Genomic DNA, 144,179 nt, shown 5'->3' with positions numbered 1-144,179 from the left:
GGAGAGGACATTTGGTGTCCTCAAAGGTCAATTCCATGCAATATCACATTCCGGAGGATTCCTGCATTATGTGCCTGCTAAAGTCTCCAAAATAGTCTTGGCGTCCTGCATTCTGCACAACATGACTAGGAAAGCAGGATCTGATGAGTTATTGGATGATGTTGTTGTTGATGATCCTATGCCAACAGCTAATGTGGAAGCTGAACAAAGAGGCAACCTTGTGTGTAGACATGTTATAGACACAGGAGACCAGGGTTCGAATCTCGGCTCTGCCTGTTCAGTAAGCCAGTACCTATTCAGTAGGAGACCTTAGGCAAGTCTCCCTAACACTGCTACTGCCTATAGAGCGCGCCCTAGTGGCTGCTGCTCTGGCGCTTTGAGTCCGCCAGGAGAAAAGCGCGATATAAATGTTATTTGGTCTTATTTGTCTTGTCTTGTCTTGTCTAGACAATTTCTTTTCATCTTAGTACAACTTTATTCACTTTAATTGCACAATGTAACCTGAAATGTGTGATGTTAACTAAAGCTGTACTCAACTGTCATTTACAGAAGCAACGTTTTTATAAGCGTATTCAATACAACAACAAAAAATGCTTTCATGGTAACATCCATTCTTATACCATATTTTTTTTAACATTTATTCACAGAAAATATATTATTAAGTCAGAAGAAGGCATTTACAACTGACCTTTTTTTGGGGAGCCACAGTTTTGCTGACAGTAGTGTAAATTTTTTGGATACATGAAGGCCAGAGCCTTCCTGTGCCATGTGTAATAATGTTTTTTTCTTTTTACCTGTATTGCAGCACCCCTTACGTTGTATTTTTTTTATTATGTATAGAAATTGCACACATTCTTTTAATTTTCTCTGTAAAAAAGTGATCCTCCACATATCTGTGTTGGTGGATTTTGTACTTCAAAATCAGGTGATGTACAAGGGCAAAGAACTTGTAATAGTAATAGTTGACTGAGGCATTTCCTCACATCAGTGCATGGTTGGATGGACTACTATTGCAAAGCCACATACAGAGACTCCACACTGGTAATGAATGTAGCCCAATTACTACATAAAAATCAGGTTGTGAAAGTACTGCAAATTACTGCAATCAACCATTATATGTATGTGGTCATAGGTGCCAAGACTGAAACAAAAACTGCATTTTTATACATTCATTATCAATGCAGGCAGCTGTATGAACAATACTGATGTTGTCTGTTGTTAGAAAAAACAGCTTCACTACGATGTGCAATATTATACAGCGCTACTTACAGTGCATAATGCAGTCCCAACAATTGAAGGTGACAGGCATGTAGCAACACTACAAACTTTAGTTTGCAATTTATTACACAATTCAGTATACAATTACAACCTCAGACTCCTGCACATATCATCATTCTTCAACAGTAGGGTCCGTCTGGCCCATCTGCTCGACCCTTGCTCTGCCTAGGGAGTAATGAGTGTATAGCATTGCACCACATTGATAAAGCCTTATCTACAGTGTACAGTTTTCCTTCAGATCGGATCTATTAGACGGATCTATTATATAATTTTCAACAGCTTCAATCGGATTGCGTTAGATTTTACAATAGATTTTGGATAGTTATTAACCGGTTCAGCGCCGCAGTGCCGAAAATCTCATGCATCCGAGCAACGTTCACCTCCCATTCATTCGCCTATAACTTTATTGCTACTTATCACAATGAATTGATCTATATCTTGTTTTTTCCGCCACTAATTAGGCTTTCTTTCGGCAGTACATTTTGCTAAGAATTATTTTTTTCTAAATCCATTTTAACAGGAAGATTAAGAAAGAAATGAAAAAAAATCATTATTTTTCAGTTTTTGGCCATTATAGTTTGAAATTAATATATGCTACCGTAATTAAAACTCATGTATTTTATTTGCCCATCTGTCCCAGTTATTACACCGTTTAAACGATGTCCCTATCACAATTTATGGTGCCGATATTTTATTTAGAAATAAAGGTGCATTTTTTCAATAGATTTTGGATAGTTATTAACCGGTTCAGCGCCGCAGTGCCGAAAATCTCATGCATCCGAGCAACGTTCACCTCCCATTCATTCGCCTATAACTTTATTGCTACTTATCACAATGAATTGATCTATATCTTGTTTTTTCCGCCACTAATTAGGCTTTCTTTGGGCAGTACATTTTGCTAAGAATTATTTTTTTCTAAATCCATTTTAACAGGAAGATTAAGAAAGAAATGAAAAAAAAATCATTATTTCTCAGTTTTTGGCCATTATAGTTTGAAATTAATATACGCTACCGTAATTAAAACTCATGTATTTTATACAACAACAAAAAATGCTTTCATGGTAACATCCATTCTTATACCATATTTTTTTTAACATTTATTCACAGAAAATATATTATTAAGTCAGAAGAAGGCATTTACAACTGACCTTTTTTTGGGGAGCCACAGTTTTGCTGACAGTAGTGTAAATTTTTTGGATACATGAAGGCCAGAGCCTTCCTGTGCCATGTGTAACAATGTTTTTTTCTTTTTACCTGTATTGCAGCACCCCTTCTTTTTACCTGTATTGCAGCACCCCTTACGTTGTATTTTTTTTAATTATGTATAGAAATTGCACACATTCTTTTAATTTTCTCTGTAAAAAAGTGATCCTCCACATATCTGTGTTGGTGGATTTTGTACTTCAAAATCAGGTGATGTACAAGGGCAAAGAACTTGTAATAGTAATAGTTGACTGAGGCATTTCCTCACATCAGTGCATGGTTGGATGGACTACTATTGCAAAGCCACATACAGAAACTCCACACTGGTAATGAATGTAGCCCAATTACTACATAAAAATCAGGTTGTGAAAGTACTGCAAATTACTGCAATCAACCATTATATGTATGTGGTCATAGGTGCCAAGACTGAAACAAAAACTGCATTTTTATACATTCATTATCAATGCAGGCAGTTATTGTGTCCCGGTTATTACACCGTTTAAACGATGTCCCTATCACAATTTATGGTGCCGATATTTTATTTAGAAATAAAGGTGCATTTTTTTAATTTGCGTACATCACTATTTATAAGCTTATAATTTTAAACAATATAATAACATTCTTTCTTGACATGCATATTTAAAAAGTTCAGACCCTTGGGTAACTATTTATGATGTTTTTTTTTTTTTTATTGTATTTTTTTAATTTATTTTTTAATAAAAAGTGTATGTGGGTAATTTTTGGTGTGGGAGGGAAATTGCTAATTTTAAATGTAAGATAATGTAATTCTTTAATTAAAACTGTGTGTGGGTGCAGTTTACTATTTGGCCACAAGATGGCCACAGTGAGAAAAGTCCTGGATGCGAACGATGTCGCATCCAGGAACTTAAATGCAGGGGAGTTGTTTCCTGGGGGGCAGAAATACCACGCTCTCTGGATAGAAAGCGCCGGTATTTCTGCGGGGAAGTTAGATCGGTGAATGGGAATTATATTCCCATTCACTGATCGGGGGGCTAGCGGCGGGCGGCGGGTGCGGGCCCGATCGCGCGCACCACGCAGGGAAAGCAGCAGTGCCTATCTGGACGAGGAAACTCGTCCAGATAGGCCGAACTGGTTAAAGCTAAATCTATTGCAAAATTGATCTGAAAGAATTTGGACGTCTACACACAATGCAATTTTTTTTTTCAATCCATCTAATAGATCCTTGTATATGATGGAAAATTGTACCGTGTAGATGAGGCTTTACACTAATTTACAATATTCCGTCCTGCAGATCTGCGAAATACAGTGTTATCAAGGTGGCACAATTTTCTACACACGTGCATTTGTTGGCAGAGGGAAGAGTCAGTGGAAATAGTAGATGACCCCTTCATTAGAAAAATCATGGCATGTGCATGACTCTGGCATATTCCTTCAGATGATAGAAGTACCAACACCCATACACAAATGCACCTGTACTTTTGGTTACTTCGCCTTCTCATGTCTGGAAAGACAGACAAAGACCCGTACATTACCACTGTTTTTCCAAACAAGTGTGGGGTTACATATGGCACTGTAAATAGCCCTGTGTTCTTTGTGTCTGTATTTTCCATTATGTAAACGCACTAAACCACCTAACAAGTGTTGTTACAATTTTTGGATTTAATTGTATAGCAAGGCATGCAGTGTACCACACACACATGCTGAGTGACAGTATTTGTAATTGATACCGTGCAATGCTGGGTTGTGGGGGGCGGGGGAGGGGATGAAGAGAGATACAGCACAAGCCGCACGTAACATATATCCAGGAGTGCTACGCAAAATTGTGCATACTATGGGATAAAATAATGGAAAATATGGCTTAAACTCTTTGGAACCATTGTTTCACATAGCACACAGTAGGCTAACTAAGTGGTACTGTAATAAGTACACAGCACTTATGTTGTGTTCTTTCTTATGATATTAAAGCGGACCCAAATCAAGCATTTTTTTTAATTAAAAAATATTTAGTTGCACCACTCTGACACATACAAAGATAAATAAACACTCCTACAAACCTATGATCATTTCAGTGCATGCTTTTCACCCTTCTCTTTTCATAACTAGGGTTATACCGGGTGCAGCCATTAGCAATTCCTCCATTGCCGGACACCACCTACTCCACCAGTTTGCTGGATTTTGTCCCGGCAATTTGAAAGGAAGGGAGAGGTTCCTCCAATAAATGTAAAATATTTTAAATGTGTCAGCATGCAGCTGAAAAAAGGCTGTGTGAGAAAACGTGGAAAAGCCGCCGCCAATACTCAAGGTGAGGCGGCTGACTCCGCGTTCAACATGGCAGCTGGCGCACAGTCGGAGCGCGGAGGAACCGCCGCATGCTCTAACAACAGGGCAGCGGATTCCGCGTCCAATGCGGCAAGTTGCTCGCATAGGCCTGCTCCTCTCAGTAATGCGGAATGCGGAGAAATCGCCGCTCGCACGAACAGCGGTGCGGCGGATTCCGCATCCAACACGGCAGAAACATTACAACGCATGACTGGTGTGGCTGGGACTGATAGTCCACATTGGTTTAGGAGGACGCGCGCGCGCGCGCAGAGAGGCAGGGCCTTTATGGCAGTTAGAAGGGGGTCAGCTGACAAATTCAGCAACCTTCATTGGTCCAGCACTTAGGGGAGGCGCTGGAGAGCGCCAGTGTATATATACTGGGTGCTGGTCATTCATCTGGTGTCTGGCATTGCGATCACTACGTGGTAGCACTCAGACCTTGTCAGTATCTGTGTTCTTTAGATCAGTTTCCAAGGTGTTAATGGCCAAGGATCTCACACCTTAGTCTAGGAAATCTGTTATTATTTGTATTATACTCTAGTTCAGTTTCCAAGGTGTTGATGGCCAAGGAACTCACACCTTATGTTATGATCGCTTCTGCAGCGTTTACTGCTGACTGCAGTGGTATTGCAAACCAAGCAGTTCTAATGTCATTACATGCATTTGCTTGCATAGTTTGGTTTGCACTTAAACTAGTTGCTGATTCCATCTGCAGTCGCTCTGAAGTTAATGACAGTTTAATATGCTTTTGTGTAAACAAACATTGTCTGCTGCAATGGAGGGGCAATCCCTTTCCTGCAGGCTGCATATCATTGTCTGCCTTTTCCTGCTATCAGCCTGTGATTAATTACCATTCACTTGTGTGGGAATCTGCAGGTCTGCTCCCATTGGATGACCTCAGTATAAAGAACTGCTTCCTGCAATGCCTCATGGGCTACCATAGTCTCAGATCCTGTCTGTTACTCTGCCCGTGCCCCACCTCGTTCCTAGTCCGTGTGGACTGCGCTGACTCCTGCGAAGGGGTCAGCGAGTCCTCCTAGTTCTGCTCTTGTTTCTAGAAGTTGTTACTTTGCTTGTCTTGTGTCATATATTGGTTCATCGCCAATATATACGCATACTTGCACGTTTATTATTTTCCTTGTATTCGTGTTACGTTGATACATCAGTGTCGCTGATATATACGTACACGAACTGTTTATATCCTGTGTTCCGTTAGTCAGCGTTCCAGCACGCTGAGCTAGTTATCCTGTTCCTGGTCCTGTTTGTGGATTGCGTTCATCTCTGCGAAGAGATAGCGAATCCTTCTGAGTCCTGTTCCCTGTATTACTCCAGTCTTAGTCAGAGTTCCTGCTTATGTCATATGTCGGTTCATTGCCGATATATACATATGTTAGTCAGACGTTACAAATAGTTTCATTGATAGCTGTAATTGCTAGGAAATCATACTTATTGTATATTTATCTGTGTTACGTTCATCTATCTTGATCCTGCTATTTCCTGACTATCCTGTCCTGTCTTGGTGAGGCACGCCATCGCTGCAAACGCATTGGCTACCTCATTCCAGTCTGTTTTATTGTGGACGCTTGCTGTCACTAAGTAGTGGCTAGTTAAGCAAGCATTCATTCTGTCTACCTGTCCTGATCTCCTCAGTCCTGGTTTATGCGTCTCAGCACTACTTGCGCTGAGACGTTATTACAAAAGTGTTCTTTGTGGCTGTTCGGATCTGCACCGGCTCTGTGCACCACAATCTCCTATTGGAGTCAGTCCTCTCCTCCACTAAACTGGGGATATCCTGATTCCTTGTGCTGGTGTGTGTACCTCCTTCACGTCAGCTTATGTGTTGCATGCTGACGGTGGAGATTACACCTCCAAGCTTAACATTATGGTAGCCCCATTACCAATCCCCATTGTGTGGGGGGGGGGGGGTTCCCAGCAAAAATGACACTGTTTGTTATGGTTCCTGTTCCTTTAAGAAATTTGAGAAACTCAATTCTGAAACAGAAAATGAGTTTTTTTCTGAATGTACCAGGTTCCTGGCCAATCCCGAGCTCCAGGCTACTCCTGTTTCAACGTGGGCCCCCCAGCTAGTTTATGTTTTATTTAAGGGAAGATTGTTTCAGTGGGCCTACGATGTCTTGGATCATACCAATTTAAAAGAGAGACCACTGGAATTTCTAGCGTTTGTGATCCATAACTGGCTGCGCAAAACCGATTTGCCTAGCCCTTTTGATAAGCTCCTGGCAGCTTGTCAATCAGCTGCTCCTTCTACTGCCTACAAAAATAATCAGCAAGCAGATAATTGTTCTGATAACTTTTCTTCTGCTAAGGCAGCAGGGTCTAAAGCCAAACGTAAACGCTCCAAAAGAAAAGCGTTACAATCAGCGGAGTCGTTGCCCTTGGCGACTGCGCATCAGATCTGTAATGAGACTCCGCCAGTAGCAGATAATGAAATTCAGTCACCATTCAGGGGAGTCAAATGGACCTATGAAACTACTAATGAACTTTCATTGCTAGCCAGGGAAAATAAAAGTTCTTGTTTAAATGAATTATCTGAATATGATTATGAAGATATATTACAGAGTATTGAACAGATCAATTTATTCGTGCAGCAAGGGAAATTTGCATACACTACAGTTCAACACTTGCTACAGGTATTGGAGATCCTTAGGAATAAGAAATCGGCCAATCACCTGCTAAATAACCCAATGTATGTTTCTGCCACTAACACATTTGCAAACTCTGATCAGCCGGAATGCTCAGCTGTTAAATATGCATGGGATCCTCTATTTGAGAAAGGAGAGATGGAAGCCCTGGTCTATGAATGGAAGAAAGATGCAAGTTCATTTTGTCAGTTTTACAGTGCAAAAAGTGAATTAGTATTGAATGCATGCATTAAGTCTGCCTATAACCTAATAAAAACTGGTGTGTGTGGGTATGACTTTGTGGCTCCATTGATCGATGTGTGGAAGATGATTTTGGACGATTTTTATGCGATTCAATCAGTTGATACCAGGGAAGACACACTGTCAATTGGAGACTGTCCCACTTCTCCAGTTACTGAGTCCCTGCCATGTCTTGTGAATGTTCCTGTAACTCCACCCTGTACCATGGATAACTCAGTGTTACTTCCCAGTAAAACAGAAGCCACTGATACTTTCTTAACTTTGCCCTGCACAAATTTCTCAGCAGAGAATCCAGAGGTCCTGCTGACTTCTGAGTCCAGCCTAGCCAGTACTCATGAGTCTTTGTTCAGTGAAACAGACATTAGAAAATCTTTGCCTGCCTCTGCAAACACTTCTGTAGAATTTACCTGTGTTAATAAAGTGCAACTCCTGTCTGATCCAACAGATGCCAATAGATGCACTACATTAGTTTCTGAGTCCCAGCAATCCTGTCTAGAAACCTCAGAACCCCAGCATCTGAATTTTCCAATTTTACAATTGAATAGTGCTTCAGATGCACAAACTTTGTGTCTTGATCTTCCTGTCTCTACACCTCGCTCTAGTTTCGTGAATAGCTCAGAGCATCTGCTATGTGAACCTGAAATCGTAGAATTATTACCTTGTTCAGAAAATGTTCCAGTGAATTTGCCCTGTACCATGAATTGTGCAGTAGATTTCTCCAATGAAACTCAGGTCACAGAATCATTATGCTGTCCAGCAGGTGCTTCCATGGTTTTGCCCTGCAATATGGACTGTTCAGTGATCCTGTCCAGTGAAGCTGTGGTCGCAGAGTCTTATGCTTCACCCAGTACTTTGGATACTTCAAACCCTCTAGCAGAGGAGTCTGAGGCACTGCTTACCTCAGTTGGTGTTGCAGTAATATTCACTTGTCTAGCAGCTGTTTTGGAATTACAGTCTGCTCTAATAAAACTTGATGAATTTCTGCCCAGCAAAGCAGAAGCCATTGAAATATTGTCCTCGTCAGCAAGTGTGTTAGATACCTTGCCCTGTACACAGTCTGATCTAACCAATATTGTTGAGTCCCTCTCCAGTGTTGTAACAGCCGAGGAACTCCAGCCCTGTCCTCTGAATGTTTCAGAAGTCTTGCCCTGTAACATGGATAATTCTGACTCACTGGAAAAAATAGTAGAAATCTCAGAATTTCAGTCCGGGTTAATGAGTGTTTCTGAAACCCAGCCCTGTATCCTGGAAAATTCTGGTTTTCTGCCCGGTGTGGCAGTAGTTCCAGAGTCCCCTTCCTGTCCAGTGAGTTTCTCAGTTTTGCCTAGTTCAGTGGGGATTGCTGCAATATTGACTTGTTTTGCAGCCCTTCATGAGCTCCAGTCCAGTGTATTTGATGAGTCTCTGTCTAGTCCAGAAGAAGCTATGGGAACCCTGTCTAGTTCAGTGCATACATCAGAAGATTTGCCCTGTCTTGTAAATGCCCCTGAACATGATTTGTTAATAACCCTGCTGGAATCAGCGACATCTAAGTCTGATCCTGCAGTTTTTAGTGAGAATCCAGTAACTGTGAAGTCTAGTCATGATGAATTTTTTTTGCCCAGTTCTGGTTTCGGTCCTGTCTTGACTGACTTTGAGGTTCGCAGTTCCTTGACATGCCCAGAGGTTTCTCTTGTGCCGGTGTGCCCAGATGTGCTTCGTATGCCAGAGTGCCCAGATGTGTCTGTGTTAGCGTGCTCACGTGCTTCCCTAGTGGAGACATGTTCTGATGTTGCCGGTTGGCCTGCATGCCCGGAGATGGTTCTGGTCCCTAAAAGCCCTGATCTTGATGTTTGTCCTTGTGACCCTGACTCTGGAGTTGCCCTGGGTTCCATAGGGGTTCTTGATAGTTCTCCATGTGAGCCTAAGGGGCGTTCTGACCTGTGGGGATCTCTTTGGAGCTTCCAAGTGTTCTGGGAGATCTCTGAGGAAACTTGTCCTGGTACCTTGGACTGGTTCAACAGTGGGTTTTGTGTTGGTAAGGACAGTTCTGGTGGGCATTGCAAAGGCTTTGGCGTTTTTGGACAGTCCTTGGAAGGCGGTGGGTATCGCTCAGAGAGTTTCTTGGGGTTGTTTTCTGGAAGTCGTGGTTCTGATGGGTGTCACACTGAGGCTTGTAGTGCTGACGGGCATGGTTCGGTAGGTTCTGGTTCCAATTGGTCTAGTTTTGGTGAGACTGATTCGGGAATTTGGTTTTGTCGGGCTGATCCGACCTTCATGAATTTTCAGTCAGATCAGTTTGCTGGATTTCCCACTTCTGATTTTTTGGTTTGGGTGGTTCAGGAGAAATATGTCAGTTTTCATAGGCGTCCAGAGGCCGCGTTTAAGGGAGGGGGTACTGTTATGATCGCTTCTGCAGCGTTTACTGCTGACTGCAGTGGTATTGCAAACCAAGCAGTTCTAATGTCATTACATGCATTTGCTTGCATAGTTTGGTTTGCACTTAAACTAGTTGCTGATTCCATCTGCAGTCGCTCTGAAGTTAATGACAGTTTAATATGCTTTTGTGTAAACAAACATTGTCTGCTGCAATGGAGGGGCAATCCCTTTCCTGCAGGCTGCATATCAGTGTCTGCCTTTTCCTGCTATCAGCCTGTGATTAATTACCATTCACTTGTGTGGGAATCTGCAGGTCTGCTCCCATTGGATGACCTCAGTATAAAGAACTGCTTCCTGCAATGCCTCATGGGCTACCATAGTCTCAGATCCTGTCTGTTACTCTGCCCGTGCCCCACCTCGTTCCTAGTCCGTGTGGACTGCGCTGACTCCTGCGAAGGGGTCAGCGAGTCCTCCTAGTTCTGCTCTTGTTTCTAGAAGTTGTTACTTTGCTTGTCTTGTGTCATATATTGGTTCATCGCCAATATATACGCATACTTGCACGTTTATTATTTTCCTTGTATTCGTGTTACGTTGATACATCAGTGTCGCTGATATATACGTACACGAACTGTTTATATCCTGTGTTCCGTTAGTCAGCGTTCCAGCACGCTGAGCTAGTTATCCTGTTCCTGGTCCTGTTTGTGGATTGCGTTCATCTCTGCGAAGAGATAGCGAATCCTTCTGAGTCCTGTTCCCTGTATTACTCCAGTCTTAGTCAGAGTTCTTGCTTATGTCATATGTCGGTTCATTGCCGATATATACATATGTTAGTCAGACGTTACAAATAGTTTCATTGATAGCTGTAATTGTAATACGCTAGGAAATCATACTTATTGTATATTTATCTGTGTTACGTTCATCTATCTTGATCCTGCTATTTCCTGACTATCCTGTCCTGTCTTGGTGAGGCACGCCATCGCTGCAAACGCATTGGCTACCTCATTCCAGTCTGTTTTATTGTGGACGCTTGCTGTCACTAAGTAGTAGCTAGTTAAGCAAGCGTTCATTCTGTCTACCTGTCCTGATCTCCTCAGTCCTGGTTTATGCATCTCAGCACTACTTGCGCTGAGACGTTATTACGAAAGTGTTGTTTGTGGCTGTTCGGATCTGCACCGGCCCTGTGCACCACAATCTCCTATTGGAGTCAGTCCTCTCCTCCACTAAACTGGGGATATCCTGATTCCTTGTGCTGGTGTGTGTACCTCCTTCACGTCAGCTTATGTGTTGCATGCTGACGGTGGAGATTACACCTCCAAGCTTAACACCTTAGTTCAGGAATCCAGTACCATCTGTATTATTGTTATATTCTAGTCTAGTTCCTGGAGTGTGAGAATCTTGGAGCTCACACTCAAGCTTAGGCATTGTTGATTATTTGTTATGACCTTCTGCCTTTCCTGACCATTCTTCTGATCTCTGATTTTTTACCTTGTCATTCTGATACTCTGTTGCTAAACTCGGCTAGTCTCTGGAATCTGCTTCTGTCTCCTGTCTCTGTATCTGATCTGTCTATCTGTTGCCGACCTGGCCTGTCCGACCTCGAGAACTATCTTTGCAGTTTGGAGATAGTTCACTACCTGTCAGTGACACTGCACCATTGATGTCACTCACGCTCTGTCCTTCCCACTATCTCAGTCTGGCTCCGCCCTTTGGGAAGCACCAGACCTGTGGAAGGAATCTGATCCATAGCAGTAGCTCTTAGGGCCCTTTTCCACTAGCAGTCGCTAGCGTTCACGCTGAACGCTAGCGATTGCTGAATCGCAAAAGTACAAAAATTTGCGGCGATTTCCCAACGTTTGCGGTCGCGATTTTGCTATGCTATGCACTGCATAGCAAAATCGCGGCAATAATCGTTCCGTCGCGCGTTCGCGTTCCTGTAAAAAACGAATCGCGGTAGTGGAAATGACCTACCGCGATTCCTATGTTAAAAAGCAAACCGTAGCGATTGTAAAATCGCTAGCGGTTTGCGACTTTCCGATTCAGCCAGCGCAAACGCACTAGTGGAAAAGGGCCCTTACTGTCTAGCACCTATCTTACAGGTGCTTTCCTCAAAGTATTACTGTTGCACCAAACACTCTCATCCTTCAGGTGTCCAGAGGTTAGAAGATATATCTGATTATCAGTGATACTGCAGATCATCAATAATCGGGTATATTCTGCATTCTCGGTAAAACTGCAGATCACCGGTAATCAGACCCTCTCTGTGTTACACCGATCGTTACAGGCTGCTATTTATTATTATAATTTAGAAAATAGATTTTATTTCTGAAATTTTGTATTTTTAATTTGGGTCCACTTTAAAGGGACACTTAAGTCAAACAAAAAAAAGTGAGTTTTACTCACCTGGGGCATCCAATAGCCCCCTGCAGCTGTCCAGTGCCTTCGCCATCTCCCTCCGATCCTCCTGGCCCCACCGGCAGCCACTTCCTGTTTCGGTGACAGGAGCTGACAGGATGGGGACGCGAGTGATTCTTCGCGTTCCTGGCCACAATAGCGCCATCTATGCTGCTATAGCATATATCATATACCATATAGCAGCATAGAGGGTGCTAATGTGTCTGGGAACGTGAAGAATCACTCGCGTCCCCAGCCTGTCAGCTCCTGTCACCGAAACAGGAAGTGGCTGCCGGCGGGGCCAGGAGGATTGGAGGGAGACGGCGAGGGCACCGGACAGCTGCAGGGGGCTATTGGAAGCCCCAGGTAAGTAAAACTCATTTTTTTTTTTACTTAAGTGTCCCTTTAAGTAAATACTTAAAGTACACATCAACAGTGCATATACAAAACATTGTTTTTGCACATACATGCCATGGCAAAATTTACTTACTAGTGGTCAGTGTTTACAAATAAAGCTAGTGGTGCCACCAAGGAATCCAAACCTCCACTCCCAAAAACCAACATAAGAACTTTGACATCTATCTTATGGTCCAAACAATTACTGTAACATTGCTCTGTAAATATAATAACCAAGTACAATAGGAAATACATTTTAGCAACAAAAGTACACTAAGTAAAGTATGGGGAAGTACTTGTACACAGCAGACGGATTGTACTTTGGAATGCTTAATAGAGTGCTCTACATGTGCAAAACTTATGGCTACAGCTGTGCAGTGTTATTTTAATTTCGTTCAAAGGAGCAGCTGTGATCATATCCTGGTGGTTTATGCAGCCACCTACACACATGTAATTCCACAGTTGTCATCAGCCTGTCTGTACCTCTGTTGAATGGACATAATTACAGTGTGCCAAGCTGTGATGACAAATGGAAAGTATATGCATATGCACATAAAGACACAATGCCAGTGAGTGAGGCTAAAAAGTAGACCTACACACTGCACAACCATAGACAGGCACAGCCGGCTGCGGAATGACACATAATTATTGCCCAGCAGGAATCACCATTACATTACTAGTGCAAACATACCTCACATTACCTAGTTTCAACGTGACACTTCAGTAATGTATAATTATTTGCATGATAAATCCTACAGTAACTGCAAACAGGAAAGATACCCAATGTGAAAAGATGAGTATCCCATACATTCCTGTGTACAGCTACTTAAAACACTGTCCTGAGTAACGATACAACAAGTCTAATACCTAACTTGTAAATAGTAGTGATAGTTGTGTGTACAAAACCTTACATAAAATAGTCATAACATGTTCTCCATATGCAATGTCACTGGTCTTGTAGCACGTGTCTACACTGGAACAATTACTTCAGTAATGGGTAGTCTTATGTACTTATTATCTAACAACTGAAGGATGGATTTAAGTAAGTGCTAAAGTTTCGGTAGAGTTTGTGGAAGACTTTTTTATGGAACCCCTCCAACTGCTTTGGAAGCACCAGTTATTATTAGTACAGATGCGCCCCCCCCCACTAAAAAAAATTACTAAAACATGATACCAACTTCGATTGTTATCCATCAAAATATGATAAAACATGTAACTTAAAGGTGTGTGTCTAAATCTGCATACAAAGTGTACGCATACAACTGGCCAAATGTAAGGAAATCATGCTGTTCCAGCGCTGGTGGCTCAGATAGCGGAGCGCAGCCACGAGCTTTCTCCTCCAATTCTTCCAGCGGCATCCCCGGCACCCCTGCAGCGGTGACCAGGAGTGTGCGCTTCCCATGTGTCACTGGGCAGGCACGCGCGGCTCAGAGCCGCTCTTATACACTCCGAAGTCGGAAGATTTAGTGTCAGCTGACACTCTGATTGATTGCTGTGAGTTGGGACTGGCCCTGGGCGGGCCTTACAGTATTTAAACCCCTGTCTCACTTTCACTCGCTGCCCGTGATAGCAATCAGTACGCTGGTCTGCTGGGCACTTTGTCACTCTGTGATATAATTACTATTGTATTTCAATGCGACTTTACTACTCAAATATTGTATATTAATGCGTCTGCCTGACTGACTTTAGTTTTGACCTTAGCCTTACTGACCACTCTCTTGCCTAGTCCTTTGTACCTCAGCCATCTGTCCACCCGTGTATGACCCTAGCCTGATTATCGACCTAGCCTTTGTCTCAGCCTATTGTACCGCCGCCATCTGATATCTCGTGTATGACCCTAGCTTACGTTTTGATTACGATTATCTGTACCTCAGTGTATACGCCTTGAACCAAGCGTGATACCAAAACAATGTTGTTCTTGTTTACCTCAAAAACTTTGCTTACCTAACCAAGGTATCTGTATTTGTCAACTATTTCAATTGCCACAGACTATACAAGAAAGGCTATAGTTACTAATTATTAAAATCAGTAACATTTTGTAGAATTATTTCCTGCTGTGCAAGATTCGAAGAATTTGTCAAAGATTCAAGTAACCTGGACATAACTTCTTTCATTTGTGACATGTAAATCCGTAACTGAGTATTGTGCAGTTGTAATGCAATGCGGTACTGGCTAAAGGTAGTGTTGACTTTTTGTAACTCCTCATTAATACTGTCCAACCTTTTCATTAAAGCTTATCTATGTTTGTTTTGAGCATCATGGAACATCTGGGACTGCTCTCTGTCAAACAAGAATTGTTCCTTGTCCATATTTCTTGTGCGACAAATGCGTCTACGTTTAGAAAGCATGTTACCCCTCCTTGCAGTAACTGTTTGTTGTGTTGCTCTTTGCGTGGAACTGTGTCATTGTTGAACATCGGAAACTTAATCAACAGTGTTACTTTCACCTTTGTTAGCAAAGTCTGAGTTGTCTTCGGTCATACTGTCATGCCCTTCTTCATCCTCAGGGCAAGATGTAGCAGCAGTTTGTGTTACATCAAAGGAATGTTCACTTCCAGGCGGGTCAGAGAACAGCATTAACGTCTCAACAGGCTGATCTTCTCGTTCTTCTTCTAGGTCTAACATATGAAAAGGTAAAGAATTAGCACACATGTACAATACCACACACACATTACCAGTTACATACTGTCATTTCCATTTCACAACACATAAACTGTACACTATTGCACACACACATACACACAAAAACCATCACTGCTTTTGTTTTTTAATATACACATATACAGAAATTGATTGTCATGGAATAGCCGTGAGAAACGCAGGCAAATCGGGTAGATTCGATTTTCTGATCGCTTCCCGGGTTAGATTTGCGCAGTCATTTCAACGATCAGAATTACATTTTTTCTTTTCCTGAAGTATGTTTGTTGACCAGTGAAGTTAATGTTTGTGTAATTAGCTGGTTTAAAAGAAACTTACAGCTGAGTGTGTTTCAACACCATTTGGCCTAACCTACTTTAGAATGCAGGGAGCCCAGAAGACAGTTCACACGTACCTGTCACAACTCTGACCAGGTAACTAACCTCCTCACAGTTACCTGTGAACGACAGCATACTGTAATGATCTGCTCAGCTGTCTGCACGGGCAGACAGCTGTTTGTCCATTCTTTAGGTCTGAATGCTGCAGGTCTCTGGAAAAGAGACCTGTCTTCGCTTTGCAAGTTTCAGAGTTGCTCTGCTGAGGAATTTGCATACACTTGTCATGCAAATTGCTGCCTCCTTTGAAGGCTTGCAGTATAAATACTATGTTCTCCCACAATCCCTTGCTGGTCATGATGGTTTGTTCCTGCAAGGCATAGCACCATAGCTGGGTTCTCTCAATTTACACGCTTGTGGAGGATTTCCGTAGTGTCAGCGCGCGTCCTGTGCGCTGACCACAGGAATAGTCAGGAAAACCCACAGTAGGGGGCCTATTCAGAAACTGCAGTCACATAGACAGAACGCCAGCAACACAGCATGACTTCGTAGTATGGACAGCCCAAAGTGAAAATATAGCCAGTCATTTTTGGGTAAGATTGTAGAAGAATGCCACTGACTATCTCTACCAAAATAACACATTTAGGTGCAGTTGAAATTGCACACGTTTTAAGAGATTGTGGGAGTTCGTAGCCCATTCCTAAGCAGAGTTATTCATTTTGGTGCAACCATGTGGGCTAGACTCAGGATTCTTGGTCTCTGTATGATTCCCCGAATTCACTGTATATTAATCTGTTATCAGCGCAAATGTGGCATTTATTGGTTTTGAATTACAGCGTTTTATAAGTTTAAACCTAAATCTCTCTCCAAGGATTTGAACTGTGATTGGTTTTTCAACCAGAGGGGCGGGCTTGGTCCCACCCCAAAACTAGCTTCCATAAAACTAGGATGCATACAAGGAGGGGCAGTCCGCCAGGGGACCATGTGGCTGGCGGCCATTTGCCTGAACTGAAACAAAGGACATTTTCCATGTGCTCAGATTTCCCAGAAAGGACATATTTTCACCTGACCTTTTTATTCTCATACTGCACTATTACTGTCTCTATAATTGTTGATTTTAATTATTTTCTGTATATATTAATTATTTATATTGCATTTGTAATAAACAACTAAAAGTCATTTATTTGTTCAGCTACCCCTGCTATTCAGCCACACAAACAGAACCCTAGCTTCTGAAGAGTCGCTACTATTGTTGATAGCTAGATAAAATTGAGTGTGTTTAACCTCCTTGGCGGTCTGATTCTTTCCAGATTTTAGGGTCTAAAAGCGGTGCAATTTTTTTTTCACTCTTTCAGACCCTAAAACCTGAAAAAAAATCATTCTGGCAGGGAGATCTGCAGCAAAATAAAAAAAAAATGTACCTTCCTGGGCTCCTGGGCTGCAGTTTTCTCTTTGTCCACAAGATGGCGCTAATATACATATAAACGAACTTCTCTATATTTCTCTAATATAGAGAAGTTAGTTTTCAATATTAGCCCCGCCCCCGATGACGTCACGCTGCCACCATCGCTCTGCTGCCACCACCACGGCTGCGCTGCTCCAACTGGCTGCCGGGTCCCCGGAAGAATAGCGGGGACATGGGGGATCCCGGCGGCCAGGGAAAGACCCCACACTGTCGGGGAGAGAGGCTGGAGTCCCGCTGTGCAGCGAGATCGCGCGCGGGACTCCACAACCACAAGTAAGGCTCTGCAATGCATACCCCGACCTGAGCTCGGGATCACCGCTAATAGCTTGTTTTTTCTACCCCGAGCTCAGGTCGGGAAAACCGGCAAGGAGGTTAAACGCTTTATTTGCAGGTTTAGAGTCAGCCAGTCAGTGGGATTCTCTGTCCCATGGTAACAGAGATGGTGGCAGCCTAGTATTTTGTGTTTAATAGATCGCACACCTCTCTCGTCACGGACGGTTGCGCGGCTGCAGACGGCGTCCTTGAACCGCCCGTGAAAAAATGTGATTGGAATAGATTTTCTGCACCAATTGCGATTAATGATAGAATCTGGATTGGTTGTGTAGGGGCTACCTGCAGTCCAGCCTGGGGTCTCTCCTTCTCTCAGCAGAGAAATAGTTCAGTAACCCAAGTGCAGGATGGCTCTGTTGACTTGTTAATTAGCATGTGACTGGAATCTGGGCCTTAAGGCCCGTACTCACGGGCTGCAAAACTCGCCTGTCGCCAGCACACGTGAGCGTGTGGGCGACAGGCCGGCGACAGCTTCTCGCCAGGTCCCTCCGCGTACACATGCGGAAGAGGGACCAGCGGCAAGGCGGAAGCTGTCGCTGACGTTCCTCCTCCCCCCGCCGGAAGCTCACCGGAAGGTCTGTGAACCTCAATGGAGGTTGCTGTCGCTAGTCCGCGTACTCACGCGGACTAGCGACAGTTGCGGCGGGGGGGCAGCGGCGACTGTCGCCATGCGATTGAAAGTTTCAATCGCATGGCGACATAGCGACGGGCGACAGTTGGGGGGCGCGACCTGTCGCCGCAACACGCACGCGCCGCGTGTTGAGGCGACAAAAGTCCCTCGTGAGTATGGGCCATTAGCAGAGGTGATAGTAGAGTCTTTTTATGAAGCCTGTTGTCTGCACTGTCCACAAAGGATTTCCTGTCACATGCAGATCACAGCTAGGTGTGAGCTGGCCAGTTGAATGAACACCATTTGGTGAGCATAGCAAGGACTCAGACTTACTGGCCATGTAGACAGGATTAGTAATATATGGAGTTTATAATTTTTAGCATGTTTAAGGCCCATACACACGTCGGATTTTAGCGAACGACCCGTCGTTTGAACGTTCCGTCGTTCGGACGTTTTCGCGTCAAATCCGACGTGTGTACAGACTATCGTTCGGGTGATAAGACTGGTTACCAGCGATCCGCCGGGACGTCGCTAAAATCCGACGTGTGTATGGGCCTTAAGGAATACCGTTCATGTGAGAGGTACAAAAGTTATCTCATTCTGCTGGTCCGGGTCTGGTGAATATTTTAATATTAAATTGAGGCCACTGACATACCCAGAACCCAAGGTATTCCGCTACTTCGTAACCGGGCATGCAAAAGCACCCAAGTCTAATGTCATAGGAATTGGCATAATCTGAGGAATATTAATCTGTTATCAGCGCAAATGTGGCATTTATTGGTTTTGAATTACAGAGGTTTATAAGTTTAAACCTAAATCTCTCTCCAAGGGAATGAACTGTGATTGGTTTGTAATCCAGAGGGGGCAGGCGTTGCCACTCCCCCAAACCAGCTTCAGTCAAAAGTGTTTGCCAAGGACTCCTCCCTCAGCCCTCCAAATTCCATCTTCACGAGAGCATGCTGCTGCTAGCCAGAGGACCATGTGGTTAGAGGCCATCTTGTCTGAACTTTGCTCCTGAACTAAAACAAAGGAACTTTATGAGTTTTCCCAAAAAGGACATATTTCCACGAACGTAAGTATTTTCTCCCTTTTAATTTTTTTACTGCGCTACTAATGTCTCTATAATTGTGATTTTCTGTTTGTATTAATTATTTATATTGCATTTTTAATAAACGACGCTAACATCATTTATTTGTTCGGCTACACCTATTATTCAGCAACACAAAACTGAACCCTGGCTTCTGAAGAGTCACTACTATTGTTGATAGCTAGATAAAATAGAGTGTGTTTAACCATTTTCTATTTGCAGGTCTAGAGTCAGCCAGTCAGTGGGTTCCTCTGTCCCATGGTAACAGAGGTGGTGGCAGTTATACCCTGAAATAGTGTGTAATTTGTATTACCGTTACTCACAGGCTCCCTTCTTGTCTGTCTGCTGCCAAAATCCCAGCGGTTTCTGCGCACCGATTGCGACCACAGATTGCATGGTCTGTGTGCTGAAACCAATTGGAAGGCATTGTGCCGTCTGGCCACTAGGGGGCTTGTGACACCATGTAGTATAACAACAGTGCATTCAATGTCATTTGGATATATTATTCTGTTAGTCTGTTATACAACATAAAAGTGTTACAATTGGTGATTGATTGTACAGTGATATTGCATGGTGTGTGGCCACCTTAACAAAACGTAACTAAAATGTCAGGCAATATATGCTACCACAAATCTACTCACTTGGGCCTTCCTTCAGGTTATTACCGACGACAATTCACTTGTGCAAGCTCTGCTCCCAGTACATACATACATACACTCACTGCCGTATTATTGTACTACATGAGAGCACATGTGACATGAAGCAACAATAAGTAGATGATTAACATAAAGCATTCACTACAACTTAGGGTACACACTCAATTGTCACGGACTCATACTATTATTATTGCATCGTGGATTCAGTATGACACAATAAGCTCTGCATAAGCCACTGAAACCCATGCATGCATGTTCCAGAGTACACTGTGTGCATAATGGTACTGCATTAGGCCAGTTGCCGGTATGTTATAACAATCTTTATATCTCTTGGGAAGGATTGCTGCGTACGGGTCTGTGTAATACTTGTTTGAAAATTGTGGGTCCTTTCTTTATTATGTTGCTCATCTTAACTTTGCTTCAGTGTAAATCATATGTTTTTGGTTGACCCTAGGGAGCAGAGATGGATAGATGCAGTCAATGTAACAATGGTATGCAAACACTATACTTTATCAGAACATACCCTGCGTTTACTGTATCTCTCACTTTCCCACCACTGGGACCCCTGTTGCTTATGTCACACCCAGCGGAGGCATTCCTTACAGAATATGTTGTTACGCCCCTTAGCACATGTCCACACAGTCCCTCACCAGTACAGGAGCCATGTGACCTACACCCTTCATCGATGCACCATCAATGATGACAACACCCTTTCTCCCAATTACACTGCAGTAGGCATATGACCTCCACCATAACTCACAGCAGTTCCCATATGGCCTTCACCCTCACTCCCTTGTCACGCCTCTACCCATATGGATTAGTAAATTAATTTTCAAAACAAGTATTACGAAAGCACTTTTCAGTATAGAAAAAGTAGTGCACCAGGTGCACTAACAGCAAAAGCATTCCATGAGGGACAGAGTAATCCAAAGGCCATTTAATAAAATAATTATACGTAAAATGGCAAATTACATCCGCACTTTACAATTGCTATAATCCGGATACTGAAATCCAGGGCTTGAATGTGATTGTACTTATGGTTGCCAGGGTTGTGCAAGGTACAAAACACTGTACAATTGTGCAGTACTCCCACCCTCTTCAATGCTATACACATGTTATACAGCTTTATGTTAAACAACACAGTAGCCACATTAACCACACCCTCCATCCTCAGTACAATAGGCAGTTGCGTAGCTAAGGAGCTATGGGCCCCAGTGCAAGTTTTACATGGGGCCCCCCCAAGCACTCTATACATAACAATTGATACGGCGCACCGAAACCTGCCAAGGATTTCCACAGTCTCAGAGGAGCATGAAGGGGGATGGGGAACGGCTTGTTAATGATTACTACCATTTAAAGCATCTATAGAAGTGATTATTATCAGCACAGGACCAATAGAGAGCTAATATTGTGCTGGAGGGAGGGCCCCTCTGGCCCAAGGGCCCCAATGCGGTCGCTACCTCTGCACCCCCTATCACTGACAATAGACATGACTACACCCTCCCTACACCCGCGACAATACACTAGGCATGATGGCCTACACACGCTGTCCCTCCCTTCCCAGTACTGTCAGCATATGTGTACGCTATACCTAGCCTCACACAAATAGCCACATATGCAGCTCACTCCCTACACAGTAAAACGTGCTTACATGTGAGAAAAAACACGTCCAAATACATAATACAGCAGTAGTATGCATGATCTTAGCGTCACCACCTCCATTGCAACATAACACATCAGGGCAGTACCAAGATTTGATTTGCAATTCACCATTCACATCTATTTCACATACATAACTGTAACCAACTGTCCACACATACTGCACGCAGACATGCATTGACGTGTAAAGTACATGATGACCTTTGCTAACAACATTTCTGTCACATATGCTACCAAGTGCTAAATATAGTGCTCAGCTTTGATAAATTAGCACTTTTACACTTCCCACACATAACATGCACATGTTTCCCTGCCACCAGCATGGCGTTATGTGATCACCCGCAAAATCAGCCATTCACAATGCTACCGCTGCAGTTCAAAAAAGAAAAAAAAAACTCCCCATATACTTACACATGTTTGCACCAGCTGGATGACACCTCGCAATCCCACCATCACACTGCCTCAATTATTCACCGATCTGCGCACTTCGTTCTCCTCCTCTTCTTGGCCCAGCACCTGCTCCACCTCCACTAACGAGTCCGAAAGGCGCCAAAACAAGTCACATGACCTTTCCGCCCGCCCACTTCTTCTCAAAATGTAACAGGTCCGGCGGAAAAACACTGCAATAAACGGCTATTACCGACTCCATACCGCCACATTCCCGCACACTTCTCGCACAATTACCGCATGCATCTCACCTTACACCGCAAGCTACCAGCATGCAAGTTTTTTTCTATGAATGGCATCACATTCACTATTTTTCCGCAAGCAGTAATTTCACGCTCAATTGGGAAATACTGCACTACCTTTTATGAATAGAGCCCATGAAGATTAAAGCAGGCGGTATTGGGACGGAGAATACCGTCTGTTTAGAAAAGGTGATAAGCATGTGGATAACAGCAAAGTTAATGGAGACAGATCTCCCAGGCAGCAGTGGGGAGGGCAGAACAAAAAAGACTTTCCAGAATACCCCAGGCTGTGTTTTTTAACCTCTTGGGTACCTGTTTTCATACGTTTTTACATCAGAAAGCCTGCATGTGTAACATTTCTTGAAGTTCTTCTAAGCTGTGGCGATTAAATAGATTGTTTAGAAATACTAATAGACAGATTCAACGCAGATTCAGGGCAAACAGAGGCAGTTAAAAAAAAATGCACATCTAAAGGGAATTTTGAATGTAGAACAGAGGCGCCAGCAGGATAAAAATAAGTAAAACCTTTAAAAATGCTTGGAGGAAGTGGTGGGCTTGCCTCCCAAAAGCAAACGAGAAGTCCTGTTAGTATAAATTAACACATTTATTTATACGGTACCCCAAACAGAAATGCAACGCGTTTCGCAGGTCAAGCCCGCTTCATCAGGCAAAAATTGGGGACAACAGTAGGTCTGTAATGACAGGAATAGCGCCTCGCCTCGACTGAGGCGCTATTCCTGTCATTACAGACCTACTGTTGTCCCCAATTTTTGCCTGATGAAGCGGGCTTGACCTGCGAAACGCGTTGCATTTCTGTTTGGGGTACCGTATAAATAAATGTGTTAATTTATACTAACAGGACTTCTCGTTTGCTTTTGGGAGGCAAGCCCACCACTTCCTCCAAGCATTTTTAAAGGTTTTACTTATTTTTATCCTGCTGGCGCCTCTGTTCTACATTCAAAATACACTGTGTCCACTCCTGGTGGAAGGGAGTACCACCCTTTTTCTCTTGCTACAGAGAGCGACTTCTTAGTCCTGAGTGAGGACAGGCAAAATCTCCTCACCTGCTCTTTCAGTGGTTGCCTATATGGTGACCCATGTTTGTGAGTATATTTCTCGCATATGAACATTTGATCATATTATCTGAACATACTGCACCATATCGGGCTCTCGGTTCTCTTTTTGCTTTCACATCTAAAGGGAAGTTGGGGATGCCTATTTTATTGTAATGCTGTCTCTGCAGGAGAAAATGTATCAACTCAGGCAGCTTCTCATGTTACCGCCAGCCTTAGTTTAGGAAAATACCGAACTTCTATCGCAACTGCAAAGATTTTTATGAATTAACACACAGAAGTCTAAAATACTGAATGCGGTATTTTCCCGTCCATATTTTTTTACCGAACACACTTTTATGAATGATAGCCTTAATCAGTGCATATTCTGCATTTGAGGGCTTGTTCACACCTAGGGCGTTTTGTGGTTTTTTTTTAGTGCCAGCGATTTTAAAAAACGCCTTAAAATAGAGTGACCGGACGTCCCGGATTACTCGGGACAGGTCCCGGACTCAGGGTCCCCTGTCCCAGGCTGCATGAGGTCCTGGGAAACGTCCAGCTTTTAGCAGTGGGACGTCCTGGCCTCGGGACTCTGGCCACTGTATCTGCACGAACTGGCAGCGGCGTCTATAGACGCCGTGCCAGTTTATTGCCCGCAGCCCCGCTCCAGCCTGCATAGTCTTCCGGTGTTCCGACAACGGCAGGCGAGCAGGGCTATGGGAAGATGGCTGCCGAAGCCCTGTACTGGAGACTATTTGTGTCTCCAGTACAAGGCTTCGGGCGCCATCTTGCCGTAGCCCTGCTCTGCCTGTCAGCGCGGGAGACTGCAGGAGGAGCAAGAAGGTCCCAGGAGCAGCACGCCAGAGGCCAGCCAGGAGCCTTCTGCCAGGTGAGTAAATGCTTTTTTTCCCCAGGTGAAATGCTGCCCAAATTGTTTCTCACATTGCGTTTATTTTGTGCTGACATGTTTCTCACATTGCGTTTATTTTGTGCTGAAATGTTGCTCACATTGCGTTTATTTTGTGCTGACATGTTTCTCACATTGCGTTTATTTTGTTCTGACATGTTTCTCACATTGCGTTTATTTTGTGCTGACATGTTGCCAATTGCGTTTATTTTGTGCTGACATGTTGCCCACAATGCGTTTATTTTGTGCTGAAATGTTGCTTAGATTGCGTTTATTTTGTGCTGACATGTTGCTCACATTGCGTTTATTGTGTGCTGACATGTTGCTCACATTGCGTTTATTTTGTGCTGACATGTTGCCCAAATTGCATTTATTTTGCACTGACATGTTGCCCACAATGCGTTTATTTTGTACTGACATGTTGCTCACATTGCGTTTATTTTGTACTGACATGTTGCCCAAATTGCGTTTATTTTGTACTGACATGTTGCCCACAATGCGTTTATTTTGTACTGACATGTTGCCCACAATGCGTTTATTTTGTACTGACATGCTGCCCACAATGCGTTTATTTTGTACTGACATGTTGCTCACATTGCGTTTATTTTGTACTGACATGTTGCCCAAATTGCGTTTATTTTGTACTGACATGTTGCCCACAATGCGTTTATTTTGTACTGACATGTTGCCCACTTTGGCTATCATTCATAAAGCATTTCCGCATGCGGAAATGCTTAAAACAGCTGACTTTACCGAACACTTAGCAAGTTCGGCATTCATAAAGCCTCGCATGAAAAGCTGACACTACCGAGCAGAGCGATAAATCACCGCCTTGTGCGGGGATTTTCTTAAACAATGTAACACAATGGTAATTCATAAAAATTACCGCAAGCGGTATGAGGACGGGAAATACCGCCCCCCCCCTGATGTGGCGATAACAATGTAAAGTTAATGGAGACACAGACCTCCCAGGCAGCTGCAGTAGAGCGGAACACTGAGAAATGTATCAACTCGGCAGCTTCCTGTGTCTCCGCAAGCCTACCGCCTGCCTGCCGCCAGCCTAGTTCGGGGAATCTCCGTAGTGCTATCGCACCTGAACACCTTTTTATGAATGTCCACCCAGAACTCTAAAATACCGGCATCGGTGTTTTCCCGCATTGATTCTCCTTACCGACAGCTCTTTTATGAACGATACCCAATGCGTTTTATTTTGTGCTGACATGTTGCCCCCAATGCGTTTTATTTTGTGCTGACATGTTGCCCATTGCGTTTATTTTGTGCTGACATGATGCCCACAATGCGTTTATTTTGTGCCCATTTTTCGACGCAGCAGCCCCCAGTTGTTCGGTGCGGCGCATCCCCCCTCATTTTTCGGCCCCCCCTGTCCCAGGTTGAACCAACAAAAATCTGGTCACTCTACTTAAAATCGCTAGTTCAATGAATTATTATGGGATAGTTCATATCAGTGCATTTTGTATGCTTTCTGCTCAACAAAGCACTATATGTACCATTTCTAGGGCTTTTCTTGCTACAATGGAAGGTATAGGAAAGCCGGAAGGAGGAAGTGCATCGATGTGAGTCTTGCAAAGCGACCAATAGGATGTGTGCAAGCTCTTTGGAATGCAGGGCGGATGGTGGAATTATGGGTAAATACCCTTTGTATCCCCGCCGCACACTTGCGCCAATTAAACTTCATTTGAATCACGAGTACGTAGGCCCGGTGCACACCAAAACCCGCTAGCAGATCCGCAAGATGCTAGCAGATTTTTAAACGCTTTTTTTATTTTTCTGAGGCGTTTTGCGGATTGCTGCTGTGGATTTCAGTGTAGTACATCTCATATATTGTTACAGTAAAGCTGTTACTGAACAGCTTCTGTAACAAAACCGCCTGGCAAACTGCTCTGATCTGCCGTTTTTCAGAGCGGTTTGCGTTTTTCCTATACTTAACATTGAGGCAGAAACGCCTCCGCAATCCAAAAAATGCCTCAGCCCGGGAGGATTCGTTTCTGCAAAACGCCTCCCGCTGTGGTGTGCACACCCCCATTGAAATGCATTACCCTAGCATATCTGCCGCCGCAAGCGGCTGCAGACACACTCCAGAAGCCGCTCGGTGTGCCCCAGCCCTCACTCGTGATTACTTGTAAGAGCCTCCGGTGAGCATCACTGCTGGCCACCGAATCCTGGGTGGAGTTGTCCATCAGGCTTTCTGTTTTGCTCTTGCTGATTGCTCAGGTGCAAGTGTTTAAAAACTCAGCAGACTAGTGTGCAGATGGAGAGAGTGAGGAGACAGATTGGTATAGTGTCCAGAGTAGTAGTCTGCTTTTTTTGTTCAGAAGATTGTGGAGTGAGGGAATGCTAGCAGTGGTTTTTGGAGGAGTTTTCTGTGATTTACATTGCTTGCTACCACCAAGTAAGGCCTGTTTTGTTTTGTTGAGCTGTTTTTTTTTCTGCTTGCCACAATAAAGCACTGTTTGGGCTTTATTCACAATGAGTTACTGCAAGAGGTAATTTAGGTAGTGATAAATACCAACCAAAATACCTCCATTTTGAAATTAACATTTTTTTTTGTTTCTAAATTACCTCTTGGGGTAAATACCTAAAATGTATCTCCAATTTGAGATTCTCAATGGAATAGTTGGTGTTAGTTAAGGATTTTTTTATCACCTACAAATGGCAGGTGATAATTTTCACTTCTCTGCTGTTGGCCTTAAGGATGGATTTAACTGCATTAGCAATTGAAAGGTTAAAGCTGAGACTTGGTGTGGAAAACCCATAATGGAGCCCAGAAAAGCTTTTTGGTAATTTCACTCATCCCTATTCATATGCAGTGATTTTTATTTATTTATTTTTTTTTTTTGTTTACCATGTTTGCTTAGTTGTAATTCCATGGGGGCTGTAGATAAACAAAATAGGTGAGTTGATGGCATTACAGTCTCATGATAGTTGTGGGACAGTGGCATTACAGTGGCATTAGTTTATTGGGAGTTGTTTCAGATGAGGCGGGTATATTTTGTGTAATGTCATAGCTAGTAATGAGGTAATTTTAATGGTTGTAGTATAGTGTGAGTACTGTGGAAGTGCTTTAGCCCACTGAATTTTCATTTCAACCCCACTGGAATGGGAGAACTATTCTAATGCTTCCTTTTCACTATGCATCATGTGGTCTCAGGGGTCTAGGCCTGGGAAAAGAAGTGAGTGGACTCACCTAGAAAACACATGCGCCGCGCCAAAAATGGGCATGGTCAAGCATACTGTGGGCGTGGTCATGGGTGGGGCCAAATATACATGACCTTAGCAGTGATGTAAAAGGAAAAGGTCTGCCGGGGAAGTTTGAGCTCTGCCGTAGTGTATCCCCCCAAAATAGATGTAATCTGACAGCATTTCACCAAAAAGACACATATTCTGGTAGAAGTTCCTCCAAAATACAGATAATATGGCAGTGGTTGCCCCAAAATAGATAATGTGGCAGCAGCAGTTACCCCAACATACACAATTTGGAAGCAGTTCCGCAAAATATGCGAAACCTGGCAGCGGAACACCCAAAATACATATAATCTGGCAGCAGTGGTCCCCCAAACATACACAATCTGGCAGCATTTCCCCAAAATACGCATAATCTGGCAGCAGCCATTCCCGTAACATACACATAATCTGGCAGGTGTTCCCCAAAATACACGTAATCTGGCAGCAGCCGTTCCCCTAACATACACATAATCTGGCAGCCAGCTCCCCAAAATACATAACAGCGGTTCCACAAAAATGCAGATAATCTGACAGCAGCTCCCCCAAAATAGGTACCCCCAGCATAGGTAGCCAGGTCTATAGGTGTCCCCAGTATAAGTAGCCATGAGTATAGTAGTTCCCAGTATATGTAGCCAGAGGTATATGTGCCTAGTATATGTAGCCAGGGGTATATGTCCCCAGTATATGTAGCCAGGGGTATACGTGCCCAGTATATGTAGCCAGGGGTATACGTGCCCAGTATATGTAGTCAGGGGTATATGTCCCAGTATATGTAGCCAGGGGTATATGTCCCCAGTATGTGTAGCCAGAGGTATATGTGCCTAGTATATGTAGCCAGGGGTATACGTGCCCAGTATATGTAGCCAGGGGTATACGTGCCCAGTATATGTAGCCAGGGGTATACGTGCCCAGTATATGTAGCCAGGGGTATACGTGCCCAGTATATGTAGCCAGGGGTATACGTGCCCAGTATATGTAGCCAGGGGTATATGTCCCCACTATATGTAGCCAGGGGTATACGTGCCCAGTATATGTAGCCAGGGGTATACATGCCCAGTATATGTAGCCAGGGGTATACGTGCCCAGTATATATAGTCGGGTATATGTCCCAGGCCAGTATATGTAGCCAGGGGGTATATGTGCCCAGTATATGTAGCCAGGGGGTATATGTGCCCAGTATATGTAGTCAGGGGGTATATGTCCCCAGTATATGTAGTCAGGGGGTATATGTGTCCAGTATATGTAGCCAAGGGGTATATGTCCCCAGTATATGTAGCCAAGGGGTATATGTCCCCAGTATATGTAGCCAGAGGGTATATGTGCCCAGTATATGTAGCCAGGGGGTATATGTGCCCAGTATATGTAGTCAGGGGGTGTATGTGGCCAGTATATGTAGTCAGGGGGTATATGTCCCCAGTATATGTAGTCAGGGGGTATATGTCCCCAGTGTATGTAGCCAGGGGGTATATGTCCCCAGTATATGTAGCCAGGGGGTATATGTCCCCAGTATATGTAGCCAGGGGGTATATGTCCCCAGTATATGTAGCCAGGGGGTATATGTCCCCAGTATATGTAGCCAGGGGGTATATGTCCACAGTATATGTAGCCAGGGGGTATATGTCCACAGTATATGTAGCCAGGGGGTATATGTCCCAGTATATGTGGTATATGTGCCCAGTATATGTAGTCAGGGGGTATATGTCCCCAGTATATGTAGTCAGGGGATATATGTGCCAGAATAGGTAGCCAGGTGTCCCCCCCAGCAGGAGGGGAGCAGCGCAGAGAAGACGGAGAGCTGTGAGCAGCGGTGGAGAAGGGGGCCATCTCCCCCCCCTTCTCTCACCTCGGGGCTCTCCATCCCTCGCTCTCCCCTCCACAAGTAATGTGCGGGCAGCCGGCAGGACTTACCTCTCCTCGTCGTCGGAACACCGGATCTGCATGCCGCAAGTCTGGTCTGGTTCAGACCAGAGCAGCGGCACGCAGATCCAGCGCCGGAACGAGGAGAGGTAAGTCCCGCCCGCTGCTGGCTGCCCGCACATTACTTGTGGAGGGGAGAGCGAGGGAAGGAGAGCCCCGAGGTGAGAGAAGGGGGGGGGGATGGCCCCCTTCTCCACCGCTGCTCACAGCTCTCCTTCCACTGCGCTGCTCCCTCCACACAAGCCAGCGTGGACGGCGTCCACCCTAGGGAAATAGTAAGTGGACGCCGTCCACGCCCCACTCGACCCCTGTGTGGTCTACACCTCTCATCATACATAACCAAAGGAGGTGCAAGAAGATCCCACTTTACTTTAAATGGGGTAGGCAAGCCCCCCATTTTTCCATTTGTGCCCATAAACCTTGCGACTATGCCACTCTCTACCACTTAAAACAAGCTGCAGGAAGTGAAGGTCTCATTCACGCTTGTTTATTCATTTTCTCTGATTTCTTATTAAAATAGCACCTTAATGGGCTCTATTCACAAAGCATTACCGCATTCGGTAATGCTAAAAACAGCTGATTTTACCGATCACCTTCCCAAAATACAATTCACTAAACCGATCACCACACAGAAAATCAGAGTTACCGACTTGTGCGGTAATTACCTCAGGAAATGTCAATTCGCAAAGATTTCCACATTTAATTTAATGCGCAAAAGTGTTCTGTATTTTTCTCCAGCTCACAGCAGCCGATAACTGCTCTCCCCATGCTGTCTCTGTGCTGTGGATTTGACAGACAGCCTTTGGGGAGAGCCAGGCAGCAAATAGGGAGAGCCACACAGCCTGCTTTTTTACTGTGATTTGATGGGAAGGGGTATCAGGTGGCTCTTTCAGTGTATCAAAGCAGAGGAAGCTGACAATTCTATGGGATTTCCTGCATCCCTTTAGATGTGTAAATCTATTTTAGCATGCAGAAGAGCTCTCCCTGGAGGCTGCAGCACATCTAAAGGGATGACAAGGTGCATTTGACAGAGAACATCCTAGTGACTAGTCAGACACACAGCTCCCTGCCTGCCCACTGACCTTATGCACAAGGGCTTAGTGAATTGAGGCCTGTTTGTTCGGTAAATTACCGAACTTCTGCCTCATGCAGGAAAACTTTAGTGAATTTGGTAAAAAGTGTAAAATACCGAATGAGGTATTTTACCGACAAATGATTTTACCGAACTGTCCATTGTGAATAGATCCCAATGTATTATGCCATGGACCATATACAGTTAGGTCCATAAATTTTTGGACAGACTTTTCACATTTTGGTTCTGTACATTACCACAATGGTGTAATGGATTGCGGAGACGCGGTCTGGCAGCGGAGCGGCTGTCTCCGTGTTCAGACCGGCGGTTTCCGCACAGCAGCATGTGTCTGGTTTGTCTGAGCCTTCTAGTGCACACAGATGGAGAGCTAAGCGCGCGCGCTGGGAGGCAGGACCTTTATGCCAGTAGGAGAGGGATCAGCTGATCAGGACGATCAGCTGATCCCAGCGCAGTGGGTGATTGGCTGAGTGGTGCTGGGCGGCGCTGAGGAGCGCTGCACTATATATACATCTTGCCTGTCAGTTGCTGGTTGTCTGCCGTTGCGAATACTTACGTGTGAGCACTCAGACCAGTCAGATCCCACAGTGTGTTAGAACCAGGAGGACCTGGGAATTCACACTTAGCCAGGTTACGCTTGTGTTATACTTTAGACCAGTTCCAGGGTGTTGTGACCAAGGACCTCACACCCAAGCTTAGGGATACTGTGTCATTGCTGTGTTATACTTTAGACCAGTTCCAGGTTGTTGTGACCAAGGACCTCACACCCAAGCTTAGGGATACTGTGTCATTGCTGTGTTATACTTTAGACCAGTTCCCGGGTGTCGAGACCAAGGACATCACATCCCAGTCTAGGACTCTGTTATATATATGTTATGACTATTTGCTCTGTTGACCTCTCTCTTGCTTTCTGATTCTGTACCTCTGCATATCTGTCTACCTGTTGCCAAACCCTGCCTGTACCCGGTTACCGAATCACTCTTCTGTCTCTGTACCTCATCTGCTCGTATGTTGCCGTCCTGGGCTGCCCGATCTTCCAGGCTGTCACTCACCCTTTGAGTGCTCAGTCTATCTGTACTAGCAGTGACACCATTCCACCAAGTGTCAGCTGCAACCAGGCCTCCCGCTCCTCAGAGAGTCCGGTCTGTTAGCAGCCAGTGGCCTCTTCCCCTGGAGTCCCCTGGCTGCAGTACAGTCTATCATCTGATTCTAGTTATCCTTGGTTGCCAGGTTCTCACTATCAAGGAGATAGTTTCTGCACTGCCCAGGGCCACCTGCCCCTCAGGTGGTTCTTGGCCGAGCTGCCTACATCTCCCGCTTCTCGGGAGATAGCCTGCAGTTACACCAAACACTTACACTTCATAAGGGCCCTTTTCCACCAGCGCTGAATCGCAAAAATGCAAACCGCTAGCGATTTTACAATTGCTACGGTTTGCTTTTTAACATAGGAATCGCGGTAGGTCATTTCCACTACCGCGATTCGTTTTTGCCGGGAATGCGAACGCGCAGCGGAGCGATATTTGCCGCGATTTTGCTATGCAGTGCATAGCATAGCAAAATCGCGGCCGCGAACGTCAGGGAATCGCCGGTAATTGCGATTCAGCAATCGCTAGCGTTCAGCGTGAACGCTAGCGATTGCTAGTGGAAAAGGGCCCTTAGGTGTCCAGAGGTTAGTCATACTTGTATTATTGGTGATTCTGCAGATCATCCATAATTAAGTATACATCTGTTTTATTGATGATTCTGCAGATCATCAATAATCAGATTCTCTCTGTGTGCTGACACCAATCATTACAAATGGGCTCTATTCACAATTATTTACCGCAAGCGGTAATGGAGGATGTAAAAAATACCGACCAAATTATCACTTGTTTGAAATTCTCAATATTGTTCTCCCTACATTATCAGGTATGGCAAATATGTGGTAATAGCGCGGTAAATAAGTAATTTTTTTTTTCACACAAGTGAGATTGCCTGAGCAGTGACTTACATTAAAAGATTTCTCCCATCATCCTCCAGGACAGCTCCCCCTGAGATTAACATGGAGTTCCTATCCTATGGGAACGATGCAAATTAGATAAATTAGGCAAATGAGTCCTAGCCCAATAGCCAGTCCCCTCCTCATTACTTGCAGTTCTGAAGAAGAGTACTTAGCTCAACACACACACACACACGCACACGCACACGCACACGCACACACGTCGCCAGTAACGGGATCCGCCGGAGGGACACAAAAAGGAGCCAGTAGGACGCCGGGGGACCTCACGGCCTACAGTGGGCTGGAGGAAGCCCCAGGTAAGTCAAATATTTTAATTTAAGTCACTGCTCAGTGTCCCTGTAATTGAAAAAGTGTGCAGCCACTTGGTGGTGATCAAGGATTTTTTTTTTTTTATCACCTACAAATAGCAGGTGAAAATTTTCACTTCTCCGCTGCTAACTTGTAGGATGGAGCCTTTTGAACTGGGTTTGGTGTCAAGAGTATTTTATGGAGAAGGAGGCAGAGAAAAAGGGTGTGTCTTATTTCCAGTTGCACTTCCAGATAATGTACAGTGTTGGATGATTTTACAGATGCCGAGGAGGAAATTTCTCTGTTCTAAAACCTACACAACAGCATAATAACCTTCAAAGAAATATATTTTTGTTACAGCTGATACAAATCCTGCAATAAATGTGCAGTGTGTGTACTTCCTGCTTTCATGGAAGCAGACATAGAGTTAACATCCTGTGTTTAAAAATTAGCTGCTCTGCTGAGACAGCCAGCTGGCACAGCTGAGAGCTCAAATTACAGTTGTGATTATTCACAGATGAGGGGGAATTAAGACAAGCTAAACTCTCTATATACATACTGGGTGCATTTCTATACGTTTTCCTTCCGTCCTGTGCTAGAGTTCAGGTCCACTTTACATCTGACAGGCTATCCTGGGTCGTCTCTGTGTACTGGGTGGCAAGCATATGGGCTGCCCTACAGTGGTCAAAAAAAGCTTTATTTTTGCACATATTACCGTCCAATTACCCCTAGATAGGTTATCTCTACCTCTCTCCCGCCAATTAATTTTATGCAAATCCTCAGCCACCAAGTCCATAAAAATGGGCTGTACTGACCGGGCAATTTTTCCGGTTGCGTAGAAATTTGCATTAACTTGGAAAGATTTCCAAAGAGAGGCAGGGGAACTGAGGACTAGGTTGCTGACGAGGTGGTACCCCATTACAATTATTATTACTGCATATCACAAAGCACTGGCCAGAGATAGTTTAGATTTGCTCAAACACTGTAAGAAGCAGGAAGGCGATACTGCTGCCCCTAATGGCGGGTTGTCTGTTGAGGGGGGGGGGGGGGTCCCGCATTGTTATTACCTTTGGGGCCCATTTTGATGAGGTGAAAAATAGATTAAATCGGCACTGGCATTTATTGGGGAGAGATCCCCTAATTTGGGGAGAGCTACCCACATAAGCCCGCACAGAGGTGTACCAATCTGGGAGATATTGGTCAGCAGCGAATTTAAATGGGACAGGAGGAAGAAGAATAATGTCTCTAGAAAGGGAATGTTCAAGTGTCTTGATTGTGACATATGCCCTTTTGTACAAAAAGGAAGGGCCCGTTCACACTTATAATCGCAGAACGTTTTGCGGGACTAATTTTCCCGCGATTAGCGCGGAAAAATCACTGGACACTGCGGCGGTTTTGGAGCGATCGCGATTAGCGTGATCGCTAATCGCGAAATGCTCGTCGCCGGCAAACCGCTGCATGCTGCGCGGTTTCGGTTATCGCTAACCGCAAACGCGGCAGTGAGAACACTGCCACTCGCTACATTGTGTAGCGGTTTTTGCTTAACCGCTAGCGTTTTGCCGTGAGCGGGAATCGCGCGATTCCTGCTCAGGTGAGAACGGGCCCGAATCCATTTCTTTAATCATGATTGTACCAAATTGTTCCCCATAAACGATCGAATTGTATGTACAACTGAATGAGTGATTTAACAGATTCGTTTTCCATGTAACTTGGCCTATATAGGCAAAACCTTTAGATCTCTAAACACCCTGAGAGGTGAACACGTGTCCAATATTAAAAATCCAAATGTTGATAAAAAGAAACGAAATCCCATGGTTTTACACTTTAAAACCGTGCGTAACTCGGACCCTCGAGGGTTAAGAGTTATGGGCATCTTTAAATTGAATATAAGTTCAAGGCTTGGAGACTGACAAAGAATTGAGGAAAAAGGAATCCGCCTTGATTGTTGAATGTGAGACTCTTATGCCCTTTGGATTAAATAAGGATCTTAACAAAGTTTTCTTGTGAAATTATACTTTCCCTGGACTTCGCTGTATATATTTCCTGCATTACTAGTGATTGCTATAGCAGTGGCAATTGGAACACACTGAGCGATTCTTAAAGTACATGATTGGATATCCATTTGTCCATGGAGCATAAAGGGGCGTTCTCCCCGGAAATACGTCACGTCTAAGGAAGTCCAGTGATTGGACGAAACGCGTCACGTGTCTCGTGACATCCGATGGTAGGCGGCTTTGCTGTGCCTCCGCGATCTTCCTACACAGTACGGCATGCTCCGCCGGCGTTCACAGCGGTTTCTACATCCAGGCAGTGTTGGGGCTTGTGTGTCCTACTCGCCGCGACCCAGCAGATGCCATTGTGACCCATACACCGCAGAAGTCCTGTTTGGGAGCGGTAAGATCATAAGGTATGCTTGATGGAAAATGCATGCAAACAGCTGAGCTTCTGCACAACTACCTGCACAGTATCTTGCAAGAACATCACTGCCTAATCCCTGCTTTGAGGTTTGACACGTTATCAAGTGTCAGTAACGAGCACGTAGGGGGGGGGGGGGTCATCTTTCCCCAGAGGCATGCATTATCTAAGCACACGGGTTGCAGCTGACAACTGTCACGCTTCTAATCCATTCGTATGTCAGTCAGCAGCATAGTTTACATTAACAACTGGGCCTGAAGATTTTATCAGTTTTGGAATAGGAGTGCACTTCCACCAGGGACTGTTAATTGCTAGAGGCCTCTATGCGTTGCCTTTTGTTATTATCAGGAGGTGTTCTTTTATTATTGGTGGTTCTGATTGATTAATTGATGAAATAAATGTTGTATATTTATAGATCATGGCTCCCCTATTAATATTTTTATACTTCAGGGTGAGACGTGGTAAATTGAGTAGCATTGGTTGATATCCTGTTTGTGTACCTTTTTTGCAATTGGCTCTATACAAATATCCCGCACACTCTGGGTTTGAGAGCAGTCAGTTACTATTTGTCAGAAGGCCAGATCATGCCTCCTAAACAAGAGCAAATCATTTTGGACTCCACTGAACTTACATTATACTGATGAATAATTGTTTCACGTGAATGATTTTTATCTGCACCTGGGGGGGAGGGGGGGGGGGCTATGGACAAGATCGCACTGGCCTTCACTAACCTTTAAATTGGGTGTCTAGAGGACCAGTTAATCTGGTCAGAGGCCAACCCCTATCATGTGAATCTCGTTCTTGGTCGCCGCTTCATTGATGACATCATCTGCATTTGGAAAGGCAGTACCGAGGATCTCATGAAATATCTCGATGCCAATAACTTCGGTTTGACATTTACCATTGATACAGACCCAATAGAAATTAATTTCCTGGAATTAGAAATCATGATAGACCCTCATGACCGCTGCAATAACAACCAAGAATTATTTTAAATCAACCGACCGGAATGGGTACCTAGATTATTATAGTGCCCACCATAAACCCTGGCTGAAAAATGTTCCATTTGGGCAGTTTAGGAGAGTTCGACGGAACTACACGAAAAAAAGAGGACTTTACTGAACAGTCCGAAATTTTAAAATGTTGGTTCCGAGAGAAACATTATTCATCCAACCTGATTGATGCAGCATACAAGACGGCTGCTAGCTACACCCAACAGGATTATATGACAAAGAACAATAGAATGGGGTCCACACAAATACCAGCAACCCAAGATAAATTACTTGTTATAAACTACTCGGGCCACTCGGCAGAATGCAGAAACATTTCTACTAGTTTCTGGCCTATCCTGCTGAGCGACCCTATATTGTAAAAAAAACTCTTCCCAATAAACCTAACATCATTTTAGTTGCAGCAAAACTATTAGAGGTTTCATAGCACCCAGTAAGTTAAAAACAAAAAAGAACATTACACACTTAAGAAAACCACCTAGAAGTGCGAGGGGTTGCTTTATTTGTAAATCTACCCGCTGTTTATGCTGTAGTACCATCATAATTGGGGCACCAAACCTTTTCTACAAAAATGTCTACTGAGTATCCGATAAAAACATATGTAACTTGTCATAGTTCATATGTCATTTACTTATTGTCATGGCCATGCAATCTTTCATACGTAGGCCATACCTCAAAAAAGTTTCAAACCAGATTAAATAAACATAGGTCCAACATTTAAAAGGGAGAATTAAAACATGGTCTCTCAAGTCATTTTAATCATATACATAATAAAGATTTTAGCCTCTTAAAAGCAGTTATAATAGAACAGGTAATGCACGAGAATAAACACGAAAGATTTCTTATTCTGTGCAGACGCGAATCCTATTGGATTCTAAAACTTGGGACACTAGAATCCAGTGGGTTTAATAAGGGTCTAGAACAGGGGTCTCAAACTCAATTTACTTGGGGGGCCGCAGAAGGCAAAGTCAGGATGAGGCTGGGCCGCATAAGGAATTTCACAATCGCGGCGCATCGCTGCCTCTGCCTGCCCCTCTCACTCTTCCTTCACAGAGAGGGGTGGGGAGAGGCGGCGATCCGTGCGGCGACTGACGTCAGGAGGGGCAGAGCTGAAGCTGAAAGCTCTGCCCCTTCCAGGAAATGCCGGCGAATTGCCCCCCGGGCAATTTGGGGGCTCTGCAGCCCTCGTTTAGCGGCGGTAATGCGACGGATTACTTGGGAGCACTGAAGCGAACTATAAGGAAGCTTTTGCTGGCGAGGGCCACAAAATATTGTATCGAGGGCCGCGAGTTTGAGACCCCTGGTCTAGAAGAAATTAGTTTATTGCTTCATGCATTTATTCAGGTCTTAATGTGTCATATAATATATATTTTATCATGTTTTATTATATTTATTTAGGTGCTTTCTTTTTGTCCTTATCGTGGATGTGGTCCCATTGAGTCTTTTAGTGATTTCTGTATATTGCTGCACACCAGTTAATGAGTTTTTGTTTTCTATATATTTATTGTATTGTTTAGCACTAACTTGTTTGCAGTGCTGTGAGCCAATCTGCATTGATATGTTAGAAGTTTATCCCTTTGTACAATCCCTTCCAAACTGCTCACCAAGCTTAAAGTGACATGAAATTAATTTATTTAAAACCTTCCTCATATCGTTGTATGACCTCTTTGTCATAATACTATTTTCCTTTAAGAACAAACAGAATATTTTACGTTTTATATATAACTCTGTTTGTGGGCATATTAGTATTTCACCAGTTGTTTTATATTTGCATAGCTCTTCCTCCTTATGGGGGGAATCAATCACCTTTACAGCCACTGAATATACATTTATTCATTAGAACCAATTCCTCCTCCTCCTCTCTTCCTTTTCCCACCCTTTCTTGCCAATGGAATCCATTTATGAATATGCATTTATTCATTAGAACCAATCCCCCTTCCTCTTCCTCCTCCTTTCCCCACCCTTCTTTGCCAATTGTCCAATGTAATCCCTTTATGAATATGCATTTATTCATTAGAATTAATTCCTCCTCCCCTTCCTCTTCCTTTTCCCACCCTTCTTGGCCATTTATCCAATGTAATCCATTTATGCCTCCTTTGCTACACCCCACCCCCAATCCTCCAATGCTGATTGGCCAATATTTACATGTGTACAACAATACAACAATATATATGTGTATACATACCAATTCCACCATATTCTTTTTATTGACCTGAGGAAACGGAGGCTGATTCTCCGTGAAACGTGTTGCCTGTACCACCCTTTATCTTGTATGCCCAATAAATCTTTCTAAGCCACCTAGCATTTTCCGCTGTTTGAATATTTCAGTCGCAGCGGCATTGCCTGTTAACCGTATGATGCCCATTACCCTGCCTACAGCTGCTAATGGCTGTAGCTAGGAGGACGCCACTCCCCATTACTGCTACACTTCGGTTGAGTCAGTGTCCCCTATACATACCTGGACCAACGCCATCCAATGAAGGAGTCTGTGCTGCATCCCCTGGCAGACTACATCTGGCCACCTCCGTGAGAGCTTGGTCCCTGTCTGGCCTGAAAGGGACACATGTCTTCTCTGGCTCGTTTCTGCAAACAGCCACAATTGAATCAGGTGAGACCTGTCCTGGACAGGACAATATACAGATTGACATATCTTTCATAGAGCGCTCACTTTTTTGTCTTTTATCTACATAGTGAAATATAGAGCTGCCTATATTGGGACTGCCTGATCGCACCTTTAAAGGGGATCTTTCCAAATCCCATACTTTTGCCTGAGTAGCTATGACTGACATCCTTCTCCTCTAAAGAGCTATCTTCTGGATACAATCCTGCATAAATAATTCAAAAAGCTCCATCCTCACGTGTAAAATATCTCACAGAAGTACTTTACCGACAGAAATGAGCTGATCTAATCTCTGTCAGAAAAAGTGGCAGTGGTTACTTCTTGTTTGCCTTTGTGAATTGTGTAATTACTGAATGTTTTAGACCAGGTCTAAAAACAGGCATTTGGTAATTATCAATAGTGAATTTCCTTTTGATGCGACAGATTTACACCAAATCATCAGTAGACTAATACTATCAGTAGACTAGTCTGCTTAGTGAATTGAGGCCACTGTGTAATAGTAGGATGAACAGTTCTATATACTTTAGCTTATGTAATGGCTGTTATTTAGTGTTTATATAGGCCTAACATCTTCCGCATCGCTGTACAGCATATATTGTCTTGTCCCTTAACTGTCCCTCAGAGGGGCTCACAATCTAATCCCTACCATAGTCATATGTTTATGTATGTATTGTGTATGTATCGTAGTCTAAGGCCAATTTAGAGGGGAAGCTAATTAACTTAGCTGTATGTTTTTGGAGTGTGGGAGGAAACCGGAGTGCCCGGAGGAAACGGAGACATGGGGAGAAGATACAAACTCTGTGCAGATAGTGCCCTGTCTGGGATTCAAACGGGGGACTCAGCGCTGCAAGACTATTGATGCTTAATTACCAGTAGCTTAATATTTATTGCTGCAGGTTTTTTTTGCCTACACCCTATTATGTAATACTATAAAGGCTTTCAAATTTCTCTTTCTAAAGCTGGGTAGATATTTAGAAATGGTGCTGTTTATATGAATTCCTCCCTTGTCAAATAAATGAATTCCGCCTTATTTTTATATTCTCCCAAGACTGAGCTAGTCCTTGCCTTAAGTAAACGACCTCAATTGTTTTGGCTGCCATACAATATTTTATTTGGCAGAACTTCATTTATTCCTTAGAGGAAATCCAGATCTGCAGAGTTGGTAAAAACATAAGATGAGATTTCATGAAGATTATTCATTTTGCTACACCTGAAAATGAGCTTCTGTTGTATGTTAAAGGTAATTGGAAGTGAAAATAAACTTAGATGATGAATTGTATGTGTAGTTTTGCTAAGAAATTGAACATTAATAGCAAAGAATAGTCTCATATTTCCAGTACAAGAAGAGTTAAAGAGAACCCGAGGTGGGTTTGAAGAATATTATCTGCATACAGAGGCTGGATCTGCCTATACAGCCCAGCCTCTGTTGCTATCCCAAACCCCCCTAAGGTCCCCCTGCACTCTGCAATCCCTCATAAATCACAGCCACGCTGCTGACAAACAGCTTGTCAGAGCTGGCTGTGTTTATCTCTATAGTGTCAGTCTGCTGCTCTCCCCGCCTCCTGCAGAACTCCAGTCCCCGCCTGCATCCCTTCCTTCCCTGCTGATTGGAGGTAAGGGACGGGGGCAGGGACCGGAGCTATGCAGGAGGTGGGGGAGCAGCTGAGACTGACACTACAGATGTAAACACAGCCTCACAGCATGGCTGTGATTTATGAGGGATTGCAGAGTGCAGGGGGACCTTAGGGGGGTTTGGGATAGCAACAGAGGCTGGGCTGTATAGGCAGATCCAGCCTCTGTATGCAGATAACATTCTTTAAACACACCTCGGGTTCTCTTTAAGAAACTTCAGTTATCTATGAAAAAGAACTGCTCTAAGCTCTCTGACACAACTTTGGTCGGAGACAGTTCTATTTTCTGTAGCACTTCTACATCAAAGAAACAGATGCAGCTTCAGATAAGATTTTATGCCTTGTTCACATCTAAAAACGAAATTGCAAACGCAAGCGTTTTGCAACTTTTTTAAATTTATTTTTTTTAGCGCCTCCTGGCGCTTGCCTGCGTGCTGTGAATTTAGTCAGGCGTTTTGTAAGCATTTTTGTAAGCGTATAGCGATGGAAGAAGAGTGGTGCTTTTTTGTGCTGTTGGTTTCATAAGGAGAAGGTCCAGGCCTCATTGATACTGGGTGCATCCTATGAATGTGACCTGAGATTGGAAGGGTCAATTCCAGTCCTTTTACCAGTATTTGCCTGCTCATCCAGTAAGATTCTTTGCATACACCAGGATGAATATAGCCTGGTAAATTTCAATGTTTTGTTCACATTTGTTTCTGTAATACCATGTGCAAGTTATATATTGACCCGTCAAAGGCATTTTACCTTCAGATATGTTTCTTTACTCAGATGTCAACATATCTGACCCCAATGTCCTTAGCAACAGCTATAGGCAATCAATTTGAGCAGTCTATACTCTAATTTAAAATGATCTGTAAGTCACATTTTTCACCCATTTAAAAAATGCATCAACCTGCAGTTGTAAATGTTATCCTAACTAATAAAACCCATGTCTCTGCGTCCCATGTCCGTGTGTGAGTCCCTGCGTTTGCGCTACTGCGCATGTGCCGCAGGGACAGCCTCGAACAGGAGCAGCCAGAATGCCGGGCGGACGTGTGCGAGCAGGTGTGCCCACACGTGCGCAGACAGGTGGTGGCGGTGAGAGACCTAGCCCTAGCAGTATAAGGGAATTTCCCTGAAACCTTGATCTCTGTGATGTTTTTTGTGGTGGCAATCCCATACTTCACAGTTAGTTCTTAGGTGCTATTGTTATTAGCTAGGTGTGTGCATGCAAGTGTGTAAGGTAAGCTGACTTGTGAAATACATAGCTGTGTATCGTTTTTAAGAGGGGATAATGGTGGTTTCTATGTGGTTACCTATGATGTATTTTCAATGAATTTTTGATACCTGTTTGAAGACATCCCTTGCCAGTATTTTTTGTCTGTGGCCGGAGGTGGCTCCTCCAAATTGTTTATCTTTTGGGGTTTACACACATATAATATGCCCTAGCGCGGGGGTGCCCAATAGGTCGATCACAATCTACCGGTAGATCGCGACCACCTATTTGGTAGATCGCGGCCGCTTGGGCGCGTCGTCAAATATAGCTGCCGCGGCTGTCACAAAATCCTGACCAGCGCACGGCTGAAGGCGAGAGGCGCAGCTTAAAGAGGAACTCCAGTGAAAATAATGTAATAAAAAAAGTGCTTCATTTTTACCATAATTATGTATAAATGATTTAGTCAGTGTTTGCTCATTGTAAAATCTTTCCTCTCCCAGATTCACATTCTGACATGTATTACATGGTGACATTGTTACTGTGGGCATGTTATGTAGCTGTTTCTAGCTGTTCTGGCTGTTGCCATTTCCTGTCTGTGAACATTGTTACATTGTGGCAGTTTGCCAGGAGTACCGCGGTATTCAGAGCCTCTAGTGGGAGTGGTTTCAGCACAAAATCAGTCACACAGCGCCCCCTGATGGTCTGTTTGTGAAAATCATTCTATTTCTCATGTAAAAGGGGGTATCAGCTACTGATTGGGATAAAGTTCAATTCTTTTTTGGAGTTTCTCTTTAAGCAGAGAGGAGCGGCTGATGGGGAGAGGAGCCATTTGTGAGCATCTCCTCTCCCTCCTCTATGGTGCTGCAGACAGAGTGCAAACCATGTGGCCATGCCTCCCCCAGGTCCTGCGTGTCTGCTAACCAATGCTCCTCCGTAATGTGAGAAGAGGAGAATGGAAGCCAAAAGCTTTGCTGCCGAGGTGGGCAATTTTAAATTATGGTGCTAGTGGTGGGTTGGGGTGGGGGGATTGCTTTACCTAGCTAACCTATCCTAAAGGCACATACACCTAGCTAACCTATCCTAAAGGCACATACACCTAGCTAACCTATCCTAAAGGCACATACACCTAGCTAACCTATCCTAAAGGCACATACACCTAGCTAACCTATCCTAAAGGCACATACACCGCTCTAACCTATCCTAAAGGCACATACACCTAGCTAACCTATCCTAAAGGCACCTACACCTAGCAAGCCTATCCTAAAGGCACCTACACCTAGCTAACCTATCCTAAAGGCACATACACCTAGCTAACCTATCCTGAAGGCACATACACCTAGCTAACCTATCCTGAAGGCACATAAACATAGCTAACCTATCCCGAAGGCACATACACCTAGCTAACCTATCCTGAAGGAACATACACCTAGTTAACCTATCCTGAAGGCACATTCACCTAGCTAACCTATACTGAAGGCACCTATAACTAACTACCATACTAAAGCATAGATACCTAACTACCATACTAAAGCACACATACCTAGCTAACCTATGCTAAAGGGACCTATACTTAACTACTTTTCAGGACGTGGGGGGGGGTCGCATGCATTTAAAACGTCGGTAGATCTCCTGGCCTTGACGAATTTTAAAGTAGCTCGCGAGCCGAAAAAGTGTGGGCACCTCTGCCCTAGCGCTTCCTAATATTTTTTTACATTTTTTTCCTATTTTTTTTTTTTTTTCAGCAGGCAGAGAATAGTTAAAATCCAGGCAAAAATTGGTAACAGCAGATCAGCAGAAGCTTATAACATCCTGTGCTTTCACATGAGCTTATCCGCCATCTCTGCCATGGCAGCCATGTGACACATGGGAAGATTAAATTACAACTTATTAGACAGGCTAAACTCTCTACATACAGGGTGCATTTCTATGTTTACCTCCTGTCCTGTGTTAGCGATTGGGTGCAGAGGGGGGATTAGATGGGCTAAACTTTCTATATACATGCAGGCTGGATTTCTCCATGTTTTCCCCTGTCCTGTGCCTGAGATCGGGGTCCGGAGGGGGGAGGAGGGGGGGATTAGTCACAGACAAGGAGAGATTTGACAGGCTAAACTCTATAAATGCATGCAGGCTACATTTCGATGTTTACAAAAATATATAGAGATATATAAGAGATATGAGTGGTTATAACCTTATACTTTATTTAAAAATAGAGGTTTCCTCTTGATGACTAGATTGGCGTTCACAATAATACCAATATACATCGTAACGTGTTTATAGGTATCAGAGGTACATTGTGTTTTTGTTTTGGATACATACACGTGCATAATATTCTTGACTGTATTGACCACGCCTATCTATTACTTATGAGTGGTTATGACCTTTTACATCTAATTCATTGGTTTCCTCAAGGGGATTGGATAGAGCGTTTACAATACAATAGAATTGACTTTATGTGAGCATGTTCCAAATGTTTCTATGCATTATTCTTTTTACGTAAAACTCGTTCTGTTTTAAACAGTTTGGCACTATATACTGTATTTACAGTTATTTATATCCTGCAAGGAGTTCTTTTGCAGATAAAAATGTCGGTGGTTTTAAGCAATTTTCGATAAAATATGCAGTTTGAGCAGCATATACTGGATAGTTCTTGTTCTCTTTCTTCTTTGCATTTCTATGTTTACCTTCTGTCCTGTGCAAGTGATTGGGTCTAGAAGGTTGGATTAGACAGGCTCAAATCTCTAAATGTAGTGTACATTCTCCTTTTTCCTTCTGTCCTGTGCAAGAGTTCAGCTCCGCTCTAAATTTTGGCACCGTCCCCGATTTACATCACGCCACTTGCATACTCCCGTAGATTTTAGCTACCAGAGCTGAGCTCGGGATTACCGCTCCTGGCTACTTTTTCCTACCCTGAGTTTGGGATTATCACCAAGGAGGTTAAAGCGGATCTGAACTCAGAATTTCTTCTCTGCTCTAAAGGATAAGCAACAGCCTAATAACTTTTACAGATAAAAGTCTGTCACAGTTTACAGAACTCATGTAATAAATCTGCAGTGTTTCTACTTCCTGGTTTCATGGAAGCAGAGAAAGGGTTAATATCCCTAGCTGTGTCTGCTGAGACTGCTTAATATCTGTGCTGGCACAGCTGAAACCTCGAATTAAACTTGCAATTACTTCAGGCTCTTCTCTCTGTTTTCCTTGTGTCTTGTGCAAAAGGTCAGATCAACTTTAATGAAATTGAGCACGTTTTGAACCCCTTGGGCAGTGATGGCTAACCTTGGCACTCCAGCTGTGACAAAACTACAAATCCAACCATGCCTCTGCCTCCCCGAGTTATGCTTCGAGCTGTCAGAGTATTGCAATGCCTCATGGGACTTGTAGTTTCACCATAGCTGGAGTGCCAAGGTTAGCCATCACTGCCCTAGGGTAGAGTGACCATATTTTTGTGGGTCCAACCTGGGACGGGGGGGGGGGGCGTGGGGGGGGGCAGCGCGCGAAAAGTGGGAAGGAGTGAGGAGCACGCAGCGGCGAAGACTGGGGGAGGGGGGCTGCGCCGAAAAAATGGGCGTGGCCATGACATTGTATGGGCGGAGCTAACGTAATGATGTAACAGCGAGGCATAAGAAAGCAGTGTTTACGCCATGATGTGGACAAACGAGACTTTGTATCATGGGTGTGCAGAAACTGTGTGATGCTAATAGTATACCGTAACCACAAAGCAGCAAACATAGCCATCTATGACCATTAAATAATAAATGCAGTAACAGTTACCCCGGACACCAGAAAATAAACGCAATAGGCAACATGTCAGTATAAAATAAATGCAATGCGGGCAAACATGTCAGTACAAAATAAACGCAATGCGGGCAACATGTCAGTACAAAATAAACGCAATGCGGGCAAACATTTCACCAGAAAAGAAACGCACTGCGGCCAAACATTTCACCAGAAAAGAAACGCACTGCGGGCAAACATTTCACCAGAAAAGAAACGCACTGCGGCCAAACATTTCACCAGAAAAGAAACGCAATGCGGGCAAACATTTCGCCAGAAAAGAAACGCACTGCGGGCAAACATTTCGCCAGAAAAGAAACGCAATGCGGGCAAACATTTCGCCAGAAAAGAAACGCACTGCGGGCAAACATTTCACCAGAAAAGAAACGCACTGCGGCCAAACATTTCACCAGAAAACAAACGCAATGCGGCAAACATTTCGCCAGAAAAGAAACGCACTGCGGGCAAACATTTCGCCAGAAAAGAAACGCAATGCGGGCAAACATTTCGCCAGAAAAGAAACGCACTGCGGGCAAACATTTCGCCAGAAAAGAAACGCACTGCGGGCAAACATTTCACCAGAAAAGAAACGCACTGCGGCCAAACATTTCACCAGAAAACAAACGCAATGCGGCAAACATTTCGCCAGAAAAGAAACGCACTGCGGGCAAACATTTCGCCAGAAAAGAAACGCAATGCGGGCAAACATTTCGCCAGAAAAGAAACGCAATGCGGGCAAACATTTCGCCAGAAAAGAAACGCACTGCGGGCAAACATTTCACCAGAAAAGAAACGCACTGCGGCCAAACATTTCACCAGAAAACAAACGCAATGCGGCAAACATTTCGCCAGAAAAGAAACGCACTGCGGGCAAACATTTCGCCAGAAAAGAAACAATGCGGGCAAACATTTCACCTGGAAAAGAAACAATGCGGGCAAACATTTCACCTGGAAAAGAAACAATGCGGGCAAACATTTCACCTGGAAAAGAAACAATGCGGGCAAACATTTCACCTGGAAAAGAAACAATGCGGGCAAACATTTCACCTGGAAAAGAAACAATGCGGGCAAACATTTCACCTGGAAAAGAAAGCATTTACTCACCTGGCAGAAGTGTCCGGCCTCTGGCGCGCTGCTCCGTCCCGGGACCGTCTTCCTCCTCCTGCTCTGGTCTCCCGCGCTGACAGGGCTACGGCAAGATGGCGCCCGAAGCCCTGTACTAGTGACACAAATAGGTCTCCAGTACAGGGCTTCGGCAGCCATCTTGCCGTAGCCCTGCTCGCCTGCCGGTGTCGGAAACAGACACCGGAAGAGGAGGCTGGAGCGGGGCTGCGGGCAATGAACTGGCACGGCGTCTATAGACACCGCTGCCAGTTCATTGAGGAGAGAGTGGCCAGAGTCCCGAGGCCGGGACGTCCCGCTGCTGAAAGCGGGACGTTTCCCGGGACCTCATGCAGCCTGGGACAGCGGACCCCGAATCCGGGACGTGTCCCGGGCAATCCGGGACGTCTGGTCACTCTACCTAGGGGGACATGAAACCACCAAATGCAGCTGCCACTGGACTCTGCGCACAGTTTTTCAGGAATTTCAATTGACTGCGATGTTCACACAATCACTAATAAAACATGGTGATTACATTGAGATGACCGAACCCATTCATCACAATGTGGGCATCAGTCAGTCAACTGCCCTGCTGTCCATGTGAAGCAGCCCTGTCACACAAGCAGAAGTTAGCTGCTGTGACTAACTATAAGAGATCATAACTTTGACAGATGTTGGCAAAGCTAATGTACCTGCCAAATATGTCATTTTAGATACTTGGCATCAGTTCTGTATTTATGATGATTTTAATAAATGCAGACAATTTGCTAAACCAGCTTCTCTAGATCCCTTTATTTATCTTCCTTTTCCAAACTAAGGCTGGCTGTATTCCATTACCTCACGCAATTAGCTTTAGGCTGGTTTCACAGTGGGACGTTACAGGCACACGTTAGAGCTGCCTGTAACGCACCCCACCGCACAGCAATGAAAAATCAATGGGCTGTTCACAGTGCCCACGTTGCGTTACTCAGTAACGCTGCGCCATAACAGAACGTACTGCATGCAGTACTTTATAAGTTAGACTGCTTGCACATGCGCAGTAATGTTGGGGAGGAGCGGAGAGCGGCCAGGCACATGTCTAATTAATATTCACTGCACTCAGTGACGTGCAGTGTTTACTTCCTGGAGCGGCCGCTCTGTGCGGCGATTGGCCGGGCGGGACCATGTGATGCTGCATGCGTCCAAGAGTACGCATCACGGCATCACGGATGCCAGAGTGAGCTGCACAACGCGGCTCACTCTGACGTCCACATGAGAGAGCACCAGGCGTTGTGTTAGGGGCACGTTATGCGACCATAACGTCCCCTAAAACGCAACGTCCTGGTGTGAAACCAGCCTTAACTAAAGAAGAAGATATAGTAGCTTTTATTTTCTTAGTGGTAAGGACCTTGTATATTATCCTGAATTTGTAATGTTTAAAAATATATTGTTTGAACTGACTTTGCTGTCTGAGACAAAAGCAGTGCATAACAGATTTATAGAACTATATTTTCTAGCTGACAGCAGCAAAGCTAGAAATACTTAATCACTATAGAAAAATTTTAAAGGGAACCTGAACCAAGGTTAAATCTACAGTTCGGTACTTATGTGGGGCTTCTTCCAGCCCCCATAGTCTGTGAGGTCCCTCGGCGTACTCTGGGTCCCCTTCATTCTCCTTTTGGTGGCTCCATTAAGTGTGACCTGAATGTGAGTAATGTCCTCTGGGTCCCCTCTGTTCTCCCACTAGCATCTTTGTTACATTTGTGACCTGAACTTATGCCGTCCATGTGCTTGTCTCGATTATGCTCCCACCACCAGGAGCGTTCTGCACATGCACGGTTCATTCTTTGGGAGAACATGCAGAACACTCCTGGGGATGGGCGCACAATCCAGATGGGCATGTGAACTCGGCCGCGCATGCATAGTTACCACAACTTGTTTTCGGGTCACACATATAACGGAGCCGCCAGCTGGTTTACGGTGGGCTGGTAGAAGTACGTACGTAAAGGTAAGTAAAAAAAAAAACGTCAGATTTAACCTGAGTTCAAGTTTCCTTTAAGGTCTCCAGGTCAAAGCACACTTGAGCGCTGACACATTCCACTGCCCTACTGATATGGGCTCCTTCTTCCTTAAACGTCATGGCTGTCGTCACCACGCCGGCCGGCTCGCGTCATCAAGGCGTCCGGTGTGACAGTACTGCGCATGTGCGCTTTAATCGTGCATGCGCCATACTGTCATGCCGGCCGGCGTGGTGACGACAGCCGTGACATTTAAGGAAGAAGGAGCCTGACACTCGGGCCCAGTGTCGGCGGGAGCCGCCGGGCAGCCATTTCTGAGCAGAGCCTAGGAGAAGAGCCAGGACGCCGCCGTGGGACCTCCCAACCTACACTGGGCTGCAGAAAGCCCCAGGTGAGTACCAATTTCGATTTTATTTAGAGCTTGGAGTCCCTTTAAGCAGACAAGTGGGAACAAGAAAAAAAAAAGTTCTTTTACTGCGAAAATCCGCATCGGAATACGCAAATCGTTAGCGAAAAGCTGAATCGGTAGAGGTAATCAGCAATGGCGGAAAGTGGATTTTCCACGGAAACGGAAATTGGAATTTCCAACCATCCCTATTGGTACCTGAAATGTAGTGCACAGATGAATTTCATAGGTAAAATTTAGACTAGGCAAAGTTTTTCCATTCTTGTCTTGTTCAATTTTGGTGAGCCTGTGCAAACTGTAGCCTCAGGATCTTATCTGACAGGAACGGCACCCATTGTAGTCTTCTGCTGCTGTAGCCTATTTGCTTCAAAGTTTTTTGTTTTGTATGATTCGAGCTGGTATTCTGCATTCCTTGGTTGTAAGGAGTGATTGCTCTACAGTTGCTTTTTTTTTTCAAAGCACTCTGCTTATTCTTCTTTGCCCTTTGACATCGAGGCATATTAATCCACACAACTGACATTCATTGGTTATTTTCTCTTTTAGATCATTCTCTGTAAGTCCTAGAGATGGTGTGCATGAAATTCTCAGTAGATCATAAATTTATGAAAATCTCAGACCAGCCCCTCTGGCACCAACAACCATGTAACATGTAACCATGTTGGAAATTATCTATCTAACCATCTGTCTGCCTAGCAATTAAGAATTGTTCTACTCATCAGGAGATAACCATAAGACAATGCACCAGTCTCTACCAGTACTTTACAGAAAATAATCTTAACAGAAATATGTAACAGAAACATTTAACAGAAAATTGTATGGTGTGTGCTAGGCATTAAGCCTCATCTACACGCGTAGATGAGGCGGCGATGTGGCTTATCGATTGTGCCGCTAATGCGGCTCGATTAATAAGATCCGACAGGTCGGATCTTGCTACCGCCGATTCCCTGCTCGTTCCCCGTGAGCAGAAGATAAGCGGCACGGTGCGGGGATGAGCGGGTATCGAATCGGGCGAGCGGGGATGTGGAAGAGGCGATCTGGCGGCTAATCGAGCCGCCGGATCGGAGCCTCATCTACGCGTGTAGATGAGGCTTTACACAGACATTCTGATTGCAATGTTGTTAATTAGATAAAAAATTATGTGCAAGGAATATGCACAGAGACATTATGTTTACAACGCTACTTTTCAAATAATTGTATGCAAGGATTATGCATTGTTCTGGTAGAAAGTTTGCTTTTCAGATAATGATTTTGTGCATAGCAGGTGTACTTTTCAAATGTTTTTTTTTTTTTTTGTGTGTGTGCAATAATATTCTGAGAGCAAGTATGCTTTTCAGATAATGATAGCAAGTATGTTTTTCAGATAATAAAGTTATGCATAAGCATTCTAATTGCAAGTGTGATTTTCACATAGTAATTTTGTGCATAAATATTCTGATTGCAAATGTGCTTTTCAGATAATGTTGATTTGATTTTCTGATAACTAGTCTGCTTTTCAGATAAGAATTAGGATTACAATGATGCCTTTCAAATCAGTAATATGTGCAAGGATTATGCACATAGATGTTATGATTACAATCTTGCTTTTCTGATAATGTTTTAATGCATACCTATTCTGATAGTAAGAGTGCTTTTCGGGTAATAAGAAAAAGCAATAGTTTGAATCCAATCCCAGATCCCAAAAAGGAAGTGCTTTTAGACTGCACATGAAGGTAAATTTTCCTGTGGGTCCACCAATCTGGTATATCTGATCATGTGTGCTAAATGCCCCAATGTTATGTACGTGGGAGAAACTGGACAAACTCTGCGCAAACGTATGAATGGACACAGGCACACTATTAATGATACCAAATCTGGACTCCCAGTTGCTACACACTTTCGGTCCAACGGACACAGCATGGATGATCTTCGTGTCGCTGCCCTGAAGGGCGGCTTCAAAATGTCAAATGACCGATTAATAGCAGAAACAAAATTTATAAATTGGTTCAAAGCTGTGCAGAAGGGTTTGAATAAGGACAACAACTTTCTATATTGGTATGAGATTGATGATATATAAACTGTCTCAGCCACGCTAGCTGAACTTGTGAACTAAGAATTTACGATACCTCTGGGTCAATCCTAATACCAGGTCTGTGAGCAATGGAGTAAACAAGGATCCTTATCTTACCCCATTTAGATGGTCTGTTTGTATTAAGGCATCTTAATGACGTATTTATGCTTGAAAAAAAATCTGTTTTCCCTTTTGATGTTGCATGTATATAAGCTGTCTGTACCACCAGCTTGCAAACTAACAGGATGTAAACCTGACGAAGGCTGCAAGGCCGAAAGCTTGTTTATTCTTATTCATTTGTAGTTAACCAATAAATGGTATCATCCTGATTTAAAACTTCTTCTCAAATTTATACAGTAACTGCACTTTTTTACTTCTGACTGCTGTCTGTCCTGCAAAGTAACCGAATGTCCTGTCCTGTCGGTAATCTCATACAATCAGCCACCTTCAGCGCATTACAATAGACCCTGCAGCCAGCGTTTAAAACCCTGCAGGAAGCACAATACAGGAAGCACTATGCAGCCTGTCTTTGGGGCAGCTTAAAATTAATGCATCTGCGCATGTGGTAAGAAATGTCAAATGATCCAGTGTGATTCGAGCTTACAGATGTGAAATAGTGATTTATTTCGAATATTTATAACATAATTAATTGGTTGTCGGATTTTGAAAGTGTTAAAATAACGATTTAACAGAAATAGTATATAAACTTTTAAATAGGTGTGTAGTTAAACATATATGTAAATTTGTAATTTCAATTGAAAAATAGGGTCGAAAAATTAATGAAATACAATTTAAGGTTTATTTGTTTTATAAACGTAATATTAACATGTGCGCCCTTTTTTCCCGGTATGAAAACAGAATAACGATTTATTAATAAAATGTGTAATAAAGGTTATATGAGGCGTGTTTTAAATTATTAAATTAATATTTGTTAAAATAAATGTAAAAGAGTACTTAATAACGTTGTAAAACTTAAATGAGGTTTAGTGTATGTATAAAACCTATATTAACACGGGAGCCCTTATTTCCTGTTAGGCGCCAGATAAAATAATATGGCCGTCTATGGCGACGCCCTTTTTGTCCACCAGCCCCATGCGCCCAAATTTCCCAGCTCCCTTTCACACAGTCTCAGTGGCCCAGAGCTAAAACATATGAATGATTTACTATCCTCTGCTGTTCCAGGGAAGAGGTTTACGGCTGAAAATTCTTTTCAGTGAGGGTTATGCTATAATCCAACTGAAGAGAAAATGTCACTTGCACAGCTGACATGTAACACAAAAAAGCAGAAAAGGAACACATCCTAGTTTTTTGTCTGCTTGGCACTGTACATATATGTCTCATGTATGTCTCATGTATGTCTGTCACATGTTAAAGCACTTGGGTAAATGAGCAAAGTTGTCTTAGGCTCCATTTATTTTTATTTTTTTTAGAAATTTGAAAGCCACACTCAAAATGATGCAAATTCTTATGTCTCTTTATTGTATGTTATGTGCTTTAGGCACATGTTGCATATACCACAACTCAATTTTGCTTCAGAGCTACAGGGAATCACTCCTTTTGACATTCTCTATAATTCACAATAGACAGACTTGGATTCCTGCAAATAAAGTGAAACCATAAGTGCATATGATAAGCGGTCATCTGAATTCTAATATGAAAAATAACAGTTCCAAAATCAATAGGCAATTTAAAAAAAAATGGACATTAAGGTTGTTAGGGAAAGCCAAGTTTGGTTTTGATTGGTGGTGGGAGCAGAGATGGATCTAGCCAGAATGGAGCCAAGCATGAGTAGAGGACTCTATAGGGTTGTGTATTGGGTCAGCAGTCAGACAAACTGATATCAAGGACAGTGGCGTACTTGGAGGGGGGATGGGCCGTCCAGGGTGTTGCCATGGTAGGGGGTCACACCCTGGCAGAAGGGATCCATCTGTTGTCAGCATTCAATCTGAGGGTGCTCTTACCAGCAGCATACAGTAGGTGGCAGCAGCACTGTACAGTAGGTACAGTAGGCAATCTTTCTCACTGTCTCCTTTCTGCTGTCAGGATGGAGCTCTCTTGCTGCAGCTCCCCCTCCCTCATTATAGCTAGCTTTCTGATATCAGCTGGCCCCACCCCCCATGTGCACTTGACCATGCATGGTGGTAAGGTGCTCTAGGGCAGGGCTGTCTAACCCTGTACTCAAGGCCCACCAACAGAATATGTTTTGCAGGAAACCACACACATTCACAGGTGAGGTAATTAGTGTCTCAGCAGAGCTGATTAACTACCTCTGTGGATTTCCACAAAACATGCACTGTTGGTGGGCCTTGAGGACAAGGTTGGGGAACACTGCGTCTAGAGAATGCATGCTGTGCTGTGTGTGAGTGTCCCTGTAGTGTGTGTGTGTGTGTGTGTGTGTGTGTCATTGCACTGTGTGTGTGTGTGTGTGTGTGTGTGTGTGTGTGTGTGTGTCTGTCCTTGCACTGTGTGTGTGTGTGTGTCCTTGCACTGTGTGTGTGTGTGTGTGTGTATACAAATAACTGCAAATCCATGTCAGACTTGGTAAAAGTAATCAAATTCGCTGACGACATAACCATTGTCGGTCTCATCACCAATAATGATGAGAAAGAGTACTGCCACCAGGTTGAAGGTGTCTGTCACTGGTGCAGAGAGAACGGATTGGTCCTAAACACAGCGAAAACTGTGGAGATGATTGTTGATTTCAGGAGCTGCGCCTCCACCCCGCCCCCAATCTGCATCGATGGCAAGGAGGTGGAAAGAGTCCCCTGCTTCCACCTTCTGGGCACAACCATCTCTAATGACCTGAAGTGGAAGGCCAACACTACCTCCACACAGAGGAAAGCCCAACAGAGACTTTTCTTTCTCCGCCAACTAAAAAAGTTTGGTATGGCCCAAAAACTTCTGACAAACTTCTACTCCGCAACTCTGGAGTCAAGATCTGACTCAAGGTTCCTACAAATGTACTCGAGTGGTGTCGTAGTTCACACCACCTTGTTGTCACAGGTCTACTAAAAGACTACTACATCCTTTATTTGCAATACTTATAGGTTTTAAAATATATGTTGGTGCATAGATTGCAGACCAAAGCGGGTGTCTTTGCCTATCCCCCCCCCTCACAGTTCACTGTCAGAATGTGCGAACAGTTAGCTGGTCTGAGAGCACAAGCTGTGGGGTGTGGCTAACCCTGAAGACTTTGGTTGCACAGCACAATTATTTATTTTATAAAATCAAAACAGTATTGTGTGAGGTGTACAATTGAACCACCCTGCAGTGGGTTATGCAAGTGCAATAGATATGCAAAAAAGCTGTCCAGAATGCTCAAGTATGGCAGCTCTTTGCATCTACAGAGTCGCTGCAGGTCTCCCTCACACAATTACTGGAAACAAGCCAGGGGAATAGTACAAAGATTAGGGAGTGCAATACATATATAAAGTGCTAACAGTGCTTGACATGTTTCCTCTTAAACAGATTTCATTTGGAGCAAGATAAAGTGCAAAAATAATAAATAGAGAACCCCCAACCACCACCAAAGTATCCCCCAGCATCACACGGCTCAAGTCAGAGCTAAAGTGCCCATCTATCCAATGGGTTTAAATATGTTGTGGAGGCTGGGACTGACCTACCCCTTCCAGGCGATGCCCTCACACATCTCCGCCCATTCCCATTAGCTCATGCAGGGATGTTAACTGTGAGTGTGCTGGCTGGCTTTTAGTCCAAACCTGTGCCATGTATAATTCAATTGGTGCTGGCTACACACTGCTACACATCGCACATGCGCCGTGCTGTCACGCCGGCCGCCGTCATGACGCGCGGCGGCCGGCGTGTGACGTCATTCGTGACGTATACAGAAGGAGAAGGCCCGACACTCACCAGTGTCGCCCGGGGGACCGGCCTGTCCGCGCTATGCGGACAGCCGCCGGGAGAAGAGCCAGGAGGCCGGCGTGGGACGTCCCGACCAGGGCTGGGATGGAGAAAGCCCTGGGTAAGTTCAAATTTTATTTTTACTCTGAGCTCGGAGTCCCTTTAATTAACCGCGCATGCGCTGTGCTGTCACGCCGGCCGCCATCATGACGCGCGGCAGCCGGCGTGTGACGTCATTCGTGTCGTATACGGAAGGAGAAGGCCCGACACTCGCCAGTGTCGCCCGGGGGACCGGCCTGTCCGCGCTATGCGGACAGCCGCCGGGAGAAGAGCCAGGAGGCCGGCGTGGGACGTCCCGACCAGGGCTGGGATGGAGAAAGCCCTGGGTAAGTTCAAATTTTATTTTTACTCTGAGCTCGGAGTCACTTTAAACGCCAGCAGTCTCAGCTGTTAGCGGCCGTCACGTACCGCTGCTGAACTTCCGACTCCATGTGACGTCACTTCCACGTTGCCTCGGCAACGCGTACACACGGTCGGGTTCAATGCGTACAAAAGTATGCGGCCCGCTATGCCGGTTGCACGGTAATGAGAAGCTTTTGCCCGTGATCAGGCTAATGCTACCAATTGGAGGTGGCGGAGTATGTACAAATGTGCGCCTCATTTAGATCGCCATGACTACTCACGCCCTGTGGACGCACTACAGATGGAGTGTAGTAATATTACTCTGGCCCTAAATATGCATATCTATGCATGTTGTGCGACCACATCGTCTCATGTACCTGTGTTCATATAACCGTGGAAAAATCTCTCCATGCGATGTGAATGCACAACATAAACAGCAAAGCGCAATACTCATGCATATTCCCACCACTGTGGATGCGACCACATCGTACTTTTAGTCCAAACCTGCACCCTGTATAATTCACATGGCACTGGCTACACAACACTGTATGTGATTAGATGCCAGTAGTCTCACCTGTTAGCGGCTGTCACGTACTGCTGCTAAACTACCGATTCCATGTGGCGTCACTTCCGCGTTACCTCGGCAACGTGTACACACGGTCGGGTTCAATGCGTACATATGTATGCGGCCCGCTATGGCAATTACCATGGTAATGAGAAGCTTTTGCCCGTAGTCAGGTTAATGCTACAAATTGAATGTGGCGGATTGTGTACAAATGTGCGCCTCGTTTAGATCGCTAGGACTACACATACCCTGTGGGCGCACTACAGATGGAGTGTAGCAGCATGCATATGCATGCATGTTGTGCGACCACATCGTCTCATGTACCTTTATTAGTATAGCTGTGAGAAAATCTCCCTGCAATGTGAATGCACAATCTAAACAGCAATGCGCAATACTCATGCATATTCCTACCAATGTGGATGCGACCATATCGTTGCTTATCTCCACATCGGTTGAGTAAAGGGCTCACAGACCCATAATCAGCAAGTATCCTTGTTAGTGACAGTATATCTCTCCATTGAGTGCAAATTTGGGTCCACAGTGGGCTAGCATCATAATGTGGATAGACATACATATGTTTCTGTACATAGAGGAGGGGAGGGGAAGGGAATAGAAGAGTCCAGTCGAAAGACCACAACACTGTGATAGAATAGGAGCAAAGTCCTGGGGATACAGATTCAGCAATACATGTACAATGCAACTGTTATGTTAAATCAATCGGTTTATGTAAAAGAAAGAACCGAGAGCCCAATACAGTGCAGTACGTTCAGGCAATTGGTATAGTTAAAAAGAGTAGATTAATACTCACAAACCAGGGTTACCTCCAGGCAACCACCGTACACGCAGGCGAGGAAACCGTCCCGTCCCCATTAAGGAACAAGAAGTCGCTCTCTGCAGGTTCAAGGAAAAATGCTAAGGGGTATGCCCCTCCACCAAGGGTGGATGTTAAACGTGTGATAGAAAGGAACAGAGGCGCCAAAAGGATAAAAACAATAATTAAAATGCTTAAAAAAGGCTTGGGAGGCAGTGATGGGCTTACCTCCTGTAAGCAGACACAACAAACTGTGTATTCAAAATAAAGGGTATTTATTGGTACACTCCAGGGGTAAGTTGCAATGCGTTTCGCAGGTTCAAACCCGCCTCATCAGGCAAATGTGACAGGAGTACACACAGCAGTCCGTCTAGATTACACTAGGCGCCAGGTGTAATCTAGACGGACTGCTGTGTGTACTCTTGTCACATTTGCCTGATGAGGCGGGTTTGAACCTGCGAAACGCGTTGCAACTTACCCCTGGAGTGTACCAATAAATACCCTTTATTTTGAATACACAGTTTGTTGTGTCTGCTTACAGGAGGTAAGCCCATCACTGCCTCCCAAGCCTTTTTTAAGCATTTTAATTATTGTTTTTATCCTTTTGGCGCCTCTGTTCCTTTCTATCACACAATCGGTTTATGTTACATTGGGGAGAAAAGTATGGACAGGAGTACAAGATGCAAGTAAATGCTGTATGAGGGCTACAGGAAGCTTGCCAAAGCAAAGTCCTCAAACTTCTACTCCGCTACAATCGAATCTGTCCTATGCTCTTCCATCCTGGTTTGGTACGCCAGCTCCTCTGCCAGCAACAGACTCAAACTGCAGAGGGTCATCAGATCAGCGGAGAGGATCATCGGGAGATCCCTTCTCTCTCTGGACCTCCTTTACCATTCCAGGCTGTACTCCAGAGCATTAAAGATCACCAATGACCCCTCACACCCAGACCACCGCTTCTTTAGTCAGCTCCCCTCGAGCCGGAGACTCCGGTTCCGGTCCATCTTCACCAAGACCTCAAGGCATAAAAACAGTTTCTTTCCCTCGGCTGTCAACCTTCTGAACTCTCTCCACGTAACTGCCCATCCCCACACCACAACACCATGCCGGCACTGAGGCACTCTATACATAGACGGCGCTCTAGCTCAAGCTGACTTTTTTTGGTTGTTTTTGGGTGTTTTTGTGTTGTAACTTATGCTACATTGTCTCTCTCTGCATCTGGTATAATGTTGTGTTCCTTTCTGACTGCTTGATTTGTCCTGTATCTGTATCTATATCCTGTATCAGTACCCTGTACGTGCCAAGCCTTATTCTGGGCACGACCCAGTCGTGCTTGGCGATAAAGATTCTGATTCTGAAGAATGTCCCTGCAGTGTGTGTGATAGTATCCCACAGTGTGTGCATCAGATATAATTACAGGGTTTCCTGAGCTGCCATTGGACATCTCTCTCCCGCTGGCCATGCCTCCTGCCGATCCCCCCCTTCTCCCTGCACGCTATAAAAGACAACACAGTCTCTCAGCGCAGTGTCGTGACCCAGGGCGCATGCAATTGTGGCCCACGGAAGCAGCATTTTTTGCAGCTACCTGATCCGCTCAGCCCTGCGGATCAGGTAGCTTACTTTTTTTTTTTTTTTTTAGCCTACCTCGGGCTCTCTTTAAACTTATCCTAATCTTCCTGCAGGTGCTGCACAACTACTAATTAGGTCATAACATTTTTGCAACCTTCGCACTGTTTCAACCCAAAGCAATATTGAAGGCTAATTTCACATAATGCACAAGGTAAAGGGGGAAGAGGCGCCCAGAGCAGATAAAATACATTAAAAAGTCTTTCTGCAGGGTGCAATTTTTATTATCCCTACTTTTCGTCCGTTCACATAATGCAGATTCGCATCCTGAAAACTGGGCTTCCAGCGGTTTTGAAAAGACACATAATCAGTTAGAAGTGTATTGTGACACACACTGGAAGGATATAGTCAGGGGCGTAACTAGAAGTCCCCGGGCCCCCCTGCAAGAATTTGAGCGCCCCCCCCCCCCCCTGGGGCCCGCTCATGGCAGTTTTGTGGGGGCAGGAGGGGTTGCAGCATGAGAGGAGAGCTTGGTAGCACTCCCCCTCCCTCACCTCGGACTCTCCCCTCTGCCTTCCCCTACTGCCTCTATGTAAGCGTCAGCAGCGTCAGCAGCAGCTATAATTACCTCTATCCACCACCGGAGGTAAGGGCTTCACATTACTTTCACATTACTTCCTGTCATTGTAACAAACGAAGTAACACATCCACGCATTACTTCCTTTTTGCGTACTAATAGTATGCGGCAGGAAGAAAATGTTAGGACATCTTGTGGCCAAATAGTAAAATTACACCTACATACATTTTATTTAATAAAATCACCTACATATACCATTAAAATTAATCCCTTACTTGCCCCACTCTCCCATAGTTACCCAAATTAAACGTTAGCATTAAAAAAAAAAAATTACCAAAAAAATACATAAATAGTTACCTTAGGGACTGAACTTTTTTAATATGTATGTCTTGAAGGTATAAAAGTTATTTTTGCAATTATGGGCTTGTAATTAGTGATGAGCGCAAAATGAAAAGTACACCTTTATTTCCAAATAAAATATTGGTACCATACATTGTACTTTGGAAATATTTTAAATGTTGCAATAACTGGGACACATGGTAAAATGTGTGGGCCTTATTCACAGTAGGATGTTTTATTTTAAAACTATGATATGATGACCACAATTTGAGAAATAAGGAATTGTATTCCATTGTTTATTTATTATTCCCATTAAAATGCATTTAGAATAAAATAATTTAGCAAAATGTACCACCCAAAGAAGGCCTAATTGGTAGCGGAAAAAACAAAATATAAATCATTTCATTGTGATAAGTAGCTATAAGTTATTGCCGAATGAATGGGAGAGGCGGGCTGACAAGTGAAAATTGTCCTGGTGCAGAAGGGGAAAAACCCCTCCGTAGGGAAGTGGTGAAAGTACCTCAAATAAATCCCATCCAGATGCATAAAAATAGGTTTCATTTGTTCCAGAGATCTCCACTCTATTATGCTGCATACACACTTGAGATAAAAGTCTTTGGAGAATGAAAGATCACAGACCAATTTTACCCCCTTCCATGTAGTATGAGAGCCATATTCTACACAGGCTATGCTATGGAGCTGAACTCCCCATCAGATAGAAATCTTTGCAAGATCCTGCACACAAAGACGCTGTACACATGCAACAGATCAGTATCTGCAAAAGATCTGTTCCTGCAAAGATCCATTCCTGCAAAATGCATTCATAGTCTATGAGATCTGCAGATCATCATACACACCTTGTTTAACATACTTCATCTGCATATCTGGCAATCATCTGCAGATCTGAAAATCCATCCTGGTGGATCTGATCTGCAGATGATCTGCAGATGATTGTCTGTTAAACTAGGTGTGTATGAGGATCTGCAGATATCATAGACTATGAATGCATTTTGCAGGAACGGATCTTTTGCAGGAACAGATCTTTTGCAGATAATGATCTTTTGAGTGTGTACGGGCATCTTTGTGTGCAGCATCCTGCAAAGATTTTATCTGACGGGGAGTGCAGCTCCATAGAATAGACTGTGTAGAGTATGGCTCTCATACTACATGGAAGGGGGTAAAATTGGTCTGTGATCTTGCCTTTTCCAAAGACTTTTATCTCAAGTGTGTATGAAGCATTAGTAACGCTAACCCCAGAGACTGCATGAGATAATGGTATGCTCAATTTTCTTCTACATGTGTGATTTTTAGTTTTATACTTACTTTGCCCATTCGGCGCAAAATTGACACTTGTTGCCTCGAGATCTATTATCAGATGCACAAACTGGGTAATACATTAAATTGCAGGCGTCTGTTCCTTTAAAGAGTTCACATTCTTCCTAAAATGTAAGATCACAAACTTTATATTACAACTTACTCTTAATATTTAAATCTAAAATGTAATTTTGTTAGCATTTCAAAAATAAAAAAGCAGAGCAACAGCAGCTTTATTCCTAAAACACTCAGTGATGTGTATGGAGGCTGCCATCTGTATCTACTTAAAAAAAAAAAAAAATTGTTGCCAAGGTCTCATGTTGACCTTTGCAACTTTTCCCTTACATTGTACCCCAGTGTGAAACTAGCCCAGGTCCATTTACACCTGTCCAGCCTAGAGGAAAGATCAGGTGATTTTTCCACATGCACATACAGGTTTGTAATTTCTGAATTATTCTTTGAACATTAATGCGCTTGTTTGTGAGATATATATATATATATATATATATATATATATATATATATAATTATTATTTATTGTATTTATAAAGCGCCAACATATTACGCAGCGCTGGACATTAATTTAGGTTACAGACAATATTTAGGGGTGACAAACAGCAATATGACAATACAGGAATACATGCAAACCAGATCACACAGCACAGTATGAGTACACAAGGTAATGCTTAGTCACTGGAGGGGAGCATGGAGATTAGGCAAGTTAGGTTCACTCAAATGCATAGCATGGGTGCACAGTAATGGAGGTGCATGATCAGGTAGGACACAAAAGGAGGAGGACCCTGCCCAAAGGCTTACAATCTAGAGGGAGAGGTAGGGACACGAGAGGTAGGGGACCAGAGTTCAGCTGTGGGTTTAGAGCAATTGTGAGGGGTGGTAGGCCAGAGTGAAAAGGTGAGTTTTGAGGGCCTTCTTGAAGGTGTTGGAGGAGGCTGCCCTGATGGGTGGAGGTAGGGAGTTCCATAGTGTTGGAGTGGCTCTTGAGAAGTCTTGGAGGCGTGCAAGGGACTGGGTGATGCGGGGGACGGTCAGGTGAAGTTCATTGGAGGAGTGGAGTGAGCAGCTAGGTGTGTATCTCTGAGTAAGATCAGAACTGTAGGTTGGACAGGTTTTGTGGACGGATTTGTAGGTCAGACACAATATCTTGAATCTGATTCTGGACTGGATAGGAAGCCAGTGGAGGGATTCACGGAGGGGAGCCGCCCTGGTGGAGCGATGGGAGGAGTGGATAATTCTGGCTGCCGCATTCATGATGGACTGCAGTGGGGCTATTCAGGTCATAGGGAGACCAGACAGAAGGGCATTGCAGTAGTCGAGGTGGGAAATTATGAGGGCATGGATGAGGAGTTTGGTGGTGGCAGGGGTCAGGAAAGGGCGAATCTTACAGATGTTACGAAGGTGGAAGTTGCAGGACTTTGTGAGGTTTTGGATGTGGGGAGTGAAGGAGAGTGCGGAGTCCAGGGTGACACCCAGACAGCGGGCTTGAGAGGTAGGGCGAATGGTAGTGTGGTTAACAGTGACCTGCACATCTGGGAGGTCCAGGGATGACCAGGGTGGGAAGATCATAAATTCCGTTTTGTCTAGATTTAGTTTCAGGAACCTTTTGCTAAGGCAAGGTCATTGATCACTTTGGTGAGAGCCGTTTCGGTTGAGTGGGCAGGCTGAAATCAAGATTGCAGTGCGTCTAGTAGTGAGTTGGCATTGAGGTACTGGGTCAGGCGTTTGTGAACCAGACGCTCAAGGAGTTTTGAGGCGAAGGGCAGGAGGGAGATTGCGCGGTAGTTGGAGGGTAGCGATGGGTCGAGGGAGAGGGTTTCTTGAGCAGGGGCAGTACAGTGGCCTGCTTGAAGTCCGAGGGGAAGGTGTCTGTGGATAGGGAGAGGTTAAACAGGGTACTAAGAACTGGGGCCAGATCGGTGAAGTGAGGCTGAAGTAGATCAGAAGGGATAGGGTCAAGGTGGGAGGTAATGGTATGGGAAGTCTGCAGTAGATGGTTGACTTCCTCAGTGGTAGTAGGAGTGAAGGAGGTAAGAGGAGGATAGGGTGGAGGAGGAGTTGGTTGTGTTTGGGTGGGAGGTGAAGATTGAAGATTGGATATTTCCTGACGGATGGAGACTATTTTGTTGGTGAAGTGGGTGGCTAAATCTGTGGCAGAGAGGGAGGAAACAGAAGGTGGGGGGAGGGTTTCAGCAGGGAGTTGAAGGTGCCAAAAAGACATTGGGGATTGGAAGCTTGTGTTCCGATGAGCTTGGTAAAGTATTCCTGCTTCGCATGAGCAAGGGCAGTGTGGAACTGCAGCAGGTTAGTCTTGTACTGTAAGAAATCCTGGTTTAGTCGAGTTTAGTCGAGTTTTCCTCCATTTCCGTTCAGTGGCAAGTGTTTCCCTCTGGAGGTTGCGAGTATAGGTAGTGCACCAGGGCTGGGGGTTAGGGGGTCGGTGTGTGTACGTATGTGTGTATGTGTGTATATATATATATATATATATATATATATATATATATATAGCAACTGCTTGCTGCCAAAATCCGGACTCCTTTCCTAGGACCACACAAGGTTTTAAAGTGACCATAGTCCAAATACCGGGGAAATGTACCTCCCATCTACTACCCAGCCCCGATGGCCCCTACATATCCCCCCCCCCTCTGCCTCAATCCAGAGGAGGTGGAGGCACATAGACCCACTAAACAGTGGACTCTGGAAAGGGCATCAGCGTTCTGGTGCACTTTACCCGGCCTATGTTCCACCACATAGTTGAATTCCTGGAGAGAGAGAAACCACCGGGAGACTCTTGCATTTGTTCCTTTGTTCCTTTTCATCCAAGCTAGCGGGGCATGGTCAGAGATCAACCTGAACTTCCTACCCAATAAATAGTAGCGCAGGGAGTCCAGGGCCCATCTTATGGCCAAGCATTCCCTCTCCACTACCGCATAGTTTTTCTCAGCGGCCGTCAGTTTCCGACTGAGAAAAACTATGGGATGTTCTTCTCCATCAATCACCTGTGACAGAACCGAACCTAACATCTGAGGCATCTGTCTGCACTACGAATTCTCGAGTGAAATCGGGGGAAATCGGGGGACAGGGTGACTACACAATGCCGATTTCAGCTCAAAAAACGCTTTTTCTGTCTCTGCCGTCCACTGTATCATCACTGACTTCCGGCCCTTGGTCAAGTCAGTTAAGGGAGCTGCTAGGGTAGAAAAATTGGGAATGAACCGTCTGTAGTAGCCCGCTATCCCCAAGAAAGCTCGAACCTGTTTCTTACTGAGGGGGCGAGGCCATTCCTGGATTGCCTCAATTTTATTAATTTGGGGTTTTACCAACCCCCTTCCGACAATGTACCCCAAGTATTTTGCTTCCTCCATGCCTAGGGCACATTTCTCGGGGTTCACTGTAAAACCCGCCTTCCTTAATGCATCCAGGACTACTTGAACCTTTGGAAGGTGAGACTCCCAGTCTCAACTAAAAATTACGATGTCGTCTAAATAGACCGACGCATATCTTTGGTGTGGACGCAACAATCTGTCCATGACTCTTTGAAATGTGGCAGGGGCGGTCTGTAACCCAAACGGCATTCTCTTGTACTGAAAATGGCCCTCAGGTGTGGAAAATGCCGTTTTCTCTCTGGCTTCTTTGGCCAAGGGTATTTGCCAATATCCTTTGGTCAGGTCTAACGTGGTTATGTAGCGGGCTGGGCCTAACCTTCCTATCAGTTCATCCACACGTGGCGTGGGATAGCCATCAAATTTGGAAATTTCATTTAATTTTCGGAAATCCTTACAGAATCGCAAAGTTCCGTTTGGCTTGGGTACCAACACAATCGGGCTTGACCATTCACTCTGCGATTCTTCAATGACGTCCAATTCCAACATGCGTTTTACTTCCTCTGAGACAGCCTTTCTGCGGGCCTCCGGAATGCGATAGGGCCTGACAAACACTTTAGCCCTGGGCTCAGTAATAATGTTGTGTTCAACCATATTAGTGAGTCCAGGCAAATCAGAAAATATCCCCTTGTTTCTCTGGAGAAACTCTTTTACCTGTTGGACCTGTGATTTGGAAAGAGTGGGGGCTACTTTCACATCCTCAATGCTGATTTGGGGTACAACACTCACACCCACCATAACCGGAGCGGTCTCTCTCTCTTTCCAGGGCTTTAACAGATTGACATAATAAAGTTGATAGGGTTTCCGTCTCCCTGGCTGATGTACCTTATAATTCACTTCCCCCACTTTTTCAATGATCTCGAAGGGACCGTGCCACCTGGCCAAGAATTTACTCTCCACGGTGGGGATCAATACTGCCACTCTATCCCCCACCTGAAACTGCCTGATTTTTGCGGAGCGTTTATATACCCGACTCTGCGCTTCTTGGGCTGCCAGTAAGTGTTCCTTGACAAGGGGCATCACCTTGGCAATGCGTTCTTGCAACTGGGAAACTTGTTCCACCACACTTTTGTGGGGACTGGACTCACTTTCCCATGTTTCTTTTATAAAGTCAAGCAACCCTCGAGGTCTGCGCCCATATACCAGTTCAAATGGTGAAAAACCTGTGGAGGCTTGAGGTACCTCCCGAACAGCAAACATCACCGCAGGCAATAAACAATCCCAATCTTTTCCGTCCCTTTGAACAACTCTTTTTAACATCATTTTTAAAGGGACTTCGAGCAGTGCAGAAACTATGGAAAGATGCATATCATTTTAAAGCTCTCTTTCTCCTCTTTCCAATGGTATATAAACCGCCGCCCTACGCCTTTTAGTTTTCGCTATTTTCGCGATTGAATTTTCAGCGGCCGCGATTTCAATCATGAAAATAGAGAAAACTAAAAGGCGTAGGGCGACAATTTAGGTGTTGTCAGAAAGAGGAGAAAGAGAGCTTTAAAATGATATCCATCTTTCCATAGTTACATTGTATTACACAGGGCGACTTTTTCTGCTGAATGGAGCTGTTGACACTGGGGAAAGTGTCGTCCTGTGTAATACAAGTAACTATGGAAAGATGGATATCATTTTAACCACTTGAGGACCTAGGGCTTTACCCCCCTTAAGGACCGGCCACTTTTTTTCCATTCAGACCACTGCAGCTTTCACGGTTTATTGCTCGCTCATACAACCTACCACCTAAATGAATTTTGGCTCCTTTTCTTGTCACTAATAAAGCTTTCTTTTGGTGCTATTTGATTGCTCCTGCGATTTTTACTTTTTATTATATTAATCAAAAAAGACATGAATTTTGGCAAAAAAATGATTTTTTTAACTTTCTGTGCTGACATCTTTCAAATAAAGTAAAATTTCTGTATACATGCAGCGCGAAAAATGTGGACAAACATGTTTTTGATAAAAAAAAACCCATTCAGTGTATATTTATTGGTTTGGGTAAAAGTTATAGCGTTTACAAACTATGGTGCAAAAAGTGAATTTTCCCATTTTCAAGCATCTATGACTTTTCCAACCGCCTGACATGTTTCATGAGGGGCTAGAATTCCAGGATAGTATAAATACCCCCCAAATGACCCCATTTTGGAAAGAAGACATCCCAAAGTATTCACTGAGAGGCATAGTGAGTTCATAGAAGCTATTAATTTTTGTCACAGGTAAGCGGAAAATGACACTTTGTGACAAAAAAAAAAAAAAGTTTCCATTTCTTCTAACTTGCGACAAAAAAAATAAAATGAAATCTGCCACGGACTCGCCATGCCCCTCTCTGAATACCTTGAAGTGTCTACTTTCCAAAATGGGGTCATTTGTGGGGTGTGTTTACTGTCCTCGCATTTTGGGGGGTGCTAATTTGTAAGCACCCCTGTAAAGCCTAAAGGTGCTCATTGTACATTGGGCCCCTTAGCGCAGTTAGGCTGCAAAAAAGTGCCACACATGTGGTATTGCCGTACTCAGGAGAAGTAGTATAATGAGTTTTGGGGTGTATTTTTACACATACCCATGCTGGGTGGGAGAAATACCTCTGTAAATGACAATCTTTTGATTTTTTTTTACACACAATTGTCCATTTACAGAGTTATTTCTCCCACCCAGCATGGGTATGTGTAAAAATACACCCCAAAACACATTGTACTACTTCTCCCGAGTACGGCGATACCACATGTGTGGCACTTTTTTGCACCCTAACTGCGCTAAGGGGCCCAAAGTCCAATGAGTACCTTTAGGATTTCACAGGTCATTTTGAGAAATTTCGTTTCAAGACAGTATAGGAACCCCACAAATGACCCCATTTTAGAAAGAAGACACCCCAAGGTATTCTTATTTTTACACATACCCATGCTGGGTGGGAGAAACACCCCAAGGTATTCCGTTAGGAGTATGGTGAGTTCATAGAAGTTTTTATTTTTTTGTCACAAGTTAGCGGAAATTGATTTTAATTGTTTTTTTTTTCACAAAGTGTCATTTTCCGCTAACTTGTGACAAAAAATAAAATCTTTTATGAACTCACCATACTCCTAACGGAATACCTTTGGGTGTCTTCTTTCTGGAATGGGGTCATTTGTGGGGTTCCTATACTGCCCTGGCATTTTAGGGGCCCTAAACCGTGAGGAGTAATCTTGAAACCAACAATGTCGCAAAATGACCTGTGAAATCCTAAAGGTACTCATTGGACTTTGGGCCCCTTAGCGTACTTAGGGTGCAAAAAAGTGCCACATATGTGGTACCGCCGTACTCAGGAGAAGTAGTATAATGTGTTTTGAGGTGTATTTTTACACATACCCATGCTGGGTGGGAGAAATATCTCTGTAAATGACAATTGTTTGATTTTTTTACACACAATTGTCCATTTACAGAGAGATTTCTCCCACCCAGCATGGGTATGTGTAAAAATACACCCCAAAACACATTATACTACTTCTCCTGAGTACGGCGATACCACATGTGTGACACTTTTTTGCAGCCTAGGTGCGCTAAGTGGCCCAACGTCCTAATCACAGGTCATTTTGAGGCATTTGTTTTCTAGACTACTCCTCACGGTTTAGGGCCCCTAAAATGCCAGGGCAGTATAGGAACCCCACAATTGACCCCATTTTAGAAAGAAGACACCCCAAGGTATTCCGTTAGGTGTATGGCGAGTTCATAGAAGATTTTATTTTTTGTCACAAGTTAGTGAAAAATGACACTTTGTGAAAAAAAAACAAAAATCAATTTCCGCTAACTTTTGACAAAAAATAAAATCTTCTATGAACTCGTCATACACCTAACAGAATACATTGGGGTGTCTTTTTTTCTAAAATGAGGTCAGTTTGTGGGGTTCCTATACCGCCCTGGCATTTTACGGGCCCAAAACCGTGAGTAGTCTGGAAACCAAATGTCTCAAAATGACTGTTCAGGGGTATAAGCATCTGAAAATTTTGATGACAGGGGGTCTATGAGGGGGCGAATTTTGTGGAACCGGTCATAAGCAGGGTGGCCTTTTAGATGACAGGTTGTATTGGGCCTGATCTGATGGATAGGAGTGCTAGGGGGTGACAGGAGGTGATTGATGGGTGTCTCAGGGGGTGGTTAGAGGGGAAAATAGATGCAATCAATGCACTGGGGAGGTGATCGGAAGGGGGTCTGAGGGGGATCTGAGGGTTTGGCCAAGTGATCAGGAGCCCACATGGGGCAAATTAGGGCCTGATCTGATGGGTAGGTGTGCTAGGGGGTGACAGGAGGTGATTGATGGGTGTCTCAAGGTGTGATTAGAGGGGGGAATAGATGCAAGCAATGCACTGGCGAGGTGATCAGGGCTGGGGCATGAGGGCATTCTGAGGGTGTGGGCGGGTGATTGAGTGCCCTAGGGGCAGATAGGGGTCTAATCTGATAGGTAGCAGTGACAGGGGGTGATTGATGGGTAATTAGTGGGTGTTTAGGGTAGAGAACAGATATAAACACTGCACTTGGGAGGTGATCTGACGTCGGATCTGCGGGCGAACTATTGGTGTGGGTGGGTGATCAGATTGCCCGCAAGGGGCAGGTTAGGGGCTGATTGATGAGTGGCAGTGACGGGGTGATTGATGGGTGGCAGTGACAGGGGGTGATTGATGGGTGATCAGTGGTTTATTACAGGGAAGGACAGATGTAAATAATGCCCTGGCGAATTGATAAGGGGGGGTCTGAGGGCAATCTGAGCGTGTAGGCGGGTGATTGGGTGCCGGCAAGTGGCAGATTAGGGTATGATCTGATGGGTAACAGTGACAGGTGGTGATAGGGGGTGATTGATGGGTAATTAGTGGGTGTTTAGAGGAGACAATAGATGTAAACGCTGCGCTTGGGTGGTGACCTGATGTCGGATCTGCAGGCGATCTATTGGTGTGGGTGGGTGATCAGATTGCCCGCAAGGGGCAGGTTATAGAGTTGGGCCGAACCTCCGATTTTAGGTTCGCGAACCTGGTTCGCGAACTTCCGCGGAAGGTTCGGTTCGCGTTAAAGTTCGCGAACCGCAATAGACTTCAATAGGGATGCGAACTTTGAAAAAAAAAAATAATTATGCTGGCCACAAAAGTGATGGAAAAGATGTTTCAAGGGGTCTAACACCTGGAGGGGGGCATGGCGGAGTGGGATACATGCCAAAAGTCCCGGGGAAAAATCTGGATTTGACGCAAAGCAGCGTTTTAAGGGCAGAAATCACATTGAATGCTAAATGACAGGCCTAAAGTGCTTTCAAACATCTTGCATGTGTATACATCAATCAGGTAGTGTAATTAAGGTACTGCTTCACACTGACACACCAAACTCACCGTGTAACGCACCGCAAACAGCTGTTTGTGTAGTGACGGCCGTGCTGGACTGGTGCGCACCATGGCCAGAGTGCAGGTTTTGGTGGCTTTACAGCCCATATGGTCGCCTGGCTGATGTAGCTGAATGACAGAACAGTGACTGTCCAGCTGATCAAATTTGGTCTGACCACAATGAGGCAACGACCTTATTATCGTGGGTGTGCCCCCCGAGACACTCATCTAGGCGCCGGTCATTGCTTCATTGTGATACGCAAGCCCCTTCACCACGGCAAGGTAATGATCACGAAGGGGAATGGGCGCATGTACATGCCTTTTCTTTTGTTGTTGCAGCTGCCCACAGTGCAGCCAGAAAAATTAGGCAGTCATGTACACGGACCAGAAAAATTATTACAGCGGCCGCTGCTAGCAGCGGCCTAAAAAATTCAGCAATCCGCCTGGAGTCCCGGACCCTGTTGGTGGTGGCGGAGAAGGTAGTCAAGCGGCCTGCAGGCAGACATGCTGTGTGGAGGGACTGGGAGCGACTTAGTCTTCTTGGGGCAGGCCAGGCAGCCAGTCACACGGCGTGCAGGCAGAGATGCTGTGTGTGCGGGGACTGACTTAGTCTTGGGGCGGGCAGCAGCCCTCCGGGATCCATGCCTCATTCATTTTGATAAAGGTGAGGTACTTAACACTTTTGTGACTTAGGCGACTTCTCTCCTCTGTGACAATGCCTCCAGCTGCGCTGAAGGTCCTTTCTGACAGGACGCTTGCGGCAGGGCAGGAGAGAAGTTGGATGGCAAATTGGGACAGCTCTGGCCACAGGTCAAGCCTGCGCACCCAGTAGTTCAAGGGTTCCTCATCGCTGTTCACAGCAGTGTCTACATCCACACTTAAGGCCAGGTAGTCGGCTACCTGCCGTTCCAGGCGTTGGTGGAGGGTGGATCCGGAAGGACTACGGCGAGGCGTTGGACTAAAGAACGTCCGCATGTCCGACATCACCATGAGATCGCTGGAGCAGGTATACAGTGGCGGGTCCACTGAACAGAACAGGTATGCAGTGGCGGGTTCACTGAACAGGTATACAGTGGCGGGTCCACTGAACAGAACAGGTATGCAGTGGCGGGTTCACTAAACAGAACAGGTATACAGTGGCGGGTTCACTAAACAGAACAGGTATACAGTGGCGGGTCCACTGAACAGAACAGGTATGTAGTGGCGGGTTCACTAAACAGAACAGGTATACAGTGGCGGGTTCACAGAACAGGTATGCAGTGGCAGGTTCACTGAACACAACAGGTATGCAGTGGCGGGTTCACTGAACAGGTATACAGTGGCGGGTCCACTGAACAGAACAGGTATGCAGTGGCGGGTTCACTGAACAGGTATACAGTGGCGGGTCCACTGAACAGAACAGGTATGCAGTGGCGGGTTCACTAAACAGAACAGGTATACAGTGGCGGGTTCACTAAACAGAACAGGTATACAGTGGCGGGTTCACAGAACAGGTATGCAGTGGCAGGTTCACTGAACACAACAGGTATGCAGTGGCGGGTTCACTGAACAGGTATACAGTGGCGGGTCCACTGAACAGAACAGGTATGCAGTGGCGGGTTCACTGAACAGGTATACAGTGGCGGGTCCACTGAACAGAACAGGTATGCAGTGGCGGGTTCACTGAACAGGTATGCAGTGGTGGGTTCACAGAACAGGTATGCAGTGGTGGGTTCACAGCACAGGTATGCAGTGGTGGGTTCAATGAACAGGTATACAGTGGCGGGTCCACTGAACAGAACAGGTATGCAGTGGCAGGTTCACTGAACAGGTATGCAGTGGTGGGTTCATAGCACAGGTATGCAGTGGTGGGTTCACAGCACAGGTATGCAGTGGTGGGTTCAATGAACAGGTATACAGTGGCGGGTCCACTGAACAGAACAGGTATGCAGTGGCAGGTTCACTGAACAGGTATGCAGTGGTGGGTTCACAGCACAGGTATGCAGTGGTTGGTTCACAGAACAGGTATGCAGTGGTGGGTTCACAGCACAGGTATGCAGTGGTGGGTTCAATGAACAGGTATACAGTGGCAGGTCCACTGAACAGAACAGGTATGCAGTGGCGGGTTCACTGAACAGGTATGCAGTGGTGGGTTCACAGCACAGGTATGCAGTGGTGGGTTCACTGAACAGGTAAGCAGTGGTGGGTTCACTGAACAGGTATGCAGTGGTGGGTTCACAGCACAGGTATGCAGTGGTGGGTTCACAGCACAGGTATGCAGTGGTGGGTTCACAGCACAGGTATGCAGTGGTGGGTTCACAGCACAGGTATGCAGTGGTGGGTTCACAGAACAGGTATGCAGCCAGACAGGAACAAGTTAAGCCTAACTAATCTTTCCCTGAGAGACAGTCTGCAGCAGCTCGCCCTACTCTCACTAACGCAGGCAGCACACGAGTGACCGTAATGGCCGCCGCTGCCTGCCTTATATAAGGGGGGGTGGGGCTCCAGGGGCTAGTGTAGCCTAATTGGCTACACTGGGCCTGCTGACTGTGATGTAGAGGGTCAAAGTTGACCCTCCATGTGCATTATGGGGCGAACCGAACTTCCGCAAAGGTTCGCCTGCGGGACGCGAACGCGAACCACTGAAGTTCGCATGGAACCGTTCGCAGGCGAACCGTTCGGCCCAACTCTAGCAGGTTAGCGGCTGATTGATGGGTGGCAGTAACAGGGGGTGATTGATGGGTGGCAGTGACAGGGGGTAATTGATGGGTGATTGACAGGTGATTGACAGGTGATCAGTGGGTTATTACAGGGAAGCACAGATGTAAATATTGCACTGGCGAATTGATAAGGGGGGGGGTCTGAGGGCAATCTGAGCGTGTAGGCGGGTGATTGGGTGCCCGCAAGGGGCAGATTAGGGTCTGATCTGATGGGTAACAGTGACAGGTGGTGATAGGGGGTGATTGATGGGTAATTAGTGGGTGTTTAGAGGAGAGAATAGATGTAAACACTGCGCTTGAGTGCTGATCTGATGTCGGATCTGCGGGCGATCTATTGGTGTGGGTGGGTGATCAGATTGCCCGCAAGGGGCAGGTTAGAGGCTGATTGATGGGTGGCAGTGACAGGGGGTGATTGATGGGTGATTGACAGGTGATTGACAGGTGATCAGGGGGGATAGATGCATACAGTACACAGGGGGGGGGGGGGAGTCTGGGGAGAATCTAAGGGGTGGGGGGGTGATCAGGAGGGGGCAGGGGGGGGGGTAAAAAAAAATAGCGTTGACAGATAGTGACAGGGAGTGATTGATGGGTGATTAGGGGGGTGATTGGGTGCAAACAGGGGTCTGGGGGGTGGGCAGGGGGGGGTCTGAGGGGTGCTGTGGGCGATCTGGGGCAGGGGGGGGGGAGAAATCAGTGTGCTTGGGTGCGACATAGGGTGGCTGCAGCCTGCCCTGGTGGTCCCTCGGACACTGGGACCACCAGGGCAGGAGGCAGCCTGTATAATACACTTTGTAAACATTACAAAGTGTATTATACACTTTGTATGCGGCGGTTGCGGGGTTAACATCCCGCCGGCGCTTCCGTATGGCCGGCGGGATGTTGCGGCGAGTGAGCGGTGACAGGCGCCGGCGGAGGATCGCGTCACGGATGACGCGATCGCTCCGCCCATGCCCCTACAAGGACCGCAGCCTTTGGGCATGAGCTGGTCCTTGCGGGGTCCACTTCCCGGCCGCCTCTGTGCGTTAGGCGGTCGGGAAGTGGTTAAAGCTCTCTTTCTCCTCTTTCTGGCCACACCTAAATCATCGCCCTACGCCTTTTAGTTTTCTCTATTTTCGGGATTGAAATCCCAGCCGCGGCAATTTCAATCGCGAAAATAGCGAAAGCTAAAAGGCGTAGGGCGGCGGTTTATATATCATTGGAAAGAGGAGAAAGAGAGCTTTAAAATGATATGCATCTTTCCATAGTTTCTGCACTGCTCGGAGTCCCTTTAAGGTCTTATTAAACCGTTCAACCAGCCCATCTGTCTGAGGGTGATAAACAGAGGTTCTCATCTGCTTGATCTGGAACAGTTTACACACATCAGCCATAATTTTAGACATAAACGGGGTTCCTTGGTCCATAAGGATTTCCTTAGGAAAACCCGTCCGAGTGAACATATTAAATAATTCTCGGGCGATAGCTTTGGAGGTAGGTTTTCTTAACGGAAAGGCTTCCGGGTAGCGAGTAGCATAGTGTAGTATTACAAGGATATATTGGTGCCCCCTGGCAGACTTTACCAGTGGCCCCACTATATCCATGGCAATGCGCTCGAATGGCACCTCGATTATTGGCAAGGGCACCAAAGGGTTTCGAAAATGGGACACTGGCGCGGTTAACTGACAGGTGGGGCAAGAAACGCAGTAATTCTTTACTTCGGCCTTTAACCCAGGCCAGTAAAACCTGTCAGTTATCCGCGCCTCCGTTTTCTCGGCACCCAGGTGACCTCCCAATGCTTCATTGTGAGCCAAGTCTAGTACCATCCTCCGAAACTCTTGAGGCACTAGCAGCTGCTCAACAACCTCCTCTCTGACCTTTGCAACCCGATATAACATATCCCCATGAACTGAAAAATGAGGGAATCTCTTCTCTGCCCCAGGTTCCTGGGAAACTCCATTTACAACAGATACCTGTTCTCTAGCATGGGATAACGTTGGATCCCGCATCTGCGCAGTAAAAAAATCACTTTTGACACATCCAGGTCAGGGAGCATAGATTGGGGGGAAGATTCCTCATCATCCTCGCCCAACATAACCTGTAATGGGGAATCATCCCCCCCCCCCCCTCAGTAACCTGCTCAGGGTCCTGACAAGGATGGTCAGTCACATTTTCATCCATTTGCAACATTACATCATCATTTGGAATAATACATCATCATTTTGCAATAATACATGATCATTTTGCAATAAATTTTCTGCAACATCTTTGTCCAGACTTGGTTCTCTGGTAGGGGGAGGAGGGGCTAAGTAATTATCAGAATCCTTAAATAACTTCCCTTTTACATTCTCCCATAGTTCCCAAAACAGTGGAAAGTCTCGACCCAATATTACTTGACACATTAGGTTTCTTACCACTCCGAAGGCGTGAGTAATTGTCCCACAGTCAGTTGAAATCGACACTGGCACCACAGGATAAGTCTTTGTGTCTCCATGAATACACACCACCTTAAGCGGCTTTAGCACAGTGTCAATTGTTCCAATCAGATCAGCGTGCACCATGGTTACCATACTGCCTGAGTCCAGCAAGGCTTTAGCAGGTACCTGGTTCACACTAACTGGGCACACAAAGCTCTCCTGGCACTCTGCCAGGCATACCTCCTGGGCAAAAAAGGACACCCTCCGTAGCACGTCACACTGCATGGGTTCCTCCTGCAGTGGACACTGGGCTCTGGTATGGCCCCAGGCAGAACATCTCCAACACTGGATCGAACTTCCCTTCCGAGGTGTAGCAATAGCAGGTGGCAACCCCTGAGCGGCTGTTGGGAATACTTCCCTATTGCTGGTGATGCTGGTTCCGTGAAGCACCCTTTCCAGAGTCAGGGAACCTTGCAACCAGTGGTGCTCAAATACCCCTTTTTAAAATTCGAGTTTGGTCGAATTCGAATAGTAAATTATTCGAGGTCAGTCGAATATTCGAGTCGAATAATTTTTACTATTCGATTCGTCCTCGGACTTCGAGCTCACTATTCGAGTCGGTATTCGAGCTCATTATTCGAGCTGACTATTCGAATTGGCCTTAAATAGCTTCCAACACTTGTTTTGAGGGTGAATGATGCAAGAAACATCTTTTTTTCCAAGTAACAACAGCAAGTGATTATGTGGGGATGTTCCTTTAAAAAAAAAAAAGGTGGAAAGAGAAGTTGTGTCCAGAATTTTGTTCAGTACTGTATATACTTCTTCTTCTTCTTCTTTATCTTCTATATCTTCTTCTTCTTCTTCTATATCTTCTTCTTCTTCTATATTGTCTTCTTCTTCTTCTTCATCTTCTTCTTCATCTTCTTCATCTTCATCTTCTTCTTCTTCTTCATCTTCTTCATCTTCTTCTTCTTCATCATCTTCTTCATCTTCTTCTTCTTCTTCTTCATCTTCTTCATCTTCTTCTTCTTCTTCATCTTCTTCATCATCATCTTCTTCATCTTCTTCTTCATCTTCTTCTTCTTCTTCTTCATCTTCTTCTTCTTCATCTTCTTCTTCTTCATCTTCATCATCTTCATCTTCATCTTCTTCTTCTTCTTCTTCTTCTTCTTCTTCATCTTCTTCTTCATCTTCATCTTCTTCTTCTTCTTCTTGTTCTTCTTCTTCTTCATCATCTTCTTCTTCATCTTCTTCATCTTCTTCTTCTTCATCTTCTCCATCTTCTCCTTCTTCTTCTTCTTCTTCTTCATCTTCTTCATCTTCTTCATCTTCTTCATCTTCTTCTCCTTCTTCTTCTTCTCCTTCTTTTTCTATATCGTCTTCTTCTTCTTCACTTATTTCTCTTTTCAATTTTTTTTTTTAAAGAAATGCAGCTACTTTTGAGCGTAACAAATAGCTGGTGGCGCACGCATGTTGGAAGCGCCATTGTATGTGCTCCCTGGCAGTGGAAACACACAGACAGCAGGAGGTAAATTCAGCAGCAGGAGGAGGAGGATGAGTGTGTGGCAGCAGGCAGTCAATGAGGCAGGCAGCGTGACATAATAGCCCTGGTACCTAGCGGTGATACCAGGGCTGTAAATAAACACAGCAGGCAGGAGGTCCCAGACAGCGGTCGTGCAGCCCACATCGTGTCCAATACACAACTGGGACAACACAGTTTTCAACCCGGGCACCTTTGAAAAATGAAACCTTTTTTTTTTTTATGGTTTTTTGGTTTTGTTTGTAAAACAAATGAATGAATACACACCACCTTAAGCGGCTTTAGCACAGTGTCAATTGTTCCAATCAGATCAGCGTGCACCATGGTTACCATACTGCCTGAGTCCAGCAAGGCTTTAGCAGGTACCTGGTTCACACTAACGGGGCACACAAAGCTCTCCTGGCACTCTGCCAGGCATACCTCCTGGGCAGAAAAGGACACCCTCCGTAGCACGTCACACTGCATGGGTTCCTCCTGCAGTGGACACTGGGCTCTGGTATGGCCCCAGGCAGAACATCTCCAACACTGGATCACACCTCCCTTCCGAGGTGTAGCAATAGCAGGTGGCAACCCCTGAGCGGCTGTTGGGAATACTTCCCTATTGCTGGTGATGCTGGTTCCGTGAAGCACCCTTTCCAGAGTCAGGGAACCTTGCAACCAGTGGTGCTCAAATACCCCTTTTTAAAATTCGAGTTTGGTCGAATTCGAATAGTAAATTATTCGAGGTCAGTCGAATATTCGAGTCGAATAATTTTTACTATTCGATTCGACCTCGGACTTCGAGCTCACTATTCGAGTCGGTATTCGAGCTCATTATTCGAGCTGACTATTCGAATTGGCCTTAAATAGCTTCCAACACTTGTTTTGAGGGTGAATGATGCAAGAAACATCTTTTTTTCCAAGTAACAACAGCAAGTGATTATGTGGGGATGTTCCTTTAAAAAAAAAAAGGTGGAAAGAGAAGTTGTGTCCAGAATTTTGTTCAGTACTGTATATACTTCTTCTTCTTCTTCTTCTTCTTTATCTTCTATATCTTCTTCTTCTTCTTCTATATCTTCTTCTATATCTTCTTCTTCTTCTTCTTCTATATTGTCTTCTTCTTCTTCTTCATCTTCTTCTTCTTCTTCATCTTCTTCATCTTCTTCATCTTCTTCTTCTTCATCATCTTCTTCATCTTCTTCATCTTCTTCTTCTTCTTCTTCATCTTCTTCATCATCATCTTCTTCATCTTCTTCTTCTTCTTCTTCTTCTTCTTCTTCTTCTTCTTCTTCTTCTTCTTCTTCTTCTTCTTCTTCTTCTTCTTCTTCTTCTTCTTCTTCTTCTTCTTCTTCTTCTCCATCTTCTCCATCTTCTCCATCTTCTCCATCTTCTTCTTCTTCATCTTCTTCTTCTTCATCATCTTCTTCATCTTCTTCTTCTTCTTCTTCATCTTCTTCATCTTCTTCATCTTCTTCATCATCTTCATCATCTTCTTCTTCTTCTTCATCTTCTTCATCTTCTTCATCTTCTTCATCATCTTCATCATCTTCTTCTTCTTCTTCTTCTTCTTCTTCTTCATCTTCTTCTTCTTCTTCATCTTCTTCTTCTTCTCCTTCATCTTCTTCTTCTTCTTCTCCTTCTTCTTCTTCTCCTTCTTTTTCTATATCGTCTTCTTCTTCTTCACTTATTTCTCTTTTCAATTTTTTTTTTAAAGAAATGCAGCTACTTTTGAGCGTAACAAATAGCTGGTGGCGCACGCATGTTGGAAGCGCCATTGTATGTGCTCCCTGGCAGTGGAAACACACAGACAGCAGGAGGTAAATTCAGCAGCAGGAGGAGGAGGATGAGTGTGTGGCAGCAGGCAGTCAATGAGGCAGGCAGCGTGACATAATAGCCCTGGTACCTAGCGGTGATACCAGGGCTGTAAATAAACACAGCAGGCAGGAGGTCCCAGACAGCGGTCGTGCAGCCCACATCGTGTCCAATACACAACTGGGACAACACAGTTTTCAACCCGGGCACCTTTGAAAAATGAAACCTTTTTTTTTTTATGGTTTTTTGGTTTTGTTTGTAAAACAAATTACACAGATATATAGCTATTTTTTTACTTAATAGCTGGTGGCAGAGTGGCAGCAGAATGTAATTCTGTGTACCCTGGCAGTGGGAAACACAGACAGACAGCAGCAGCAGCAGGAGGAATGGAGGAGTAGTGTGAGTGTGGCAGCAGGCAGGCAGCGTGACATAATAGCCCTGGTACCTAGCGGGTGATACCAGGGCTGTAAATAAACACAACAGGAGGTCCCAGACAGCGGTCGTGCAGCCCACATCGTGTCCAATACACAACTGGGACAACACAGTTTTCAACCCGGGCACCTCTGAAAAATTAAACCTTTTTTTTTTTTAATGGTTTTTTGGTTTTGTTTGTAAAACAAATTACACAGATATATAGCTATTTTTTGACGTAATAGCTGGTGGCAGAGTGACAGCAGAATGTAATTCTGTGTACCCTGGCAGTGGGAAAAACAGACCGACAGCAGCAGCAGCAGGAGGAATGGAGGAGTAATGTGAGCAGCTATTGTTTGACGTAATAGCTGGTGGCAGAGTGGCAGCAGAATGTAATTCTGTGTACCCTGGCAGTGGGAAACACAGACAGACAGCAGCAGCAGCAGGAGGAATGGAGGAGTAGTGTGAGTGTGGCAGCAGGCAGGCAGCGTGACATAATAGCCCTGGTACCTAGCGGGTGATACCAGGGCTGTAAATAAACACAACAGGTGGTCCCAGACAGCGGTCGTGCAGCCCACATCGTGTCCAATACACAACTGGGACAACACAGTTTTCAACCCGGGCACCTCTGAAAAATTAAACCTTTTTTTTTTTTTTATGGTTTTGTAGTTTTGGTTTTACAACCAATTACACAGATATATAGCTATTTTTTGACGTAATAGCTGGTGGCAGAGTGGCAGCAGAATGTAAATCTGTGTACCCTGGCAGTGGGAAACACAGACAGACAGCAGAAGGGCAGTACACAGCAGCCCACTGTAGTTGTAAAATGTGTGGCTGCAGGCGACGTAATAGTCAAAGTGAACCAGGCTGGCTTAGTGAGCAGGAGCCAGGAGGTGGTAAAGGGTGGTAAGGCACATTAACGATGGTTCTAAGTTCCGGCAGCCAGTTCATGTCCCCCTCTCGCCGACAACAGGGGCCAGGAACTCGCCTTCCACCCACGCCTGGTTCATCTTGAGAAACGTCAGTCTGTCCACAGACTTGTGAGACAGACGTGAGCGTTTCTCGGTGACCACTCCACCAGCTGCACTGAAGCAGCGCTCGGACAGCACGCTGGAAGGGGGGCAGGACAGCACTTCCAGGGCGTACTGCGCCAGCTCGCTCCAGATCTCCAGGCGCTTGACCCAATACTCCATGGGATCAACAGGGGCATCGCTGTCAAGCCCGCTGTAGGACCCCATGTAGTCAGCCACCATGCGGGTCAGGCGCTGGCTGTGACCGGAGGAGGATGCTGCTGCATGCACCTCTTCTCTAGTCACTGCTGCCGGAGCCTCTACAGTCCTGTAGAGCTCGTGGCTGAGAGACAGCAGGTCTGTGGGGCGCTTGCTGCTGGATGCAGGCACCTGCTGCTGCCTCTGTGCTGGCTGGACAGTGGGGGTGGAAGGCTGGGGGAAGGCTTCCTCCAAGCGCTCAACAAGGGCCTGCTGCAAGCTCCTTATTTGTTGCGCTGGGTCTCCTCCTGCAGGCGGCAGGAACTGGCTCAACTTCCCCTTGAGGCGCGGGTCCAACATCATGCTGCTCCAGATGTCCTCCCTCTGCTTCATCTGGATCACCCTGGGGTCCCTGCGCAGGCACGTCAGCATGTGCGCTGCCATTGGGAAGAGGCGGGCCACGTCTGCTGGCACATCGACGGCAGTGCTGTCCTCCTCATCCTCCTCCTCTGCCGCCTCATCCTCTCTCCACCCCCGCACCAACTCAGCTGCGCTGTGCTGATCCCCCTCATCAGCAGCAAGGTCAGGGACCTCCACCAAGTCCTCCTCCTTCTCCCCCTCAGAGGTGGACTGTGCAGCTGCTTGCCACTCCTGCTGGTCCAAGGCTGCCGCTCCCTGTTCCAGCAAAGCATCGAGGGCCCTGTTCAGCAGACAAACCAGGGGCACCCACTCGCAGACCATAGCATGGTCCCTGCTCACCATGTTAGTGGCCTGCAGAAAGGGAGCCAGCACTAAGCACACCTGCTGCATGTGCCTCCAGTCATCATCGGAGACGATGGACTGTATGTTGCTGGTCTTGTCCCTTCTCTGAGCGGCGGAAACAGTGGCCAGGGCAAGGTACTGGTTGACAGCGTGCTTCTGTTCAACCAGACGCTCCAACATCGCCAGGGTGGAGTTCCAGCGAGTCGGAACGTCAAAGATCAGCCGATGGCGTGGCAGCTCCAGCTCCTTTTGCACGTCTTCCAGGCTCGCACAGGCTGCAGCCGAGCGCCGGAAGTGACGCACAACGTTCCTTGCCGTTTCCAGCAGTTCGCCCATCCCCTGGTAGGTGCGCAAGAACTTCTGCACCACCAGGTTCAGCACGTGGGCAAGACAGGGGATGTGGGTCAGGTTTCCCCTGTCTATTGCGGCAACCAGATTGGCCCCATTGTCGGCCACCACCTCTCCGACTCTGAGGCCTCTGGGGGTCAGCCAAATCCTCTCCTGCTCCTGGAGTTTGGCCAACACATGGGTTGCCGTCAGCTTGGTCTTCCCAAGGCTGACCAAGTGCAGCAGCGCTTGGCAGTGGCGGGCCTTCACGCTGCTGCTGAGGCGGGGGGGTTGGCCAGGTGTGCCGGAGGATGGCAGAGGATCGGAGGAACCTGCTGCAGTTCCCCCGACCCTGCGGGGTGGCACCACCCACTGTGTTGCTGCTGCTGCTGTGCCCGCTGCTGCTCTCCCATCCTCACCCCCTTCCACCAAGCTGACCCAGTGGACAGTGAAGGACAGGTAGCGGCCTGTCCCGAAGCGGCTGCTCCAGGAGTCCATGGTGACGTGGACCCTTTCACCAACCGCGTGCTCCAGCCCTCGCTCCACATTGGCCATCACAAAGCGTTGCAGTGCAGAAATGGCCTTGCGGGCGAAGAAGTGTCTGCTGGGGAGCTGCCAGTCTGGGGCTGCGCAAGCAAGCAGCGCACGAATGTCGCTCCCCTCCTGCACGAGCGTGTACGGCAGGAGTTGGGAGCACATGGCCCGTGCCAGCAAGCCGTTCAGCTGCCGCATGCGACGGCTGCTGGGAGGCAGAGCCCTAATCACCCCCTGGAAGGACTCGCTCAAAAGGCTCTGGCGTGGCCTTTTGCTGGCACGGGAATCAGCAGACACAGCAGAGGAGGCCACTGAGGACTGGCTGCCAGAACAGGCCTCAGTGTCGGCGGCAGGAGTTGCAGAGGGGGGAGGAGCAGTGCGTTTCCGCACTCCTGCTGGTGCTGCTGGAGGAGCAGGAGGGCGGGTGGCTGCTGTTGCTGCTGCTGCTGCTGAAGGCTGTGCAGTGATGGGTGTGGTGCCACTGCCAGCACCAGATGCCTTCAGCCTCTGGAACTCCTCATGCTGGTGGAAATGTTTCGCAGCAAGGTGGTTGATGAGCGAGCTGGTGCTGAACTTTAAGGGGTCTGCACCTCTGCTCAACTTCCGCTGACAGTGGTTGCAAGTGGCGTACTTGCTGTACACTGTGGGCATGGTGAAAAAGCGCCAGATTGGTGACAAAAACAACCCCCTACGGCATGGAACCGCTGCTGCCTGTCTCCCTGTGGTGGTTGGGGGGGGGGCTTGGGTGCGGCTGGTGGTGGTACTGGCAGATGCTGCTGCTGAGCCTGAGACACCAGCAGGCTGGGGGACCTGCCTACTGCTGCCAATGCTTGCAATGATGCGCCTCCTTGCAAGGCCCACAAGCGCATCCTCCTCCTCCTCCTCCTCAGAGCTGCTGATGACGACATCCCCTGGAGCTGGTGGCACCCAGTCTCTGTCTGTCACCGTGTCATCATCATCCTCCCCCTCCTGAAACATGTCCTGCTGGGATGATGACACCCCAAACTCCTCTCCTGATGCATGGATGGGCTGCTTGACTGTCGCCACAGTCTTGCTGTCCAATCCCTCATCCCCCAAAGTGCCCATCAGCATCTCCTCCTCCAAATCGCCAACAACAGCAGACAATTGACTCATCATGCCTGGGGTCAAAAGAGTGCTGAGTGACAGGTCGGCGACTGATGGTGAACTGGCCTCCTCCCCAGGCCCTGCTGGGCGGCTGCTGCGAACAGGGGTGGTGGTGGTGGTGGTGGTGAGGGTGGAGGCCTCGTATGCAGAGCTGATGGCGGGCTGCTCATCCTCCGTCATTAGTTGCACCACAGTGTCTGCATCCTTTTCCTCAATGGGACGTTTCCGACCCGGCTGGAGGAAAATCGGAGCAGGTGCTACACACTGCTGCTGCTGTGTCTCTGCAGCGTGAGTTGCAGATGCTTCTGCTGGGCGGCGCCCAAGGCGTCCACGGCCAGTGGCTATAGGAGGAATGTTAGCCACTGACGCTGCTGCTCCTGCTGCGGAACTGTGCATGGTGGCGCGGCCGCGCCCGCGGCTTGCCACAATGCTGCTCCCTCTCCTCCTGATTCCCTTGCTGCCCTTCCCCTTGCCCAGACCGCGCTGGCTGCCACTTCCAGACATCTTCGATGTTTTGGGCGTAAACACAAAAGTTTTTTAAAAGGGCGGGTGAAAAGTGGGGTACTTTAATGGAGTGGGTTGGTGGGCGAGGTGACTGAGTGAGTGTCTAGTACAGTAAGTAAGTAGTAACAGAGTCAGTAAGTACAACTAGAAGTTACAATAATCAGTAGTAATAATCACAAGGAAATAGAGTGTGTGTACACAGACAGTGAGTGAGTGCACGCACACGCAGGAGCTAGCCTATGAACAGTGACTGAGTGTCCCTACTAGTACAGTAAGTAGTAACAGTAAGTACAACCAGAAATTACAATAATCAATCAGTAATCAGAAGGAAATAGAGTGTGTGTACAGTACACAGACAGTGAGTGCACGCACACGCAGGAGCTAGTAGCCTATGAACAGTGTCAGTGAGTGAGTGTCCTAGTACAGTTACAGTATATAACTATTCAGAAGGAAATAGAGTGTGTGTACACTACACAGACAGTGAGTGCACGCACACGCAGGAGCTAGTAGCCTATGAACAGTGACAGTGAGTGTCCTAGTACAGTTACAGTATATAACTATTCAGAAGGAAATAGAGTGTGTGTACAGTACACAGACAGTGAGTGCACGCACACGCAGGAGCTAGTAGCCTATGAACAGTGACAGTGAGTGTCCTAGTACAGTTACAGTATATAACTATTCAGAAGGAAATAGTGTGTGTACACTACACAGACAGTGAGTGCACGCACACGCAGGAGCTAGTAGCCTATGAACAGTGACAGTGAGTGTCCTAGTACAGTTACAGTATATAACTATTCAGAAGGAAATAGAGTGTGTGTACAGTACACAGACAGTGAGTGCACGCACACGCAGGAGCTAGTAGCCTATGAACAGTGACAGTGCACTCACTGTCACTGTTCATAGGCTACTAGCTCCTGCGTGTGCGTGCACTCACTGTCTGTGTACTGTACACACACTCTATTTACTTCTGAATAGTTATATACTGTAACTGTACTATATACTGTTATACTGTTACTGTCCTAGTACAGTTACTGTTACTGTCCTAGTACAGTTACAGTATATAACTATTCATAAGGAAATAGAGTGTGTGTACAGTACACAGACAGTGAGTGCACGCACACGCAGGAGCTAGTAGCCTATGAACAGTGACTGAGTGAGTGTCCTAGTACAGTTACAGTATATAACTACAATACAAAATACAATCAATCAGTACTAAAGGACAGCAGAAATACTGGTATAGATGAGAAATAAACAGAGGACAGGAGAGAACAGCTGCCCACACAGGCAAGGCCCTGAGGCCTAAAGCTGTAAGCCTGCAGCAGCTGTCTGAGTCTCTCTCTTTGTAACACAAAAGCTACTAACTAAAATACAATGTCTATCTAACTAACAACAATATAGGTGTATATAGGAGGTGTATGTGAGCAAAAACGCTAGGTAAATGACCACAAAAAAGCTCTTGCTAAGCCAACGCACAAAGGAGCAGATCTCTCTCTGTGCAAAGTCGGGCAAGGACGGAGAAACGGAACATGGCGGCCGCTATTTATAGGGTAGGGGCTGGCCAGGGTCCCCCTCAGTGATTGGCTGCCGTCAGAGGGCCTGGGAGCCCTCTGATTGGCTCTAAGGACATCAATCTGGGCTATGACGCTATTCGAGCTCGGTGTTCGAGCTCGAATAGCGCTGTTAGCTCGAATAGCGCGAATAGTGAATGGGCTATTCGAGTTCACTCGAATAGCCCATTCGAATAGCTCCAGCTATTCGGAGCTCGAATACCGAGCTCGAATAGCTGAAAAAGAGCTTGAATATTCGAGCTACTCGAATATTCGAGCTCTGCTGAGCACCACTGCTTGCAACACGGGATAAGACGGGGCCTGCCTGGCCCTTTGGAGAGAGTAGATCTTCCACTACGGTATATCTCTCCACCATCTCCACCAGCTGCTCCGTTTTTTTGGGGTCTGCATGACTGACCCATCGCTGTAGTCCCACTGGCAGGGCACGCAGAAAACGATCCAGCACGAATCGCTCCACCATCTCAGGCCCAGTAAGTACCTCTGGTTGCAGCCACTTTGTCGCCAGTTGGATGAGGTCATACATCTGCGATCTGGCTGGACGATCCATCCGGTATTGCCAGCTGTACACCCTCTGTGCCCGGACCGCTGTGGTTACACCTAGTCGGGCCAGGATCTCTGCCTTTAGTCAATCATAGTTGAGGGCGTCTGCAGGGTTGAGATCGGAGTAGGCCTTCTGGGGTTCTCCCGTCAGGAACGGTGCAAGGATACCAGCCCATTTGTCTTTCGGCCATCCTTCCCGCTCTGCTGTCCTTTCAAACGTTTTTAGAAAGGCTTCCACATCATCTGTGGGTGTTAGTTTCTGCAGAAAGTGACTGGCTCTCACCATCGCCTGGTTGCTAGGGGCAGCTCCTGCTGTCTCTCTCCCCTGGGCCAGCTTCTGCACCGCCTCAAGCAGTATTTTGGCTTGCGCTTCTGAGGCCTCTCGCAGGGCTTCCATGGCTTGCTGTTGAGTCACCATACTCGCCTGCTGAGACACCATGCTCTGCTGCAGCTGCACAGTTGCTAAGGCCATTTGTTTCACCAATTCCTCCATCATGCAGACAAGGAGACTGGCCCTTTAAATGTCACTTTTTTGCCAGTTTTTCACCAGTTGTGAAGTTTAGAGGGGTCGCAGCCAGCACGCAGTACACAGATGTATAAAACAAAGTCCGTTTATTGTGCAGTAGAAGAAAAACAGCTTCAGTTCAGCAGTAACAAGTGGAAAATAAACAGTCAGCTTACTTCAGCTTGGTAATATAAAGTCCAGCAGGTTCAAACAAAGTTCAGTTTTGATCAGGCCAATACCATACTAACAACAGACCAGGGTATGGTTTGGCTTCCATCAAGTGCTCCAATATTCCTTGTCAGGAGATTCCGTAGCAGACATGCTACTTCTCCAACACCTCTCCTCAGACTGCCTGTGAGGCTGCTTCTTATGCATAAATTTGCATCTCATCAATACCATATTAGTGAGGCTCTCAGCCCCACTGACAACCAGGTGTGTACCTAGGTGGGATGGGAAGGCCCGCCCTTCCTTCCCTCCCATCCCAGGAGTCCGGCCCTGAAAAGAAAAAAACCAAGCAGCAACTGCTTGCTGCCAAAATCCGGACTCCTTACCTAGGACCACACAAGGATATTACACACATATATATATATAATGTGTATATATAATGTGTATACACACACACACACACACACACACTCACACTCACACTCACACTCACTCTCACTCTCACTCTCACTCTCACTCTCACTCTCACTCTCACTCTCACTCTCACTCTCACACTCACACTCACACTCACACACTCACACACTCACACACTCACACACTCACACACTCACACACTCACACACTCACACACTCACACACTCACACACTCACACACTCACACACTCACACACTCACACACTCACACACTCACACACTCACACACTCACACACACATTCACACACTCACACACTCACACACACACTCAACCCCCACTGCAATTGAGTGTTTTGGCCAGTTTGACAATGATTTTGATCATTTCAGTCATCTTGTTTACAATTAAATCAAAAAGGCACTTGTAAGTCAGACAAATATAACATAACATTTATAATGAAATAACCACAAATGTCTTTTCTGTGCTCACATGATTATCCATTTTATTCAACCCCCAAGTGACACTCATTCTTAGTACTTAGTACAACATCCTTGTCCCACCAGTTGGCTCCAGTCAGCACAGGTGTAGTCCAGCCGCGAGTGCTCACCTGTCGCGTTCTGTGCCTGCACAGTACTATGCAGACACAGGATGCTCCCGGCAACGGAAGAGCAATGGGGTGTGGCCGAGCCACACATGCGTAGTATGCAGACAATCAGAATTATCGGGTTGCCTATCGGAAGATCCAGGTGGCGTGGGAAGACTGTGAGGGACTGATCAGCCGTAGGTATGTATATTTTTTTTTTCTGGGCATCTCAGATTTTATTTAAGGTTACTGACAATTTTGGCATATCAGTTGTGTCGCTGTTGATACAGCATATAATAACTTTTTATTACCTATGCCATCAAAGTGAAACTTTTTTATTTCCTGGTATTTTTTTTCAGGATAATTTAGGCTTCCTTTGGGTAATAATTTTTTTTCAACTTTTATATAATTTCAAAGGCAATTTAGTAAGAAAAATTAGGCGTAAACACAAAAATTACAAATTTTTTCATGTTTCCCCTTCTTAATTTTTACATAAGTGCCACGGTTTTAAAACCACTCAAAATACTTTATTTGGATTATCATAGATAAAACAATGGCATATATGCCATATTTAATCACTAGTTGGGCATGTAGCGTACCATTATCGCCAGCATGTGCATCTGTATCGATTGCATGCGATCACTAGGGCGCAGTTTGGAGACCTCACTGCCTAATAGATGCATTGCTAGGCAACTACACTTTGATGCATACAGCGTTGGGTACCCGAGCTGTCGCTCTACTGATCGCATCCGATGCTATGTGTGGAAACCATTACAGGTGTGTAATGATCCGCTCAGCTGGATGCACTGGCAGACAGCTGTTTGACCATTCCTCTAGTCTGTGGGCTGCAGGTCTCTGCAAGAGAGACCTGTTTTTCCATTACAAGTTTCTGGTCTGTTCTGCTGCTGAGGAATTTGCATACACTCGTTATGCAAATCCCCTACCTGCCTCCTTTGATGACTGGCAGTATAAAGAGCTATGTTTCCCAGAGTCCTTGGCTGGTCATAAGGGTTAGTTCCTGTGTAACACTCGCCTGGAGTGTCAGCCTTGCTCTTTGTTGAAGATTAGCTTAGAGTAATTCCTGGAACTGCACTAGGCAGTTTCCCTAGTGCAGTTAGGATTGCTTATCTGTTTTGTTTGTCTGTTGCGATTGTCCTGTCCCAGCGGTGGTCGACAGGAAATCGTTCTGTGTGTCTGGGTGCTAACCGGAACAGCAATTGTTACTGGTAGCCCCTTCTGATCTGTTTTCCTGGATTGCACTAGCCTCTTGCGCTAGTGCTGTGGATCCTTCTAGTCTGCTACTCTCTTGCTGTACTTGGATCGCACTAGCCTCTTGCGCTAGTGCTGTGGATCCTTCTGTTCTGTCTTCCTGGATCGCACTAGCCTCTTTCGCTAGTGCTGTGGATCCTATCTCTCGCTTGTTCATGTTGGAGGCTCGGTGAGGTAACCGTTAAGCAAGCGCTCGCGTCCTCTGTTTCATGTTTGTCTGTCGGTGGTTAGTTAGGCGTGCTAGTCTCTGTTGTGCTTATCACGTGGACACCGCGCATAAACGCGTGCACTGTTGCGAATGAGTGCGGTGTTCGCGTTTAGCATAGGTAGAATTTAGTTAGTGTTAGGTCCCCTCCCATGGAGGAAAGACTTCTTCGACAGTGGGAGGGACGAGTACCTAACAAATTGCAAATTGTTAGTGGAAACTAACATCCTCCAAGTGGTAGACAGGTCATGTGTATGCTCATTGTGTATTTGAATCCCATGAGTGGGGTGTGCACTTTTTTGCAGGTAAGCACTCATCTGTTTTTAAGTAGCGCTGTTCATTTCTTTGCTATGTTATCTGTTTTGTTTGTCTGTTGCGATTGTCCTGTCCCAGCGGTGGTCGACAGGAAATCGTTCTGTGTGTCTGGGTGCTAACCGGAACAGCAATTGTTACTGGTAGCCCCTTCTGATCTGTTTTCCTGGTTTGCACTAGCCTCTTGCGCTAGTGCTGTGGATCCTTCTGGTCTGCTACTCTCTTGCTGTACTTGGATCGCACTAGCCTCTTGCGCTAGTGCTGTGGATCCTTCTGTTCTGTCTTCCTGGATCGCACTAGCCTCTTTCGCTAGTGCTGTGGATCCTATCTCTCGCTTGTTTATGTTGGAGGCTCGGTGAGGTAACCGTTAAGCAAGCGCTCGCGTCCTCTGTTTCATGTTTGTCTGTCGGTGGTTAGTTAGGCGTGCTAGTCTCTGTTGTGCTTATCACGTGGAGACCGCGCATAAACGCGTGCACTGTTGCGAATGAGTGCGGTGTTCGCGTTTAGCCAGCGTTTGTTATTTTCCGTATCTTCTCATTGTATGATTTGCTGTGCCTTTGCTACTCTTGTGCTCTTCCTTGCTGTAGCCTTGTGTCACCTCTGGCAATCGCCTCTCTCGCGATTGCGTTCCTACTTCATATCTGCTGTTGTGTATGCACCGTCGCGGGTTGGCGACTAGTTTGGTGCACACACATACAATCTGTCTCTGTGCTCATTCTCTTCCGCAATCGCTTCTCTTGCGATTGCGTTCTCACTTGGTTTCTTCTGTTGCGTGTCCACCGTCGCAGGTTGGCGGCTACATTGGTAGACATACATACATTCCTCATCTGTGCTTATTCGGTCTTGTGTCGCTGTTAGCAATCGCCATCTCCGGCGATTGCCTTCTCGCTTTGTCTTCCTGGTTGTGTTCATCGTCGCAGGGTGGCGACTAGTTTGGTGAACACACATACCCTCTGTCGCTTTGATCTCTCTCTTTCAGGGCTATCTTGCTCTGCGGTTCTTCCCTTCGTACAATTCCTGTCTGGCGTTCGTGGTAGGGCAGAGGAGGTGTTCCTCTGCACTCCACAGCTCCCCCTGTCGACAGGAATTTCCCTCTACAGGTGAATTGCACCTTTTGCTGGGTTCCCGCAAATTATACACTTGTGGAGGATTTCCGCAGTGTCAGCGCACTTCTTGTGCGCTGATCACGGAGAGAATTCCACAATCGTTACAAAGTGTCCATGAATCTTAAGGCCAAGTAAGGGTGACACAAGGGTTTAATTCATTTGGTAAGGGTTAAAACTTAACACAATCAATTAAAACAAAACTGATTTTACTAAAGCCTCATATACATGTCTGACTAAGTGACCTCCTCAGCGGATAGTCAGGCCCCCGACTAGCGACAGCTGCTCAGCAAGTAATCTGCCTGGCGGCCAACTTCTTTGAAGACGCAGCTCCCCCACATACCGCGTGGCATCATGTAGGCATTGCTCTGGTGACCCTCCACCCCCCGCTTAGCAACAGAACCAGCTACACAGCTGACCCTGGTCTTTACAAGCCAGCCCAGCGATGTCATCCAAGGGGATCGGTTCCCAATCTTAAGGTGTATGCACCTTAAGAAATACATGTCCAATTAACTATAGCATTTCTACAGTGACCATTGCAACTAGAGATGGCGAGTGAGATTTGAATAATCTGGTCTTGCTTGCAGCTTTGAAAAATCTGCAGGTAGTGCACTTGAGTGTCCTAGTTCTAAGCTGCATGCAAGTCAGTATTATTACCATATCGTTGACTGTTACTAATTGCTACAGTTGTCTTTCCATTTGTATTTCCTCATTGACGCTTTCCAGGGGTTGTAAAAGATATGCTTTGTTGGAGAATGGGAGACATGTATGAGGTACACAAAAGTGTGATGCATTATGAGGTATGAGACACTGAGGCACCTGAGATGCAATAGTGGGTAGAAAGGGTTTAGATATAAGGATAGATGAGCGAGTTACGATTTAAAGGGAATCTGAAGTGAAAATAAACTTATGATGATTTGTATGTGTAGTACAGCTAAGAAATAGAACATTAGTAGCAAAGGTATGAGTCTCATATTGTTTCCAGTACAGGAAGAGTTAAGAAACCTCATTCGTTATCTATGCAAAAGAGGTGCTCTGAGCTCGCTGACCAAGCTTGATTGGCTACAGTGCTGTTTTCTGAAGCCTTGATTTCAACCTGTCTCTCACTGTTTGTTGTTTAAGGTTTTACTGCAGGAAAGTTCAAAGGTTCATTAGCTCTGCTCTGTTTAATAGTTTAAAACACAGAGTGTAAGTTTGTATATGCATATATTAGAGAATGATGCAATGTTATAAAATAAAGCTATATAACTGAAAATAAAAATGACTTTTCTTTGCTACTAATGTTTTATTAATTATGCATACTCCACATACAATTCATTGTATCATAAGGTTTTTTCCACTTTAGTGTCACTTTAACTCTCAATGGGAACTGTTGTGGCCTCAAAACTGGACATAATAACTATTCATGTTCACCTATTAAAAGCCCTCATTAAAGGACAACTGTAGCAAGAGGGATATGGAGGCTGCCATATTTGTTTCCTTTTAAGCAATAACAGTTACCTGGCTATCCTGCTGACCCACTGCCTCTTAATACTTTTAGCCACAGCCCCTAAACAAGCATGTGGCAGATAAGGTGTTTCTGACATTCTTGTCAGATCTGATAAGATTAGCTGCATGCTTGTTAATGGTGTGATTCAGAAACTGCTGCAGCCAAACAGTTCAGCACGGCTGCCAGGCAACTGTTATTGTATAAAAGGAAATACATATGGCAGCCTCCATAGCCCTCTTGCTACAGGTGTCCTTTAAACTCTTACCCCTATCCATGTACATTAAAACCACCATAGTTCCTTGGGCAGGACCCCCACCAACACACATAATTCCTTCTAGGTTGATGCCTACATAGGTTTTGTTGAAATAAACCATATCCATGTTACCTCAGTTGTGCATTTTCCTTCGTGTTGCATTTCAATGTCTCTATTCCCTCTGAAAAAAAAAAACACCAATATATAAAATCTGTTAACCAAACCTTTGATTAAAATGATTACTTTCTCGTTATAAATATGAAGACCAATGGGAAACCTCAGCAGGGACTTCAAATATGTCTGTTTCCTTTAAGATGTGATGGGTGTGCATAGTGGGTCATCATACCAAGATAGAAAAAAATATATACAGAAGACAATATAAAGAACAGTTGGGTATCAGCTCTGTGTGCCTTATAACTTTTTCAAGTTGCCTTATTGCTTTCAGTTTGAGTTCATGTGGAATCAAAATATAATCTCAACTATTCAACTAGGTAGTTGATGATGGCAAACTACAAATATGGGGACGAGGGTTTATTGCGAGACGGAGGTCCGGTGTGAGGATTTTTGCAATTCACTTAAAACTATTACCTTCCTCAAAATATTAAATCAGAGAGGCAGACATAGGCTTGTGCAGGCCGTGCAGTTGCACAGGGGCCCCCATGCCCTCTAGGGCCCATGCAGCTGCGCCACAGTTAGGGCATGAGTATTCTGTCGGTTCTTCTCTGTGTATTTATCTCTGAAACCCATAAGGGAACAGTGATATTTGCTAGTGGCCGAGTCATACACAAGTATGTAATGTGTGCTACATTAAGAGCTATATCAGAGAAGAACTTGAGGCAGTGGATAGCCTCGGGCGCGATCAGGCCACCCACTCTCGGCTTGGGCTGCTCCCGATTGCCACTAAACAATGAAGAGAAAGAAAAGAGGGGCGCTCTAAGCCTTCGAGTAACAACAGTTAAGCACACTTCTAGGACAGGTCTCACCTAGTTCCAGTTTGGCCAGCACAGCGTACTAGGCCGCGGTCAGCGTTTGTCCCTCTCTGCCGAGCCGGGGACCAAGCTCTCCTAGTCGGATGGGGCGGATGGGGCGGATATGGCGTCACTCAGCTATAATGGTTAATGCTGCTCACTGGCCCTCATTGTATGAGCAGGCAGCGGCCCAGGGGGAGAACTCCCTCTATTCCCACAGGCCAGTCCGCACCTGACAGCAGGAGCTGTAATCAGCTCCAAAACTGCATGCACATTTACTTAAACATGCAGTGTACTAAAACTAATGTTACTGTTTCATATTGGACAATATAATCGCAATGCAATTATTTTGCAGTGGAATGTTCACATCTGATGCGCAAAATGGTGATCATTTTCCAAACAAGCACATTTACAATTGCAGAGAAACATACTTCTATGTACTATATGTGTTGCATGTACTAGTAACTCGCAAAGCACATTGCATTGTGGTCTTTTTTTTTTAGGATGTGCAGGGTGAAAGTAGCCTTGGGGGAAATTTAACCTTCCTGGCGGTCGGGCTATGCCGCGCAGGAAGATATCTCAGCCCCTGGTGGGGCGATTTTGCTCATTTAAAGTGCTATGCGCGCAGCTAGCACTTTGCTAGCCGTGAGCACAGCTTGATCGCCGCCGCTCTGCGGCGATCGTCCGCACGCAACGGCAGAACAGGGCCCCCCCCCCCCTCCCGCCAGAGCCCTGCGCTGCACGGACCAATGAGTTCCGGGCAGCGTTATGGGCTGGATCGGAGGCGTCTGACGTCCATGACATAATTCTGATCGTCGCCATGGCGACAGGAGAAGCCAAACAGGGGAACCGGTTATGTACGCGTTCCTCTGTTTGCTATTGATGCCGGCGATGATCGGACACATGCGCCCTCTAGTGGTGTTTCATGTAGCTACCACTCTGGTAGCTTTGAATGAAACAAAAAAAAAATAAAAAAAAATTGATTTCTGCCTATTTGGCAGAAAAAATAAACCGCCAGGAAGGTTAAGGGCCAAGAACAAAAAGGGCATAGATACCAACTCAAATGACATTCAATACAGTGGCGGAAAAATCCAACAGTGGGGGCCCTTGTGCAGAATAAATGAAGGGTCCCCATGTCAGTGGCCATAGTCATAGATTACGGTTAGTTAAAAATAATGTCAATAACATTAAAGTACATGGATCTAGGTTACATTCTGCAGGCACTGTGTAAGGCTAGGTCCACACTAGGCACGGTTGCAGGACGGACGCTGCAGTCCGGGATCAGGGGAAGTACCACCAGACCGCAAACTGATCCGTTTAAAAAAAAAAAGTGCATCAGTTTTGCATCAGTTTCCGTTTAGTTTTTTACCCCAAAAAACGGACAGAAAACGTCTATCATTAGAAAGGGAGTGGGAGGATTTTTTGGGCCAATATTAAAGTTCAGGCTATCCATTTTTTCATCCGTTTTTGGTGCTATTTTGCCTGTGGAGATGGAGTTGCGTTTTCCCATTGCTTTTCACTACCCATCCGTGTATCCGTGGTCCGTAAAAATGCAGCAATTCCGGACCTTCCGTTCAGGTTTTGAAAACAGGTCCCCGCAAACGCAGACGAATCTGTTTTTTTCTTGGGTGAGGACGGCTGCTATTTTTAACATTAGTATCCGGGACTTCATTTTTCATCAGGGCTGAAAAACGCAGCCACGGATACGTTTCCGGACCTAGTGTGGACTAGCTCTTAATGTCAGCACAGCGTACTAGGCCGCGGTCAGCGTTTGTCCCTCTCTGCCGAGCCGGGGACCAAGCTCTCCTAGTCGGATGGGGCGGATGGGGCGGATATGGCGTCACTCTCCCGCGCACTTTCTGGTGGTAGCTATGGATACGGGGACGCACGCTCGCGTCACAGTGCTACTGCGAGCGGCGTCTATGGGTTGGAAGTTGCGGTAGTCTGGCGCAAGGAAACCGCCACCGGAGGGTAATTAGGACTAAAAGTTTTTATTTAAAACAGACAACGCGTTTCACGGAGGATCAGCCTCCGCTTTTTCAAGTCTTATATGTTTAACAGGACAGTTTCATTTTATACAGAGACCTCATAGAGAATCAGCCAATCGGTTCTGTGTGGGGCGGGGATTGGGACCCTAGTGTGTATAATAGTGGGGAAGGACGTAGTCTTCCTAATAGAGGGTCTGGGGAAATAAGGTTATGCAGTATATCTCCTAAGGGGACACACTGGACAAATACAGTATTATATTAGACATATTCCTCCTATATAGATAAATAGGGGAGCAAGAAACGTAGAGGGCCTTCCATGCCCTCACACAAGACCCACTAGCCGTAACATCATGTTTAAAGAGATACACATGTATACAAAACACACACATTTCTACCTAAAAATTAATCCATTTCAATCATACCCAACACTTCATATGGCTCTAACCCCATCTACACAACTAAGATGTGCGTCTATCTAATCCCAGCCCTAGGTGTCACGGATAGCGCACAACTAGCCAAGGGGGGGGGGGGGAAGGAACAGAAAAGGTCCAGGGGTGCAGATTAGAAAATAGTATATAAAGATCAATGTACTATGGGCTGGAGATGGCCCATTTCTTCTAGACATTTATTAAGACCACCAGGTTCGAGGGTACCCAGCTTAAGGATCCAAAAGGACTCCCGTCTGCATAGGACCCTATATCGCTCATATTTATTTGGATGGCAGACTTGTTCTATGATAGTGGCCCCCAACATGTTAAAATCTCTCTTATGAACTGCATTAAAGTGGCTCGATACCCCATGTTTGGGTTCCCCTTTCATGATATTGGATCTATGTTTGTTAAGTCTAGTGTGGAACTCTTGGGTAGTACGGCCTACATAAAAGAGGTTACATGGGCAACTGAGCATATATATAACGTGTGTACTCTGACATGTGAGATGGCTTTTTATACTGTACTCTACTGAAGTGCCTGTCCTAAAGGTCGTTGTACCCCTGCCAATCGTTTTACAACAAAGACAGCGCTTAGACCTGCATGGATAGGATCCAGGCTTGGCTTGTGTCAGAAAATGCGTCTCAGGTTTGCTAGATGGATTCCTGGAGCTCAATCTACTAGGGGCTATGTGTCCCCTAATATTCTTGCTCCTTCTAAAAACTACCTGGGGTACAGACGGAAGGGCCTGCTTAAGAATGGGATCGCTCAACAGGACTGGCCAATATTTATTAAAGATGTTTTTGCACTCTTTGGCCTGTCCTGAAAAATTTACAACTATAGGCATACGTTTATTGATGGAATTTTGGTCGCTATTGGCCTGTTTCTTGGGCAGTAGGCAGTCTTGTTGTGTGAGAGTAGAAGCCCTCTCAAAGGCCGATTCTATCAAGGGAGTGGGGTAGTGTTTCTCCTGAAACCTTGTTCTCAATATTTCAGATTGTTTTATATAGTCCTCCTTATTAGTGCAGTTTCGGCGAAGCCGCTTGAATTGGCCAAATGGTACATTTTTTAACCAGGGTTTGTGGTGTGCGCTATGATAATCAAGATAGCCATTTCGATCTGTGGGCTTGAAGTAATTCGTAGTGCTAATACTGGCATCTCTGGGATCGACTTTGATGTCTAGATCCAAGAAGTGTACCTGTAGATTATCTGTCTCCATTGTAAAGGATAAACCCAAGTTGTTCCCGTTGAGATAGTCCCTATAACCATACAAGTCCTCTGTGGTACCCTCCCACACACATATTATGTCATCAATGAAACGGCGATGGAGCACGAGGCTCCCACGAAAGGGATTGTCTGGGGACCAGATGATTTGTTCCTCTAGCCAACCCATGTATAGATTAGCGAAGGCCGGAGCGAACCTCGTCCCCATCGCCGTTCCCCGTAGCTGCAGGTAAAATGAGTCCAAAAAAGTGAAATAGTTGGTTTTCAAAATGAACTCTATAGAGTCCAATATAAACTGTTTTTGTACATCTGGCATCAAGGGATCCCCTTCTAGGTAATACCCAATGGCTTTAAGTCCCAAATCATGGGGTATATTCGTGTAAAGGGCATTTACATCAAATGTGGCCCATCTATAGGTGGAGGTGGACCATTTGATCTCTTTTATTACCTGTAATGTGTGTGTCGTATCTTTCAAATAAGCAGGGAGCTGACAGACAAACTTCTGGAGATGTAGGTCTATATAGTGGGAGAGGCCACTAGTGATCGAATCTATCCCCGCGATTATAGGTCTACCAGGGGGATTTTTTGGGCACTTATGCACTTTTGGCAGGTGATAGAAGAAGGGAGTTTTGGGTGCTTCAATATTTAGATAGTTATATTCTTCCATGTTCAGGACACCATTGGATAGGGCCTGGCTTATAAGGTCTCGGTATTTTCTCAAAAAAGGTTCAGTGGGGTCACTCATAAGTTTTTTGTAGTATTGTGTGTCCCCCAAGAGTCGAAGAGCTTCTTGTATATATGTCTCCCTATCCTGAATGACCACCCCGCCCCCCTTATCCGTTTCTCTAATCACGATAGTATCATTATCCTTTAGCAGTTTGAGTGCTCTTTTTTCTTTCAGAGTAAGGTTCTGCTGGCGTATGGATTTATTAGGGAGTTTAAGTAGATCGTTGGTCACTAATTGACAAAACGTCTCAACTTGGGGTCCTTTGTACTGTGTAGGGTTAAACTTGGATTTTCCCTTTAGACTAGTAGCGATGGGTTTCATAAGAATCGATTCCATTAGATTGTCAGGTGAGGCTGTCAAGGAGTCCGTAGGTCTAATTGTGCCCACCACCTCCATATCTGTCCCACCCCCATCAGCAGGAACTCTTTTGTTGTTCTTTAATGCAAAAAATCTTTGTAAGGACAATTTGCGAATGTAGGAGTGTACATCAGTCAAGAGTTGGTATATATTAGCCTTACTATTAGGGCAAAAGGATAGCCCTTTCATTGATGACATAATATGTGTGTGGGAGGGTACCACAGAGGACTTGTATGGTTATAGGGACTATCTCAACGGGAACAACTTGGGTTTATCCTTTACAATGGAGACAGATAATCTACAGGTACACTTCTTGGATCTAGACATCAAAGTCGATCCCAGAGATGCCAGTATTAGCACTACGAATTACTTCAAGCCCACAGATCGAAATGGCTATCTTGATTATCATAGCGCACACCACAAACCCTGGTTAAAAAATGTACCATTTGGCCAATTCAAGCGGCTTCGCCGAAACTGCACTAATAAGGAGGACTATATAAAACAATCTGAAATATTGAGAACAAGGTTTCAGGAGAAACACTACCCCACTCCCTTGATAGAATCGGCCTTTGAGAGGGCTTCTACTCTCACACAACAAGACTGCCTACTGCCCAAGAAACAGGCCAATAGCGACCAAAATTCCATCAATAAACGTATGCCTATAGTTGTAAATTTTTCAGGACAGGCCAAAGAGTGCAAAAACATCTTTAATAAATATTGGCCAGTCCTGTTGAGCGATCCCATTCTTAAGCAGGCCCTTCCGTCTGTACCCCAGGTAGTTTTTAGAAGGAGCAAGAATATTAGGGGACACATAGCCCCTAGTAGATTGAGCTCCAGGAATCCATCTAGCAAACCTGAGACGCATTTTCTGACACAAGCCAAGCCTGGATCCTATCCATGCAGGTCTAAGCGCTGTCTTTGTTGTAAAACGATTGGCAGGGGTACAACGACCTTTAGGACAGGCACTTCAGTAGAGTACAGTATAAAAAGCCATCTCACATGTCAGAGTACACACGTTATATATATGCTCAGTTGCCCATGTAACCTCTTTTATGTAGGCCGTACTACCCAAGAGTTCCACACTAGACTTAACAAACATAGATCCAATATCATGAAAGGGGAACCCAAACATGGGGTATCGAGCCACTTTAATGCAGTTCATAAGAGAGATTTTAACATGTTGGGGGCCACTATCATAGAACAAGTCTGCCATCCAAATAAATATGAGCGATATAGGGTCCTATGCAGACGGGAGTCCTTTTGGATCCTTAAGCTGGGTACCCTCGAACCTGGTGGTCTTAATAAATGTCTAGAAGAAATGGGCCATCTCCAGCCCATAGTACATTGATCTTTATATACTATTTTCTAATCTGCACCCCTGGACCTTTTCTGTTCCTTCCCCCCCCCCTTGGCTAGTTGTGCGCTATCCGTGACACCTAGGGCTGGGATTAGATAGACGCACATCTTAGTTGTGTAGATGGGGTTAGAGCCATATGAAGTGTTGGGTATGATTGAAATGGATTAATTTTTAGGTAGAAATGTGTGTGTTTTGTATACATGTGTATCTCTTTAAACATGATGTTACGGCTAGTGGGTCTTGTGTGAGGGCATGGAAGGCCCTCTACGTTTCTTGCTCCCCTATTTATCTATATAGGAGGAATATGTCTAATATAATACTGTATTTGTCCAGTGTGTCCCCTTAGGAGATATACTGCATAACCTTATTTCCCCAGACCCTCTATTAGGAAGACTACGTCCTTCCCCACTATTATACACACTAGGGTCCCAATCCCCGCCCCACACAGAACCGATTGGCTGATTCTCTATGAGGTCTCTGTATAAAATGAAACTGTCCTGTTAAACATATAAGACTTGAAAAAGCGGAGGCTGATCCTCCGTGAAACGCGTTGTCTGTTTTAAATAAAAACTTTTAGTCCTAATTACCCTCCGGTGGCGGTTTCCTTGCGCCAGACTACCGCAACTTCCAACCCATAGACGCCGCTCGCAGTAGCACTGTGACGCGAGCGTGCGTCCCCGTATCCATAGCTACCACCAGAAAGTGCGCGGGAGAGTGACGCCATATCCGCCCCATCCGCCCCATCCGACTAGGAGAGCTTGGTCCCCGGCTCGGCAGAGAGGGACAAACGCTGACCGCGGCCTAGTACGCTGTGCTGACATTAAGAGCTAGTCCACACTAGGTCCGGAAACGTATCCGTGGCTGCGTTTTTCAGCCCTGATGAAAAATGAAGTCCCGGATACTAATGTTAAAAATAGCAGCCGTCCTCACCCAAGAAAAAAACAGATTCGTCTGCGTTTGCGGGGACCTGTTTTCAAAACCTGAACGGAAGGTCCGGAATTGCTGCATTTTTACGGACCACGGATACACGGATGGGTAGTGAAAAGCAATGGGAAAACGCAACTCCATCTCCACAGGCAAAATAGCACCAAAAACGGATGAAAAAATGGATAGCCTGAACTTTAATATTGGCCCAAAAAATCCTCCCACTCCCTTTCTAATGATAGACGTTTTCTGTCCGTTTTTTGGGGTAAAAAACTAAACGGAAACTGATGCAAAACTGATGCACTTTTTTTTTTTAAACGGATCAGTTTGCGGTCTGGTGGTACTTCCCCTGATCCCGGACTGCAGCGTCCGTCCTGCAACCGTGCCTAGTGTGGACCTAGCCTTACACAGTGCCTGCAGAATGTAACCTAGATCCATGTACTTTAATGTTATTGACATTATTTTTAACTAACCGTAATCTATGACTATGGCCACTGACATGGGGACCCTTCATTTATTCTGCACAAGGGCCCCCACTGTTGGATTTTTCCGCCACTGTATTGAATGTCATTTGAGTTGGTATCTATGCCCTTTTTGTTCTTGGCCCTTAACCTTCCTGGCGGTTTATTTTTTCTGCCAAATAGGCAGAAATCAATTTTTTTTTATTTTTTTTTTGTTTCATTCAAAGCTACCAGAGTGGTAGCTACATGAAACACCACTAGAGGGCGCATGTGTCCGATCATCGCCGGCATCAATAGCAAACAGAGGAACGCGTACATAACCGGTTCCCCTGTTTGGCTTCTCCTGTCGCCATGGCGACGATCAGAATTATGTCATGGACGTCAGACGCCTCCGATCCAGCCCATAACGCTGCCCGGAACTCATTGGTCCGTGCAGCGCAGGGCTCTGGCGGGAGGGGGGGGGGGCCCTGTTCTGCCGTTGCGTGCGGACGATCGCCGCAGAGCGGCGGCGATCAAGCTGTGCTCACGGCTAGCAAAGTGCTAGCTGCGCGCATAGCACTTTAAATGAGCAAAATCGCCCCACCAGGGGCTGAGATATCTTCCTGCGCGGCATAGCCCGACCGCCAGGAAGGTTAAATTTCCCCCAAGGCTACTTTCACCCTGCACATCCTAAAAAAAAAAGACCACAATGCAATGTGCTTTGCGAGTTACTAGTACATGCAACACATATAGTACATAGAAGTATGTTTCTCTGCAATTGTAAATGTGCTTGTTTGGAAAATGATCACCATTTTGCGCATCAGATGTGAACATTCCACTGCAAAATAATTGCATTGCGATTATATTGTCCAATATGAAACAGTAACATTAGTTTTAGTACACTGCATGTTTAAGTAAATGTGCATGCAGTTTTGGAGCTGATTACAGCTCCTGCTGTCAGGTGCGGACTGGCCTGTGGGAATAGAGGGAGTTCTCCCCCTGGGCCGCTGCCTGCTCATACAATGAGGGCCAGTGAGCAGCATTAACCATTATAGCTGCATGCCCAACCAGTGCTCATTCCCAGCACTGAAGCTGCTCGATCCACTGTTACGCCAGCAGTGAGCAAGTGTGGCACTCTGGCTGTGTCGAGAGAGAGCTGAAGACTTTGTCCTGGCTGTCTGGGGTGTCCAAACTCTGACCCCCCCCCCTTCCCCCAACCTTGAACTTTCTCATTGGAACCTGCAGCATGCTGTAAACAGGGCAGTGCTAGCAAGTGATGACACTGCAAGGGGACCCTGGCTGCACCCGGCCAAGAAAAAGTAGTAGTCAGGCAGAGGAAAAAAGGCGAAGGTATTACTGTGTGAGCGTGTTTGTCTGTGTGCAAGACTGTGTGTATAAATGTGACTATTAACAATCCATTGGACGAGCTGTTGTTTCTAATCAGAAGTATAATTGATTGGAAACGGTCCTACTTGTGCCCTCTAACGGCTAAAACCCCGCTGAGCAATTTGATCAGATTGATGAGATTGGTCAGTTTTTGGGATCGATCCCATTGATATTATTGATTATGGTTACCAGGTGTTTGGGCATTAGTAGGCGCAACCGTTTATTTCAAATCGATTATACCGCTGATTGGAAACGATGGATCGATTCGTACATAGGATCAAATCCCACGAATTTGATCATTATGATCTAAAACCACTGTTGGACCCACTACCAGATGGAAAACTATCCAATCAGATAAATGGAGTTGATCTGTTTTTCGGAATGATCCCATCAATCTGATTGTATAGCTATTTTTCATCTGTTAGTGGGCTCGACCGATCAACCATAATGATCATATCGGATGATGAGCACTGTTGTGTGTGTCTGTGTTTTGGAAAAACTGCAAAACGGATGGGGGTCATACATGTAAAATGGGCACAGAGGATAGCTGTAAGTAAAATATCAATGAATTACCTATATTTTACAAGTTTATTTTGATAGTAGACTATCAGTAAATGTACTGATATTCTACTATGACCTGACCTAAACTAACCTTACCCTCACACAAGCCCTCCCTCCAGAATGTTTAAAGGACAACTAAAGTGAGAAGAATATGGAGGCTGACATACAGTATTTATTTCCTTTTAAACAAAACCAGTTTCCTGGCAGCCTTGCTGATCTGTTTGGCTACAGTATTGTCTGCATATCGCCAGAAACCAGCATGCAGCTAATCTTGTCAGATCTGACAATGGGCCTGATTCACAAAGCGGTGCTAACAGTTAGCAAGCTGGTGAAAAGCCCTTTATCATGCCTAAACTCAGTTTAGGCATGATAAGTTTAGGTGTGATACGTTTAGGTGTGATAAGTTTAAGCACCAACTGGGTTAGCACCGCTGTGCACAGCTGATCAAATGTTTTGCACTAGCAAAGTCTGGTGCACTTCGCATAGAGTTTAATGGCGCTGCTTTGCGTGCGGGACTTTGCGCGCGATCTAAACTTATCATGCCTAAACTTATCATGCCTAAACTGGCTTTTCACCAGCATGGTGCAATGGTTATCACGCCTAAAGTCTCTAACTGGGTTAGCACCGCTTTGTGAATCGAGCCCATTGTCAGAAACACCTGATCTGCTGCATGCTTGTTCAGGGTCAATGGCTAAAAGTATTAGAGGCAGAAGGTCAGAAGGATGCCAGGCGACCTGTATTGCTTAATAGGAAATAAATATGGCAACCTTCATATCCCTCTTATTTCAGTTGTCATTTAACCCTCGGTTGTCATTTAACTCCCTCAGCCGATGCTTAACCATAGACCCCGTTCACATTACAAACGCGGACGGCCATGTGTGTGTTGCGTGGCTGATCCCATAACTGAAAAGTGAATGGGACAGCCACACGTTTTTGCAAAAAATGCATGCAGCATACGTTCCCGGACCGCATGCAGTGTGAACATCAGACAGTGCACTGTCTGATGTCGTGCGTGTCGGCCTCCTACCAAAGCCTAACCCTAAGACCCACACCAATGCACACCGTAATGCCTAATCTTATCCGCTGGGACAATATGGGCTCACATGTCATTTGGGCACCCATAGTGCCTGATAAAACAGCTAACACCCAAATGACCTGTAGTAGCTGCTGATTGCAGCTATCAATATAAGCTCCCATAACCAGTGGTGGCTCCAGCTTCAGATTTTTTTGGGGGGAAGTAATGGGGCACAATGGCTAGCTGGTAGGGCCCATTCTGGCACAGGACAAGACAAATATATACCCAGCTATAATCTACTACGTACCATGCATCTTCTTACACTGCAAAAAGTGGGGGTGTTGCATTGGCTGCAATGGGCCAGTACAGCAAAGGAATGCATCAGGCGCACATTGCCCTGCAAGGCAGCAATTAATGGGCTGGGAAGGGCTATCTCAGAGGTACCCCCCAATATTAGGTAGTTAGAGGTGACTCTGGTATTTGGTTGCCCCTCCCCCTCCCCTAGTATTGTTAGCACATGTACTACTTCCTCATTATATGTAGCTGATTTTCCCCTCCCCCAGTATATTATGTATACTGTAAAGTGTTGCAGAAGATGTCAGTTCTACATTAATAGATTATAATAATATGGTAGGACATTATGCTGGTAATACACGGTACGTTTTCGCGCTCGATTTTGCGTCAGATCGATTTTCGTGCTCGATTCCGCGTCCCAGTCGCCTATCTCCCAAATCTTTCCGCATTGTTCCCTTAAATGTACGCATTGTTCCCTTATCTGTATGCATTGTTCCCGAGCGCGGAATCGATCCGGCGGGACATCGGACAGGTTGGAAATTATCAATCGAGCCATCTTAATGGCTTACAAACGAACCGTGCATTCCCAGCATTAGACTGAGACTATGGTAGGATTAGATTGTTAGCTCCTCTGAGGATAGTCAGTACTCTGTAAAGTGCTGCAGAAAATGTCAGTGCTATATAAATCCTATATAATAAAACCACAGGTGTCCCTGCACCACCTTTACCCTTAAAGAGGCACTTAAGCCTAGTAAAAAAAAAATGAGTTTTACTCACCTGGGGCTTCTATCAGCCCCCTGCAGCCGATCGGTGCCCTCGCCGTGTCTCTGCGATGCTCCAGTCCCGGTTTCGCCGTCAGGACCTGACAGGCATGGGAACGCGAGTGATTCTTCGCGTTCCCAGCCAAAATATCGCCCCCTATGCGGCTATTGCAGCTCTTTGTGCACTTTAACAGGATTGTGGGCCATCCTTTACCTCCAAAGCCAGGCCAACTGAAGGTAAATTGTCATTTCAAGTTTACCATTCCTTGTTTGTGAACTGACCTGAAAAAGTGAGATTGATAAAAGCTTGATTATCCAATAATGGGCTCTATTCACAAAACTTCTCATGCACGACTTATTTAACACCTAATTGATAAAAAATTACATTTACAAGCAAAATGATCACTCAAAGTTGTTCCTGATTAACTTCATTTCAATATTATTTTTGTTCTTTGCAAGTTTAAAATGTAATGTAAATAGGGTGAAAACCGAGGAAAATACCGTAGGTGAAAAAGCTTTATGAATCATGCCCAATGTATACATACTGTTTTGCATTGCATAGGTCGCATTCATTAGCATAGCTGTTGCCATCTGTTCCACACATTGGCTTCAAGTTTCTGGGACAGGCAAGAAAACCATCTTTACCCTTTGGGTAGTTGCACACAACCTGTAAATGAAGGGAAGAAAAAATATTTGACAGGTTAAACAGTAAAATAATATTCAGCATAGACCAGTCTGTTTTAAAGAAAACCTGTAACAAGAAAAAGTTCCCCTGGGGGGTATTCACCTTGGGTGGGGGAAGCCTATGGATCCGATTAAGGCTTCCCCCGTCCTCCTGTGTCCCACGGCGATCCCGCTGTGCCCATCCGAACAACGGGGATGTAAATATTTACCTTCCCAGCTCCAGTGCAGGCGCTTTATCGGCTCTCTGCTCGGAGATAAGAGGAAATAGCCGATCGCTGTCGGGCTGCTCAACTGTGCAGGCGCAAGTCTCCTGTGCCTGCGTAGTAGAGCGGTGTGACGCTCACACAGTTCCCAAGAAAACCGTGTGTAAGTCATTCAAGTCGCAAACGCAAATTCCCTTGCAAAATAGTAGAAATGTCATTGTCTTTTTAAAACCACTGTTTTTTTTTCTCTCCTTCCTGGCTCTGCTAGCAAGGACTGGCAGTTTTCTAATTACATAGTCTCTCGCATCTAAGTGTGAAGAGCGGGTTTCCTGGCCTCATGGGACCCCCTCATCCTTGAGAGATTAGATGGACAGAACCTAATAAAAAGCATCCTTTTCTGGACTGTTGAGAACCGACCCAGCAGGTGTCCAACACGTAGCTGCCTTCTGGCCTGAGTTGAGACACAGGAGTGATCCTTATCACTCCAGCTGGGGACTCCCAAAAGTTCAACCAACCTTACAAACTATATTTAACAATAGGCACAGTTTTGTAATATTTCTGGTGTTACCAAGATAGCAGGTCCATCATCTGAAATCTTTGTCTATAACATCAGACAGCCAGCTGGACACTGGCACCTCACTTGAATTATTTCTCACAAAGGGCCTCTTGGCCTCTATGGCAATCGGCCATCTTGGACTTCCTCCAAAGACTTGCCGCATGACTACCAATAACGGTATTTGAACTGTGCATTAAAGACATTGGGCTTGATTCACAAAAGAGTGCTAACTGTTAACACGGCCGTTTTCGCGCGAATTTTCGCATTGCGCGCGATGAAACGATAACGTTTTCGCACGCAAACGTGAATTTTCCTGCGAAATCAATATTGTTTTATGCAATGTGAAAATTCGTGCAAAAACGGCCGTGCTAACAGTTAGCACTCTTTTGTGAATCAAGCCCATTCTGTTTCTTTTCATCTCTATTCTCTTTCTATCAAACCAAGCTGTTCTGCCGGACAACTATGTTTACCTGTGGGCTAAAATAGGCTATGTGTATGTAGTTTTAGAATAAAAACTAACGATTTTATCGTTCAGTTTTGTGCCTCTTCTGGCCATCTGATTGTCACTCCACGAATCTGTCCTCTGAAGAGTCAGTCATACTACCGCATTGTTTTATGATTTTCTTATAAATTGTTGATTTGCTAGCTACGTTGTAAATAACAGTTTCTTCCCTCTAGGATTAGCTAGCACACGATTTCCTGTGCGAAATCAATAACTTTAGTTCTCGATTGGACATCCTTCGGAAGTGACTGTTCCCCGAACGGTGACTGGAGCATGTCGAACGTGATTGGGCTGGCTACCGTATTATGATAGCGTTGGGGTCTCTTCGCCTTATCAATCGGAGAGTGGTGGCAGTGAATTTACCCAATGTCCAGCGCGAAATCAATATTTTTCATTTACCGATTGTACATAGAAATCGTGAATGTACATGTATGGGCACCTCCAACCATTCTTAACCATTTACTACGCACACAGTGAATTGGCCTCCAGAAGTCTCTAGTGCATGAGACTGGCATGGCAACAGTGGCCTAGTAATACGGGATTGGTGAGTGATTGTCACATTACATGTTGGCAGCTGCGCGACCAATCTCTATTGTCAGTCTGCTCATCGTACTTCCTGCGTATGCTAATGGGAGCAGATTAGACGGGATTGGCATGCTCTGTCACATTAACCTTCTTCCTCTGACGATCCAGCAACCGGTCTTTGTTGTCCGTCTGCTCACCGTACTTCCTGCATACGCTAACGGGAGCAGATTAGACGGGATCGCGGGGCTGGATTGTCACAAGCGGACCCGACAGAGATCAGTTATTTCCGTGCTGAGAGCCGTAACCGCGCCACCCGTTAGAGCCAGGGAAGGTTAATAAATCTAGCTTGTCAGGCTTGTCGAGCCAGGATTGCGGGAGACTTTGGGGCAGCCGGTGCTGGATTGCCTGCAGCTACAGGAGAGGGGGAAGCCTCATTGGGACCCTAAAGGTAGCCATACACTGGTCCATTTGCCATCAGATTCGACCAACAGACAGATCCCTATCTGATCGAATTTGATCAGAGAGGGATCGTATGGCTACCTTTACTGCAAACATATTGTGAACCGATTTCAGCCTGAAACCGTTCACAATCTGTGGTGGTGGTGGTGCTGCCGCCGCTTCCCCCCCATCCCGCATACTTTACCTGCTCCGCCGGCGCGACTCCCAGGTCTCCGCTCTTCTTCTCCGCTCTGGTCTGGTCTCCGGCATGCTTCCCTTCTTCCTGTCTGGGGGAAGTTTAAACAGTAGAGTGCCCTCTACTGTTTAAACTTCCTGCCGGGACAGGAAGAAGGGAAGCATGCCGGAGACCAGACCAGACCAGAGCGGAGAAGAAGAGCGGAGACCCGGGAGTCGCGCCGGCGGAGCAGGTAATGTATTGCAGCTCTATTGCGTCGGTCGTCGGGCACTCGAACGCCACTAGCGATGCGCTCTTTACCCGCGGGCGATCGACGGTTATTTTCCGCACGGCGCGATCGACGGGATCGGACGGAATGGATCGAAATTCGGCGTGTAGCGCGAACGATTGGCAGCAGATTCGATCCCAGTGATCGAATCTGCTGTTGAAACGGCAGCAAATCGGGCCAGTGTATGGCCAGCTTTAGGCTTCCCTTCGCAAGATAAGTACCCCACAAGGGACTTTTTTTCAGTACAGGGTCTCTTTAACCCTTTCAACCTGAAGGCGAGCTTCAAATAATTTTTGGATCTCAGGGAACCACTGTATTAGCAGAGGGTGTGGATATTTTTTTTGAAAGTGGCATAGTGGTTAACCACTTCCCAAACACAGGGTTTTCCCCTTAAACGTAGTAGAGTATTTTTCACACTCCTCCCATTCATTATATATAACTATATTACTACTTCTCACAACAAAATTATCTCTATCTTGTTTTTTTCGCTACAAATTAGGCTTTTCAGGGGTAATACTTTATTTTAGCAATTTCGTTGTTCTCTATGCATTTTAAAGGGAAAAAAAAGAGGGAAAAAATGAAAAATACACTATTTCTCCATTTTAAACCACTATAGCATACCTCCCAACATTTTGAGATGAGAAAGAGGGACACTTAAAGAGGAACTGTAACGGCAAAACGTCCCCTGGGGGGTACTCACCTCTGGTGGGGGAAGCCTCAGGATCCTAATGAGGCTTCCCACGCCGTCCTTCGTCCCTCGGGGGTCTCGCTGCAGCCCTCCGTACAGCAGCGACGTAATATTTACCTTCCTGGCTCCTGCACAGGCGCTCTGACGGCTGTCGGCTCTGAAGTAGGCGGAAATACCCAATCGCCGTCGGGTCCGCTGTGCTGCGCAGGTGCAAGTCTCCGGCGCCTGCGCAGTAGAGCGGACCCGACGGAGATCGGGTATTTCCGTCTATTTCCGAGCCGAAAGCAGCCACAGCGCCCCCGATGGAGCCAGTAAAGGTAAATATTGAAATTACAGTCGGGCCTGTCGCCGGACTGTTCGGAGGGCTGCAGCGAGACCCCCGTGGGACAGAGGACGGCGTGGGAAGCCTCTGTAGGATCCGGAGGCTTCCCCCACCCGAGGTGAGTACCCCCCAGGGGATCTTTTTGAAGTTACAGAGTCTCTTTAAGCCACACCCCTGCCACACCCCTAATCACGCCCCCATCACAACCCTAGTCACGCATACCATAAAGATTTCATAAGAAAAGTATGTCATTTTATAATTTAAACTACACTGGTCCTTTCTATCCTGGTTCATTTTCCTTCATAACAGATGGAAATAAGAAATATATGAGTTTAAAGGATGAGTATAAAGTTTAGAGTCAATTTAACACATTTTTCAGTAGGTCTGTTCATCAGTTCTGTGAGAGGGACAAATGAGGAGGAAAGAGCGACAGGACTCCCAAAGATGCACAGTTGGGAGATATGGGAGAGGGAGATACACCGCATGGCAGGGGACACTGGAGAGGGGGACACACAGCAGGGCAGGGCAGGGGACACTGGAGAGAAAGATACAGCAGGGCAGGGGACACTGGAGATAGGGACACACAGCATGGCAGGGCAGGGGACACTGGAGATAGGGACACACAGCATGGCAGGGGACACTGGAGATGGGGACACACAGCATGGCAGGGGACACTGGAGATGGGGACATAACATGGCAGGGGACACTGGAGATGGGGACACAGCATGGCAGGGGACACTGGAGAGGAAAACACAGCAGGGCAGAGGACACTGGAGAGGAAGACACAGCAGGGCAGGGGACACTAGAGAGGAAGAAACAGCAGGGCAGGGGACACACAGCATGGCAGGGGACACTGGAAATGGGGACACACAGCATGGCAGGGGACACTGGAGAGGAAGACACAGCAGGGCAGGGGACAGTGGAGAGGGGGACACAGCATGGCAGGGGACACTGGAGAGGGGGACACACAGCATGGCAGGGCAGGGAACACTAGAGAGGAAGACACAGCAGGGTAGGGGACACTGGAGATGGGGACACACAGCATGGCAGGGGACACTGAAGAGGAAGAAACACAGCAGGGCAGGGGACACTGGAGATGGGGACACAGCATGGCAGGGGACACTGGAGAGGAAGACACAGCAGGGCAGAGGACACTGGAGAGGAAGACACAGCAGGGCAGGGGACACTAGAGAGGAAGAAACAGCAGGGCAGGGGACACACAGCATGGCAGGGGACACTGGAAATGGGGACACACAGCATGGCAGGGGACGCTGGAGAGGAAGACACAGCAGAGCAGGGGACAGTGGAGAGGGGGACACACAGCATGGCAGGGGACACTGGAGAGGGGGACACACAGCATGGCAGGGGACACTAGAGAGGAAGACACAGCAGGGTAGAGGACACTGGAGATGGGGACACACAGCATGGCAGGGCAGGGGACACTGAAGAGGAGGAAACACAGCAGGGCAGGGGACACTGGAGAGGGGGACTCACAGCATGGCAGGGGACACTGGAGAGGGGGACACACAGCATGGCAGGGGACACTGAAGAGGGGGACTCGCAGCAGGGTAGGGGGCACTGGAGAGGGGGACACAGCATGGCAGGGGACATTGGCGAGGAAGACACAGCAGGGCAGGGGACACTGGAGATGGGGGACACACAGCATGGCAGGGCAGGGGACACTGAAGAGGAGGAAACACAACAGGGCAGAGGACACTGGAGAGGGGGAGTCACAGCATGGCAGGGGACAATGGAGAGGGGGGGACACAGCATGGCAGGGGACACTGAAGAGGGGTACACACAGCATGGCAGGGGACACTGAAGAGGGGGACTCACAGCATGGCAGAGGACACTGGAGAGGAAGACACAACATGGCAGGGGACACTGGAGAGGAAGACACAGCAGGGCAGGGGACACTGGAGAGGGGGACACACAGCATGGCAGGGGGCACTGAAGAGGGCTACACACAGCATGGCAGGGGACACTGAAGAGGGGGACTCACAGCAGGGTAAGGGGCACTGGAGAGGGGGACACACAGCATGGCAGGGGGCACTGGAGAGGGACACACAGCATGGCAGGGCAGGGGACACTGGAGTGGTGGACACACAGCATGGCAGGGGGGGGACACTGGAGATGGGGACACACAGCATGGCAGGGGACACTGGAGATGGGGACACACAGCATGGCAGGGGACACTGGAGAGGAAGACACGGCAGGGCAGGGGACACTGGAGAGGGGGACACACAGCATGGCAGGGGACATTGGAGAGGGGAACACAGCATGGCAGGGCAGGGGACACTGGAGAGGAAGACACAGCAGGGCAGGGGACACTGAAGAGGGGGACACACAGCATGGCAGGGGACATTGGAGAGGAAGACACAGCAGGGCAGGGGACACTGGAGATGGGGACACACAGCATGGCAGGGCAGGGGACACTGAAGAGGAAGAAACACAGCAGGGCAGGGGACACTGGAGAGGGGGGCATACAGCATGGCAGGGGACACTGGAGAGGGGGACACAAAGCATGGCAGGGGACACTGAATAGGGGGACTCACAGCATGGCAGGGGGCACTGGAGAGGGGGACACACAGCATGGCAGGGGGCACTGGAGAGGAACACACAGCATGGCAGGGCAGGGGACACTGGAGTGGTGGACACACAGCATGGCAGGGAGGGGACACTGAGAGGGACACACAGCATGGCAGAGAGGGGACACACATGAGGCAGGGGTCAGAGCACTTATCAGTTGTGTAGCAAGGAACTGCAGGATGTAATAAGTTATGCAGGATCTCTCCTGCACTGTGCAGTCACTGTGACAAGGACCATGCCAGGCAGGGCAGGGGACACTGAAGAGGAGGAAACACAGCAGGGCAGGGGACACTGGAAAGGACGACTCACAGCATGGCAGGGGACCCTGGAGATGGGGACACACAGCATGGCAGGGCAGGGGACACTGAAGAGGAGGAAACACAGCAGGGCAGGGGACACTGGAGAGGGGGACTCACAGCATGGCAGGGGACACTGGAGGGGGGGGGGGCACACAGCATTGCAGGGGACACTGAAGAGGGGTACACACAGCATGGAAGGGTCACTGAAGAGGGGAACTCACAGCAGGGTAGGGGGCACTGGAGAGGGGGACACACAGCATGGCAGGGGGCACTGGAGAGGGACACACAGCATGGCAGGGGACACTGTAGAGGGACACAGCATGGCAGGGCAGGGGACACTGGAGTGGTGGACACACTGCATGGCTGGGAGGGGACAGTGGAGATGGGGACACACAGCATGGCAGGTGGCACTGGAGAGGGGGACTCACAGCATGGCAGGGGACACTGGAGAGGGACACACAGCATGGCTGGGCAGGGGACACTGAATTGGTGGACACACAGCATGGCAGGGAGGGGACACTGAGAGGGACACACAGCATGGCAGAGAGGGGACACACATGAGGCAGGGGTCAGAGCACTTATCAGTTGTGTAGCAAGGAACTGCAGGATGTAATACGTTATGCAGGATCTCTCCTGCATTGTGTAGTCACTGTGACAAGGACCATGCCAGGCAGCTGCATTGATTCAAAATGAGTGATTCGGATCGCAAAAGGGGCGGGGCCAGGAGCGACACGCCCCCTCTCAGCAGGCAGCGGGGTCCTGGAAGCAGAGCAGAGATGGATCGCTCTGTTAGAGGGGATTTAGGGGAGCCAGCCTTGCAGGGACAGGTAGAGGGGACATCGGTGCCACTGCCAGATATGTGTAGAGCACACATACTGGCTGAAATGTGCTGCTCATTATAGGCTGTCTGTTCCGTAGTGCTGCACAGTGAACACATTGGAAACTTTTGGCTCAGCTCAGCACAGCTCAGTAACTTTGCAGGCACTTTGATTGCTGTGCAATATGATCCTCCTGCCCTCGCTCTAAACAGCTGCACTTATCTTCTGGGAATGCTTTCTTTCACTGTGCGATGTTTCCATTCAAGGTATACAGATGAACATGTAGGTGAAATATATGTAAAGCATGATTGCAGCATGTGGGTATTGCGTGCAAACAAACATTTATGCTCTCTGCTTCCCTCCTCCCTTCTCTGTCCACTCCCTGCCCTCTGTCCATCTTCTCCCCTTCTCTGTGTGTCCACCCCCTCTCCTTCTCCTGCCCTGCTATTCATTTCACCTCCCCCGAATGCTTCCCTTGTAAAATGATCCGAGATTCGGATCAAAGATCCGGATCTTTTCAATGATCCGATTCGAATCATCCGGATCATTGAAAAGATCCGAACTTCCCATCTCTACCAGCAGGTTTCAGCTTCCTGATTCTTCTCTCTGTCTGCATCATGTGCTCTGCTGGGTCTCTGAAAAAAGGGGCGGAGCTAGACGGAGCTCAGTGTCAGTCCACACAGCCAATTAGCTTCAAGCAAGCCACAAGTGTGTGTGTGTGTGTGTGAGATCATCAGACTGTCTCCAGAGCAGGAAGAGAGACAGCAGTTATGGGGATTGAGGCAGAACAATGTAATTATCTGAAGGGCACCTAGTGTATCTGCTAAAACGGGACTTAAGGAGGAGTGGGCGGGATCCGGGATGAGGGGGCGGAGCCCGGGATAGTCCCGCCCAAATCGGGACTGTTGGGGACTATGACTATAGTTTTAAAATAAACAATGCTACTATAGGTAAAACCCACACATTTTATTTGCTAATTTGTAATGTAATCCTATGTGTGTGTTCTCTAATACTGCAGGTCTGTATGGTAGCTTTCGAAACACCCGATAACGCATAGTGCTGGTTTTGAAGGGCATTTTGCACAGTAATATCGGGTGTCCTTACGAATCGCATTTTTGCGGCAAACCTTACATCTCTTTTGGGGATATGGCTTCGATGAAGTAGGCAGGGCTGGTTCTAGCTACAATGTGGCCCTGGGGCAAAAGTAACTTCAGTGGCCCTCTAAGCCTCCTCCCAACCAAATCACCCCCTGGGCTCCTGAGCTGGCTGACTAAGTCAGTCCCCACACACAGCATCTCTGCCTGCACGCTGTGTGACTGCCTGCCCCAAGACTAAGTCACTCTCCACACAGCATCTCTGCCTGCAGGCCGCTTGACTGCCTTCTCCGCCACCACCAACAGGGTCCACCAGAACGCCAAGCGGATTCCTGAATTTTTAAGGCCGCTGCTAGCAGCGGCCCCTATAATGATTTTTCTGTTGCATGTACATGCCTGCCTAATTTTTCTGGCTGCACTGCGGCTGCAAAAACAAAACAAAAGGCATGTACATGTGCCAATTCCTATTCGTGACTTGCTGCGGTGAAAGGGCTTGCGTATCACAATGAAGCAATGACCGCCGGCTGTATGAGGGTCTCGGGGGGTGGCACACCAAAGATAATAAGGTCGTTGTTTCATTGTGGACAGACCAAATTCAATCAGCTGGACAATCACTGTTCTGTCATTGAGCTACCTCAGCCTGGCGACCATATGGGCTTGAAAACCGCTATCGCCTGCACTCTCACCATGGTGCGCACCAGTCCAGCACGGCCGTCACAACACAAACAGCTGTTTGCGGTGCGTTACACAGTGAGTTTGGTGTGTCAGTGTGAAGCAGTACTCTAATTACACGCCGATTGATGTATACACATGCAAGATGTTTTAAAGCACTTTAGGCCTCCAATTTAGCATGCAATGTGATTTCTGCCCTTAAAACGCTGCTTTGCGTCAAATCCAGATTTTCCCCCGGGATGTTTGGCATCTATCCCACTCATCCATGCAAAAACTCAGATGTTAGACCCCTTGAAACATATTTTCCATCACTTTTGTGGCCAGCATAAATGTTTCTAGTTTTTAAAGTTTGCCTCCCCATTGAAGTTTATTGCGGTTCACAAACGTTTGCGAGCCTGAAATCGGAGGTTCGGGCCATCTCTAATGAAGACTGCCTCAAGCAGAGGCAGTCTTCATTCATTTATTTATCACATGGTATGATTGGTTATTGGGGACTGGGGTCCCCAAAACCAATCATTGGGCTGTGCGGGTGCGTGTTTGCGCACTGGTACGCGCCATTGCGTGCACACGGCCGCAATAACAAGGTGCCTGTGGTTTTTACTTTGTTATGAATGAAGACTGCCTTCATTCATCAATCAGGGACTCTAATTGGATTTAGGAACACTCTTTCCTAATGTCCAATTAGTTACCTGATATGCAGGCTGGCTAGAGTGTGCGCGCATGTCCGCGTCCACTCCCAGCATGTAAACAAAAAGATACGAGTATCTACGCCCCTTGTGGTGAGACGGTGTGCAAGGGGCGTAGATACTCTATACAGTGGTGGTAAACAGTTAAAAGAACGTGTGGATAAAAACTTTAATTGTTTCAGCCTTCTTGTTTAGCCCCCAATCCATGTTCCATCTCTATAGTGCTCCCTATTATAGCAGCCTGTGATAGAGTTTCTTATCATAGTTCCTACAATTATAGTGTACCCCTATATTATTTATTATACTGTCTCACTATCATACTGTTTTTTTTTTATTTTTAATTACTCTTTCACCACGCCAACTGAGGCCAGTCTTAACCGAGGCAGAAATGCCAGGGCAGGGGCGCCGCGAGGCATAAAGCGAGCCAAGCGGCCGCTTGGGGCCTCAAGATCGTAGGGGCCTTGGCGGCTCAGTGATGTCGGCGTGACATCACTGTTTTCCCGCAGCCCCGCGGGGCTAGCAGAGCAGGGCAGCAGGGCTACGGGAAGATGGCCGCCGCCGAAGCCCTGCTCTGGAGACTATTTATGTCTCCAGTACAGGGCTTCGGGTGGCCATCTTCCCGTAGCCCTGATTCAATCAGCGCGGGAGATTGGAGGAGGGAAGGAGCTCCGTGGGAACTGCGCGCCTGAGGAGCCGGCCAGGAGAGGAGACGGGGAGAGAAGACTTCTGCCAGTGCCAGGTGAGTAAATTATTTTCTTTTTGCAGCTCTGAAAATGTGCCCTAATTGTGTTTGATTTCTGCTGAACTGTGCCCTAATTGTGTTTGATTTCTGCTGAACTGTGCCCTAATTGTGTTTGATTTCTGCTGAACTGTGCCCTAATTATGTTTGATTTCTGCTGAACTGTGCCATAATTGTGTTTGATTTCTGCTGAACTGTGCCCTAATTGTGTTTGATTTCTGCTGACCTGTGCCCTAATTGTGTTTGATTTCTGCTGAACTGTGCCCTAATTGTGTTTGATTTCTGCTGAACTGTGCCCTAATTGTGTTTGATTTCTGCTGAACTGTGCCCTAATTGTGTTTGATTTCTGCTGAACTGTGCCCTAATTGTGTTTGATTTCTGCTGAACTGTGCCCTAATTGTGTTTGATTTCTGCTGAACTGTGCCCTAATTGTGTTTGATTTCTGCTGAACTGTGCCCTAATTGTGTTTGATTTCTGCTGAACTGTGCCCTAATTGTGTTTGATTTCTGCTGAACTGTGCCCTAATTGTGTTTGATTTCTGCTGAACTGTTCCCTAATTGTGTTTGATTTCTGCTGAAAATGTGCCCTAATTGCATTTGATATCTGCTGAAAATGTGCCCTAATTGCGTTTGATTTCTGCTGAAAATGTGCCCAAATTGCTTTTGATTTCTGCTGAACTGTGCCCTAATTGCGTTTGATATCTGCTGAAAATGTGGCCCTAATTGCGTTTGATTTCTGCTGAACTGTGCCCTAATTGCGTTTGATTTCTGCTGAAAATGTGCCCAAATTGCGTTTGATTTCTGCTGAAAATGTGCCCTAATTGCGTTTGATTTCTGCTGAAAATGTGCCCAAATTGCTTTTAAATTCTGCTGAAAATGTGCCCTAATTGCGTTTGATTTCTGCTGAAAATGTGCCCTAATTGCATTTGATTTCTGCTGAAAATGTGCCCTAATTTCATTTGATTTCTGCTGAAAATGTGCCCAAATTGCGTTTGATTTCTGCTGAAATGTGGCCCTAATTGCGTTTGATTTCTGCTGAAAATGTGCCATAATTGCTTTTGATTTCTGCTGAACTGTGCCCAAATTGCGTTTGATTTCTGCTGAAATGTGGCCCAAATTGCGTTTGATTTCTGCTGAAATGTGGCCCAAATTCTGTTTGTTTTCTGTTGAAATGTTGCACAAATTGCGTTTGTTTTCTGCTGAAATGTTGCACAAATTGCGTTTATTTTTCTGGTGTCTGGGGTAACTGTTGCTGCATTTATTATTTAATGGTCATAGTTGGCTATATTTGCTGTGCTACGGTTAAGCTCCGCCCATACAATGTCATGGCCAAATCCATCTTTCGGCGCGCTGCGCGCGCGCGCCTCAATCGCCCCCACATCCATTTTCCCCGCAAACAGCCCCGCCCCAATCCGCCCTCCAGCTCCACCCACATGTCATGGCCACGCCCACTTATGCGATATAGCCACACCCATTTTTCGCCGCGGCGCGCAGGGCCACTTCCTACAGTCCGCTTGGGGCCACAAAAACCTTAGCTGCACCCCTGTGCCAGGGTACCCTGCAATGGCCTTATAGGAATTATCAGGCTAAAAATAAAAAATCAGCCTTACTCACCTGGGGCTTTCTCCAGCCCCTTGCAGCCGACTGTCCCACTCCAACCGCTCTGCTCTCCGCCGCCGTCCCGGGCTTCCCGCACAATGTAGAGGACAACCTCGAGGTCGTCCTTACTGCATCTGCGTGAAGCGCTGCTGTCAATCATGCCCACGTTGTCCGTGGCGCACTGTGCAGGCGCAGAACTACTGCGCCTGCGCAGTGCGCCGCAGAGAACGTGGCCAACATTGACAGGAGTGATTCACGCAGGCACAGTAAGGATATGTTCTGGGGGTCTCGCGCCCCCCCTGCACACCTGGGCGGAATTACAAACAGCCAATCACCCATTCATGTCAATAGAAAAAATGTAAAAGGCTGCTATTCTCAGAGTAATCAAGCCAGAGTATTCAAACTTAGCATAGTTGGTCACTTGGTGACCAAGGTTACAAATTCAGAAAAAGTGGGCGGAGTATAAAACAGCCAATCAAATTTCAGCCATTAATTTTAAATGTGAAACTTTCAATTGCAGACATTCTTACACTGTTAATTGCAGAGGCTTCAAACTTGCCACAGTCAGTCATTGGGCGACTGGGGTTCAAATCCACTAAAGGGAGCAGAGCCACAAACAGCCAATCAGTAACCTTGGTGGATAAACTGCTTCTATTCACACATGTTTGATGCCAGGAACCCAAAAGCTCGCAAACTTGGTCATTGAGTGACTGTTAAGGTTACAAAAAGTGGGCGGAGCCAAACACAAATTTTACTGCAAAGATATAAACTGCATCCATTCTTACACTGTTAATGGCAGGATTCTCAAACTTTGCCCAGTCGGTCACTGGGTGAATGTGATTAATATTCAGGAAAATGGGTGGAGCCTACAACAGCCAATCAAAATTCACCTGTTGATTTTCAAGGAGAGTATTTAAATTACTGCCATTCTTACACTTAATAGCAGATGCCTTAAACCTGGTACAGTGGGTGACTGGGGTTCAAATTCAGAAAGGGGGCAGAGCCACAAACAGCCAATCAGAGTTGTTTAATTTCTATGGGAATATACAAATTATCGATACCAAAGACCCCAAAGCTGATAAACTTGGTCATTGAGTGACTGTACGTCAAGGTAAGAAAAAGTGGGTGGTGCCAACAACTACATTTTTTACATGGGAAAATATAAACTGCAAATAAATAAAATTTTGACTCGCACACCAGCATGTGAATATGCAAAAAAAAGTTATGCAATATAAAATCTACAATATACAAAAGTACACAGTGATGTCACAGAGGATGAGCAATACAAAATGTTGTTAGCAGAGCATACACAAAACTGACAGTAGATCAAGAAATGAGGAGTCAATACAAGCATACTGCACTAGGACAGATAATCAATAAGAAAGTACATCATAATGTCAAGAGCAAACAATCACATTAATGACCCCATCTCAGAAAAGTGTGATATACCCTGACAGCACCGTTTCGGGGAGACCCTTCCTCAGAGGGTATAAGCACAATGCTCCTTTCTGGCTGCTGCTGTTTGTGTGTTAGGGTTAGAAAAAGTGGGTAGAGACAACAACAGCCAAATACATATCCGGGCAACGCTGAGTCATCAGCTAGTACTAAATAATAATTGTGTAGGAAAGCCCTCACAGTACATGGAGGTGGTAAAATTGGTCAGTAATTTATAAATCAAAATTGTGTATGCACCCTTAGTGACAAGACTGTACAGCACTGTGGGAAAAACAAGAGTAATAATCCAAGAGTAGAGAGAAACTGAAGGCCATATCATACTAAACCTTCTCTGTCTTGAATGGCGTACGTTAAAAAGGGGCGCTGGGAAAAAAGGGCGCCGGGTTTTTAACGATAAGCATGGATAACGTTTAAAAATGTATTGTACTGTATTTCGTTTAAAATTAATGTTTTTTAAAGTTATAAATCATTAAATAATGTGCATTAAATCGGCAATTGTAAAAACGTTAATCTTTCGTTTAAATACTGAAACGTATAATAACGTTTAAAAAAAAAAATTACTAAGTAACCCTCCCTGTACCTACCCCTAACCCCTAGACCCCCCTGTTGATGCCTAAACCTAAGACCCCCCCTGTTGGTGCCTAAGTAACCCTCCCTGTACCTACCCCTAACCCCTAGACCCCCCTGTTAGTGCCTAAACCTAAGACCCCCCTGTTGGTGCCTAAACCTAAGACCCCCCTGTTAGTGCCTAAACCTAAGACCCCCCTGTTGGTGCCTAAACCTAAGACCCCCCTGTTGGTGCCTAAACCTAAGACCCCCTGTTGGTGCCTAAACCTAAGACCCCCCTGTTGGTGCCTAAACCTAAGACCCCCTGTTGGTGCCTAAACCTAAGACCCCCCCTGTTGGTGCCTAAACCTAAGACCCCCCTGTTGGTGCCTAAACCTAAAACCCCCCTGTTGGTTTTTTCGTTTAAAAATAATGTAAAAAAAAAAAAAATGTACTGTTTTTCGTTTAAAAATAATGTTTGAAAAAAAATATTGTACTGTTTTTCGTTTAAAAATAATATTTAAAAATGTATAAATCATTAAATAATGTGTAATCATGAGAAGCAGTAATAAAACATTAAGTCTCCGGGCGCCGCTTTTAAAACGTTATTTTTCTCTGGCGCCCTTTTTTCCTATCGGGCGCCCATTAAACGATATTTATTATAGGAGTGAATGGCGGCGCCCGATTTGTCCACTAGCCTCAGGCGCCCGAATTTACTGTTACCCTTGAATGTGCCTACCTAATCTAAGTGAATGTCTATAGGGTACTACACCTATCCATTTATAATATACCAATCTCAGAGAATCTGGGCAGAGCAATTGGTCTCTGGAGCTTTCAGAAACCCAGCACTGGAAATGTAAGGCAAGTTTACTGAAGTGTCTCCCCACATAATTTTATTCTTTGTACAATTGCGTCTGACAATGTAATAATGTAGCAAATACAATGCAATTATTTTGTCATGATACGCACGCATTGGTGCATGTGACGGAATCAGTTGGCATATACCCAAAGCATACTGCGTGGTACCGGGCTACGTGCACATTTACATTTGTATTGAAACATCCTTTTTCTTCACTGCTTGTATCTCCTCATATATTTAGCGCACAATGGACTTTCCCACAGTTGCGATCCTGTCTTTACAAGGTAAGCAACGCAATGCCCCAAATATGAAACTAGCTTAAAGCCCTGTTCTCGCTGTAGTAATGAATGTTGTACTGCATTGTAAAAGCTATGCAACATTCACAGTACGGCAAAAGAGGCGCTCTTGCCCCCATTGATCGAGATTCTGCTACTCCTTGTTGTATTTCTGCTTGAGGAAGCGTGCTGTGGATCTGCGAAACCCGTTGAAGTTTGTTTTTGGCGTATTAAATAAATGTTGACTTTTGTTGATTATCCCAGTGTATGTCTTCTGTGGGGAGGTACGTCCACCAATTACCCCCCATTTTTAAACAGTTTTTAATTAGTTTATTCTATCTTGGCACCTCTGTATTCTACTCAAAGTTGTAATCCACCTTAGTGGATGGGTGGTATTTGCCCTTTTTTCCCATTCCTAGGTTTATTTTCCCCATATGCATATACAGTGGTTGCTTGAATAGCAACCTATGTTTGTATTATACATATTAACATATGTATCCCTATTTATGGTACAATACTACACTATATTGGGCTCTCGATTATCTTTTTATTTTATCTTTGAACATTCACAGTGCAGCCATTGTGGGCCCATTTCCACTATGTGATGCGAGTGCGGCTACCTAGCCCGTTCACGTCACTTTTATGGAGGGAAGTGTATGGAGGGGATGGAGGACGGATGCAGCTGTGCGAGAATCTGCAGCATGCTGCAGATTCTCGGATCGCTCCGCACGTAATGGAAACTGTTCCATTGCGTGCATTGGTTTCAGGACAACCGCGGTGCGGCTAGGAAACGGGCCCTAACAGTTTGCGGCACTGCATGCAGTGAAATCTACTTTACGTTGACCGTATGCGACACAACAGTCGTCTAACGCGCAATGCAAATTTTCTGCACCGTTGAGTTCCTGCTTTTACAGGAAAAGCAATGTCTACTGTGAACTTAGCCTCATATAGAACAGTTGTATGGAATCACCATATACAATCATCTTACATTACTAAACATCAGGTAAAATATATTATACAGAGATGATAGAGTGACACACATACCTCCTCAGTCTTCACACCTAAAAAATAAAATAAATAACTATTAATATATTTTATATCACTAAGTAAGAGTGCATTTTTTTCAGAAATCATTCAAATATAGAATTTGTCCAGGATAAATGTTATACTATTATCTGGGGTTAATTTACCAAAGCAGGTGCACAGACAACTAGAACACAGAACAAATGCAAAGTACATGATTAGAACAATCAGACTTCAACTAACAACCATTTGCTTCCTCACTCTTTTTCATCTGTCTTTAGAAAGCTTCTATTCCAACTCCATAAACTGAACCATTAAATAACATGCCCCTTATAAGTGGCTACAGCATCCAGACCTGAGAGACTGAGAGAAGCCAGCACCGCAATAAGAAAGGCTCCTGTGATTTTCATGATGGAAGCACTTCTATTCCTCACTACTCTGCTTGCTTGCTTCAGAATCCTTTGATAAGTATATTCATCCTGCCACTGAGCATCTTTATACTGTCTCAAGGACAAACCTCGGGTGAACACACCCTCTTAAGATATGCCACGTAATCATTGTATTCACCTGGACCCAATATCCATTATATAATCTTTGTGTCACTGCTTTTTATTTATATTAGGCTGTGTTCCATCCTGGTGTGCAAAACTTCAGTTACCTTAGCCCCACAATAGCTACTCAGAATTATTGGCACCTCACTGCCAATCCTTAGTTCTGTGTAGAGCTGGTCAATAAATTAGAATGAGCTGATTCAAATATTATGGTAATTTTATGCACATATATTCCATCTTAAAGAGAACCTGAGAGGAGAAAATGTTTCATACATACCTGAGGCTTCATCCAGCCCACGTCACGCTGAGTAGTCCCTCGCTGTTGTCCTCTTCTGCCTGCAGCCTCCGCATTCCGCCCCGGTAACTTTGGAAGTCTGGGGGCTCACTGCGCATGCACGCCTCATCGCTTTGCCGGGAGAATTCTGTACAGTACTACTGCAACTTTTAAAGTGACTATGAAGCCAAAAATATACACGCCATGTGTTCTGAAGTTATGACATGCCAGGTTTTCTGTGCAACTGCGAGACACTCCATGTGGTCACTTCTGTCGCTTAGTCCCGCCCCCTTATGGACAAATGCCATGGCACTCTCTGTACAAAATGCCAAAGATACTCCACAACACCCGTCCGTGGGCGGGGAGGGATTCTAAGCATCGGAAGTGGCTGTAAAAAGGGTCTCAGAGGCTGAGTTGCACACAAAAAAACAAACAAACAAAACAGCAATCATTATAGCTTTTTTAAAAGAATATCGTACATGCCGTGTATATTTTTGGCTTTATAGTCACATCAACAAAGAGGGCCTATTACTAAAGCCTCATAGATGCACAGGATAAAAATATTTGTAAAACAAAAGTTCAATGACCAACCGGCAGAGAATTGTTGTAAAAAAAAAAAAGTTTATAAAAGACCTCCAAAGATTGCAACAAAAGATCTCTCTCTTAATCTCTCAAATTAAAGTGAACCAACTGATGAGATAAACAATATTTATTATCCTAGTCCTAAAAATGATTTTTTTTTCTTTTTTTTTTTAAGTATGCCAGGGTTGTTTTTTTATGTTTAAACTTTTACAAAGTAGGTTGAATGTTTTACGGTCTCTGATAAGTGGCAGCCTAATAAGTGACCCAGCGTTATAGAAAGGTCAATAGTTTATGTATTTTATCTCTCTCTGCCCTTAGAAGTTGTATTCTGAAAAAATGTTATGGTCATACTTTGCTTACCAGTCATGTTTACTGTATTCCCAACAAAGTATTGACAAGACAGAAGCTGTCACTTCCATGCAGGGCCGGATTTTTCATAAGGCACTATAAGCACGTGCCTACAGGTGCCTAATGATGGAAAGGCGGCTCACTACCCAAGTGCCTCCCTCCTTCCCTATGCAGAGTCCTTATGAGAGTAAATTAGGTTACTCACCCTGCTCTCTGTATTCAACTAAAGAGATTTCCCTTCAGTCATGGGCACCACTGGCTACTGAATACTGAGGTTCCTCTAGCTACCTAATACTTGGTGACACCTCTAGCTACTTAGTATTAAGTAGCCAGACATAACCTCAATATTAAGGGGCATCTGCTGCTACATATGATGGGTAAGGGAGAAGTGAAAGCTAGAGGCTAAATATGTTCGGGTAGACTAAAAATTGCCCAAGATTTATCAACTTAAAGAGGCTGAGAGATGAAATTACCTCAAGCTCTGATACTTACCCGGGGCTCCTCCCGCCCCATAAACGTGTCTAAGTCCCATGCCGTCCTCCTGTGGTCTGCTGATTAGCTGCGGTGATCTCAGTTATCAGACTCAGTCGATGCCAGTCAGTATTTACAGTGCATGCGCAGACCTCTCGTGCATGTGCAGTAGACCCGGACTGACGTTGCTGAGGCTGGTAACGTAGCTCACCACGGCTGAACGGCAGATTGCGGGAGGACGGCATGGGACTTAGACACGTTTATGGGGCAGGAGGAAGCCTCGGGTAAGTATCAGAGCTTGAATTAATTTCATCTCTCAGTCTCTTTAAGCCAAGGCATAGCAGAATTATGAAAATTGGCTTGGTCCTGAAGTGGTTAACCATTTTGCATCCAGACCTTTTTTCCCCCCATGGATCAGAGCAGTTTTGGCATTTTAACTATGTCCCTGTTTAATCAGCAATAACTGTATTCCTACTTCAGAATCAGAATCATTTATTTCGCCAAGCATGAGGGGACATGCCCAGAATTGTTTTTGGCACAGTACAATGGCTCAGGAAGAGTGCATAGAAAGAGGAAGAAAGAAAAGAGAAGGAGAGAGTGCATAGAAAGAGGTACAACAGATATCAGATTAACACTACATTGTAAAACAAAACAAAAAAATAAAACATCACAATCCCAGTGTGTCCCTAAGATGTCGATAGTTAGTCATGTGGGCTGGTCGGCTGTTCGACCGTAGCGCCCCTCGTTGAAGCTTGGTTTGATGGTAGAATGTGGAGGGAGTTTAGGAGGTTGACTGCCGAGGGGAAGAACGAGTTCCTATGTCTCGTGGTTTTAGCGGAGATGGCTCGTAGCCTCCGTCCCAAGGGCAGAATGCTGAAGTAGCGGTGGCCAGGGTGTGAGGAGTCATTTGCAATCCTCAATGCCCTGGTTTTTAGTCTTTTGCTGTGTAGTAGGGCAAGTGAGGGGAAGGGGCACCCGATGATCCTCTCTGCTGACCTGATGACCCTCTGTAGTTTGTCCCTATCATTGACGGTGGCGCCAGCATACCACACCAAGATGGAAGAGCAGAGGATCGACTCAATGGTGGCGGAGTAAAAGTTGGTTATTGGGGGTGGGGTGGGAGCAGCCTTCCTGAAGTCGATGATTAACTCCACGGTCTTTGCGGTGTTAAGTACCAGCCTGTTCTCCTTGCTCCAATTGCAAATTTTCTCCACCTGCTGACGGTACTCCTGGACATCATCCTTGGTGACAAGGCCAACTATGGTGGTATCATCAGCAAACTTGATAACCTTGACAGAGTATGCCTCGGACCTGCAGTTGTTCATGTAGAGTGAGAACAGCAGAGGTGACAGTACGCAGCCTTGGGGAGCTCCTGTGTTGGTGGTCGCAGCTTGAGAGTGGATATCGCCCAGTCTGACGACTTGGGACCTGTTGGTAAGAAAGTCTGTGATCCAGAGTTGTAGTCTTAGGTGGACTCCAAGTGCAGCTAGGTCCCGTTGGAGAATGCGTGGACAGATGGTGTTAAAGGCCGAGCTGAAGTCCAGAAGTAGTATTCTAGCGTATGTGTCTGGCCTATCAAGGTGGTTGTTGATGAGCTCTAGGCAGATATTGATCACATCGTCAGTGGACCTGTTTGCTCTGTATGCAAACTGGAAGGGGTCTAGGAATGGCGAAGTGGAGAGCTTGAGGTGGGCCAGGACTGCGCGCTCCATGGTCTTCATGATGACGGATGTCAGGGCCACGGGCCTAAAGTTGTTCAGTTCGGTGACCCCTTGTTTCTTAGGCACAGGAATGATGGTAGACTTCTTGAAGCACGCAGGGACCTTGCCTTCCCCCAAGGACTTGGCGAAGATAGCGTAGAGGATGGGAGCAAGTTGCCTACAGCAGATTTTCAGGCAAGCTGGAGATACTCCGTCCGGGCCGGGGGCTTTCCTGGCATTTAGGGTTGATAGGAGGCGCAGGACCTCTGCTTCGCTCACCACCGTGGGAGAGGGCAGTCTCGTGGTGTTGCCAGCAGTGCATGGGGGAGGGGTAGCCGGTACCTGGTTCTCCTCCGGTCCTTCCTGATTCTCGAAACTGCGGTAGAAACTGCTGCGTTCTTCTGCTAGTATCGGGCTGGGTGTTGCATGCTGGGTTTGGGGCTTGTAGTTCGTGGCGGCCTTCAGCCCCTTCCATACCGCCCGTGAGTCGTTTGAGTGCAGGTTAAATTTAATTTTCTCTGCATACTCTCTTTTGGCCGCTCCCAATTCCCGCTTGAGGTCGTTTCTTGCCTTCCTATAGTCCTCCTGGTTGCCGGACTTGTTTGCGCCTCCTGTAGGTAGGGATAAGGTGGATGAAGTAGTGATCAGAGGAACCCAGAGCTGCCCATGGAGCCGCTTTGTATGCATCCTTCAGTGCCGTGTAGCAGTGGTCTAGGGTGTTCGGGCCCCTGGTGGGGCAAGCTACATGCTGGTGATAGCGTGGCATTTCGTGGCGCAGGTTGGCTCTGTTGAAATCGCCCACCACGATGAACAGTGAGTCCGAAAGGGACGTCTCCCAGTGTGAGATGGTCTCGCTTAGGGTCAGTAGGGCACATTTGACGTCGGCATCAGGGGGGATGTACACTCCAGCAAAGACATAAGAGGAAAACTCCCGTGGTGAGTATGATGGTCTGCAATTAATTATTAGTAGTTCCAGGTCCGGAGAACACTTCCTGTCGAGTATCGTCAAGGTGGGGCACCATGAGGAGCTGATGTAGAAGCAGATGCCCCCGCCTCTTTTCTTCCCCGAGAGGGCTGGGTCCCGATCTGCTCGGATTATGCTGAAACCTGGGAGAAGGAGGGCGTCATCGGGGATGACCTCATGTAGCCATGTCTCTGTGAAGCAGAGGGCCAGAGTGTAACAGCCAAGGTCTCTCCTGTCACAGAGGAGGCGTAGTTCGTCCATTTTGTTGGGGAGGGATTGTACATTCGCCAGGAGGACTGAGGGGATGGCTGAGCGTAGGCCCTTCTTCCATAGTCTCACGCGGGCTCCTGCCCGGCACCCTTTTTGCCGCTTACCTGGCCGGAGTCTCAGGGCTGGGTCTAGGACTTGCTGTATGTGGTCCCAGACCAGGGCGGTCAGGAGCTTGGCCTCAGGAAGAGGGGGGCCCCGTGGCTCCCACCCTAGAAGCTGTTCCCTGGTATAGGTGGTGCGGGTGGCTAGGGAGAGCTGGGGTAGGCCATGGCCGTTGGTGCTAGGGGTGGTGGTACGCCAGCGTGGGGTGGAGCGGCATGGCATATTGGTGCACCAGCTTGCTCCGCAGGAGTGCGTGAAGGCAGTCGCCAGCATGGGGTGGAGGGGCATGGCATATTGGTGCACCAGGTTGCTCTGCAGGAGTGCGTGCAGGCAGTAACCAGATAGTCAGTCCCTCGCAAATATGGGGGGGCAAAGGAGCAGGAACGATGTGGGTCAGCAGGAGTGCACGCAGGCTTGGCGGCCGATAGCTGGGCCACTGTAGGACAGCAAGCAGACAGGTCGGCAAGCAGAGTGGAGAAGAAAGGCAGGAGGGTTGTAGTGCGATAAGCAGGACTACTGTGGGTCGTCAGACTGGAGGGCAGAGAAGCAGCGGGTCGGCAAGGCAGGTTGGTTGTTGTAGGGCAGAGAAGCAGGACCGCTGCGGGTCCGGCAGGCAGGCAGGCAGGTTGAGGGGCAAGAGAGCTGAGGGTCAGGCAGCAGACAGGCAGAGTGGAGAAGGCAAAAGTTCTTACCCCTGGCGGAAGGCAGTTTGATGGTCGGGTGCCATGTGGATCTGAGTTCTATTTTCCGGCCGCAGCTGCGGTGTCCAGGCGACGGTGGCTTTGGCTGGCTGCAGCTGAAGCAGCTCTGTGGGTCCGCAGGTCTGTGGGTCCGCTGCCGCAAAGGGGGCCACTTCCTTGTTGAGGCCACGTGGGAGCCTCAGAGCAGTGAGCGGGGGATGGCTGGCAGCTTGTGGGAGTCCTCGCTGGCTTCCGCAGCGGGGACTCGTTGTGGCCGCGGGATGGCTGCCTGATATGTCCCGGTCAGTAGCTGTCCTGGGCTGTCCTCACAGGCTTGGGGGACCTGGCAGCGATTGGTAGGCACACGTGCTTCGCACCAGGAGCGGGAGGATGGAGACTGGAGGAGGAGGGCCGCTCTCTGCTGGGTGTTCAGCGCTCCCACCTCTGAGTGCTCCGTAAGGCCCTTCCACGTAGGTGGCCGGGGATGCGTTCGGCGGCAGGATCCTGGAGGCGGGTCCCGCAGGGACCAGTCTGTGCTGATGCCGCTCCGGAGGCCGCTCGGAGGCCCTTCCACGTGGGTGGCCGGAGATCCGCCCGGTGGCGGAGATGGGCCTGGCGACCGGATCCTAGAGCCGAGACACCTAAATGATAAATATATCGTTTTTTTTCAGTAGAAACCGGTCTTTCATTTTTCTGTATTTTTTCCCAAGAACAATTTTATTTTCTATGCATTTTAAGAGCAAAAAATTTGAAAAAATATTTCAGATTTTACCAATCCCAGTTTAAAAATAAAAAGTGGTACTGTAGAGAAAAACTTTTTGGGGCTATTTCTCCTGTTATAAAAGTTTACATTAGGTTTATATTTCATGTGACAATTTATGTTGGTGATAATAATTTCTGAAATAAAGGTGTATTTTTGCTACAGTGTGTACTTTTCATTTAGAATTGAGAAAAAATTTAAAGTATATTAAATAGTAAAAATTAAAGAAAAAAGGTTAAAGGGGAACTGAAGTAAGAGGTATACGGAAGCTGCCATATTTATTAACCTTTTAATCAATACCAGTTGCCTGGCAGCCCTGCTGATCTATTTCTCTGCAGTAGTATCTGAATAATACCAGAAACAAGCATGCAGCTAGTATTGTCAGATCTGAAACACCTGATCTGCTGCATGCTTGTTCAGGGGCTATGGCTAATAGTATTAGAAGCAGAGGATCAGCAGGAGGGCCTGGCAACTGGCATTGCTTAGATGGAAATAAATATGGCAGCCTCCATATACCTCTCACTTAAGTTGTCCTTTAATGGGGAAGGTTGATTAATCATTTTATTATGCAGAAGTTGTGATCTTGAAAGGGGACGTGGCTAATCAGTATTTTTTAATGTAATAGTTGTCACTGCATTCCTATTATTAAGTGCCCCAGACTTATAAGAGGTCAATAGTTCATGTACTTTATCTCTCTCTGCCCTCAGACGTTGAGTTCTGGCAGGAAAACTTTTGACTGGATTTATCAGTCATGTCTACTATATTCCTGACAAGGACAAGACAGAAGGTCTCACTTCCATGCCTAGAAATGAACTCTTTTAGGCAGCAAAATAAAACCAGTAATACAGCCTGGTTATTGTGTTTGGCACTGTACATAAACATCTTTATCTCATCATGTCAGAAATCGCCACGGGTACGCTTTAACCGCTTCAACTCTAAGGGCTTTTCCCCTTAAACAGAGCAATTTTCACATTTCAGCACTGCATCCATTCATTTGCCAATAACTTTATCACTACTTATCACACTGAAATAATCTATACATTGAATTTTTTTATATGCATTTTAAAGTGAATAAGGAAAAAAATCATTATTTCTCAGTTTTCAGCTAATATAGTTTTAAAATAAAACATGCTACTTAAAAGAGGAACTGTTAGCTAAAAAATGCCCCCCCCCCCCCCCCCCCCTGCCCAAAACACATATGTAAGTAAATAAATACTTGCTCTACTTAACAGATGTATTGTAGTGTCCATGTTTTTATTGCTGTGTTTTTTGAATTGTAAAATTAGAGGACTCCTGTTCCTGGTAGGGGCCATCCTCCCCGCATCCCCCTCCTCCCCGCACTGTTTCTGTACACAGCGGGGAGGAGTAAATGCAGCAGCCACAGACTCACCTGCTAATGGATCCAAGCGCTGCCATTCCCATCTATTCTCTGCACTACCAACGGAGGCAGTGCAGAGAGTATACAAGGATACTGCAGTGCCTGGAACCATTATTCAGGGACTCTGTGTGCGCTGCCTTTTCCTTTACCGATGTTCAGTGTGGGGAAAAGCGAGAATCCAGCAGCGGTGGGTGGCAGAAGGGCTGAGGGGGGGGGCGCGGACATGCTACTGGAGGAGGGGGGCAGGGGACAGTGACAGTAGATAGCCTCTGGCCCCCCTCCCTGCGCTCTTACAGCGGCTGGACCACGGAGAGTAGAGGAGACCAAGGCCGCCAATGAAGCAGAGAAGTGAGTGACATCAGCCAATCAGGCTGATTCAGCATGCCTGTGGCCGTGCGTACGCTCTTAGAGCCTGTGGGCATAGAGAGAGAAACTGCACATAAAAAAAAGAATGATTTTAAACTTTTCAACTGCCTGATTAACATCCTTTTTACTAATATATCAGCCTGCAATGTTAAACTAATTGTGTATTTCAATGTGCACAGTTATTCTTTAAAACCCACACTTTTTATTTGCCCATTTGTCTCGGTTATTGAACCATTTAAATTATGTCCCTAGTACACTGTGTGGTGACAATATTTGAATTTTTTCCATTTTTGTGATTTTGGGTACTTAACAATGTAAGCCCTTATTTGCACAAAATAACAGTAATACATCCTCATAGCATACTGTAATGCTGGAGGGTCATACTTTCTGACCACCCAGCACAACAAGGCTAAGAGCTGGATAATGGAAGAGGCTACACAGGCTGCCCAGAGCAACTGCAGCTCTGGGCTTCCGATATCGCTACAAATAAGATGCAATGGCAGCGCAGTGCGATGTTGAGCTGCTCTTGTGATAGCAAGCATTCAGACAGATACAAGACAGGACGAAAGATTGGAGCATAACTAGTAGCAACCGCAGCTCACTGTCACGTCCACAGAAGCAGAGCAAGCAGGCTAACGAAAGTCACCAGCAAGCATCCACACAGTCAAGACTACAGGAAAAAAACGTATCTAATAACAACACAACTATGCTAGCTAAGCCCGGGTGGTCACGATAGGCGGAACCTACCGAAACGTGCACAGGAAAGAATGTAACTAATAGCAACACAACTATGCTAGCTAAGCACGGGTGGTCACGATAAGCGCAACCTACTGAAACGTGCACAGGAAAGAACGTAACTAATAGCAACACAACTATGCTAGCTAAGCACGGGTGGTCACGATAAGCGCAACCTACCGAAACGTGCTAAACTGACTAGCTAACACAGTAACTGAGATATCTCCGTAACTCGAATAATGAAAATAACAAACGAGTCAACTAATGGATAAATATATATCAGCAAGTCTGCATGTATATTTAACAAGAACTAGCTAAGCACGAGTAATGGTGATTAACAAGACAGACAACAGACAGAATGCTCAGCCAATCTAGTCGCTGTTTCAGCGACGGCGACATTCACACTGAGATAGACAAGACTAACAGGAGCAAACTAATGGCAACCGCTGCTATAGTTCGTCCTCAAGAACAAGGCTAAAGGGAATACTACCAGTCACCAATGTGGTGCTGGCAGAATCTAACTATCAGGATCAGAAGGATTTCACTGAGCCCCCGCAGGTCAGCAAACATCCAGCAGACATGACAATACAGAGCAAGGCATTACACATTTACAATAACAACTTTCACAGCATAGACCCAACGACAACTCAGAGAGCTGAACGCTATGATGGGTGAGGTCTAAAAGGGGAGGCAGACTTTTATGCTGGCATCAGCCAATGGATGCAAGCATACAAATCTCCACACAGCTGAATAGTAATCATTCAATCCTGAGCTGGGCTGATTACCATTTGCTAGCTGAAAGACTATCATAACAAATGCATGCAGTGCTATGCAACAACATGCATGCAGGAAATCCAGGGCTATCTGGCTGCAGCTCAGCTGTAGTAAAGCCATTGGTGGAATGATGACAGCATTCTGAGCTGCCCAGAACTGCACAGCAATTGCAAATGAGAATGTGACTCATTGCGAATGCACAACCGAATGCAGGCTGACAAGCCAGAACTGTCCGTTTGCGGCTCCACCGCAATGGACAGAACACGCCACAGAAGGAATCCTTATACATACATATTTTAAAAGCGAATTCCCTAACATAACAATTTATGTATTGTCTTTTACATTCTGTCACTTTATTATTTTTTATTTTTTTTTACACAATTGTTATATCGGGGCAGTGAGGGAGCATAATGAATTATTGGGCTTGTTATAGGGATAGGAAATGTATGTATGTATGTATGTATGTATGTATGTATATATTTCTTTAATTGTAATATTTTTTTTTTGGCCACTAAATGTCCCCACACATTTTTCTGTCTGGTTAGAACACAGCTCAAGCTGTGACTGTCATTTTTACAATGAAAGGATTACTGCTGCCCGTAGCAATCATTTCAATTGAAACACTTGGATTGAGTTTAAGAATATATGTTCCTTTTCCCCAATCTGTGCACTACCATGGGGGCCGTGTGTGGGACTTGTCCCACAGGAGGGGAAGTGGTTAAAGACCACTTTTTATTATGAAAGTGGGGGATCAGCCTATCTGCGAGGGATGTATGCTGGTGATTTGTGCGCGGTTCCACAGTAATGCAGAGTGTGCTGCAGCATGTATAGCTACTTGTCCTCGCTCTGGCTTGCTTTCTCTAGTGTCCCATGCAGCTTTCCGCACTGTCCATTAGAGGTCCAGACTCACTGTGGCTACATGACAGTGAGGCTGGATCTCTAATGGCCAGTTCAGAAGCTGTATGGGACACGATAGGAAGCAAGTCAGAGTGAAGACAGCTATGCATGCTAAAGCACACTTGTATGTGTCTATTCTGCACCTGTCAGAACAGTACAATCGATGTTTTGTGTGTGTGTGTGTGTGGGGGGGGGGGGGGATATCAGCTGTTAGCCAAACAGCAGGTGATAATTTTGGCCTATTTTTTAGGCCAAAAGTTTGTGTGTGGGGGGAGGGGAGGGGGGCAGGAAGCAGCATACAATGCCTTGCAAAAGTACCCCCCCCCCCTTAGCTTTATATATATTTCACATTTTAACCTATAATATTAATGTTTCTTAATCATTTAATGCAGTGAATCTGAATAAAATTGTCTTAAGTTGGTGAAGGGAAATGAGAAATGTAAAAAAAAAATTATTTATCTATCTATCTATCTATCTATCTATATATATATATATATATATATATATATATCAAAAATTTGTGAGATAACTTAATAGGAGGGGTATGACCCAATTGAGCACAAATAAACGTTAGGAGAAAATACAAAACTTTATTACTCATCTAATGGGATACACTAAAAGCACATAAAAATCACATAGAGACATGGTACCCCACCAAAACCTCCCCACTCCCCCATGGACCCCTCAAAAGACCCATTAAATCACAATAGTGTGCTCAAAGGAACAGCACAATGCACAAAATTGAAGCTTAAAATTTAGATTGGTGATTATGCAATGATGGCTGGGCAGCCAGAAGCAAAAAAAAAATTAGTCCAGCATACTTTCGGTAGGCGCACCATACAAATGAATAAAAAAACAACAACTAAGAATTGGCATGTGCATATGTATTCTCCCCCTTTGCTATTAGATACCTTCACTCTAACGCAATTTAAAAAAACGGATGCTTTCTGTAGTTATGAGGAGCTGTGTAGAGTCTTACGGCACCTCCTGATCCCCAACGTCACAATCCGTTTTGCTCTTATTCGGCCAATTCTGTGCATCCTGGTCAGTGACCGCCAACCCGTACATGCTACACTGCACATGCGCAGTATGTTCACTAGGGTGCCTAGTGACCACGTGTGTGCGCTCACGTCATATAGAGTCACCAGGAATAGAATTGGCTTCAGTCACAAAAGTGAAAACAATCTTAAGTGAAATGAAGTCCAACAAGTGTTTCATGATCTGTCAGTGTAGACACACCTTTTCAGAAAGACACCAGAGACTTCAACACTACTAACCCTCAGGCATCACACCATGTAGACCAAGGAGCTCTCCAAACAAGTCAAGAACAAAGTTGTGTAAGTCAGGGTTGGGTGTATATATGTACAGTATATGTGTATATGTGTATGTATGTGTATGTATATGTGTGTATATATATATATATATATATATAGTAAATATCCAAAGCTTTGAATATTTCTTGGAGCACCATTTAATTCATCACCATCCAATGGAAAGAACATTGTAAATGAGCAAACCTGTCCTCCAAAATTCACAAGGAGGGAATTAATCATAGAGGCAGCACAAAGACCAAACGTAGCCCTGCAGGAGTTGCAGAGTTCCACACCAGAGACTGGAGTATCTGGCCATAGGACCACAAAAAGCTGTACACTCAATAGAGCTTGTCCATTACATGGTGTTAAATATAAGAAGACACATTTGGAAGGCATGTGGAGGAAGGTGCTCTGGTCAGGTGAGACCAAAATAGAATTTTTGAGCCACCAAGGAAAAAACTTTGGTACAAACCCAACAAATCCCTTTTACCTAAAGAACACCATCATCACAGTGAAACATTGTGGTGGCAGCATTATGCTGTGGGGAGGTTTTTCAGCAGCACTGGGAAACTGGTCTGAATTAACAGAAATACGGTTTGTGCTAAATACAGGTATAAGGAGGAGTGTAGTATCTGTAGATCCAGAGATCTATCAAGGGAAACAAAAAAAGAGGCACCAGGAGCCCCTTATGGTGTAGTATATCAACATAAGACCTTGAATTGTGTTCTTGTTTGAAGGTATTCACAAGGAAGGGTTGCAAGACTATCAGACACAGTATCAGAGCAGGTGACGGAAAACTATCCTCACTCAGGTTCTTTGGTATCTTCTCATGTGTGAGTCAGACTCCAGAAGAAAAGTAGCATAAGTTCAAAGAACTAAAAAAAACAGACAGCCCCTCTGCCTTAGGTGTGTGAGGATGAGAAGGATGCTGGGTCAGCTCTGGGGTGGGTAAGGGAGGAGGCACTCCAATAGAGTGTATCCAATACGGGTATTAGTCAATTAAAATGGCTTACCTCAAGAAGGGGGCAACGCCAACCAATTAATTTAAAAATACATTTTTTTTTTAATAGAACCAGACATTTGAACAATGATAATGCGTTTCATGGAACACAGTCTGCTTACTCAGATTAAGTAACAATGAAGCTACATACACACGTTCATCAAGCGCACAACGTGCATACGACCACCCGCATAACCTGACATACCGCACAACCTGTATGTCCACACGTCCGTATGGATAAACGACCAACTCATCAAGCGGAACGACGGACTACACTTTGAAAACAAGTACAAGTCGTTCAAACATCTTATACACACACGTCAACTGCACAATGTCAGACCAACAGTCGTGTGAATAGATCAGACAGTTGTATTGTTCGAAAAGCCATTGGCACGCGTACATATGCCTGATTGTCTTCCATCAGTCTAAAACAGACTTAAGTCAGACAACCAGGCAGTTTGGCTGAGCTTGTGTACAGGCTCAAGATCCCGTACACACACAAGGTCACCAGCAGTAGGTGTCTGCTGTTGACCTTAATGAGTGGGCAAAAATCCCAGTGGCAAGTGTGATTATATATGTGGTGATGATGATATGTATGGTAAAATGCAGAACATGGGTACCATTTTTGATTAGTATCTAAGGTAGCCTCCATCTTGTTTGTCTACCTCACATGTGTGGGGCTATCGCCTGGAAATAGTACATTTGCATCTAAAGGTGAACTTTTGTGAATAGTAGGAGCAGTAAATGCTAAATTGGTTTGCTAGCCTCTGGCGAGGAAATGGCTAATTAGTCCAATAGCCAGCCATGTCCTTACCTTTGGTCTGCTATGAACTACTGTCTCATATGTGTATTTTACTTTTGTCACCTGTAATTTCTAGTAAGGAAGTCTAGAGTGCCTATAACAAGGAAACTGGTAATAAGCCAGCCATTGTCCCGAATTCACACCTGGACTGGCTGCAGTGTGCTTTGATGTAGATCAAGCCAGGAAGCCCGGACTCAGAAGTCTTTTGATGTGTGTGTTAAAATACAATTTTACCTGTGAAAATTAGATCTATGGGGAGAGGGGAAATGTCTGGAAAGTTAATTAAAACTAGTTCCTCCTATTCCAAACGGGCTTGCAGCCTCAAGGCACATCTCCCAGCATAAAAGGCAGGGCCAGACCTCGTATTGGTAACGTTTATTCCCATTTTTATTTTTATGCAAACTGTCTTGTGTATCTTTGTAATTTTTACTTTTTGTAAATCCTTTTGTATATATTCTTGTCTGCACTGCTCCACTTTTTCTGGAATATTAAATCTTTATTTTATAAGTTTGACTTCTGCTGTACTAGCCCAAACTCATAGTCTGGAGAGACTGCAGTGTAATTTGCATTACAAGTTCAGTGCCTGATTGTGCCTTGCTACTGTATGATTGTATTGTGTGTGTGGCATTCCCGTATTTGGCCTAAAGCGCAAAGCTGACCCAAATACGAAAACGCGGACTGCATACAGGCCACTCAACAGCAGAGTGGGAATTGTTGAAGTGTCTAGCAGCAGCTAGTGGTGGCAGTGAGAAGTGTTTCGAGGGGTGACAGCCTTGTGTTAGCTTGAATAAGGCTGCTCCCCCCTCTCGATCTGGTCAAACCCGCATCTGCAGGCGTGCCACGGGGCCGGTTCCTGACAGCAATCTCATAGAGACTTACCCAAAGTGAGTTGCAGCTGGAATTCTCACAAGGTGGCTCCACAGAGTACTGACTTGGGAGGGGGGAGTTGAATAATTAAGCACGCTGAAGTTTCCAGTTATTTTGTCCTATTGTTCGCTTCACAAAAAGCCTAATAATACATCTTCAAATCGACAAAGTTGTTGGCATGTTCTGTCAAGTAAATGATGCAAACTCTTAAATAACCCATGTTAATTCCAGGTTGTGAGGCAACACAACATGAAAAATGACGAGAGGGGTAAATAATTGTTGCAAGGCACTGTATGCATGGGAGGGCTTATCCGGCATCAAAAGTAGCAAAAAAAAGTATTGCTCTTAAAAGTGTCACTGAAGAAAAAAACAAACCGTATGAGTTAGTGAATTGTATAGGAAATACGGATAATTAATAGAAAAAAAGCAAATAAAAGTTTCAAATTTTTATTTTCAGCTATATAGCTGTATTTATAACATTGTATTGTATTTATAACATAGCCTTGATGCAAGTGAAGTGCGCTCTCTATGTATCTCTTCGGCGGCCGCCGGAAAGATTTGTAGAGAACGCAATTCTCTTGTGCAGACTTCCCACAGCTGGCCGAAGTTATGGGACCTGGTACCAGCGATACAGAAGGCTGAGGACAGCGGTGTGAGAGCAATCCGTGCGCACTGGGCTGGTGTAAGCCCCAGGTATGTATAAAACTTTTATTTTATATGTCTCTGGTTTCCTTTAATGTAAGTTATTGTAAACTGAGAAAATTTGCATTCACTTTGTGAACATTTGCATACAGATTGTATGCAATATACAATCTCATGTAAATTCACTGCATTGGTGAAACATCACATAAAACACGCACACACAAAAAGGAACTGAAAACCCCCCCCCGCAGAATCGCAAATGCAGAAAACTGCTAAAAAAATGAATGCAAGATTTGCAGGGACAAAAGGTAAAGGCCCCTTAGGTTGTTTTTTAATATGATGAAGATAAGAGTATTATAGCTCTATGCACTGCATTGTACTAGCAGTTAGGCTGATCAGAATCAGTTTTATTAGCCAAGCCCAACTGCATTGGTTTTTTCCATACAGGAGATATGCACGACTCAAATGTAGGTGGTAAGATACAAAATAAACAGCAATGCAAGGAAGATATATTGCATCGGCAAGTGACAGTGTTTCAATAGACAGTTTATCAGTAACAACATTCAGTGACCACAACCCTAAAGGGAAAAAGAAAGGGGGGGGGTGAATGCTGGAGGGGGGAATGCCGGGGGCATGGAGCGAGTTCAAGAGATTGACCGTAGAAGGGACAAAGCGTTTCTATTCCTTAAGGTCCTGGTGGAGATGGCCTGAAACCTCCGGCCAGATTGGGGTGGATGAGTTGTGCTTATGCTGCCTCCTTCACCAACTTCTTGTTGAACATAGGACTATACAGCCCATGATCCCTAGTCAGTGACTGGTGGCTTCTGATATCAGATTACACTGAATGCCAGTTGTGGAAGCTAGTAGTTTTGCTGGTTGTTGCATGGAACCAAAAACAATAGGTACACAGAGGTTTAATAGGTACACAGAGGTTTAACGGTGCTATTATTTTAGAAAAGTAAGTATGCAATATTCTTTTTTTCTTTTGGAAGGTCTTGCAGGAAGACACAAGAGATGACAGAATAGCAGGCACTAGTCTAATTGAGGGAACCTACAGCTGATCCCTGCTCGCGGCAATTTGGTCGTGACCACTAATTAGTAAGAAATAGGGGACCCAGCAACAAACACTATTTACGCCTTCAACCGAATAGGAATAGTAATGTTACACAAGCAGAGGCGGTAGCCAAAGGCCGTGGGTGAGGGTCCTGGTATGCAATTTTAGAGTAAGTGCTTTTAGATGGGTCCCCTATTTCTTACAAATTAGTGGATGCAACCTAATTGCTGTATGTTGGTCTATGAGGTTTCCCAGTGGGATCCCTCATTAGACTAGCACCATCGAGCAAACGTATGGGTGTAACATGCATTTTTTAGGGTTTGCCTGGACCTGCTTTTTAAAAGTGTTTATCAAAGAGGAATGGTTGTCATTTATTTGCACACTACTTTTTTTTTGTTTTAGGCCAGAACCACAAAACCATTTTATGAATAAAAACTACATAATATAACACTCACTTCAATAGCGATAATGCTATAAAGAGCTTTCATTGTTCTGTTCTATTTACAAATTAAGGCTTTGTGTTTGTCTTGTCAAGGAAGCACTTTCCAGTTTAAACTAGAACACAATTTATGATGTGTCTTCTTGGCAAATTAATCTTTTGTGACTTCAACTGTAGTAATTTCAGCAAAGATAATTAAGGTCATGTATTTAATAAAGATTTATAAGCTATATACTTCCTTTTCTTTCTTTACATAAACAGTGTACTTCCTCATGGCTTTCAGTAGCCTTAATGGCACAAATAGCACAAGAAGCCTCCCATGACATTTAGGCCTTGCTTACATAACTTCTACCAGGAAGCTGTACAGGATCTTCTCAAAAAATTAGCATATTGTGATAAAGTTCATTATTTACTGTAATGTACTGATAAACATAAGACTTTCATATATTTTAGATTCAAATACAAACCACTGAAGTAGTTCATCACTGACTGTGGGTTCTTGACACTGGACTTCAGGCATTTTGGCATTTCCCTCTCCCCAGTCTTCCTCCAGACTCTGGCACCTTGATTTCCGAATGACATGTAAAAGTTGCTTTCATCCGAAAAAAGTACTTTGGACCACTGAGCAACAGTCCAGTGCTGCTTCTCTGTAGCCCAGGTCAGGCGTTTCTGGTTCAAAAGTGGGTTCATGCTTCCATCTGCTGAAAAGCTTTGCGGAGATGTAGATTTCATTTTCCAGCACGACCTGGCACCTGCTCACAGTGCCAAAACCACCGTTAAATGGTTTACTGACCATGGTATTACTGTGCTCAATTGGCCTGCCAACTCTCCTGACCTGAACCCCATAGAGAATCTGTGGGATATTGTGAAGAGAAAGTTGAGAGACGCAAGACCCAACACTCTGGATGAGCTTAAGGCCACTATCGAAGCATCCTGGGCCTCCATAACACCTGAGCAGTGCCACAGGCTGATTGCCCCCATGCCACGCCGCATTGAAGCAGTCATTTCTGCAAAAGGATTATCGACCAAGTATTGAGTGCATAACTGAACATAATTATTTGAAGGTTGACTTTTTTTGTTTTAAAAACATTTTTCTTTTATTGGTCGGATTACATATGCTAATTTTTTGAGATAGGAAATTTGGGTTTTCATGAGCTGTATGCCAAAATCATCAATATTAAAACAATAAAAGGCTTGAACTACTCAGTTGTGTGTATTTGAATCTAAAATTTATGAAAGTCTAATGTTTATCAGTACAGTACAGAAAATAATGAACTTTATCACAATATGCTCATTTTTTGAGAAGATCCTGTAGATGGATGTCTTTATTCATGCCCATAGACTTCAGTGCATGGGTAAAAATATGTTTTCAAATGCATGCAAAATCATATTTTGGGTGGTGAAATTAGGGACTTGGACAGAAGATGCAATTGATATGAATGCTGATCTCCTTGAAGATCCTTACAAACTGATTTGAGTTATTGGAATAAAGTTTTGCGCATTACTTTAAACCAATCCCCCACAGACCAGTTTCCCTGCTCCAGCTTTTTTTTTTCCTACTTAATTCCTGGTGAAAGATATGCTCATTCAACCTCTTTATTCACTGGTCATCCCAGTCTGCCTGCTTCAGACTACTGGTATCCCGATCTACCTGCTTCAAACTACTCGTATCGCAGTCTGCCTGCTTCAGACTACTGGCATCCAGGTTCGCCTGCTTCAGACTACTGGCATCCAGGTGCGCCTGCTTCAGACTACTGGCATCCAGATTCGCCTGCTTCAGACTACTGGTATCCCGGTGTACCTGCTTCAGACTACCAGCATCCTGGTCCATCTGCTTCAGGCTACCGGCATCCGGGTTCACATGCTACAGTCTACTGGCATCCCGGTCTGCCTGCTTCAAACTATTGGCATCCCGGTCTGCCTGCTTCAAACTATTGGCATCCCGGTCTGCCTGCTTCAGACTACTGGAATCCCGGTCTACCTGCTTCAGACTATCGGCATCCCGGTCCACCCGTTTCAGATTACCTGTATCGCAGGTCATCTGCTTCAGACTCCCGGCATCCAGGTCCGCCTTCTTCAGACTACCGGCATCCCGGTCTACCTGCTTCAGATTACCTGTACCACAGGTCACCTGCTTCAGATTACCTGTATCACAGGTCACCTGCTTCAGACTACCAGCATCCAGGTCCGCCTGCTTCAGAAAACTGGTATCCTAGTCTACCTGCTTCAGATTACCTGCTTTCCAGTTCCACAGAATTGTGTAGTGCTAAAAAGACTGTTTTTTTTTTTTTTTTTTTTTTTTTTTTTTTTTGTTTTTTTTTTTACATTTCTGCAACATGGGTTCTTGATAGGGATGCTCGGAAAATTCCGCGGAATTATAAATTCCGTGATTCCGGCCGGAATTAGGTCAATTCCGATTCCGGTAGTCAAATCGGAATTCCTATACCTCTCAAACGGAATTCCGCGGAAATTTTATAATTCCGACGTCGGAAAAATTTTAAAATCTCTCTCCTCCTCCTCCTCCCATCCAATGCAGTAGGGAATTGCAGATTTTCAAAACAGCTTATATACCATAGCTGGGATTTGAACCCAGAACCTAGTGTGTAGTAGGTATCTGTCTTACCCTCTAGACCATGACCCACACTACATGCTAAAGCTGCCGGTAGCATAAACCATACTTCCATTATGATCAATTCGATAGAAAAAGTAGCATGATTAAGGATTTGTACTTTTTGAAAAGCATGCTTATTTATATACCATAGCTGGGATTTGAACCCAGAACCTAGTGTGTAGTAGGTATCTGTCTTACCCTCTAGACCATGACCCACACTACATGCTAAAGCTGCCGGTAGCATAAACCATACTTCCATTATGATCAATTCGATAGAAAAAGTAGCATGATTAAGGATTTGTACTTTTTGAAAAGCATGCTTATTTATATACCATAGCTGGGATTTGAACCCAGAACCTAGTGTGTAGTAGGTATCTGTCTTACCCTCTAGACCATGACCCACACTACTTGCTAAAGCTGCCGGTAGCATAAACCATACTTCCATTATGATCAATTCGATAGAAAAAGTAGCATGATTAAGGATTTGTACTTTTTGAAAAGCATGCTTATTTATATAACATAGCTGGGATTTGAACCCAGAACCTAGTGTGTAGTAGGTATCTGTCTTACCCTCTAGACCATGACCCACACTACATGCTAAAGCTGCCGGTAGCATAAACCATACTTCCATTATGATCAATTCGATAGAAAAAGTAGCATGATTAAGGATTTGTACTTTTTGAAAAGCATGCTTATTTATATACCATAGCTGGGATTTGAACCCAGAACCTAGTGTGTAGTAGGTATCTGTCTTACCCTCTAGACCATGACCCACACTACATGCTAAAGCTGCCGGTAGCATAAACCATACTTCCATTATGATCAATTCGATAGAAAAAGTAGCATGATTAAGGATTTGTACTTTTTGAAAAGCATGCTTATTTATATACCATAGCTGGGATTTGAACCCAGAACCTAGTGTGTAGTAGGTATCTGTCTTACCCTCTAGACCATGACCCACACTACATGCTAAAGCTGCCGGTAGCATAAACCATACTTCCATTATGATCAATTCGATAGAAAAAGTAGCATGATTAAGGATTTGTACTTTTTGAAAAGCATGCTTATATACCATAGCTGGGATTTGAACCCAGAACCTAGTGTGTAGTGGGTATCTGTCTTACCCTCTAGACCATGAACCACACTACATGCTAAAGCTGCCGGTAGCATAAACCATACTTCCGTTATGATCAATTCGATAGAAAAAGTAGCAGGATTAAGGATTTGTACTTTTTGAAAAGCATGCTTATATACCATAGCTGGGATTTGAACCCAGAACCTAGTGTGTAGTAGGTATCTGTCTTACCCTCTAGACCATGACCCACACTACATGCTAAAGCTGCCGGTAGCATAAACCATACTTCCGTTATGATCAATTCGATAGAAAAAGTAGCATGATTAAGGATTTGTACTTTTTGAAAAGCATGCTTATATACCATAGCTGGGATTTGAACCCAGAACCTAGTGTGTAGTAGGTATCTGTCTTACCCTCTAGACCATGACCCACACTACATGCTAAAGCTGCCGGTAGCATAAACCATACTTCCATTATGATCAATTCGATAGAAAAAGTAGCATGATTAAGGATTTGTACTTTTTGAAAAGCATGCTTATATACCATAGCTGGGATTTGAACCCAGGACCTAGTGTGTAGTAGGTATCTGTCTTACCCTCTAGACCAGGGGTCCCCAAACATTTTGGGTTGAGGGCCGGGTCAACATACTTCAGACCGCTGGTGGGCCGGAGTAAACATAAAATGATGTAGAAGTCTTTGCGGACCAGACAGTGAAGCATACCCAGGTGACAATCTGCAAGCCAATTGGACAGCAGTGTCACCTGATGTGGAATTTGATTGGAAACCAGCAAAATTTCTGCTTTCTGGCTTCCATGTGGATGGGGGGTGCTGCACTGCTATTCCATATGTGGACCACCAATATTTAAAGATGTAGCTGACTGCATTTATAAGCAATACATTTTCTGTGTGGGGGGAATGACAATTGGGAATGACAGCTGAATGAATTGTGCACCCCCTCCTACACTGCGCCCTGAGGCTGCAGCCTCTCCAGCCTCAGCCTTACTAGTGGGTAAGACAGATACCTACTTCCATGCAGTGTGGTTCATGGTCTAGAGGGTAAGACAGATACCTACTACACACTAGGTCCTGGGTTCAAATCCCAGCTATGGTATATAAGCATGCTTTTCAAAAAGTACAAATCCTTAATCATGCTACTTTTTCTATCAAATTGATCATAATGGAAGTATGGTTTATGCTACCGGCAGCTTTAGCATGTAGTGTGGGTCATGGTCTAGAGGGTAAGACAGATACCTACTACACACTAGGTTCTGGGTTCAAATCCCAGCTATGGTATATAAATAAGCATGCTTTTCAAAAAGTACAAATCCTTAATCATGCTACTTTTTCTATCGAATTGATCATAATGGAAGTATGGTTTATGCTACCGGCAGATTTAGCATGTAGTGTGGGTCATGGTCTAGAGGGTAAGACAGATACCTACTACACACTAGGTTCTGGGTTCAAATCCCAGCTATGGTATATAAGCTGTTTTGAAAATCTGCAATTCCCTACTGCATGAGATGGATGGATGGATGGATAGGAGGAGAAGGGAGAGGAGAGAGATTTTAAAATTTTTCCGACGGAATTCCGTGTAAATCGGAATTCCGCGGAACTGACCCGGTATACCGTCGGAATGGAACGGTAACGGAATTTCTATATGTCGGAATGCGGAATTGTGCCGGAAACGGAAATCGGCTATTCCGACCATGCCTGGTTCTTGATATTTTCTGGAATCAGTAAATAGACTGCCAGTAAGAGCAAGCCTAAATGTAAAGGTTTTTGTTTGTTTGTTTTTCTTATCCAACTGCTTGCGGCATCCCAGTCCCCACTGTCCCTTGCTGGTAGCTCAGTCTCTAGTGTCTACTGCTTTGGCTCAGTCCTCAGTTCTTCCTGGTCTGGTCTCCCTGATGTAGTGCCTAACTATAGTAACCAGGGGTCACAGCGTGATTCAATCTATCCAAATTCAGAGCAAGCAGATAATCTTGCATATGCTGTATATGAGGGGTCTCCTGAGACCCAATAAACACTGTGTCAGTGTAAGTAACACACAGCTTATTACGTTCTCATTCTACAGTTTTGGGGGCACATTTCCTGTACTCATCAGCAACCTTTTATTGGAGAATGGCTCCTTTCTTGTTGATAGGCTTCTCCATAGTCTACACACTAGTTGGTCTATGCAGTGCCCACTGCCACACCGCTCTTGATCTTCTTTCTATTAAAAACTACCCATAAAATCAGCAATTTAAGCTAAGGAAGCAGGCAGTATAACAACCTGTAAAACACCTGTGCAAAAGACGGCTTACGTGAACCAGAAAGGGAGCAGGAGAGTGTGCACACAAGGAATGCCAGCGGAACCCAAGGTGAAAGGTCAGCCCAAGAGACTGAGCGGGGGAGAGCCCGCAGGCAAAACTCTAAGCCCAGATCTTGCTGCATGTCTGTAAGTGCAACTTTGAATACATTTTAGCATTGTTCCAAGTTTGTTGAGCCATAAAGGCTTGTAATCTTTCTTTGAGGATAACACTGGAGCAATTTTAAATGGTACTGCTGACATATGGTGGAAGCAGCTGATGCGGAGCATGATTATAAGGCGAAGGGAACCCGGGAATGCCCTGCAAGCGCTAAAGGCTATTGTAAATTGTGGTCCGTCTCATCTGGTGAGTCGCTTTCAACTGGGTGCTGGTGAAGGTGACAATTACCTGGTGCAGTGCTGCTCAAAGCTTTTCCTCTACACACTGCTTGCAGTCTTTTTGTTGCTTGAAGAATGTCCAATCTCTCTAAGCCCCTCTGCTTAACTAACAGGTTGCCTTAGGGCTCTTTCACATCAGAGCTGGCGTTGGAGAACGCTCAAAGCATAAGTTTTGTTGTATGCGTTTTAATGCGTTTTGCATTGCAGTGAGTGTGTGTTTTTAATGCGTTTTCAATGCGTTACAGCACATAGGAAAACGCAGGTATTTTTTTTTCTTTTTAGTTTTCAACTTTCTACATTGTTCCTCTGTTGCATTCTGGGACTGATTGCCTGCGTTAACGTTTTAAAAACGTGCATAGTGTGCGTTTTACATTGACTAACATTGTAATGCATAAAGCTAGCGGCGGCCGAAAAACTGTGCCTGGGTGCGTTGTAACGCAACGCACAAAAAACGCAGCGTTATATGTGAAAGCTAAAATGAAAGTCTTATGGACTTTCATTTTCCTTGGGTAACGCAAACTTTACCCATTGCGT

The 144,179-nt window shown here is 45.6% G+C and overlaps 1 protein-coding gene across 1 annotated transcript; it reads right to left on the bottom strand.

Moving 5' to 3' along the window:
* Positions 1-52,442: 52,442 nt before the first annotated feature.
* LOC137561555 (serine protease inhibitor Kazal-type 1-like) lies at positions 52,443-120,778 on the bottom strand. The gene is made up of 6 exons (XM_068272869.1): positions 120,660-120,778; positions 120,326-120,342; positions 103,815-103,936; positions 90,972-91,020; positions 60,431-60,546; positions 52,443-52,586 (listed from the first exon to the last, which is right to left on the bottom strand). Exons 1-6 carry the CDS (start codon positions 120,712-120,714, stop codon positions 52,538-52,540), a joined length of 408 nt encoding a protein of 135 aa, XP_068128970.1. The 5' UTR covers positions 120,715-120,778; the 3' UTR covers positions 52,443-52,537.
* Between the last annotated feature and the right edge of the window lie 23,401 nt (positions 120,779-144,179).

Source organism: Hyperolius riggenbachi, chromosome 3 (genome assembly GCF_040937935.1).
Source record: "Hyperolius riggenbachi isolate aHypRig1 chromosome 3, aHypRig1.pri, whole genome shotgun sequence".
In the NCBI taxonomy this organism is placed as follows: domain Eukaryota; kingdom Metazoa; phylum Chordata; class Amphibia; order Anura; family Hyperoliidae; genus Hyperolius; species Hyperolius riggenbachi.
Note: the sequence above shows the minus strand (reverse complement) of the source record. Positions and strands in the feature narration are given on the sequence as shown.

Coding starts and splice junctions, on each gene's coding strand:
- LOC137561555 (XM_068272869.1), bottom strand. CDS start 120,714: ATGAAAATCACAGGAGCCTTTCTTATTGCGGTGCTGGCTTCTCTCAGT. Junction 60,547..90,971: donor AAGGAAAATGCACAACTGAG/GTAACATGGATA, acceptor CTTACATTTTAG/GAAGAATGTGAACTCTTTAA. Junction 52,587..60,430: donor TTTTGCGCCGAATGGGCAAA/GTAAGTATAAAA, acceptor CTTTATTTGCAG/GAATCCAAGTCTGTCTATTG.